Source organism: Urocampus carinirostris, chromosome 5 (assembly GCF_059441175.1).
Source record: "Urocampus carinirostris isolate Australia breed hairy pipefish chromosome 5, RoL_Ucar_1.0, whole genome shotgun sequence".
NCBI classification, from domain to species: Eukaryota; Metazoa; Chordata; class Actinopteri; order Syngnathiformes; family Syngnathidae; genus Urocampus; species Urocampus carinirostris.
Window position 1 is genome coordinate 7308049 of NC_142353.1, and position 144179 is coordinate 7452227.

At 38.6% G+C, this 144179-nt stretch overlaps 1 protein-coding gene and 1 pseudogene across 2 annotated transcripts; both read left to right on the forward strand.

Annotated features, from left to right (window-relative positions):
* The first annotated feature begins 6662 nt into the window (after nt 1-6662).
* On the forward strand, nt 6663-121136 carry LOC148365092 (leucine-rich repeat transmembrane neuronal protein 4-like). Of its 2 annotated transcripts, none has more exons than XM_088335509.1 (3): nt 6663-7102; nt 8807-10365; nt 118312-121136. In XM_088335509.1, the coding sequence occupies exons 1-3, from the start codon at nt 7072-7074 to the stop codon at nt 118498-118500; spliced, it is 1779 nt and encodes a 592-aa protein (XP_088191635.1). In that variant the 5' UTR covers nt 6663-7071; the 3' UTR covers nt 118501-121136. The 2 variants fall into 2 exon arrangements, with proteins under 2 accessions (XP_088191635.1, XP_088191636.1); XM_088335510.1 differs by having other exon boundaries at nt 8807-10414; nt 118312-118450.
* On the forward strand, nt 69072-69214 carry LOC148365093 (U2 spliceosomal RNA; annotated as a pseudogene).
* Nucleotides 121137-144179: the final 23043 nt, after the last annotated feature.

Consider the following 144179-nt stretch of genomic DNA (forward strand, 5'->3'; position numbering starts at 1 on the left):
TGATGCAATAAGCAAATGCATGTGGTTGATGTATGCATTCAAAATCCAAAACCGATCGGTGGAGACCCAGCATAAGAGGAAGGTTGAGGTGACTTTACTACAAGCTGCCCTCTAGCGGCCAATTATAACCAGCCCTCTGAAATTAAAGCAATGGGAGTTTTACATTAAATTAACGCATGTATGAATAAGTCTTATTGCTATCTGATATTGGTCAAACGCGTAGTATTGATTATCCCTGTTAATAGGCTGATGATCACTATTATAATAATGCTGTTAATGATTATCAATATGACCTCCCCATGGACTCTCTTCCTACTGGATGTGCGTTGGGGAGCACATCATTTAACTCATTTTTGATTTGTAGGTCAAATCACTGACGAGGCATTGCTTTGAGAAAGTCGCTCTTTTGAAAGGGTAAAGAAGCATTAACCCGCTTTACTAGACATATTTGATTCCTGCCTAATTATGAAAATTTTTTATTCATCAAAGTTGATTAAGTGAGGGCTTCAAACATACTTTTGGGGAACACCACTACTTATTTGGGACTTGCATACCTGTCATACTCCAGGGCTCCATGCCCTTACAAAATTTTATATTTTCCCTTACAAAATACAAAATAATCTTACACCATATTTTCTTTCAAACGTGTTTATTTATGTAGTTTAACATGATATATTGTACATGTGTTTCGTTATATCATATATATTGTTAATTAACATTTTGTTGTGAAATACTGAGTTGCCCGACATGAATGAGGTTTATTATAAAAAAGGTTCAAACATTAAGTAGCTTGTACGTTCTCCGTAGAAGGAAAAAATACATGCAATTATAATTAAGTAGAATAATACATTTTATTATTCAAACTATTAATTCATTTTCTGCATTAAATTATTGTTGGTAATATACTGATTAAAGGGATAATCACAAACCTGTCTTTTTTCATTTTCTTATTTCATACTTCCTTTTTTTCTTTATACTTCTTTATACAACATAATCATTCATAATATAATGTATCAAAGCAAGTGAGCCGGCTCTCTTTAATGAGTTCAGCCGAAAAAGACGGTTCTCTAAAAAGAGACGGACTTCCTTTCACTACATAACTACCAAATGAAATCCGAGGCGGCAGACGCATGCGCACAGTAGCATCAAACCGCTCGCCTCGTTTCCAAACGAAAAAAAACGATACAGAGAAAGAGGCACCCGCGGCAAACTCGTTTGACTTGATTGATTTGCCGTTTTGTGATAGTCGGTGTATACCGGATGGTACCCATATTTGACAACCTTGCGTTTTTCCGTACAGATTTTCTTGTACGTTGTACACGTCTTAAAATACATTATAAACGTACTTTGTACAGCAAAAATGTACAGGTTGACAGGTATGGACTTGGCAATGAAATAACTATTATAAGTATGATATTAATTGAATAAAAAAGTTCATATGGAGAACATAGGAAAATAACTGTACTAAAATATTTACATTTACACAACTGGGCAGCTTATTAATTTTTTATGCAAGCAGAGACACGCACTGAAGAATGCAAGCAACCCGAGGAATTTAAGATTATTTTCTCCTTTCTTTCTCCCTACAACATACTGCTGTCTGATTTCTCTTACCACATATGATATGCTCCATTGCTTTTGCTTTTTGGTTGTATTTATTTTTGCTGATAGATTCATTTCAAGCTGGTCTGGAGCCAGTGGTGTGACGTTTGCTGTTTGTTTGCTCAATTTTGGTCAATATAACAATGACGACTAGGCACAAGAGGAACATACACAAACACGAGACCTTGGGTTTTTAGATAAAAATTTTGTTTCCAAGGTTTGTGAGGCAGCTGGAGCGTCCCCATGGATAGTCCATTCACACACACGTACACGCTAGGGGCTACTCCACGGTTTAGGAATTTGAAATTATCCAATGTACTCAGAGAAAGGTCACATAAGACTCGAGAGTCTTAGAATTGAGGGCTGGCCAGGTGAAGCCACAACACATCTATTTAGGTTTGTCCCAATTCATATTTCATTCTTTATTCAATGGAAGTATTTGCTGTTGCTTTTATGAGTAAGGGCATACCAATAAAGAAATTGTTTTAAATAATTTTGGATATTGCGTCGTTTGAGATGTCTTTAAAAAGTAGAAAGTAGAATATTTTCTCCTTTTTTATGTTTTAACAATGCCCAAATGAGTTTAAAGGGCCTTCGTAAATATATATATATATATATATATATATATATATATATATATATATATATATATATATATATATATATATATATATATATATATATATATATATATATATATATATATATATATATATAGATATAGATATAGATATAGATAGAGACAGCTACAAATAACATAAAAATACATATTCATATTTGTATTAGTGGACCTGACATATGACTTGAATTCAAAGTTTACGGTAAGTTTGGTTATGAATTTAGAACTGGATGTTGTATAATTTGGTAAGCAATTTCTTAATCCACGCCAAGTAAAGTTTTTAGTTTTATTTAACTCAAGTGAGAGTAGAAATTGTTATTGTGTAAATTTTTAGGAATGGAAGCAATAAATTAAGTTATTTGTTTTAAAGCAAATACATATAAGTACAGTACTGATTTGGAGTAACCACACTTCACTAAATTCAGCATTTTTTAAAGAGACGGTGTGGATGATTTCACCACGAGATGTTGCTATATTGTTTAGTGATGTCAAGACCAGAACAGAGACAGGACCCACTTGCGCTACGTTTCTCTCAGTTTTATTGGGAATAAAGGAAAGGATTGCACACACGATCCGATGATCGCTGGGCGCCGGAAGCAGGTCGCTCTGAACTTCTGTGGCGAGCGATGGCTGAGTCGGGAACGGAAAAAATGGGTGAGTAGCCAGGACAGGAGAGCAAAAAAACGTGGTTGGGATCAGCAACAAGTCGAAAGCCAGGAGAGGAGAGTGGACGTGGTCAATATCAAAAAACGGGTCAAAGCCGGGAAACAGATGGGAGCAAAAACACGAGTGAGTCAGGGTCGAAAAGCTTACCTAGAGTAAACCGAGGTTCGCAGACGGACTGACAACAGGGGACGGATAGGAGTGGGTTTACATAGGGACAGAGAGCCAATCAGAGTCCGAGGCAGTTCCCGCCAAAGGAGGGGGCACAGGTGAAGCATATCGTTAATCATGACAAGTGATACTGAAGCGCAAAAAGCAAAGTGTAGGATTCAAACTACGGAGTCTCAAGATGACCAAACTCCACTTCTCATTTTTTTGCTAAGTGTTTTGCAAGGTTTTCGTTTTTCGGTTACCCATACCAGCAAGATGTCGAATAATTATGACAGCTTCATATCATGAAAGGTAAATGCATTTTTCTCGAAATGTCAGTATTTGTTTAATGTATAGTTATGTGATAGTTCATGTATTTTTGCCCATTATTTGTTTTTGTTTTTTTTCCAATAAAGGTTTTTTTTTAAACCACTAAGAGGCTCTAAATAATAAACACTGTCCTTTAAAATTAATTTATCTTATGAGGCACCTGAAACTGATGGAAAGCGATTCTCTCCAGAAAATAAAAGTCAGCTTTTTTGTTCTCCATATGGTCGGAAGCCATATTTACACCAGAAGGAGGAAGACAAAGTCAGAAGCACGTTTCCGCCAGCGGGGTAGTTTTTTTTTTTCTCAACTTGTCAAAATACATTTCAATAAATAAAAAAATAGTGTATGTTCTCAAAGTTAAAGGAAAAGTTTGTATTTTTTGAAAAATAGATAAAAAGACACCGGGGACGATAAAGTTTTGGAGGAAAATTCTTTATAGTTTTATTTTTCAAATATATTTTTACTAATGAGAATGGACTTCCTTACACACATATGAATGGACACATGTCTTGTGACTTGTACACCAGGGGTCTCCAACATGGTGCCCCTAAAGACCACCTGAATATTCCATGAACTGGTTCTGAAAATATATCATGGGTTCTTTGTGATTTTCTAGGAAATTTGATTTCTAGTTGGCATGATGTTTAGTTGTTGACTAACATTTTTGGTCACAGTGGCTAGGGATTTAACACAGGTTATTCATTTCGGTATATTTTTTCCGTAATTTCAATTTAATTTGACTATATTTTTAAGTATTACTATCAATAAATATATATTTTCCAGAAAATCATCAAAACTACTTGAAAAGGGCACAAATTATGAACATTTTCTAAAATACATACTAATTATTTAGTAGTGAAAATTATCGTTTTTTTACATCATTTGATAAGTTTTAGTATTGTTTGCAATGCAATCTTAAATAGCTTCCTCAAACAACATAGGTTAATAAATATCTCAAGAGCAGATCATTTGTGTGTATTAAAAAATTGTCTTCTGCCAAGTAGTGATATGGATGAATATTACAGTTACTCAGGTGATGATTGGACGACTAGCGTGCCCCAGCACACTGGTTGAAAAACACCACACTAGGCTACTCGAATCGTCGATGTTAAAGGGAAAGGCATTCAATTTGATCTCATCATTACACTATTTTTACTCCCGGTGACGTTTACAATATTGTAATTGAGCGTTATGGGTAGGAATTCTGCCAAAACAATGTTGTACAACATGGTACTGTGAATGAAAATGGTCTAATGACCAAATAAAATCTGATGCCTTTTCCTATGTATTTTATGACTGTATTTATGCAATCTAGCTTCCTAAGGGTTTTGTGATTACACATTGGATTTGGATCTGTTATTATTGTTATTATTCTTACAATTATATCAGTAGTTGTAAATGTTATTGTTGGGCCAGGCAGCAAGAAACTAGTAGGCGGTATCTAACAAGTCTGTTTGTCCTCGCGACGGGTATTGATTTGCCCGACTAGTGCAAGTTGTCCCACCATTAATGGCTTTTGTACTTAATATCTGAGTGCAAAAGCATTTCTGAAGCGACTATCAGTCTCATAGACCTTGAATTGGCCAACAAGGATATAGGACAGTTGCTCAAGTGGCTTTCGATTTCAAGTAATCAATAGGGATGGGTCGTTGGTGAGCGAAATGGCTCTATGAGCCGGATCTGTGATGTGAAAGATGAGAGCCAGCTCCCCATCAATACGGAGTCGACTCCCTTTTTCAAATGCTCTGCCCATGACCCCCAACCCTCTCTTTCTCTCTCTCTCTCTCTCTCTCTCACTCTTCCTCTCTCTTACTTTCACTCTTTCTCTCCCTCTTTCTCCTTTTCCTTCTCTTTTTCAATCTCTTTTTCTCACTTCCTCTCTCTTTTATTCTCTTTCTTTCTCTCACTCTCTTTCCTTCTTTCTCTTTATACTTCTCGTTTGCTCGTTCTCACTTTTCTCTCTCTCTTTCTTTCTCTCTTCTCTTTATCTCTCTCTTTCTATCACTTTCTTTCTTTTTATTTCTTTATATTTTTCAGTTCTCTCTTGTATTTTCTCTCTCTCTTTCTCTTGCTCTGTTTCGTTCTCTCTCCCCTCCCCCCCTTCTCTCTTTCTTTCTCTCTTAGATTCGCACTTCCTCTCCCCCTTCTTCCCTCTTTTTTGATCTGTTTTGCTATATCTCTCACTTTCGCTCTCTTTTTTCTCTTTATTTCTTTGTTTCTCTTTCTTTCTTTCTCTTTATTCTTCATTTCTCAATCGTTCTCACTTTCTTTCTCTCTTTCTCTTTCTTTCTCTTTATCTCTCTGTCAGTCTCTTTTTTTTCTTTCTCTATGTCTCTCTGTTCTCTCTCTTATTTTCTGTCTCTCCTTCTCTTGCTTTACTTCCTTCTCTCTTTCTCACACTCTCTCTCCCTCCCTCTCTCTCTCTCTCTCTCTCTTTCTTTCTCACTCTCTTTTCTTTTCTCTCTTTCTTACTTTCTCCATCTCTATCTTTCTCCATCACTTTCTCTTTATTACGATAAATTTTTCTTTCTTTCTTTTGGTCTCTCTTTTTGTTTTCCTTTTTGTCTCTCTTTGTTTATTCATCTCTCTCTATCAATCCCTTTCTCTCACTATTTTTCTCGAACACTTTCTCTCTCTCTCCATTCTTTCTTCTTTCTCTCTTTCCTTCTGTCCAAAATTTCTTTTTTGCTATATTTGTCTTTCTCTTTCTATTTATTGCGCTCTCATTCTCTCTATCCTTATCTCTCTTTCACTGCATCTCTCTCTCTCTCTCTGTCTCTCTCTCTCTATCTCTTTCTCTCTGTGTCTCTTTCACTCTCTATGCCACTCTGTGTTTATCTTTCTCTGTCTCACTCACTCATTCCTTCACTCACTGTCACTGAGGCGCTCATAAGTGGTGTCAACTATATACGGGTTGCTTAGGATAAACAACTTCAAGGCTTGAATTAGGCAAAGATTTTATTCAAACCATCGAGGCTAAAGTAATATAGTAGCACTTCTGAGTGCTATATTTAATTGTCATTCATTTGATGCATACTTTTCATTAATGTTGGTAATATAACATTAAAAAACTAGGAATCATTTGGGAAACGAAAGAGACTGCTCTTTGTGACGAGCCGAGTAGAAAGAGCTGGAATTCCTAACACTAGCAATCGATTAATCGCCCCCGTGCGGGGAATAAAGAGTGGCCAGCAGAGGGCACTTTGGTACCAAAGCAGATGCAAGAGTTTTTTGCTCCGCGGGGATCTCCGCCGACTCAATTCCTGTTGCTACTCAACTGATTCCTTCTTGATGACACGCTCATCGACTGAGATCCCAACCGGGCTCCTGTTCTCTTCAACTTGTCTGCCTCGGACCACATTAGATCCCATCTCGTTTCCTCCATCACTTGGCTCATTTCTGCGCTGAATCAACAATTGGCCGCCGGATGTTTAAGAAGATTCTCCCCCCCCCCCAGAGTCACCGCGAGGCTTTGGGCTTAATTATTTGCCGGAGGACTCTGCAAGGTGGTTGTCGCAAGAGGGCATCGTGGTCCAGATCGTTCTTTTGCAGTAAGGCAGCAAAGTAAAATCTGAGCTCATCCCGGAGCTGTCGCCGTTTTCCATGCCAGGTGCGCCAAAGTGCGCGTTTTTGTGCCCCATCATCGACTTTTTGGCCGGCTCGGTGGAACATGTGGAGCTGGGACGCATGCAGCAAAAAGCTGTAGCATGATGAGGAGCAGACACCGCTCAAGTATGGGTATGTGCAAGCTACTTGTTACATGCACATTTCATTTGACATTTTCCAATCATCCTTCTTGCAAATTTCACCTCAACCAGTCGAGGAGACTTCTTTCTTATGGTGGGGATTCCGGCTATTTATAGAGAACTGGTTATTTGGGATCAGCTCACTGACAAGAGCAGACTCTTTTGGCTCCCAAACAGCTCTTCTGATTGTTTTTGTGGTTTCAATCGTCGGGTCTCCAACGCGGTACCTAGGTGCTCCCAAAGGCCAGCTGAGGTGTTTTGAAAATAGCTTACCAGTGCTGGGTCATTGTGAGTTTCTGGTAAAATGAGCATAATTAACCCTACTATACTTTCAATAATTAACCTGGTAAAACAAAGTAACAACATACTAATATCACAAGTTGTTATTTTAGAAATGCATATCAAACTGGGTGCCCTAATTATTATGTGCTCTCAGCTTGAAAACGTTTGGAGACCTCTGCAGTTTAATCCATATGTTGAGCATTTTTCTTGTGACGTTTTGCCTTTTAAAAAAAGGCCCATAAACAAAGCAAAAAAAAGAGAAAAAAAACCTAGGAGAGAAAAAAAAAGGCTAGAAGAAAGAGGCAAAACAATGAATGAATATAGGCAAGGGAAAAACAATGAAAAGAAAACGAGCGACAAGTAAAAGTAGAAAAACAATACAGGTTTTCGATGTTCATCTTCATAGGTATATTATCAATAATAATGCAACATTGTTCACAAAAGCTATTTCTGTTCAGTTTTTTTGATTGTTTCTTGTAGTAGTTTGGTTGTTTCCTCATCATTTTCGTTGTTAGGTTGGTTTTTGTGTGTGTTTTTATCCTTTTATTGCATTATTTTGGGAATTTTTTATCATCCATCCATCCATTATCTGCACCGCTTATCCTCAGTAGGGTCGCGGGGGTGCTGGAGCCAGTCGCAGGGGACATTTCTTGTCATTTCTTGGCCTTTTTCTGGTCATTTTTTTTCCCCATTTTTATTAAATTTTTGGCAGCTCTGTATGTTTTTGTTTGGTCATTTTTATCATTTCTTTATGGCAATTTTTCATTAGTTTCTTGTTTCCTGGTCATTTTTTTAGCATATTTTGGGCAATTGTTATTTTTTTTAATCAGTTGTGTGTGTTTTTTGTTGTTGTATATTTGGTCGTTTTTCTTTCGTCTTTTTTTGGTCAAATTTGTTTTATAATTTTTTGGTCAATTTCATATTTTTTGGTTAGTTTTTAGTGGGATTTTAATGTGGTTCTTTCCAGGAAAGTTAGACAACAAATTTAAAGTCAACAAAATGCAATTATTGAAAAGAAATGCATACTTTCCAATCACAAGATGAAAGATGCGTCTCTAAGGGAACCAGCTCTTTATTGGTGGGGACTCGGCTCCGGTCATTCACTTCCAAAAAGGAGCACAGAGAGCCGTTTTGTTCGCGAACCAAATATCACTACTTCTTTCTTCTAAAAGATGGCTGTGGTGAAGTGGGCATTGTTGTGATCTGTCCCTCCATTTGTTGAATAACTAGATTGTTTTTTTTTTGATCATTTTTATTTGCAGATTGCACCATGTTCCAGGAATGCAAATATTTGAAAGGTCTTTAGTTTGATGAAATGAAAGTATAGCCGTTGCCAAACATTTGATGTACCCTTTCACCTTTTTGGATGGTTCTTAATCAGCCTCTGTGTTTGCTTGCCTGTGTGTGTGTGTAGGACTTCCTGTGCTTTGCAGATGGCTTGTATTCATCGCAGTGGTGCCAGCCTGGCTTTTGGCCGCTCCGAACCCGACGCGTGAGCGCCCCTGCCCGCAGAGCTGCAGATGTGATGGGAAAATCATCTACTGCGAGTCCAACGCCTTCCGCGACGTGCCGGGAAACGTTTCGGTGGGAACGCAGGGCCTGTCGCTACGCTACAACAGCCTTATGAGTCTGCGAGATCGGCAGTTTGCCGGCCTGGGTCAACTCGTTTGGCTGTACCTGGACCACAACTACATTGGGGAAGTGGACGGCAAGGCGTTCCATGGGATCCGCAGACTCAAAGAACTTATTCTGAGCTCCAATAAGATCACGGCTCTTAAGAACAACACTTTCGATGACGTTCCCAATTTGCGAAATCTCGACCTCTCCTACAATAAACTGCAGGTTCTCCAGCCAAATCAGTTTGTGGGGCTGCGGAAGTTGCTCAGTTTGCACCTGAGGTCCAATTCTTTAAAAACAGTCCCGATGCGCGTTTTTCTGGACTGTCGCAATCTGGAGTTCTTGGACCTGGGCTACAACCGGCTTCGGAGCCTGACACGCAACGCCTTTGCCGGACTCTTCAAGCTTGTGGAGCTGCATCTGGAACACAACCAGTTTTCCAAGATCAACTTTGCGCACTTCCCCCGCCTGACCAACCTCCGAGCACTCTACTTACAATGGAACCGCATCAAACTTCTGACCCAGGGCCTGTCGTGGATGTGGACCTCCCTGCAGAAGCTGGACCTGTCCGGAAATGAGCTGCAGATGTTAGATCCCACCACGTTCCAGAGCCTGCCCAACCTGCAGACCCTCAATCTGGATTCCAACAAACTAAATAACGTTTCTCAGCAGACGGTGGAGACATGGATCTCGCTTACCACCATTAGCCTGGCCGGAAATCTGTGGCACTGTAACCCCAACATTTGCCCCCTGGTAGACTGGCTCAAGGCCTTCAAGGGAAACAAGGAGTCCGCTATGATCTGCACAGGGCCCAAAGAGACGCAAGGAGAGAAAGTCACTGATGTAGTGGAGACTTATAACATTTGCACAATAACGCCGAGCCCCGTTACCACAACAAGGTCACCTCTGACTTCCCCTTTTCAAACTGAACAACTACCCCTTCCCACCCAGCCTGAAGCGGACCAGAAACTGATAGAAAACAAGACCACCGGCCATACTTTATCCCCTACAGCTCCCCTTCCTAAGGCCTCTCCTACTGTTCCTCTGCAAGACTCGGAGTTCGTGTCTTTCCATAAGATCATAGCTGGTACTGTTGCCCTCTTCCTGTCTGTGGCTATAATCCTCCTGGTCATCTATGTTTCTTGGAAACGCTACCCAAGCAGCATCAAGCAGCTCCAGCAGCGCTCCACCAGCGCAAAGCGTCAGAAAAAAACTCGGGAGACCGAGCGCTCCTTTAGTTCTCCCCTGCAAGAGTATTACGTGGACTACAAGCCTTCACACTCCGAGACAATGGATGTGCTGGTTAATGGGACAGGACCTTACACATACACCATCTCGGGCTCCAGGGAATGCGAGGTATGACTGTTGCCCTTCGAAAATCCATTTCCACTGCGAGGCATGAGAGGTAAATTTTCTAACAATCTGTGGAGACAAACAACATGCCGCCTCCCCTCCCTTGCCCTTGTCTGTTTTGGGATAAGGAAGTAAAGGTCAGTGCACTGTGATTTGCTTTGCAACGTTTTACATTCTTCAGAGCGACTCTTCTGAGTCGGGTTCTTTTGATTGGCGGCAGTTGGACTTCCCTAGCAAAGCAACTATTGAGTTGGAATGTAATGTAATATCAAATTAATTGACAACTATATTTTTTTACAATCAATTGATTGTCTGGATACCCTTGATAATTTGAATAATACAAAACAAATCTTTAAATTCAGCCAATATTAGCCTCTCCAATATAGGTATTTACTGATATATTGACTTTCATTATGACAGAACAACTTTTTTTTTTTAATGGTATTTTTTCTTATCAATTATTGAACAATTATTAATTTCTGAAATGGCGTTATTTTGGAGGATTATATGTATATATATATATATATATATATATATATATATATATATATATATATATATATATATATATATATATATATATATATATATATATATATATATATATATATATATATATATATATAAAACGATGATTAAAATACTCTTTGTTGCAGCTCTTGTAAATTATACCCAAAGTGGCTCCATCTATCATTCTTGGCATGAAAGAGGCTATTGATATGTCTGGATCTCGTCAGCCGCTCTGTTATTTATTCACCAAAGGCTGTCGTGCACCCAACGGAATAATAAAAAAATTCTGACATCAAATCACTGTGCAGGTGGTCCTCTGCTATCCTGTGTGTTTGCTACCTCGGTGGCAAACACAGCTATCATGGATAAAAAAAATCCCAATATGTGTTTTATGTGGTGCTGCATATGTAAACGAGGCAGAAGCAGCAACTGCTATAAACATAATCACATTTATTGACAGCGTAGATTCCATTCTCCAGTCACGACCGTAAGCAAATGCGCACTTATTACATTCCTTATTCAATAAGTTCAGGCTTGAGCAAATCCAGGTTGAATGATGGCGACGCATTTGCATTTTAAGGCTTTATAATTGTGTACCCTTGTGTACTATCGAAAAACCCGTTTCCTTGAAGAATTATGTGGTATCCTGTGCGAAATTTGTTAAAATGTATTCAAAAGATAAGATATTTTGCACGAGTGACTTCAAACTAGTGTCTGGCACCGAGAGCTTGAGAATGAAAGCCTTGGCGGGATGCACGGATCAATTTACGCATCCTTAATTATGCAGTTTTTTTTTTTGCACGTGTCGCCGTTTTGCACATGTACTGCGCATCTATCTTCTTTAGTCCTGTTGCTTATCATCATTGAGTTTGTTGTGATTTAGAGCCGCTGTGCCGGACATGATTGATGCCACTCGGATCTTGGCTGAGGGTCACTCGCACCAGTCTGCTCTTCAAGCCTCATTGCAAACACTTTAAAAGCATTCAGTAAACAGTGACAGTGTATTCTGGGGCCCAAGAAATGTGATGAACTGAGTTTGAGGGAACTCAAAATGTGTAATGCTTGGTTGTATGTCTAGCTTGGGACATGCTGTGACATACACATTTACAAATACATGAACATACATCTTCTGGATTGGCAGTGTATAAATAAAAGTAGTGTATAAACCGTCAATTTCATTGTCCTACCTTAAAGGTGGGGTCCCGAGTTTGAGGTGTCCTTAAAAAGTATTTCTCATCTATTTAGTATGTTTAACGATTCCCAACTGAATTTAAAGAGCCCTTGTGCTTTAGTTTTCATTGCGCCTGTTAGCTTTTATCTTACTTTTATCAGGCCTGTTAAGCAGAACAAACCACCCAAAAGATGAAAACGAATAGTTTATTCGAGCGCCTCTAAGAAATGCCATGTACTTGCATGCAAAACATGTGTTACTTTTGCTCGATCTTCTGGCTTAAAGGATTGATTGCAGCCCTAGGCTTTCAAATCACGCACCCCATCTTTAACTTGTAAATGAAGTCTATGTGCTGCTCCTTTTGAATGAAAGTAATCCTTAACTATGAAAAAAATACTGGATTGCTTGACCTGCTGTTAGTTTGCAAATAGTATCAAAAATTGACCCTTGGTCTCACTATCACCCTCTGCCTTGAGGCAAGAGAATTGCGTGCCTCACTCTGGATCAGCAGACACTAAACACAGTCGTGTGGCACATAATAATTGCATCCAAATTACAAATTATCATTTTAAAAAAGAAAATCCCAAAAATGTGAAGTTAAAGTACCATATAATATGCACCGGACTGTGGGAGGTGCCCCCTCAACATTACGTGCACTGCACTATAGGGCCCATTAATATATATATATATATATATATATATATATATATATATATATATATATATATATATATATATATATATGTATTTTTTTTACTACTCGGAGGCGCTTAATAATACACAATGTCTGTAATTACAGTTATATTATGAAAATTCATAAAAAGAAATTATAAACGCAAAGAGTAAGCCGGAGATTTTTTTTTGGCATGCCTTGGGAGCACATTAGGGGACAACATTTTCAATTAAGGATGCTTCTTAACTCATCCAATTTCGAATGTGATCGAGATGCTTCATCCAAGGTCGCACAAAACATTTGACTTGAAGTGAGACTTCCCTTCAGTTGAGCAAGCAAACATTTTTCGACCTTTACTGCAAGATTAAGCACTGCGGTGTATTCTGTGACAAAATGTGTATTTTAGTTTACACCTTGTATTCCATCAAAGTATTAATTACTCCTTATTCCTTGTCACACTTGTGTAACTGATAAAAACATTCACTTAATGACTGGTAATTATGCATTTTATGGTTAAATACCAACGACTGTCACAAACACTGAAGTGGGATAGAATGTGTTGTGCGAAGCAAAGCTGCACATAAGAAGCTTTGATAATCTAATACACTGGTTTGGATGTTTTAACTGTGCTCAAATATTATATTTGTATGTAAAAAAATAGATTTCCAAAACAACAAATCAATTGATGGTCAATCTTAATTCAAAATGAAATGATCTGCATTTATATAGCGCTTTTCAAGTCAATGACTTCCCAAAGCGCTTTACAATGTGCTCCACATTTCCCAATAGTGGCCTTGCAGCAATGTAAGGCGCTAACCTGCTAATTGGGGGTATTAGGCGTGTCTTACCCAAGGACACTTCGACATGTAACACGGACGAGCCGGGATTCAAACTGGGATCCCTTGATCCCGAGACGAGTGATCTACCTCCTGAATTACTAAAACCCACAACCCGTGGGCCAATTGCAGCCCTAATATGAAAGCTCAATTTAAGTGCAGCTCTCACAATTCGTTTTATATTTATTACTAATTTATTGATTCATTTTCATATTCCTACGTATTATTGATTTAAATAATAAAAAATAAATTAACTTTTGTATAAGTGTGCATTTTTTGAATACTAATACGTTTAGAAATGTGCGTTTATTTTATATGACAATCCTCACTAGAGAGAGCTAACATGATTGTCTGCCATCTTGCTGCGACAGGTACTCCAAAACTCAAAAAGGCTGTGCAAAAAAGAGAAAAAAAATTATGTAGCTTTGTAACTTCCGTAGTTTGTATTTTCCCTTTTGTTTTGTAGCATACGTTATCAGTTGCACTTCACCATACAGCTGCATCTAGAGGTCAAACAGTACACACTCGTTAATCAATATGAAAAGATAACAATGTTTTATGCTTGTGTGTTAAAATGAATAGCTCTCAAAACATGATTCAACAGCCATTTATTTCTAACATATTTGTCATATAATTTTTTTTAAATTGCAGATTCTTCAACTGCCCTTTCAAAACAGTTGTATCAAATCACTTTTCAAATAGGCCTGTTGTAAGAATATTGCCAGAAAATGTCTTAAATCTTTTTACTATCAACAAACATCATGTAAGATTAAAAATAGTTAGTTTAGTCGCCTCATTTTTCATAACATTAACTCATCCAGACGGAGCGGAAATGATTGTCCGCCATATTACTGCGATGGGTGTGATGCTTTTTGGTCACTTTGAGTCTCTGTAGTTTGTGTTATTCCTTGTGCTTTTTAGCACTTGTTTTCAGTTTTCACTGCATTACAACTGTCAAAATAATAGCCCAATGTGGCCTGTCACATTATCTAGTGTGAGTGTGAGACCATGCTGAGTGAAGCTCAACTAAAAATGAGCAGTTTTAATTCTGTCCACTGGATGTCTCTAAAGCCAGGCACCACTCAAAAATTACCCACTATAGCTGTATATGTTTACTATCATTAATTAACTAGAGAACATTGAAAAGAACCTGTTTTTCTGTTATTTGGCCTGAAGTAAAAGTCACGGGCGCAGTGTTTAAGCTTATACAAGAATACAAAATTCCAAGAAATAGCAACTGGGTAGAAGGGATAGATATGAAATCAGTAAAGTTCCCATATTCATGAAAACATTTTCATTATAATATAAAACTGAAAGCAGAAATAGCATTAATCATTACATCAAACATTTTAATTTGTATACGTATGCTATTTGTCCCTTTCCAGTCTGCATGAGTTTCCCTGACTTAAATTAATTCAATTGTTTTTCCCTTCCTTTTTTCTTTACAAGTACAGTTCTTCTTTAGCTCAGTCTTACATTCATTTATTATAATTCAATAGAAAGCCTTAGAAAATACCCCCAGCCTTCCATCTATGGCACATTTTTTATGCTGTTAATTTACAATATGGCCACCGTGAGAATATTTTTTTTCTACCATGTGGCCCCCAGAGCTAAAAGGAGTTTGTCTTCCCTACTCTACAATACAGTCAATTCAGGGACATCCAATGGTCAAATAATACACACTGCCCCTTTAAAATAAAAGAAACACACTGGTTTGCCTTTATATACTCACAGTTTACACAGTCATTTGAAAATGACTGTCTTGAATGACCTATCCTTTCGCTGTGTGTCTGATCCCGGTCTTCTTCCAGATATATGTAAGCACAAAGATATCAGACATTGGTCACAGAAAACATGGAGAGTCAATCCAATCAAATTCGGCCCTACCTTTGCGCCGACACGGCGGCTTCCACTAATATGACGGATGAGACGTAGGTACACAAGATGCTAAATCAGCTCTTTGTCGGATATCTGCGGCAAAACATTTCTCAAATACACATGATGCTCGGGGTAAAATGGCCAGCTTTTCAATCTTGCCACTTTCATCTGTGGCTGCGGCATGGGAGCATTAAATGGCAGACCTAATGGGGCTCCTGCTCACTAGAATAACTAATAGCCCATCAGAGGTAAGGAGCCGCGACTTCCCTCAGCTTTGTTATTCCTTGCCCTCTACAGCTCAAGGGAGCAACCCAAGCTGTTAAAAGATGTAATGGGATTTTTTTTCTTCTTTCCTTCCCGGTGTCACGTATGCCACTGACTTTTGCAAAGGCATCAACACACAACAGAATGAGAATCTCTGAACATTGTCCCGTTTGATGATAGAGTTCACCTTATAATTGAAGACTTTCAGCATCAGAAAGCAGCGTTATACATGACAGCATATCAGGTGCATGCAATGCCTGTCACAAAGGCATTTAACAAGGAAGGGTTTACAAAAAATGTCTCAAAATAAAAGCTACCAAAAACATCCTATTACAGTAAAAAAGGACTGTATAGTGAACCTGATTAAATTCTGTACCCATTGCTTTAAAAAAATGCAATTTTCATACATAAGTGATAAGTTTAAACTTTAGTAGACACTCAAAATAAGGAGAGAATACATCAATACATTTTGAACATGTATTGGGGTGAGAGCAAAAAGTCTTCAGATAAGAAAGTCCAAAAACAACAGCAACATAATTGGCAGATAGCGACAAAGATGTTATAGTCAAAACAATGAACATTAGTGTGCAATAACACTGAAGTCAAAATAATAAACGGGTTTTCCATGAAATCTTTGATCCAGATGTCCTATATCGGTGGTCTGGAATTTTTTGACCTGAAGAGCCATACAATTAAAAATCTTGCTGCACTTTGTTTTTTTTTACTATATTTTAAACCTGTTTTTCCGGTTTTACTACATTTTTCCTCTTGTTTTTCTGAAAAGATAACAACTATAATACTTAAAAAGAGCAAACATTAATTGCCAGTAGAACTAAATTTACTTTTTCACTACTTTTTTTGTAAAATGAGAAAATAATAATTAAATTTAGGGCAAGATTTTAACTGTATTGTTGTTTTTGAGATTAAGTGTTTGAGGAGTATGTTAGGAGTGACAAGATTGGATAGAAATGAAATTGTGCGAGAACTGGAGTAGTATTGGAACTGAGCAAGCGTGTGGATAAGTGAGTACTCATTTGGTTTGAACACATGGAGAGGATGGATGAGGAGAGAATGTTGAAGAGGCTCTACAGAGCAGAAGTCAATGGAAGGAGACCAAGAGGAAGGCCGGGATTGACGTAGATGGATGGTGTTAAGAGTGCACTGCAGGAAAGAGGTCTAAATATAATGGAAGCTCAAACTCTTGTTGGTAATAGGAAAGAGGGGAGAGGTGTTGTAAACGGATAGTGGGATGTTTAGACGTGTCCTAAGGGATGGGTAGGGCACCTGTATGATGCGGCAGGGGTAAACCAGTGAAAGCTGTCGGGCCCTGCTGTTGAACAGAGGAGTGTGTTGTGTTACAACCGAATTGGATTATGAAAAAGCCCAAGGAAGAATACTGACTACAAAAACTTAAAGTAACAAAACTACACCTTATTCTCATTTTTTTTCCTTGGCTTTTCACAAGTTTTTTTTTTTTCTGGTATCCGTTGCAGCAATATGTCAGAGAATTAAGTCAGCTCCCTCTAGTGAGGCTCATATTATATAAAAAAAAACAAGTGTGCAGTATTAAATTTGTGCTTGTCTTTGTAAACACATTTTTGAATGGTCACATGATTTGAAAATATGTGATGTAAACAACTCAAATCTAAACTGAAAAAAACGCTAAAAATGGCATCAGGTGTTTTGTTTTGCAGCCGAAGGGTCAACATCAAATTCTCCACGCGGCTGGTGCCAGGTGTGCGCCTGGCTGAAAATGTATGAAATGGTTGTAAATCAGTTCATTAATTGGTATAATGGCGGCGCCCTCTGTTGGCTGCGGCTGCATCGACTCGCTACAACGGGTCAGGTGTATCGACATTTCGTTCTGTGTACATTGTTACAAAGAATGACAATACAAAGGAAATTATTATTATTATTATTATTTAATGGACTTAGAGCAGTGTTTAACGAATCGCCTTTCACGTGAAAGGTCCCTGGTTCAAGACCGGTTGGAAACAGAAATCCTGGGATCCACCAGCCTGTAATTGCCCAACACACACCACAGGAAATTTTGCCCCAACGAAACTAGTGGTTACGCGATCCAACACATTAACCATTGGCTGTTTAAGCCTCTGGCTTTAAATCCAGTGCGGCTTGTTCGTGGTTCACGTATCCCTTAACATTTCGTTTTCGTTTCGTTATGTGCATAGAAGTTTCCTGTGCCATCTCATCTCCATGGCCTAGATTTTTGTTTCCAGTTTTGCTGTGAGAGTCCATGTCTCACAAGCGTAGAGGAAGATGGAAGTAACCTTGCATGAGTCTGATCCTTGATTTCTCAGCTATGTTCTTGTTCCTCCAAATGGGTTTAAGTTTGGATAGTGCGGCTGTGGTTAGAGCTATCTTGGCCATAATTTCTGGTTCTGACTCTTCTACTGAAATGACAGCTTTTGATAATCAGGCACAGGTGTGTGATTATTAGACATACCTGTGCCCAGGTTAAGTCCTGGTTGGGGCCCTCTGGTGGTAGGAGGTATGTCAGACCCTAACAGACGATTCTGTTCACTTAATGTTGCTCGAGTTATTTAGATTATTTCTAACACCCTATTTTATCTTGAAATTGGCCATGTAGTTTTACAAGCTGTCCAATCCAAAACCTGGAAAAAAAGTAGTGCCTTATGGTTCGTTTTTTTACAGTACTTCTAATTTCTTATCTGAAATTTGAAGTGGAAATATTCATATTCCAACCAAAGCCTGTTAGCTTTTTCCCATGGGCAGGCAAGTGCCCTGATTAAAGCGTTCCTACGGCGCGCTGAAAAGCGTTATGTGAACAATGTGAATGGGCTCTACTGTCTTTGTGAGGCGCATCTGCTCCCGCGCTCGCACAGCAGCCGGAGTCTTGTTGACGTCCACCCACAGATCAACCCCTGCCAAGGTAACACACATAATATTACACGGAAACAAGATTTTCTCTCAGCCAAAAGTGTTTGTCGACTAAGGATGAAAATGTGATGATGAGCTAAGTGAGCAAAGACTGTCCATTGATAATTACCGGAAGGGGGACAAAAAAGGATTGCCGCTGCCTCGCCGTTAAGATGAAATAAAAAAATTGAATTTGTTCATCTATTTGCAGCCGGAAACAGATTCCACTGCAATACCACCCTGAGACCTCCCATTTTCAGGAAACTAAGCAGGGTGGGGCCTGATTAATACTTGGATGGGAGACCTCCTGGGAATACGAGCTGCTGTAAGTAGATCTTTTGGCCCACGCTCTGCTGCGACAGCACTGACTGTATAAAACCTCCCCCACCATCCCCGCGGGTGCAGTCTGTTAAAATTAATTTCCCTAAATAAATCTAATAAATTATTTAGATATTTACTGTTTTGTTCAGTTTACATGCAACTTAAGTATTGATTTTCTAACTTTATTGTAATTTTTCTTATTTATCTTTTTAGTTATTTTTTAATTATTGATTGCACACACACACTTGAAAAATAATGTATTCAAATAAAAAAATATTTTTAAATGATTAATATCATCACTTTTGTAGTGTGTTAACTTTATTAACACATTTACCCACATTTTGTGTGCTACGTTTTCTTAGTATTTAAGATTGCTTGATGCGCATGCTCCCCGTTCCTGAGTGTGTTTTTTTCTGGCATTTTGCTTTCCTCCCACGTCTCAAAAACGTGCGTGGCAGGTCAGTTGGTGGTTCCAAATTGTCTCTAGGAACGAGTGTGTGACTGAACGGTTGTTTGTCATTGTGTGCCCTGCAATTGGATGGCAATCAGTCTAGGGGTGTCCTCTGCCCACTGCACAATACCAGTTGGGATAGACTACAGCATCTCTGCGACCTTAGTCAGGATAAGCAGTTGGACAATGAGTGAATGGGTACTTGCCTGCATGCACACTTACTTTTGTTTTTGTGATAATTTCAGAGGATGAGCAGTTTGAAAACCTGATGGATGCTTTGAGAGATGTGTGCCTCGGGCATGTCTCATGACCCTGTTTCCACAAACCAAAAAGAAGCACTAGTGACGTTTAATAATGCTCGTGTGTCAAACAAAGCCGGTCATGTGCCATCAGACATTAAATAAAATTTTGGAGATTTTTTAACCTGAATACTTCAAGCTGTGTATCGTAAATTTCAGATTACACAGCACACTTGATTAAAAGCCACATGCTCAATTTAGAAGTCGAGTCTGTCACTTCAAAATATGCTACTCGCTGACGCCATCTTCTGGCCGAAATCATATTTGCCGCATCTGTCAAGATGCCTGTCTCTCTTAGACACGCTCAATAAAGTCTTCCTTTTTCATCTTTTATGTTGTTTGGGTTGGCATTTGGACAGTCCTTTTCTTACTTTCACTATTTTCATCCTGAGATAAAAGAAAACCGCAACCTTGCGCTTGAAATAACTCTCCTCCCTCAATCCCCACCTCCTTTTCCCCAGCGTAATGCACTCCATGGCCTGAACACCAAGGGTTGAAGAAAGATAAAAGACGATAGGTAAGGAGGAAGAAACTGAACTCAGTTGGGCATTGTTAAGACATACTTAATAGGGAAATATTTAATTTTAAACCTTTTAAAGTCACCTTGAACTACGCACACCTCTTTTAAGAAAGAAAATAAATATGGTCTTTGTGCAAGTCGCACTAGATTTTAACCTGAAGGCTTAAACAGCCCCAAAAATGAACTAAATCACGTCAATTTCTTAGATTTTTGAGCCCGGCGCACACCTGGCACCAACCGCTTGGAAAATTTGACGTTGACACTTTTGACTGCAAAGAAACCAACCACATCGTGCCCCCACACACCTGACACAATTTTCACCGCCAATGTTTTCTGTTCAGCTCCAAGTTGTTTATGTTACGTGTTTATGGTTCATGTCTTCAATCAAGATGGCGATTAAAAAGAAAAGCAAGCATTTTCTCGTTTGGATTTTACACCACAGCCTTAAACATGAACTTAACATGAACAAAATCAACTTATGAACTTATTTTTTTTTATTCTAAGGCTAGTGTACACTTAGCGTCAACCGCACAGGAATTTGGTATCGACACCTTTGGCTGCAGAACACCAAACACGCCGTGCATCTGCACAGCTGATGCCGTTTTCAGCTGCGTTATTTTCAGCATTGTTCCGAGTTGTTTATGTCATGTGTTCAGTTAAGAAGGTGACAAAAATGAGGACATATTCACTACTCCGCCGAAAGAAAATACAAATGTAGGCTGCGTTGCGTAAAATGTGAGCTGTAAATTTCTAGATGACAGCGCGAGGGCAACCATTTTGTGGAGGGTAGTGCCAGATTGCAACACAGACATGTCATTTTATGTCGTTCTAATTGATGGTTGCTGCTGTAATGGACCAAATATAATTCAATTGTTATCACTCCTCGAGGATTACGTTGACACCAATGATACGGGAAGAGAAACATAGTGTTTTTCATAACTTCCATTGCTGTTCAATTCAGATGTAAAAATTGAGGAGTGATGTGGGTGTGAAGGTTGAAATATCGTGACTATATTGTAATAATTGAATAATGTACCGGGCTCCCTTTTCCCCCTGTTCTGTATGACAGTACATAAATATGTTGGCAAAAAATGTTTCCCCTAAAAGGCATCATAACATTTTCAGATGTCACTGTGGTGTTTTGTATGTAGATTGCATGCATTGTGAAAAAGAGCAGCTCGCCGTTTTTCTCATTGCCTACATGAAAAAAAGGAAGCGGCCCCATATTTTAAGCCGCGGTCTTTAAAATGTAGCATAACAAAGTAGCGGCTTGTAGCCTGTAATTTACGATATGGATGATTTGCAGGCACAAGTTAGCACACGGCCCTGGCCTGACATTTATTCCAGTGCATGTTTACTTTATGCCCTCTGATTAGCTGGCAATCAGTACAGGGTCTCCACTGCTCACTGCCCGATGTCATCTGGGATGGGTTCCAGGACCCCTTGTGACCCTAGTGAAGATAAGCAGTTCAGGAAATGAATGAATGCATGTTTACTTCACAGACCATGACGAGAAATAGCCACAACATATCATCTGTGTCTCCGTAAAATGTTGACATTTCAGCCTACATAACTCAGAATAGCATAACTCCTCCCTTGTGACACATCTCTGCCAATGAAATTGTTCATTTAGAGTAGTGAAAAAAATGAGTAAGTGCTTTCAGGTTTAGCAGAAAAGAACACTTCTGTCACAGTTTCAGATTTATTTTCATCATTCTATTAGGGGGATTAAAGGATCATATTTTTAACATGTTCAATGCAGTGTTTCTCAACCTGTTTTCAGCCAAAGCCACTATTTTTATCGAAAAAATCTTGAAGCACATCGCCTGTCAAAAATGTTAAGAATATTTAATCCTGGCACCAGGTTTATTTTTAGGTTTTCAATGCGTAAATTGTTATGTTACTGAAATTGACTGTATAAACTAGTTATTATCATTTGTGGTCATTGTGGCTTTGGAAGTAATACAGGTTATTCTTTTAGGTTAAAAATCTTGCTGCACTTTGTTTTTTTTACTATATTTTGAACCTGTTTTTCCGGTTTTACTACATTTTTCCTCTTGTTTTTCTGAAAAGATAACAACTATAATACTTAAAAAGAGCAAACATTAATTGCCAGTAGAACTTAATTTACTTTTTCACTACTTTTTTTGTAAAATGAGAAAATAATAATTAAATTTAGGGCAAGATTTTAACTTTATTGTTGTTTTTTATTGCAGTGCAATTTTAAACAGCTTTGTCAAAAAAAATAAGTTATCAGTTATATTTCCTGGTACTATCTCATGTAATTGGTTTTAAAAATATATATCCAAAAATGTAACCAGCTGCCACATACTTAAATGGATGAATGTCACAGTTATTCTGCTGATCGCTGAAAGAAAGCCAGGATACTGAACAATGGCATGCTTTATTTTGCAAAGATTAACAATGGGTAATTTCCAGTGGCACACTAGACAAGGGACACTGGTTGAAAAACAAGAGTCCACTGTTAGTGTTTCAAATTCATTTTAAAGTTCAATTTAAGTTATTTGACAGTTGGTGTTATATTGTACTATTTACAATAAAATGTATTTGATTTGTACAAAATATCAAGTAAAGTGCATCCATATAGACTAAAGTGATTGACGTTGAACCTGTCTGACTTTGTAGCAAAGATGTGCTCCAACACAAATTTACTTTTCCAAGATGACGGGCCTGCGTGCAGTGAAATGTCAAGGCTGTGACAAAATAAACAGTGATGTCAGAACAGGCCTCGACTTGCTTTCCATTGTTTACACTCTGGCGAGCTTTGAAAGTCTGAGGTCCTGTCCTAAAGTGAACTCACCGTCCAAATAATAGGAACCGTGACCAGCATCACCAACCGGGAAAATGTATGCACCGCGATGCTTTTCCACCTTCATTAAAGCCTTCCCAGTGATGGTCCTGGTTTCAGGACAACGGATAGCTCCATTTGTCAAATGTGGCCATTTACCAGTCATTCATTCAATCCGGGCGCTATGTCAGCCTATGCAAATTAAACTCTCCGTTTGACATTGCAATTTTGCAGACGTCTCAAGCGTGACTTTGTGTATGCGCGTGTGAGTTTGTGCGGTTTGTTTTATAGGACCTCATAATGAGTAGGGAGCTAGCTCTAATATAATTATAATGCTTTATTTTACTCTTGCCTCGAAACTTGGGTAATCCGCAGACCTTCCACAAAACTGTGGCGACCTGCAGACTTCCTCTGGGTATATAATACATTTCCGATCAAGCAGAGTTTGCCCGGACAACATGGTGCAGCTGCTTTCTCATTACATTGGCTAAGTTTGTGTTTGTTATTTGTTCTTTGTGTCACGGGGATTACCAGAACAGAGCAGGGGACCTCAGAGCGTTCGTTACAAGTCTTTTATTTGGGGAAAGAGTAAGGGTTAGCGGGAAACACGATGACCGTCGAACTCAGCAGCAACGTCGTGAAGACAACTTCGGACGACGTAGCCAATCGTAGCGTGGACGGAAGCAGGTTGAGTTTACCGGGACTGAAGAGAAGATCGTAGCTTGGGACGGAAGCAGGTCGGATCGGAGGCAGGCAGAATCAGGTAAACAAGGCACAGGTAATCGGGAGCGTCATACGGGGTACAGATGTGAATCCTCCGACAAGGAGTTCTCCGCGTAACGCGTTTAAAAGGGGAGCATTGACCAATCAGGAAGCACATTCCAGCGCGCCACATGATTACCCCAGGTGACTCCACTTGGGTAATCATGACAGAACCCCCCCTCAAGGAACGGCTCCAGAAGTTCCCCAGGAAAAAAAATAAAAATAATTTTAACCCAAGACACGTCACAGGGAAACACAGGCAGATCAGGACAGGCAGAATCAGACAGGACAGGCAGAATCAGAAGAGTCCAGACTCAGGGGGGTCGGATTCAGAAGAGTCCAGACTCAGGGGGGTCGGATTCAGAAGAGTCCAGACTCAGGGGGGACGGATTCAGAAGAGTCCAGACTCAGGGGGGACGGATTCAGAAGAGTCCAGACTCAGGGGGGTCAGATTCAGAAGAGTCCAGACTCAGGGGGGTCAGATTCAGAAGAGTCCAGACTCAGGGGGGTCAGATTCAGAAGAGTCCAGACTCCGGGGAGCGGAAAGGGAACAGACAAGACAGGAGAGGAAAGACGGGACAAAATCAGTACAGGCAGACTCAGGGCAGGCATGGGAGTCGAACAGGCAGGCATGGGAGTCGAACAGGCAGGCATGGGAGTCGAACAGGCAGGCATGGGAGTCGAACAGGCAGGCTTGGGAGTCGAACAGGCAGGCTTGGGAGTCGAACAGGCAGGCTTGGGAGTCGAACAGGCAGGCTTGGGAGTCGAACAGGCAGGCTTGGGAGTCGAACAGGCAGGCATGGGAGTCATTGCGCAGTCATACGGCCGGAGGTGCCTCAGCCAATTTCGCCATGTCGGAAAGGACTTGCCGAACTGCGCATTCTGAAGGGGAATTGCGCTGCTGATTCAGGCTTTGATAGTGGTCAGGGGGCAAATGTACGAACGCGGGGTCCATTCTGGTCGGAGGATTCTGTCACGGGGATTACCAGAACAGAGCAGGGGACCTCAGAGCGTTCGTTACAAGTCTTTTATTTGGGGAAAGAGTAAGGGTTAGCGGGAAACACGATGACCGTCGAACTCAGCAGCAACGTCGTGAAGACAACTTCGGACGACGTAGCCAATCGTAGCGTGGACGGAAGCAGGTTGAGTTTACCGGGACTGAAGAGAAGATCGTAGCTTGGGACGGAAGCAGGTCGGATCGGAGGCAGGCAGGCAGAATCAGGTAAACAAGGCACAGGTAATCGGGAGCGTCATACGGGGTACAGATGTGAATCCTCCGACAAGGAGTTCTCCGCGTAACGCGTTTAAAAGGGGAGCATTGACCAATCAGGAAGCACATTCCAGCGCGCCACATGATTACCCCAGGTGACTCCACTTGGGTAATCATGACACTTTGGGCACTAGATGCAAGCTGTAGCTGATTTAAATTGTCAGGAACATGAAAGATAGATAAGCCGTCACAATATTCTGCCATGACATTGCCATTGCAAAAACCCACAGAAGGCTGACATCTGCAGGACTCCGTAATTTGAAGTAGATTTTGTTAGTTTGACAAACCTCACGTGCCCTTGAACTGAGATTTGGAAATACGAGCTTGGAATAAAAAATGCACTTTGTTTTCTCATCTAATTTCATATTTTTTATGAAAAGGGAACGATATGTATGTTGTTTTCTGTCATGCTCGGCTTTGGTTGTTTTGAACTGATACCAAACAAGCAATTGAGATGAAGGAGTACATTTTAAAAGTAGACATTTCCTGATAATGAGTTAGATATTAATCTGATAGCATTCCTCCCAAAACAGTATGAGATTTTTTCCCAAATTACAGATATTGGTTCAGATATTGGTGCTCTTATACAACCAGTCCATTCCAGTTTGTGCTTCCTGTGTAATTTTAGTGAAGTGCAGTCAGGGGAACATTAACATTTTATTGTTATATTTATTCAGTCAAAGGTCTTTCTCGTTCAAGATCACAATGTTTGGATTTTGTTTTTCAAAATTGCAGAATTTTTACATGATGAATGTTATTATTCAATTTAATATGTAACTTACAACTGTGCTGAACATCTGGAAATGCAATGTGAGGCATGCAAACCTCTTACCTCATGGCAGAGGGTAATATAGTGAGACCACGGATTCTGATTTAGTACAAACACCAAACAACAAAATTAATGATAGTATTAGTAAACAGCAAGTCAAGCCTCGAATATTTTGATATCTTGTTACATGGAGATTTTTATTTTCATGATGGTGGATTACCTACCTATTAATGCTTTCATTTAAAAGGAAAAGCGCTTTGCTAAATCTGAATTTCAGGAAGAGCGGGACTAGAGTGAATGAATCTACATGAATCTGCGAAACCAAAATCTTTCACATCCAAATCTTGTCACAGACCAGAAATAGACACGGGACCCAGCAGCATTCGTTTACTCAGTTTTATCAATAAAGTGGGAGAGTAGGGCTTGCTTCCACGATCCGATGGTTGACGGACAAGGGTAGCAGGTGGCTGGAAACGCGGAAGTGGCACTTCCGTGTCGAGCGAGGATGACCGTGGATTTGCAGGAATAGTAGTCGTTAGAGCGGGAGAGCTAGGGCGGTATCGAGTTTGGAAACCAAATCGGCAATGGGTGTCAGGCAGGTAGTGGGTCAAAACAGGTCGAATGTCGGGATAGCAGAACAGGGCAGAATCGGGTCCGGAAACAGGTCGGTGACGGGTATCAGGTGTAGGAAAACAGGGCAGGAAAAGTGTCTGAAAGTTAGTGCTTGCCGAGCTGCGAGCATCGGTTCGCAATGATCTGATAGTGTTCTCTTGATAGCTGGTAGTTTAAAAAGAGTCTCTTAGCCAATCAGCTCACAGGGCTGTTGGCGCCAATTGGGCAGTCACAGGTGCCTTGAATTGGCAATCATGACAAATCTGTTATGCCCATTTTGGACTTAAAACACATTACAAGCAACAGTACAAATTCTGCTGACATCTGAGCGTTTAATATATGGTAATGTAATATAGATATTGAATTTGAAGTGAAAAAGTTGCATTTGTATACTCCTTAAAAAGTAACTGTCAATTCAAGCACTTACACATATTATTAATATTAATGTTCTAAGATCATAAAATATTTAACATGGTCTATATAAGAGCATGAACAGTGGTCCCCCTCCAGCTCTTTTTCTTCTTGTAGAAAATGTACAACAGGCAAGTCTTGCATTTTGCACATACATACATCAGCTTAAAGTTTTGCAACATATAACTATTGAAATTGCATATTTTTTAATTGCTACCTGATTGCCTCCCACTAATTCTTTCTTGTCATATGCTAAACCTTTGTCTGTGTCTTAGCAGGAACAGGCTTCGCTATTATTGTTCTTTTGTAAATCGTTTCTAGAAGTGTTGGAATGACTGCCGATGTGTGCAGGATTTTTTTTTAATTTAGCTGAAATAAAAATTTTAACCACATAGTTCAGAAAAATACATTTTGTGTCTTTGAAAAAACTAAATTTGATTAGTGCTCAAAATGATTCATCAACAAGTACCTCAAATGCCTTATTACTGCAGTCTGCTAACCATATTAGGAAGCAGGTAGAAGAGTGTTCAGCCTCATGCTGAGTCCTCTAATTGTTAGTCAGTGCTGAGACAATGGGCCCTATTTACGTACCCAGTGGAAGACTTCAGGGTGAAATTTACTTTCTTTTTGGCATTTTTGCAGACGCAGGCAGTCAGTTGTGGGAGTGAACAGTGCTGAATTGCTTCCCAGACCCCCTCTTTCTCTTGGATTTCAGTACAGGAGAATGCAGAATTTGGTGGAGTCTAGGCAGGAAACTGAAGTGTTTAATTTTTGTCTATGGGATTCCTTTGATAAGTTGAGGACTTAAAGCTGGCAATTACAAATTTGCACTCCAGAGAAAACATTTTATTTTTGGTCACTGTTAATGAAGCAAATAAAATTAACCAACTTAACAGGGTCACCTAATGTACTACCGCCCAAAACACATTAAACCATTAAAAATCCAATTCAATCATAACAATTAATGAAGACTCCTTAATCAACACTATAATTTTGTCCAAAGCACTTTACCGAGCTTAAATGCACTTTTTGAAAACAAATATTTTAAGACCATGCCCAACAGATTTTCCTTTTCAGTTTAAAGTAACATCTTTTACAGGATTCTTTACTATACAATGGCCAAAAACAGAGTTCACAATATTTCACGTCAAGCCAAGTCTTATTCATTCATATAGCCCTGAAACACAAACAATCTCAAAAAAGGCCACAATTACAACATCCCCTGATCTGAAAACTGTATTCCTGCAAGGAAAAATTAAAAAAACTAATCATACTAATCATGAAGAAAATAAGAAACCTTGAGAAGGGGCCACACTAGAGGTAATCCCCCTTCCAGGATTTTCAGGCTGCATTAGATGTTGCGTTAGGTAAAAATACACAAAACATAGTCAACATCAACAATAAACATTGGTAATAACAAAAACTGTTCAAAAAAACCAAGACAGCAAAGACGGAGCTTCCCATATCAGTCAGATAGTCAGTGCAGATGATGCCATATCTTAGATCTAAGTTTTGGTTCTGGTCCACTGACTCATCCAGGTTTTTCCTCCCTCTGTCCACCACCTACCAAATACCCGGAAAGGACAAAAAAATAAAAGTATGAGGTTGGCATCAACCATAATCTATAGAATAAAAGGGTGTCTTAAGTCTAGACTTAAATAATTTCACTAAGGTGGCACATATTATCTCAGAGGGCAGAGCATCCCACAGCAAAAGAGTACCCGATTAGAGAAAGCTTTCGAGCCTGCAGATTTCGTCATGGCTCTTGGAGTCACACATAGACCAAGATTTCTCTCCCTAACTCAAATGAATCAAGCAGAATCTTGTTATACCACACCTGCAATACCTTCTGTCACCAAATGTCCACGTGTTTTGAGAGAGGGAGAAAAAGAAACCATTTTGGGTCCACTAAAACATCTGAAGTGGTGCAGCGCAATCTGCCAAATTCCCAAATGTCATTAAAGAGAGTCTAAGTGTCTACGGACATCAAGGTTGATATGTTTTGTGGGGCTGTGCACCAGTGGCGACTCAAATAAAAATGTGAAAATCTGTTAAAACAAATGCCACACAAGGATGGGTCAATCCAAAACAACTATGTTGCCAGTGTCATTAATCTCTTCCCCTTCCCAGTAAAATCCTCTCCAATCACATTCACGCCTCCACCAGACCATCGGAAATCACAGCTAAAGATTACTAAAGCATGTCTGTGAGGTGTGCTACATTTAAATGAGCATTGAATTCAACCTTAAATATGTCTGTCAGTAAAGCCTTGCAGCAGCATTAAATTACCACCTTTGTTTACTGTGTTACGCTCTCACTGTAAGGGAGAAGAAATATACACACACCTAGGTTAGCTTAGGTTAATGTGAGCTTTCAGTTGGTATGAAGAAGAAATAATATCGGTTGAAAAGAACCACTTTGGAGCTTTGAAGTTCCAAGGTGAATTATATAGCGTCCTCAGGTAGTGCAAGATAAATAATAATGATTTTAAAAACAACATTTATTTAAAAGATTGGTCGATACACTTATACTATTGCATAAAAATGTTTTTTTTTTATCCCGTTGGTCTAGAAATTAACATTAGTCATATGAAAACACTTGGGCATCCGAAATCAATTTCCAGATTTTACTAGTTGGTCAAATCTATTTCAGTTAAATACATCAAATACCGCACAGTGATATTTGAGAAGTAAAATCAATTATGGGATTTACAGAGAATTTGTTAAAAGTACTTCAACAAAAGCAAGCAGATACATACATTTGGGTACCCCAACCGGACAAGTCATCAATATTTAGTGGACCTGCCTTTTGAAGAAATAAGAGCATCTTCCTTTTTTTAGCTTTTCAATGAGGGTTTGGATTCTTGTTGAAAATATTTATCACCATTCAGCTTCACAAAACTTCTCAACTTCAGTCGGATTGGATGGTTTCCGAGCATGTACAGCCTGCTTTAAATCACACCACAAATTTTCTATGACATTCAGTTGTGGGACTGAGCGCCATTCCAGAACTTTGTACTTGTTGCTCTGGATGAATGCCTTAGTAGAATCCGAGCAGTAGTTAGGGTGTTTGCCTTGTTTATGTATCCAACCTTAACTTTGTCGCAGATTCTTGAACATTGTTAATCCTAATCTGCTGATACTGACCGAAATCCATGTGGCCACCATCTTGAATGAAATGGCCAGTACCTACACTCACCACACAGCCCCACAGCCCTATAGCTAGATGGAATCACAACCAAATGTTATGGTTTTAGATGCCTGTGTTCTTCTTCTTATGTCCAAATAACTCAATATTAGTTTCATCGGTCCTCTTGAGGTACGTTGAAGCACATTCAGACAAGCCATCCTCATCTTGGAATGAGGTAATGTGGACTGATGAAACTAAAATTGTGTTATTTAGACAAAATATGGGGTTGTATGCATTTGGAAAGAAAAACACTGCATTCTAGAAGAAACAAAAGTAGAAAATAATCATTAACATGCCTTTTAGGTTTTGCTTTATTTTTCTTCCGCAATGCATACTGCCAATCGTTATGTCCAATAACTCAAGTTTAGTCAGCACTGGGTATCCTAAATCCTATTTGGACTGGCCGGCTTCATTTTGGAAGAAGGTTCTGTGGACTGATGGTGCTCAATACCCTAATACGGACATCTGCCATTTTGTCATGTTCTACTTTGATTTGCAGTGTTACTATCCTTTTTTCACTTGGTTCGTCTGTTAGCCACTCATTAGCTACTTGCCTCTAGCTTCTATTGTTAATGTTTAGCTGCTGCAGGTCAATAAAAATGGCCTTGTGTTTAGGCATTACCTGTGTTAAAAAGTTGTTCCTGCACGTAAAAGAGGTTAAGGCCTGTGATTTAGGGTTTAGCAGCTTCTCAAGCCAGCCTTCTCCAGCTGTGACCATATCCAGCTAGTAGCTCTTTTTAGCAGCTCCCGGCAAATCCAGCTGACTCGATCTGTCATTGTCCTCACAGGATTTAAATTGGCTTTCATGTCCTGACGCTAACAAAAATGCTTTTCTTTGCTCACACAAAAGATTTGCAGGTAGGATGGTTATTTTGCAAAGCCTTTGGGCTTCTGTAGTGCAACATTTTTGAGTGGACATATTTTGGCTCAATCGTACGATAAAGCAACCTCTATTTGTGTATTATTACACACTTAAGGCATTACGGTCAGCAGGCCAATGTTTAATGCGGTCCGCCAAATGAAAGTGTTAAAAACATGACAGTATACAAACAGTATAATAGTAAATAAAGTACTACTAATAGAAAATGGAGTTTATTTTGTGCCAGTTTTTTTCCTCATAGTAACTTTTGTGTCTACCATAAAAACCCTACAAAATTACAACCGAACTAAATGTCAAATTTAATGCATAAAACAAGGACCTCGTGTATTATTTTGCCTTCATTTTGAAAAGAAAAAAACACTTGACAGAGATATTACAAAAATACTAATACAGTAATACTATAGGACAGAAATACAACCACACACAGAATTTTACACAAATACAATGAAAATACTTAATATATACTACAAAAACACAACAGAAATATTTCCAAAATACTACAGAAACACTACAACATACCGCAGAAATACCACAAAAGTACTAAAAAAATCTACTATAGAAACATATCAAAATACTACAGAAAACCTACAAAAAGTCTGCAGAAATACTACAAATGTACTACAGAAATACTACAAAAAATACTGCTCAAAAACTATGAAAATGCTACTAATTAAAGAGTACAAAATTACATATATATTAATACTACAAAATACTGCAGAAACACTAAAAAAAATCATCCATCCATTATCTTCACAATTTATCTTCAGTAGGGTCGCAGGGGGTACTGGAGCCCATCCCAGCTATCTTCTGGCAGTGGGCTGGGGACACCCTGAACGGGTTGCCAGCCAGTTGCAGGGCACCGCTCAGATATTCCGACACTAAAAATGACTACAAAGGAAATAGTACAAAAATATTACAAATATAGTACAGAAATACCACAAAAATACTACAAACAACACGATTTACGGATCCCTTAACCGCATGGGTGGTCGGGGCACCATGCAACTCTGGACTGCCTTCTCCAGTTTTGACGGTCCCAGGCCTTTTCTTGGATCATGGCAAAGTTGGCAGTTCTTTTTCAGGTTCCTTTCCTCCTGCCCCCTTGGACTGTGTCCTGGAGAATTATTTTGGTCAGTCCTGATGATCTTGTGACGTGAGCATACCACTAAAGTTTTCGTCCGCGCACAGTTGACGACAGTTCTACGTAGGGTCCAATGATAGTGCGCACCGTTTTGTTTGTCACATGGGCTACAAACATACTGCCGGAATACTACCAAAAATACTACTAAATACTTTAAAACTACAACATAAGTTAGACTACAAAACACGCAACAAATTAAAAGAAAACAAAAATATTGCATTAATACTAAGAAATACTGCATAAATAGTACGAAAATTTTACACCAATACAACGAAAAACAAAGTGCTAAAATACTACAAAATGATTCTTCAGAAGTATTACAAAAATACAACTTTGTTAATACTACAAAATATCACAGAAAAATGACATGGGTACCGCAGAAATACTATGAAAATACCAGAAAAATAATATAAAACCACTCCAGAAATACTTTAAAAATACTACTACACAAATACTACAAAAAATATATTTAGTAATACTACAAAAGACTACAGAAATACCATGAAAATATTACAATATAAGTACTACAAAAACACGATTACAGTTATACTAAAAAACGTAAAAACGAATGCAGTGCTTAAAATAGGCACCTTATAAATTATTTCAATTTCAATTCTGTAAAAACAAATATAAAGGGGATTCAACATGTGACTGTTTGAATGTATATTTATCCATAAATGAGAAAAATTAGATAGGTCTCAAGGATCGGCTCCTTCGCTAATTTGTTTAACCCAATACGATCGGCGAAGATTTGCCAAAACCCCGACCACCCCCCAACCCCGCTTAAGGAAAGATTCCTATTTGAATTACAACAACTGATGCAGTTGTCTGGCAAACAATACAGGTTGTTCATACCGCCTTCCCTAATGTCTGCTGAAAAGCTCCAGCATACTTATGACCCCACTACACCAGGCGATATACCGGTACACCGGATAGGTCATTAGAATGTCACTGACAAATTGAACTTTGGGGCTTTGGCTGTACCTAAAATCTGTCTCATGCAATTATTTGGTGAAACACGACAGGTTTCTTGTATAAAAAAAGAAAAAAGCCTTGCGCCTTGAATACTGAAATCGAAACCTTTTGTGCACATCATGTGTCCGTTGTCATGTGGTGATCTAAAGGCACATTTAAAAAATGTCCAAGCCTAAAAGTACAGGATGTTTTTTTCTACGGCATTTTTTTAAAACTTCAGCACAAAGAAGCATGAAACTAGAAAAATATAGTCTTTCTTCAGTGCAGATTTGAATACATTTGCATAGAAAATTCTGTAGCTCGCAGCTCTTTGAGGCAGCAGTTGCAATGTTATGAAAGCCACATTTACCATTAACACTTACCTTTGCAAGAAAAATGCAAGAAAAACGTTAATTTTTATACTTGGGTACAATTGGTGAGGTGGATAAAATGGTTGCAGAGGGAGCTGTATTCAGACAAGCTCTCCCTACTCGAGATGTGGGTGATTCAGACTAATGTCAGACGTCTCTTTCAGAAGTGCGACTTCTTCGTTCCTGTTTTGCAAGATGAGTCTCAGAAGCCAACAGCAAAAGTATAGTGAGTTATTAAAATAAATGTTTGGTAACCGCATTTGCATGCACTGTATGGGTGGGTGGATATTATCAATACCAAGCAAGTACTTGGATCGGATCGATACTATTGTCCTTGGTTCAATAATTGGCTACTCCATCAATTTCTTAAGGGTTGGTACAAACGTGTAAATTCTGGAAAATGTTTGCATTTCAATATTGTGCTTTCAAGGATTGAAAAGTGCTTGAATTGTTACTGAAATCCTTGTAAATGTTTGAAATGGTTGAATTTGCCTTTGCAGTTCTTCTTACTGCATGATTAAAGGCAGCTGACATTAGTTTGTACGGCATTGTCCTATGAAGTGCCATTGCCCCCTACGGCTCATGCCCCATTGACAGGTGAATGCTTTACCTAAACAGGGCAATGAGAAATGTGTATCAGTGCAAGGATTACAAATCGATCATGGATATCTATTATGGGCCATACAAAAAATTAAGGCAGCAGTTCCCAGGGATAAAATGTATCGAGAAGAACTTTCCTGCAACTAAAAATGTAAGCTATGGAAAACACTATTCCCAACACATATACGGTGAGAGATTTGTCTCAAAAACAATTACAATTGCGTTTTATTCAAGATCTAAAAAGCATGTCTTGCTGAACGCACACACAAGATAAAAATCACATATGTTAATTACAGATACAGTTGTGGATCTGCAAAATACATAGTTTACATTCGATCTCTTCTTTTAACTGTACTGGAGGAATGGGATTTGGAAGTCCTTAAATAAGTGATTGGATTATTCAATGGAAGGTATTTCAGTTCTCTTGTTTACATTGTCATACAGTTTTCGTCTTTTTGTTACACAGCTGCTTTTTTGGTTTGACTCTTTTTACTATTGTTCAGAAGCATTTGGAATACAAATATTTCTATTTTTTTTATACTTTAACGTTGCAGGGAAGTTATTTTAAGCCGCAGTGTGTAATATTTGACCACTATGTGATAATGTATTATCTAACGCGAACAAACACCAGTGCCAACCGCACAGCGCAGCAGCAAGGTGCCAGGAGGCATCTTGCTTCTAGGTAGGGATTCCACTATGTATTTCTCGACCAATGATTTTTTTAAATAAAAACATTGGTATGATAGTTCATTTATTTTGCCTATTATTCAAATTAATGTTTTTTTAATAAATGAAAGGTTTTTTTGTTCCTCTGGGAAGCACTAAATATTACACACTGTCCCTTAAAAAAATAACCCATTTTTCGGGGAATTAAATTATTGGTAGAGCAGGACATTTCCACTCAAAAAGTATGGGATCGGTATTGATCAATACTACGATGTATCTACTCGGATCGGATCAGTACCAAAATTCCCAGTATCACCCAAAGCCTAGTGTCTGAAGCCGACAGCAAAATAACAATGAGTTATTAAAAAGATTGTTGGGAAACGGCGATTGCATGCACTCAGCTAGTATTCTTATAATGATGTTGGAACTAATAAGACGGTGATAAACGCTACATCTGTCACTAGTTGTAAAACACGCAATAAAGGCACTCGGTGTTTTAGCTCATAAAAGCGTTGTCTTTGGCCGCAGGTTAGATGCGCTTGTTTACAGCGTCCAAACAACATGACGCCTTCGGTGTCTCCGACCGATCATTACTCACCCGAGAAGCCAAATGATTGTCGCAGGTGCATCTGCGAAGGCGCGTTCGGCTGCAAAGGAAGAAAGGAATGAAAGTCATTGCTTTGTTAACCTGCAAAACCTCCATTTGAAATTGAGGTCAGCACTGATTGACAACATCATTAACTGCGCCGGGCAATTGATATTAGACGATTACCTAGTCCTTCACTTAAAGCCAAGATCAAATTAAGCTGTCCCTTCCAAACAAATCATGTGAGTCCGACGTCTGTGGCCGTGCAAACTTTTCAAGGCCGTGTCGGGAAGGCACCGGAGAGTCAGATGACACCAATTTTCTGATAATGAAAATCTGACACTCCAGGCGGTGAATAGAGAGGATTTCAATAATCAGCTGTGTGATGGGGAAGAATAGAGAGAAAAAAAAATCCTCTCAAATTAAACATCAAGAGGCATGTGTTGTAATTTGCCTGCGAAACAACAATGTTTGCTGATCTTTGTTTTATCTGCAGGAAACACAGACAATCATCTTCAAATGAAAAATCAAAGCAAATCAGTCTTACATAGCTAAGCGTATCATTCATATTAGATTTAAATAAAAAATAAATAAAAAAGAAAGCATGGTCCAGTGCAGCAGGAATACAGACTATTCCGTTCCCTGTTGAGTTCCTGCAGAGTAAAGTAATTTGTTTCATACTAAAAAGGAATTTCCGGTCTGTCATGTCTGGATTGATGAGACTCTCAAGCTTCTACGGATAAACATTTAACAATAATACTATTGCTTGTTTAAAAAAAAGACAAAAATATAATCTCAGATATAACTACAGAAGTCGCCTTCTTACAAACGATTTTCCAATACCCAGAAGAGCAAATAATAGAATATTTAGAGCAGTCAGCAACCTTTTCTGTACCATGGACTAGAGTTCTACGTCTGATATCATTCTCGCAGCCCTATCCCCGATAAGATTTGTGAAACTGATAATAACAATAATCTTAATAATAATAAGCATACATCCGCTGTGTTATCACTAGATCACTTCCTAGCTAAATGACATGGTAAAAGGCATTTGATTTCATCTCCTTACACACTTTTTTTACTAATGGGACCATATTGTATCACCTTTTCTTATCTTGAAGGTGTACAAATTTGTTGAATCATGTGCAATGTTGTTTTTGCTGAAGTCATTCCCATAATGCTTTATGACTGTGCCATGTTGCAGAACTTTATCGTTTTGAGCAAACGTGATCAGTGTTTGGTGTACACTGATTAACCATTGCCCAAATTCTATAGTTTTCCACCGAGAAACCTTACAAACTTTATTATTGGTAAAAATAATAAATCCGGCATAAGCAATGTGCAAGGGCCATTTTTTTCTTCTTTTTGTGCAGCAGGGTACCAAGAAACCAAATTGTTTTTTTAAAACTGAGTTTGAGCTGGCGCAAATAAAACATTATTACAATCATCTTTTTTACGTATTCGGTGTCTTAGAAAAATCCGGATTTGCATAATAGATGTTAGCTAATTGGTCAAGAAGGTTCTCAGGACATTATACCTTTATCACAAGTTTGTATTAAATTGAGTTGTTTTAATTCTATTTATAGTTAGCATACAATTTGGGAGTCTCACAAAGTATCTTATTTTAAAGTCATTAGATTAGAAGATGCAAACTTTTATTTCTAAATATAGGGCAATTTGATTTTCAACATGTCTTGTCAAGGAACACAAAAGTCAAGTCAAGTCAAGTCATTTTTATTTGTGTAGCCCTTAATCACAAAGAGTCTCAAAGGGCTTCACAGGTTATTACACAGACTATTTTTTCAGATTATTATAACACTATCCCCTGATCTGGAACCAACATGAGGGCAAGGAAAAACTCAAAAACCTCAACATGAGGAAAATAAAGAAACCTTGAGAGGGGACCGCACATGTGGCATCCCTCTTTCAGGATTACCAGACGGCAATCACAAATAATACAGAGATATTGTCCAAGAAAAGTATAGGTTATTCATATGCTATAGAGTAGAAGTGTGTTTTAAGCTTAGATTTAAACATTTCCACTGAGGTTGCAGATCGGATCTCAGGGGGAAGAGCATTCCACAGCATCGGTGCCCGAATGGAGAACGCTCTCGAACCAGCGGAACACTTCTTGGCTCTTGGGATCACCAGAAGACCGGCGCTCTCAGAACGAAGGCTTCGGACCGGAACATAGGGGGAAATCAGATCTGAAAGATATGAGGGAGCAAGTCCATGTATGATTTTGTATAAAAGTCACACCCCATTTTCAAAATGTAATGAATACAATGTAAATGTAAAACAATAAATAAACTCAACTAAAAGACGCTACTTAAAAGACTTAAAGAATGTCTATTTCATTTAGACTAATTAGTTAAAGGGACATTGTGTAATATCTAACCGCTAGATGTCGCTGTCGAGAAACACAAGGAATGATGCAAACTAGAGACTCAAAGGGACATAAACACACCATTGTATTTCTCAATTTTTGCTCAGCTTTTTTACGGGATTTGGCTACCCGCAGCCGCATTGATGTCAGCTCTGTTTAGGCAAGACCTATGTTATAAATATGATTATAAAATAATTGGACTATGAGTAGTTTATGGAATGTATGTTCGTAGGGCAGTGCATTAATTTATAATTATAATTTGAAGTAAAAAAAATATTTTAATAAATGATTTTTTTTATCACCACTAGGAGGCAAAAAAGCAATACAGACCTTCGCCCTTAAGGAGATGACCTGATGGGCTTCTAACATGACACTACACTACGAACAATATCTATTTTATAAAGACTTTTTTAGTTGAAGGGACATTGTGTAAAACATGACCATGAGATCTGTCTGTATTGTGTAGTGCAACCGAAGGCAAATAGTACAAAGCAAATAATTCAGTGCCAGATGTTTCTCTCAAATTGGAAGTGCAGGTGCCAGGCATTTTTTGCTATTTTGACTCATATGTGAAGGCCTACAAAAATGTTCTGCTCCTATATAGGCATGGGAAATATACAAAGGATCCTTGAACCCATCTCATTTTTCATTAGAAGAAAAGTATTGTTCTAGCTTTTACCACTGTTTTGTAAACAACAATGTAACATTGCGAAGTATCTTGGAAATACTCGTTTCCAAGAAAACTTCTGAGAAAAAAACCCCCACCTTTTTCTGAAAGGATGCATTTCACTTTGGTGCTTTTTTTTTGCATTTGTGATACTTCCAATATCCAAACAATGTTTTCCATAAAGGCAATGTTACTTACTTTGCTTGCAAAATAACATTTAATTGCAGGAAGACTGAAAATAATTATGAACAATGCAAGAACTTTGCAAGAACCTTCCAGTGCCTGATGTTTTCAGTGACTCAACCATTGGATAGCGAAAGCAAAACAACACGAAAAAGTGGGGGCTCCTTGATGTGTGGACAAACATCTGATCATGCCGATTCCTGCCTTCTATTTGTGTTTTATCATACAGAAATCATTCCCAGAGGCCGGATACTTACTGATCAGCAGCACCAAAGCCTTTAGAATAGTTTGTTAAAAATAAAACAAAAAAATACATATTTTTACATTTGGCACGCAGAGAAAATACTTCTGAAAACATTTATACGTTTTGGCACTGAATCAGTTAAGAATACAAACCGCGGAGACCTCAAGTGAACAAAACTTTAAATATTACTTCCTAATCTAGTGCCCAGCCTTTCACAAGGTCCTTGTTTTTGAGGTATCTGCTGTAGCAACATGATGGACAATCATGTCAACTCCCTCTAGAAGGTCCTCATTCAAATTTTTCGACCCAGGACTGATCGTGTATTTTATTGTTTGAATAAATATTGTTGTTTTTATAAATCTATTTTTTTACCACTAAGATATGCTAAATAATACGCAATGTCCCTTTAAGCACACATGATAAATGCTTTCTCAATATTTCAGTCAACTAATAGGTCAAATATTTGAAAAACTAAATTTCCCACCGCAGATACTTTGAACACTTCTCAAAAAAGAGAAAGCAGTCAAAAACAAAAGAGAAAAAACAAGGGAATTCGCTGACTTTCCCACAAGAAAGTATGTCTCGAACTTTGTGGCTTTGTAAGCACTTGAATTCGCCAGGCTTTGCTGTCTGAAACCTCAATGTCTCATCCACTGAAACATTTCCAAAGTGCAATAACTTTAGGGGGGCATCCAGTTTTGGTGAAAGATTGAATCACAGCTTTACAACGCAATCCAACGGTCCGTCTTAAAAAAAGAAACGCATTAGAGAGGAGGCAGTGAAAGCAATGTGTCCTCTGACAAGGGAGCGAGTCGGGTGTAATGCGATTGGCCGCCAAGTGAACGAGGGGGCGCGTGCGGCTCTCACACGCTCACTCGCTGCTGTTGCCTTCGGCTGACTTTTCCTTTTGGCAGCTGCTGAAATCCATTCGAGCAAACGGCAAAGACCGCTAACTGCGGCCCGAGCAGATGCATTGGGGTTGGGAAATCACACCTGGCATGCACGGACTAGCGAGTTAAATAGCGGGTATTTTCACAGGTTAAGGCCGAGGCGATATCTCAACGGAAAATATTCTCAGAAGAAATGTGAATGCACAGAAATCCCTCGTGTTTCGCGGGGTTTGTGTTCCAAAAAGGTCCCACGATGGTCTGATCCATATTCATGTATAAATACAATTATATGAATAGTGATGGTGATGATAATGACGATGACGATAAAGTGACTGTGGATCCACAGAACCAATGCAAATATGTATATTCATGAGATGTTTGTTAGATGTAAATAATAAAGAGATTTAGCTGTAAAACATATTTTTCTTAAGAAGTCTGGGGGAAGGATTAAATAAGCATATGCGTCTGTCTATTCCTTTTCGGACATATACGTTAATATTGTTTTTGTTTGATTTTTTTTCACTTGTTTTTTTGTTTTTATCATGTTCAAAATTCAGTTCCATTCATTAATTTATTCATATCGTATTTTCAGTACTACAAGGTGCACTTAAAAACCCCAAATGTATCAGAAATTTGAAAGTGCACCCGATATTCCGTTGCGCCTTATACACTGCAAAATACGGTAGATAAGAATGGAAATACACACAGTATTTTACATTTGCATTCCTAAACAGTTTTAAAAGATATTTTACTATTGGTGCAATAATTGGTCAATAGAAAAACATCACTTTGCGTAATCGCAAAGCATCGTATGCAACAGGAATCAAACCTGAGTCACAGCCGTGAGTGTATAACAAAAATTTGTCCTGAAAGATATAAATAAATGTAAAGGTCCGATTTATCAACGATACAAGTGACATATGAATTCTCATTTGATTTATTCTCATGATCACACTTTTTTTACTCATCGTGCCAAAAATGAATGTTAGAGAATGCAGAAAAACAGAAATTTGTCCTAAAATATACAAATCAACGTCCAATTCATTATGAGACTCACCTAAGTGTTGTTTCTCCTGTCGTACTTTTTTGCATTAGTTTATATCTTTCAGGATGTCTTTGTTTTCTCCATTCTCTAACATTTATTTCTGGCACCGTAAAAATATTCTAATAATGGGATAAAATGCAATGCCTTTTTGAATGTCATCCGTATCACTGGCGGCTTAGAGGATAGGTTCCTGCACTCCTGCCGCTGCGATCCAGGTTTGAATCCTGTTGCATGCAATGTTTTGCCATCATGGTCAAAAACATTTATCGATTTATTTATCCTTGCACTAATATATACCGTAAATGTATAAGAAAATGCAAAGGTTGTCCACAAATAAATACAGTGGCTCTTACTGTGGTCTGAATTTCATGCCCCATTGTCCTTACATATTAAAATGATATTACAAAATAATGTTTATTTTTGAGGGTTGCGCGTCTTATTAGCCAGTGTGCTTATATTGCAGGAAATATGGTCCATTGAAACCAAAGAACAAACCCCGTATACAGGCTTAGGCTTTTTTTATAACAAATAACTTCTGGACTAGAAAAAAATGTTGCTGCTATTTTGCATTATTGATTCAGGACACGACTTCAGATGATATTTAATCACATCATGTGGACAGATCATTATTGGAAAACAACGATATGGCGTAAAAAGGATTTTACCATCCTTAAGCGTGTCGAGAAGTCCAACTTTGTTGGCAATAAAAAGCATCTTTCTCTGCTTTTTGGCCTTGGCAGTTGGGGCTTTTATTGGTCCAGAACGTTTTGTTGATATGATGCCGTTTATGAAAACTTAAAATTGAACTAACTGCACGTACGTAATGTAAGTTCATCACACTGTTTTACATACGTGTAATACTTAAACCACAAAATGTATGAAGCACAGGTAGACACAGGCAAAAAATCATTTAGCCAATGAGAATTCAGAACAAGAACACAACACACGAGGAAAATCCGGCAACGCAGCAAAACTGCGAAAAGTAAACCACAATACAGCAAGAAATTACTGTATTCTAAAAATGGGAATCGCAGCAATCGACTATCAGTCACTAATCACATGACCTGGATTTCCCCTGATAATCTTCAGGTTAACTCTTAATACTGTGATTCTTCAGTTTTAATGGGATTTGACATCTTATCTGCCACATGACGAAAAGTTTGCCTTCACAGACTGAATTAACGATGCAGCCTAGAAATAATCTGCATTGCAAGTTGTTTTTGTTCACAGTTGATGTTAATTTTTCAACTCGGCTTGAAGCACTACCTGCTGTTTTTCCCTTTATTTTTTCATATCCGGATGATTGATTGAATTGCGATTAGTACGTTAAAAAGAGTTGCTGTTGTTGTTCTTCTTGAGGACCATTTACTTTCTGCAGAGATTTTAAGGAGGGAAATAAAGTGTTGAAGTATTACACCTCACTGCATCCCGAGAGCTTGAGAATTGCTAATGTGTCTACTGTCGTTTTAGTGCTAGAACAGTCCTGTTTTAATTCAGGCTTTTCCCTCTCTGAATTATATTATCTTATTTGAAAACAGAATACCAAAAGCTTTTATTGTGTTCAAAGCCAGTGTGTATTACATACTGCTTCTCTTGAGGTGAAAATATATTCCATTAATTGAAAAAAATAGTGAAAGGAACAAAAACATGTGTAAAAATGTGTGATTATATTATATGAAGCGATGTTTTCAAGAGGTTGCAACATTTTTGGTAGTGGTACGCGATACTGGGGATTTTGGTATCGATTTTGGTATCCGATGCAAGTAAATAAAAGATCCCGATACTTTTTATCTTGGAAGTGTCATGATCACGGATTAATTGAACCTTTCCCCCTTGAGTTAGTTTACAATTACAATGAACGCAGCATACTGAATTTTGGCATTAAAAATCTTTCATTTATATTAGCTCACTACAGAGCAAACTTTAACACTATACAACATTAGTATATACGTTTATATTAAGAATGCTTCAGAGCAAAAGACAACAAAAACTCAGCTATTTAATGAAAATACAACCACTGTATAACAATGCCAAACAGTGAAATAAAATACCTTCTAATGCACAATATTTTGAAAATAAATTCAATGAGGCAATTTAAGTGTCAAGTGATTTTCATTGGCTCTGTTACCATACAGGTTTTTGTTCGGATACAGCAACTTGTTAAACTTTTTGGTTTCTCTCTGCAGGGTGAGTTCTTTTGTGTTTGTGTAAATTTGTAGGGTTGCCACAGTAGCAGACAACTTTACCACGCAAATTACACCTAGCATTGTCCCTTTCTGTAGTTGAAAAAATGTCCACACTGCGCTGCGCTTCCTGTTTGCCTCCATCATTTTTAGCCTCTGGTAGGGGTGAGCATAAAGAGTTGGCCCTCTCCTCTGCCTGGCAAACAGGATTCAGCAGCAGGCCAGGTAAGGAGTGTTGTTAAAAGGGAGCCTGTCAGTGATACATCCAGGCATAAACTTGAGAGTTGCAGAGAGCACTGCGCTATTTACATATAGAAGTGGTGAATGGAAAAATTGGTGGAGGAGTGAGATATCAATACCAGAACAATATTATCGATCTGCTTCATGAACGTGATCTGTATTGATAATATGGATATTTTGATTGAACTACCCTGCCTTAGTTTTTATATCACTCCCTCGCAACTGAAGTGCCTGAGAAGTTAACTTGTCCCGTCAGTGTTTTTAGCGCTAGTCTTAGTAGTACTTATTTTTCATAGCTTGGTCCTTCATGTGATCGGTAAGGAGTCCCATGATTGAAGCATTCGCTGCTGGACATGCTCTAGTTTGTGCTAGTCTTTATTTTAACTTGTTTCCACCTCTAGCTACTTGTGTTAGCCACTTGACTTTGTCTCTCTGCTATCTGCTGTTGTTTTTTTATAGCTGCTCCATGTATATAAAGCTTGCTGAGTGTTTCACTGTCACTTCCTTTCAACATCTGGTCATGCAAGTAAATGTCGCTAAGGTCTGTGATTTAGGGTTCAGTAGTTTCTCCTGTTAGCAATTAAAGTTAGCCAATTGACAGTGGCCTATTCTAGCCTGTCGATAGCAACTCTGAGTTAATCAAGCTCGACCTGTCTGTGGTTGTTGCTCACTGGGATTTACTCTCATGTCCTGGCGTAGGCTTGCACATTTTGCAAAGTGGACACCTTTTGGGTTTCCCCTGGTGTAACATTTTTGAATGTGCATTTTTTTGCTCCATTCTGTGATAGAGCAATCTCTAGTGCTTGAACATTATACACTGTTTCTTTAAGAGGGTGAGCTATGGAGGCATATGATAGAATTATGCATAGGAGCTGAAAAATGACCTGAAATGTTTGTTGATTTGTGGATTTGTGCTCCCATCTTCTCGCTTGAAGTCAACAGGGAAACCTCCAGGTCACCCACGACCGTAAACAAAAACAAGCACTATTAAAAATATGATTGATGGAAGTCAACCAAGATCACTGAACCAATTAGGTGTTGCCTTAATAGGTTTATAAATGTGATTTAGTGGGGCAAAAACAAGATATAACAAGAATGGGTTCTATTAGTTTAAGAAAGTCAAACGTTTGAATAGGACCTCTAAAATTTACTTGCGGCCACATTTCTTCTGAAGAAATTACACTTGCTTCCCCACTACCAGGGTGTGTCAAAAATAAAAAGAAAGCTATTAAAAATTAAAAGAAAGATAATTTGTTCCAAGAGAGATAAAGCATCAATTTAAAATTACCCAACATATTACTAGGGGAAACCTGCAAACATAAACCCAAATTCAGGATGTTCACACTTTTTCAGCATGTAAGCTACTTACAAAAAGACCAAGTCTTAATTGTCAACCCGCAACAAAATTGCAAAACATTTTTTTTTCAACCATGTATACAACCACAGCAGCAACTAAAACTGTTTTTGTTTTTGCACTGGAAAGGCTGCTTCTATGTTTTTACATAATTAGTTTTATGTTTGGTAGCTTACTTCTGTTAGCATGGTTTAAGGAAAGGTATCTTGATATTGCAAGATGGCAGGAAGTTCATCACGGAGGCTCAACAATTAATTAATTTGTTTTCTGGCACCCCCCTGAAAAGGCAACATTGTTTATGCGTGTCACTCTGTTTGTTTTCAGTTTTAAAATGTAGGGCACTTTAGCTAATTGTTAGCAAATATTCAATTGTTTCATTACTTGTGTTGACTAGCTTAGCACTTAACATGAGCGGTGCTTTAAAGGTCAAAATTCTGTCTTATTTGAACTACTTGCTCTGTAAGTCAATCAAGTAATAGGATTGGTTGATAGGCTGACATCGTAATCCCTAATTCACAGCCTATCTACTAACTCCAATTCGGATGCCACAAGAAAAAGAAAGCATTATTGTGGGCACATCAATGCACACTGCCTCTGGAACGGATGTGGTCTGTTGCTATTTTACTGCGGTCCGCCGTGAGCTTCCCGAAAACTTTCTGTTTCATCTGGAATTTTAAGAAGCTAAAGAAATTACACAAGGCAGGCTGGAAGTCAGTTAGTCGAATTAAGAGATATAGTCGTTGAATAACATAGCAAATCATTCTCATGGGGTAAAATACATTTAAATGGGGAAAAACTATCAGTACAAAATACATTATAAAGCGCACAAATGTTTGACATAACTAGATACCATACACCATGTAAGGCGCACCAGACTATAGCATGCAATCTTCGAAAAATAGTATTTTCTTTCATATCTAAGATGCAGTGTGCATATAATTAAAACTTCTGTAACGGCTGGGGTTTGACAAAAATTCATAAGTGCCGTATTTACACATTCATTGTTCATTTGGAATATATTACTGATCACAATTGCATAATATTGGATGCAATGAGAATCGAACCTAAATCGCGGCCTTTAGGGCACCAGTTCCTATTCACTAGACCACTAGGGATACAGATGACACATGAAAAGGCATCAGGCCTCATCTCATCATCACACTACTTTTAGTCACGGTACCAAATTGTTGATGACATAATTGGGCCTGGTCGTGAGAATATTTTCATACATTTAACCGGTCCGTGGTCCAGCATACTAGCAGCATACTTACAAAGCGCCCACAATTCTGAACTGAAAGACGGGAAAGGAATTGTGGCAAATAATTTGGTCACCGTGAAAAAAATGAATACATTCAAAACATGTGTCACTTACAATGCCAAGTTTGAGCTGAGAAAAAGTAAAAGTAGATCATTTCTACTCCAACATATTTTGTATCGAGACTAAAAACACTTTAATTATAAGATAAGACCTAGTGCCTTTTCATGTGTTGTCTGTATACCTAGTGGTCAAATGGATATGATCTGCTATTTATGGTTGATTCCCAGTGAATTCAAAGTTATGCATTTTTCTACAATCATCCATGTCCCGAGTGACGTGGTGGTTAGGATTCGGTGCTCTTACCATTGCCATTCAGTTCGATCCCCGTTGGCATCATCTTTACGCAATTGTAGTCAGTGATAAAATGTATCGACTGATAGATGATTGCACAAATATGGTGAAACATTTCCAATTTTGACCACATATAAGGCAGACTGGATTATCACTCGCACGTTAAGATTTCTGTGCAATTTGGAGTTTTTGGGTGCGCCTTATAGTCCGTAAAAATGATACATTAAAAAAAAATAACTTGGAGTCATATTTTTGTGGACTTGACATAAAAAGCACCCATCACATGAACCCCAAACCTGAGAACCATGGCTTTTCTTTGCAATTCTGACCAGTTTCTAAACCGTTGCTATTTCTCTTAATAACCCATCTCTAAGTGTCAAGCTTTACGATTACTAGAGCATGCTGTATGCATAGCATAGCAACCAGAGCCACAGATGACACGATCTGCAGGCGTTGCCCTTCTGCATAACCATCCCTGACTTTACAACGCAATCAAACAATCATGGCAAGGCTTTGGAAAACAGGTGAGCCGTGACAAGTCCAATTGTTACCTTAGCTCTGGGTAGCTTTGATGTCATTTTCTTTAGTGGACAGAAGGTAGCATAATGGCCGCCACCTGAGCTCAAAAACTTCAAGCCAATTTGTGCAGGAGGCGACATAAGACGCATATCCGAAGACAACAGAACAAACGCTGCAACGTCCTTTCATGCATCTGTCGTGACAGATAAATCACATTAAACCTTTTCTACCCTTGTCTTTACAAATTAGGATACCTTAAATGATGACCAAAAGCACACGATTTTCGTCAGGGTTATTCAAATTCACAGCACAAAAGCTTTAAAAGGCACATTAGTGTACAGTATAAAGGAAAAAGTTATTCAGATAACGCTTTGCTCACCTAGCACTAGCACAATGGAAATGAGGCTGTGTGAATTTATTAAGAGAGTGTTCTACTGCTCCTCTATATGAAATGTGTCAGAAAAGTAACAACCGTTATGTTTCACCCAATAAAAATAGAACTGACTGAACTTAGAGGTTAGCCCAAAAGGGTTATAAATCCTTCGCACTTATGGTAGCGTGAGTGCGTGAAGCATTACCGCTGCTCTTGAGTGCTTTCTCCTCATTAAGATGGATTCACCAGTGTTAGTGGTTGCAAATAATGGGCAGCCTTATATTTAATGTGTGCACGAGAATGGAACCACTAAAATAAAACTCTGGCAAACTGGATTCTTAAGTTCTATTTCAATATCTAGTATGGACACAACAAAGACTTTACAGTACTGCAAAAAGGGCTATTATCCGTCAGTGCCTGCAAGTTCTTCTCTGCTGGCCTAAAAAAACTATCTGAATCATGTGAGCGTTTTTTATATTTTGTCACTTATTAAATGAATCCATCTTGTCTATCAGGTTTCTTTTACTGCTGCTTCTAGGTGTACAATATGCATTAAATTTAGACATTAAAAAAATCCCTCTTTACTATTACAAGTTGTGAAGCATAAGTGACGATATACTGTAGCTGGTGATTTACCCAATCAGATTCCGAGCTGACAAATCAGCGCTTGCTAGCGAACCTGGGGAATTGTCACTGGTTTCAAAAACTATGCTCGGCAGCGGAAGTATCACATTAAAAATACACAAACTGTATACCTGTATCCACTGCATCCGTCAAATGGATATGTTCAGCTCTAAATTAAAAGTTATGCCAGACATACAAATGGACAGGCTCAAGCATTAGCTACAATGCCGATAGAAAACTTAACTCAACTTTATTTTTAAAGCCCTTTAAAACAAAGTGCTGTACACAAATGACAAAAATGTTACTTATTTTTTTAAATAGAACCTAAAATAATAAAATCTCTATAAAAAGTACTTAAAAAAGTATACAAATGATAAAATAATAAGACAGGAAAAAAGTGTCATGCTGAGTCAAAAGCCAAATAATAAAAACAAGTTTTAAGGTAAGTTTTAAAAATGAGAAGTGTGTGAGCCTGCCTGTTGTGCAAGGGCAAATTGTTCCACAGTTCTGGAGGAACAACCGAAAAGGCTGTATCCTATCTGAGCTTCCTCTTAGACTTAGGTACCTCCAGCAGCAGCTGATCGGCTGACCTGAGGCACAGTGCAAGAAGAACAATAGAACTTATTGATGGAACTGAAACGCAAACTTAATATGTACGACAGAGTAATTGAAATTTTCTTGAGGAAAGAAAAGAGGATGGATTTTGTGCACAAATAAAAATGTATTTGGGTGATAAAATGAGGCTATATTCGTAAAAGCATTGAAGATATTTTATGTGAACAGCATAGCATGTGTAAGAGTAGGGAGTGAGACAAGTGAGTGGTTCCCAGTGTTGACTGGTGTGAGACAGGGGTGTGTGATGTCACCGTGGCTGTTTAATGTGTACATGAATGGCGCGGTGAGAGAGGTGAATGCAAGAGTATTTGGCAGAGGTGATCGATAACAGTGGAACGGTGTGGCAGGTAAGTCAGTTGTTGTTTGCAGATCACACAGCGCTTGTGGTTGATCCTGAGGAAACATTGGGAAGGTAAAGGAGTTTGGAAGAGTATGTGGTAGGCGTATGTTATGTGTAAATGTTGGGAAATGTTCACATGATGGAGTGGGCATGGCGTGAGAAAAAGGTTACATGGACAGTTGAAAGCTTTAGGTACTTCGGTTGTGTTGTGGCTGCAGTTGGTGGAATGGAGTGCAAGGTATTGCACAGACTGAATAAAGGAAGCAAGGTTTTGGGTGCTCTTAGGACAGGGATGAGCAACAAGAGTATGAGTATGGATGTTAAGGGGGGGACTGTATGAGAGTGTGATTGTGCCGACTGTGTTGCATGGTGCAGAGATTTGGAGCCTGAATGCAAATTTGAGAACTAAATTAAATGTTTTTGAGATGAATTGTTTGAGGAGTAGTTGTGGAACTGAGCAAGCGTGTGGATAAGAGAGTACTCGGTTGGTTTGGACACATGGAGAGGATGGATGAGGAGCGAATGTTAAAGGGGATCTACAGAGCAGAAGTAAATGGAAGGAGACCAAGAGGAAGGCCGCGATTGACGTGGATGGATGGTGTTATGAATGCACTGCAGGAAAGAGGTCTAAATCTAGTGGAAGCTAGAGCTATTGATGGTAATAGAAATGAGTGGAGAGGTGTTGTAAAAGCATAGTGGGATGTTTGGACGCGTTCTAAGGGATGGACAGGGCACCTGTATGCTGCGTCAGGGGTAAACCAGTGAAAGCTGTCTGGCCCTGCTGTTGAACAAAAGAGTGTGTTGTGTCACCCTGACCCGAGTGACACGGCCACTTTTTGTGTCCCGTTTCATCTGGAGGGACTAAAGCATGACAAACTTAGGTGCCGAGGTGCGTAACTTGTTTGGGTGTTTGGGCATTTGGGTTGGCCATGGTCCAAAATTGTTTGTGAACGTTTGTGTGTGTTTTTGCTTTTTTCCCCTTTTTTATTTTCTTTGTTATTGTATGTGTTTGTTTTGCTGTTGGTCACCCCTTTTTAGGGATATGACCAAGGTAGATAGATAGATAGATAGATAGATAGATAGATAGATAGATAGATAGATAGATAGATAGATAGATAGATAGATAGATAGATAGATAGATAGATAGATAGATAGATAGATAGATAGATAGATAGATAGATAGATAGATAGATAGATAGATAGATAGATAGATAGATAGATAGATAGATAGATAGATAGATAGATAGATAGATAGATAGATAGATAGATAGATAGATAGATAGATAGATAGATAGATAGATAGATAGATGGATAGATATTCCAAAATAATATTGCAATTTTATGCGGTTTTATATGCGTCATAGCTGTAGCTGCAGTCAAAGTTATAAAGGGTTGAATTGATTCAGACGCAGCACTACTGAAGGCTTGGATGCGAAATGCATGGCCTGCCACTGGATTTTTAGCAAACACATTTGATTCACAGTTGTCTTTTCACTGCGTGTTATTTTATGCGTGTGCAGAACACAGGACAATTTGTCACAGTTTTATTTGGACCAAACAAGGTATATTTATTTATAATACGGTTTAACTCAGTGTTCAAATGTAATTGATTTTTTTTTCCGGCCCACAGTTCAGGATTGGGAAAGTCCAAGTATGAGCGGCGGCTTTTTGTATGATACGGTGCAGTCCTGCACCACTGCGCTGTAGTATCCTTTCCGCAGCATCTCCTCGGCTCTGCAAGTCAATCACATTATTTGTTTGGCACAGCTTTTGTGCTAGGTGCCTTTCTTGGATGCAAAGCTCTGATTTTCCAAGCTTTTTTTTTTATACTTTTTACTTTTTATACTTTTAAAGGTTTGTAAAACATATTGTTTACACTATTTGCACCTTAACATCATTTTCAAAATATTATGATCTGGAAGGTATTATAGTCACAATGTTGACTGTGTTATATTTGTATTTTGTTTATTTCTGTTTTTTTTGTTTGATTCTCTTGACTTGTTCTGAAACAGTAAAAACACAAATACATATCTATATATAATTTATACTGTTAAAGTTGTCATTTTAGTGATTTGATTAAAAACGGCTTTTTTATCGTAATTATAAAGTAACTCATGAGATTTTGAGGCAAAAAGTATCAGTATCGGATTGATATTGATCAATACTATCCTATATTTACTTGAATCGGATCAACACCAAAAATACCAATACCGACCACCGCTGCTGATTGCCCTGTAATCCTCAAATATTTCATTACTCAGATTTTCTACTTTAGATGGCATTGATTAGATGGTCTTTCTGATTATCACGGAAACCTTGCAATTGTCAACTGTCGTAAATCCCTACTCATTAAATTATAGAAAGGATGCCAAGTCGAGAAGGCCAGAAGAGGGAAAAAAGATGATTCCAAGACTTACTGAAGAAGTGCAACATCAAGTCATAGTTCATTCAATAACTCTTCATTCAAATAAACATACAGTATGTTTTAGTGAACTGATTATGTCCTGAAGTGTTTTGACTTATCTTTGTATTTTTAAGCTCAGCCTCAGCATGTCATCTGTTTTGAAGAAACCACCAATTAGCTTCCAACATGAGATAGGAGCAGGATATTACTTAAAATGCGGCTGCGTTATTTTCAGTTACCAAAGATTCAGTGAGTGATCACGGTGTCATTTACACCTCATGAATCAATGCGTATACCCCCTAGCAAGCTAATAACTTGGGGGAATAAGTCTGTCATACAGTTCGTTTTAACTTTTTATGACTGATGTACAACAGATTATGCCACAGGAACACTCATCGTTGATGCCAGAAGATGATAATCCTCGTCATCCACTTTTGTTTTTTTTTGCCCTGGCCACTTTAGAATATAATGCACTTCTAGCTTTTGACCACAAAGCCTAAAATAGGGGAACCTAACATTTTTTAAGCTGAGAGTTACTTCTTTTACTATGCGCGGAAAGCACCCAGTTTCATACGCATTTTAAAAAAACAACTTATTATGTTATTACAATGTTGCTACTATATTACTACCAGGTTAATTATGGTCATTCGGGCTTCCATAGTACTAAGATGGTTACCAAACATGTCAACTTTTTGAGTTGTGTAATATGATTGCCCATTTCTTTGTGTTTATGAGTACATCTTGTGTTTTCTTTTCAATAATTTCTGGTGAATGTGGCTCAGGAGGTATTCGAGGTTATTCCTTTTGGATAATAATTCTGCAGTAAACTTGTGTTCTGCTATATTTCTGACCTGTTTTTCAAGTTTTTTTTCTACTGTGTTCTTGTTTTTACAGAAAAATAACAAGAAAAATACTTAAAATGGGTTCTCTACCAGTGGACATGATTTTTTTCCTACTACGTACTAACTTTTCTTCTTTCTTTTGTTCGTAAAAATAATAAGCAAAATAATGTACAAAGGTTTTACTTTTTTGATTGTATGCATTTTCTTTAGCAGGCCAGCCTTATTAAATGAAATAACTACAATATACTGTACTACCTCATGAGCGTATGATTTGTAAATAAAAAAGAAAAAAGTAATCTCCTGCCACGTACTGATATGGATGGATCTTAACTGCTTAGCTGATAGCTGGAAGAAAGCATAGAAAATGAGCAATGGCAATGCTTTTGTCACAAATATAACATTCGGCAATTTCCTGGGGCCCACTACAGAAGGTCAAGGGTTACACTACTTTATAATACAAAGTATTACCAGCAGCAGCATTGCATTGCTTGGAATGAAGCATTTTTCATTTCAATTTATTAGGTCCTGTAAAAGTATTGTTAAGCCATTATTGCCAGAATTTTCATGGGAGCAGAAAATTCCCGAAGGAGCTTTTACCTTTGACGGACCTCCCAGGAGAAGAATGGAAGAAAAGAGAGAAAAACCCCTTCATGCCAAACATCTAAAGGGACTTGCCTACAAGGATCATACTCATCATCAAAAACCTATTCCTCAGTCAAACCCAGAACACGACCACCACAGAGTAACTAGACAGCGTGAGCGCAGATGGAGGCCGAATTAATGGAATTAACCAATAAGTCTTTCTTCACTTGGGATGTCAGCGTAACCTTTTCAACCCAAAGGCCTTTGTTCATGGACAATTTTTCTCTCACCTTGTAATACACACAGATCATTCAAGTGTTTCAGTAATAAACGTGCCGAATATCACCTATTCCACTGAAAATGCATCACACAAATAAGAAGCCCCAGCTTTGTGCTAGCAAAACAATACAAATACATTGAACTATCACAGAGGAAAACAATAATGTTTACAGAATGTGAGGCTGCTCAACCAGGCAGAATTTGATGTGCAGCAACTGAGCAGAATCTAAACAGACCTCAGATTTCGGCTTTTGTTTCTTCAACTCTCCATTCCCCTTCATACACCCACACTATGTTTTCATGCAGAGTACTTCTTCCTCTTTCCAATTACAATCTTTTGTCCTAAATAGCCAAAACAAATCAGGTAACAAAGAGTAGGAGGGTAAGGGGTCAGCACAACTACTGATTGTTTTGTTTTGGCTGAAACAAAATGACTGTTAAGTTGCGGACCTTAAAACGAAATGACAAAAAAGTGCTTTGAAAATTATCACAGAAGAAAAAAGAACATAGAAACGCAAGCTCCTCAAAAATGTAGCGAGTCATTTTATGATTGTTTTTTTTGTGTTATCGTTATCTCGGCATAAAATTGTTATGGTCGTGTTATGGTTCCCTTGTGCTGTAGCTGATGTCGTCATTTAGTATGCAGTTGCTATGTAACAGGAATTGCTTCTCTTTTGTTGGGGTCCACAGTTGCAATTTTGATTCTGCCATGTTAGCCTTTATTCTGTCATATAACATTGTGTTAACTATTTTTGCCTACAACGGTTTTCTATCCGCATCTCGAGCTAACTTTCTTCGTCCTACGTTATTACAAAAGCTATCGCTCTTGGCGTCCAAGGTTGCCTTCTGTTGCGATGGATTCAAGGTCTCGCTGCATCAAGCCTACTAAAGATTCTTCATCAAACTTTTTACAATTACAACCATTCATCTGTATTTTTTTATGTATTACCTCCAGAAATACTTATCTTGAATTAATTCCGCTTTAATTTTATTTGGACATACTTTCTCGTGGCTTTTGCATTAAGGCCCCATGAGCTAAATATGGCATAGAAGCCAGAACCTACTTTGTAAGATTTCAGAAATTCCGAGACTGATTGACCCTGTAAATGCAACATTCCTCTTACAGTAGTATTGTTTCTAAACTTTTTATGAAAAAAACTCAGGACACAATGGTTAAACATTAATTGCCACATTTTTTAAAGCTTAAATTGACGGTGTGAAGGTACTATATTCTTATCGCTTGTTGTCACAGAGACTCAAGAGGTAATACAGGTTATTCATTTTGGTTAAAAATGTTGCTGTAAATTGGGATTTTATCACAAGTTTAATGTTTTTTTAGTTTCACAGTAATGTATCTTATTTTTCGAGAAAAATAGCAGGAATAATACTTAACATGTGCAAAAATTATCTTCATTGGCAGACTGTTATACTGCATTCCAACCTTTTTTTTGTGAAATCAAAACTAATTAAAATGTTGTGCAAAAATGTTATTTGATTCATTTGACTATTTTTGCAGTGCAATTTTGAAACGCAAGTTATTGAATATATGTCCCTGTTCTACATCATGAACAGATAGTGTCATGGTCGCCGTGGCGACCGGTCTGCCCCGCCCCCTGGGCACCAGCTGAAGCAGATCAGCTAATTGCGTGGCTGCTATTTAAGGTTGGGTGGTGGGTATTGCGGGTGTTGGCTCATTATACCTTTTCTGTTCTGTTATGCCTTGTCCTGTTTAGTTTAAGTCGGAGGAAACCTGCACCTGACCATTCTGAGTGTAAGAATGTTTTTGTTCTGTTTTGTCCCGGAGTTTTTGGACAACTTTTATTTTGGTAAATAAAAGCTTTGATCGTACGCAATTGAGTTCTCCCTTCCCGCCTCCTACCTCCGTTCTGGTCCGGTCATCCACCTTGTGACAGATAGTTTATGAAAATTAAAAAAAGTAATGTGTTGCCACTTAGTGCTGTGGATGAATGTTTAAATTACTCTGCTGGAAGAAAGCAAAGATACCATGTGTTTTTTGACCATGTTTGTTTGCCAAGATAAAATTTTCTTTTTTTTTTCATGTGCCATGCTAGAAAAAGTCTGGCAACACACAAGTGTCTTGAAAGACACTGCAGTAAAATAGCAGCGGTTTTCTCCCAATGCATTGATTTGACACATGGCTGGCAGTGCTGCCACCAGGTCCAAGATCCTGGAATATGCACCATTCAAGTTGGAAACATTTTAAACTCAGCAATATAACTCCAATACTTTCATGGTTTTAAAATCATTCCGTTAAAAATGCTTCTAACCCTATAATAATGGATAAGTGGTTTGAATTATTTCTTAAACAATTTTTTGGGGGGCTTTGGACTTGTTTAGTCTTGCATTTCTAACTCTTCTAGTCTAGTCAGGTTTTATTGTATAGCCCTTAATTTCACAATACTCTCAAAGAGCTGTACAGACTACAGAGTATTATGACACATCCCCTGGTCTAAAACGTACATAAAGGCAAGAAAAAAACTCAAAGTTTAGGATTGCGGAAAATAAAGAAATCTTGAGAAGGGGCCGCACAAAAGGTAATCCACCAGACTTAATTGGATGTTGTAAGAACAGTTACAGACGATACACAGACATCAAGGTAAAAACAGAATGTCCAGTTGACAGCTTCCTCCACCAAAATCAATGCGGCAGGTTCTAGATGATGCCTACATCAGGTCTAAGTGACGGTACAAGGGCTCAAAATGCATGCACTGTGCAACAGTTTTATCCTTCTCCCTAAAGGACAAGAAGACATAAGTATGAGGTCAACATCGCTCATAAGCTATGGAATACAAGCGTGTCTAAGGCATCAATCAAACACTTCCACTGTGGTTGCAGATCTAATCTCAGAGGGAAGAGCATTCCACAGCACCTGGGCCCGAATGGAGAATGCTCCCGTACCTGTGGATTTCTTCATGGCTCTTGAAATAACTAATTGACCAGTATTTTCCTAGCGTAGGCTCTGAGCAAGATCATAGAGGGAAATTAAAACGGAAAGATATAAGGGGGACAAGTCCTTTAAAGATTGTGTGTGTTACATCTTAACCTGACAGGGAGCCATTGCTGGTCAGCTAAAATCAGGGTAATGTGATCAAACTTTCTTGTCCTAGTTTAAAGCCTCGCTGCAGCATTTTTACCAGTTGTGAGCTTTTAATGCTAGACATTGGGTAACCAGAGAGTAGTACATTACAGGTAAAGATACAGGGGGTAACAAACGCATGAATTATATTCTGAGCATATAAAACTGGGACAGCATAGGACAAATCTTTGCAATGTTGCGCTAATAGAAAAAGCTATTCTAGTAATAATTTTCATGTTTAACTGAAAATAGAGGATTTCTAGACGATTTGGACCAACTGCTGTAGAGTAAAACTTATATATTTGGAAAAATATCCTATTTAATGTTGGTATCAGCAAGTAGATCAAATTAACCTGTTCTGTATTTGGTAAAATGACAGTAGGCTGACATTAATTAAAAAGAAACAATGCAATTTACAAAGCTGATAACAGAGACATGTCTGGGCAAACATGCACTGATTCCACAAATCATTCCTTGGAGAGATAGATCAGTGGGGGAGATTCCTTCAGAGCCAGGAGCACAGACATCTCATCAAATGGAGATCAGTACTCTGTATCGATCCCACGACCCTTGCGTGTTTGACAAGAGTGAGACCTCTGTGCTTTTTTCAGTTCACAGTCAATCGCAATTTCCATAGAACTCATAGGTGTAAGTTTACTGCTGTGAAGCTGTGGGAGGTCATGTGATTGCATTGCTTAATGTAAATTTCATCATGTTTCCCAGTTTTCCTGATTCGACCTTTATTTAAGTTCAGATCTGTCAGGAGCATTGCAGGCCTTTAAAACAAGACAATTGCAGTACATTAAATGAGGAGTCGATGTATCGAGCAGTTGATGTACTGAGTTGTATATTTAACCAGATTTATTCTTGCATAAAAAAAGTATATTTTTTGTTTTGTTTTTACCCTGCATTATATTATGTACCAAAACATATATTTTTTTAAATCACTTATTGTCTTACTTATTTTTTATAGTATTGGGTGATGGGTTTTTTTCAGTGTTGTAGCCCGATCACAGTCGCAATTTCCAAAGATTTTATAGGTGTGAGTTTACCGCTATGAAGCTGTGAGACATAGTGCGATTTAATTGCTCGATTTAATATTTAATTGGGGTGTGCAATACTGGGAATTTTAGAATTGATTTGTTCCAAGTAAATAAATGGTACATGGATCATTCAATACTATTATCATTACTACACAAGTATCATTGAATAATTTAACCCTCACCCTTTTGAGTTAGTTTATTATTACAATTAAGATTTTAGGCACTATTCTTTTAATTGTTATTAAATACATTAAGTAAACTGCAAACTTTAAAAAGATAAATAACAAAAATGTTTTAAATCAAAAGCCGAGAGTCAAACCAAAAAAGCAACAACGTGACAAAAATTCACAACATGTATAACAATGTCAACTGATGAATTTTCATTGCACAATATTTTAAAGATAAAGTCAGTGATGTAAATAAAGTGTTAAGCAACTCTCATTGGCTTTGTTGCCATAGTGACAACGGATTTACAGGTAATGGTTCTGAAACAGAAATATCTTTCCATTTTTGGTAGCAGCTCGTTTTTCAATGGAAGGTGTCTTTTTTGGGGTTTATGTAAATGTTTGTTGTTGCCACAGTAGTTGATACATTTTTGACACAAACAGCACCTGATATTGTTCTTTCCTGCAGTTCAAAATAAGTCCACAGTGTGCTGCACTACCGATGTGCATTTTTAGCTTCTGATAAGGGTGGTGCATAGAGTTGACCTCCTCTTATGCCTGGCAGGCTGGGTGCAGCAGCAGCCGAGGAGAGGTAGGAAAGGAGAGGTGGTTGTCAGTCACAGCTCGAGCATAAACTTAAAGAGTGATCGTGAGAGAAAAGGGCTGCGCTATCTTCATAGAGAAGCGACACTTTGAGGAAACTGGTGGAAGAATGAAAGATCTGGCCCACGACTATGGTATAAATAGATCCAATCCAAGTACTTGCTTCATATCGATAATATCGATGGGATCACCCAAAGTATTAATCCAGTGTCCCATTTTTCTTGATTAGACGTTCTGATCAATCAAGAGCAATAAAGCCTGTTTAAACAAGACAATTGTAGTTCGCTGTATGAGGAGTCAATGTTTCAAGCAAACAAACTGAGTTTTATATTCGACCAGACATATTCTGTTATGAAAAGATGATGTTTTTTCTGTTTTATTTTATTTTTACCCCCTGTTTCAAACTTATATTATTAATACATTTTCCATTCTTGGCTTATTCGATTTGTATAGGTTCGGGTGATAGTCTTTCATTTTCGTGCTGCAGATCGCAGTCAATTGCATTTTCCATTGATCCCATAGGTGTGAGATTACTACTATGAAGTTGTGAGACATCATGAAATGGGATTGCTTATTGTGCCATCCATTAGGAGTGGGCGATACTGGGGATTTTGGTATCAATCTGATCCAATTAAACACAAGGTAGTAGCAATTGATACCATTACTAATTATGTTTTCTTGGGAATCTCGTGATCATTGAATATCTGAGCAATAGGCCAAGTAGGGAGTGTGCCTGTCAGTCACAACTCAGGCATAAATAGTAACAGGACAATAGTATCCAATCCAAGTACTTGCCTCGGATTGATGATATTAATATTTGGACCGATACACCCTCTAGTATTCATCCTGTTTCTTAGTTCCCTTGATTAAGTCTTCTTTGAAGTTCTGAGCAAAGCAGTATTTTGATGTATGAGGAATGTATTGAGGAGTCAATTTACTGAGTTGTGTATTCGACCAGAATTATTCTGGTATGAAAAAAGGATGATTTTTGTTTATTTGTTTCTCCCCAGCAGTATATTTTATTGCAAACACACATTATTGATACGAATTCCCACCTTGCCTTTATTTGATTTTTATAGCATTGGTTGATATTTTTCATTTTTCAGTACTGCAGCTCGGTTGAAAAGTCACAGACATATCTGTCGATCATTATTTTTTAAACCTTTGCAAAATTAAATAATATTTCCACACAAGATTATTATTTTTTCTTATTTCACTCAAATGGCAAATTGTAAATGAGAGATTACCCAAAAATCTCCCTTTTCAGCTCACTGATTGTGTTTACAAGCTCATCATTTTGTTGGTCTTTTTTTAATTGTTGATCAGGATGAAGGGCAGCAGCGGTAATTGGTTTTATTAGTATGAGTCAGCAGACTGATCATGGCAGCCTGACTTTGTTTGAATTTCCCACCAGATTATTTAAAGTGAACGTTTAAGCTCCGAAAAGGAAATCTCATTTGGCGACTTGTGTCTGTAATGGTGCTGCTTTAGTCCCTTATAGCAGCAGATTACAGGGAGGCTCAAGTGCTGAATCTACAGCTTTGAGACAGCTCATTAAGTTAACGTTGCCTGAAATTTTAGCAGGCCCAAGATAAGTAAGTTATACAGGGTGCCAACTTCACACGGGTTACCTGCAAATTCTAAGATGCCTGGGTAGGTGCTGTCTTAAAAAATCTGATATTAGTCTTAAACTAGTTGGTAATTCGAGTTGTATTGAATTGTATAGCCCCTAATCACAAAGTATCCAATTTACGCTGCCAAATAATTGGGTCAAAAATATTTTGAATCGAGTCATAAATTGATCATTGTTTAAACAAATTCATTCAAATAGAGCCACCTTGTTTGAGGGTTTTTCTAGACAAATAGTACAATTTTAGGAGGCTGTTTCAAACTAAATGAAATGATTTTGTTGACTATGCTTTTGTTTCCATTAGAGCTGTCATATTTAAAGGGTAAGTGTGAATTATTAAGGGTTTCAGCATTGTCACTCAAAAAAAGCTGCCCATCATTGCCAATGTCTAGAATAGATCATCTCTGAAGAGCCAGGGTTATGACTGAAAGAACACAATCCCGGATACAAGTGGCCGAAATAAGTTTCCTCCGCAGGGTGTCTGGGTTTTCCCTTAGAGATAAGGTTAGAAGCTCAGTCATCCGGAAGGGACTCTGTGTAGAGCCACTGCTCCTCTGCATTGAGAGGAGCCAGTGAGGTGGCTTGGGCATCTGATAAGGGTGCCTCCTGGACGCCTCCCTCGGGAGGTGTTCCAGGCATGTCCCGCCGGCAGGAGGCCCCGAGGGCGACCCAGGACATGCTGGAGAGACTATGTCTCTCGGCTGGCTTGGGAACGCCTCGGGATCCCGTCGGATGAGCTGGAAGAGGTGGCTGGGGATAGGGACGTCTGGGCTTCCCTTTTAAGGCTGCCCCCGTGACCTGACCCCGGATAAGCGGAAAATAATGGATGGATAAATAAATAATTAAAAAAGGAATAAAATTGCTTTGTTTTCGTCTGTTTGAGTCTCCTTAGTTTTGATTCTTCCTTTTGCTTTTTTCATTTGCACTAGTATTACTTTAGCAGCTAGTGGTCAAATAGTACACACGTTTCCTTTAAAGCTTTAAAGTGGTGGGCTGTCAGGGCCCTCTGTCAATTTGACTTTCTAAAGTATGACTATCTAAAGTAGCTCGTAAAATCATAATAGAAGTAACAAAATACTTGAACCAATTCCAGTGAAAAGAGATTACTTTGTACAAAAGGACTTCAATTGTGTATTAAGTGTGATTTTGACTAAAAAAGGACTCGGTTTTGTAAATTTTAAATATGACAATTGGCTTTGGGGATTGTTTGTACGAAACAACCCTAAAAAAGTTGGGTAAAATGATTGCGAATCAGTCCCTTTGTGACCAAAACCAATGATTTTTTTACCCAACCTTTTCTAGGGTTGCACACAAATAATATACATCATTGCCATCACTTGTTTTTTATTCTCATGTAAAAACTGTGACACATCACAAACAGCCCACATTGTTTGGTTTCGAGAAGAGGTTGTTGCATCTCACAGCTGCCCACACACACATTCTCGCACACAAACACACAGACACTGAGCAAGTATGCATTTGAGTCATATTTACTCAACTTTGAGCTTGGTATATATTTTTTCTTGATCCGTTATCCTGTTACCCAGCAACTGATTTGATGAATGAAGAAAACCTCAGAGGCTCCTGCATCTTTATGCTTTGTGAGGATTTCAAGCACAAAACCATACATAGAATTACAGTGCAAAAAATAGAATGACATCTGCTTCAACATTCTATTGTTATCAAACAGACATGAGTTGAAGATCATGGCAATAAGGGTGGATGGATTGATCCAAACCTCGATATTATTGATACTAAGCAAGTAATCAGATCGGATCGACATTACTGTCCTGTTAGCGATACTTTATTCGTCCACCAAATTCTTCAAAGCGCCGCTGTTATTCAGTCCCTCTCTCTCAGCCGGTGCCCCTTGCGACTCTATGTTTATGCCCAGTAGGTGACTGACAGGCACACTTAAACACCTTTCCCTACATGGCCTTGCTCTGCATCCTGCTTGCCAGGCAGACAAGGTGGCCAAATATATGTGCCTACCCCCACCACAAGAGGCAAACAGGAAGAGACAGAGAGGTGTGGACTTTTTGTTTTTCAACAACAGAAAAGTGCCAGATATCATTTGTGTGGTCAAGTTGTCTGGTCATGTGGCAAATGGACATCTATATATCTAATTAAATCTAACTCATCTGAATCTAATCTGTCTAATCTAAAGCAAATCTACTTCATAAATCCCAATATGTGTGTTTGTATGTGACTTATAGGCTCCAAAACGACTGAACCAATCTTTTTGAAAATGTACACAGTTGTAATTTAGGCTTCTGTGAATGTCTTTAGCCCGTGTCAAGCACCCCACAATCAATACCAACAAAATCAAGAATTATCTGATTTTGTGTACGAGGATCTCTGGAGCTGTATCAAAATTCCCAGTATTGCCAATGCCTAGTACACAGATTTACTGTGTAAAATGGCAGTATATCTGTATGCTTCAACATTCTATTGTTATCAAACAAACATAAGCTGAAGATCATGGCAATTCACTATTGTTTTCCCATGTTTTTACAGCAGCACCTCAAGTGCGCCCCATTATGTAAAAAGCTTTCACAATGCATACATGATAAACGGCGGCTCTTCTCGTTTTGCTGAACATGTTCCCACCCACGCATACGTACCTGGCTGATATTAAAACACGGCTTGGTAAACAACAAGCATCACACCCACACAAATCACAAAGTAACATGTAGTGATAACACCAAATTGCCATTTTTTTGTGCGTGTCGCTGTGCATGTTGAACAGGTTTCCTCAGGGCGATTTGTTGCTTTCCACTGGGATTGGATCCAGTCATTGGACACAGAAGAGATTTAGAATGCAGGACAATGGCAACAGATGTTTATTGTCATTGTGGGAGAGCAAGACAAGTGTGTTTGTTTGTCTCTGTTGAAGCCCAAGAAAATTAGTTGTGTGACTGCAACTAATGTGAAGTGCAATATAAAACATCTTGAAGCACAGTTGCTGTTTAATTTAGATTAAAAAATTTGGATGTACAAAAAGTAAGAAAATGATATTCTACAAAGGATAAGCTTCTGTAGCCATTATAAGTGGGCGATACAAGTTGCCAGGGTTCCATTCCCAAAAAGTGGACATGTCAAATGTCAAAACCCGCAAAGTACAAACCGTTATTTAATCATTTAATCATTCATTTATTACTCAAGAACAAATCCAATTTACAGACTCAATTATATTTTTCAACAAATAAAAGTAAAGGGATGAGCTCAGACAATGGCCAAATATTCACCTGTCCGAATCCAGATACTTAATAACAATATGGTCAAAGTACAGAAAGGAAGAAACTGGGGTCTGATTTATGTAACAAATGGAGGGTTTAAGGAAATAAAATAATTAACATTGTTATTATTATTATCTCATCTCATCTCATTAGCCGTACCGCTTATCCTCATTAGGGTCGCGGGGGGGCTGGAGCCCATCCCAGCCATCTCCAGGCAGTGGGCAGGGGACACCCAGAACTGGTTGCCAGCCAATCGCAGGGCACACGGGGACAGACAACTCACTCGCTCATTCACACCTAGGGACAATTCGGACCGGCCAATTCACCTGAAATGCATGTTTTTGGAACGTGGGAGGATTTATTATTATTATTAGTTGTAGTAGTAGTAGTAAAAACTGTTATTAACTGACATTATCACTGTTTTTGTTATTATTGTCATTATTATTGGTGTCTGAATGATATTTGGTTAATAAAAGGGTAAAACTAATAACAATTCTGGTATTATAAATATCGTTTTGATGATGATTATTATAACTGTTAAATAACTATTATTGTTATTATTAGTTATTAGTGGGCAGAAGCCTTATACAGTCAGTAGATGGGTCGAGCTAATAATTAAAATGGCTACTAAAATTATTACTGTTATATTTATTGTTGTTGTTATTGTTGTTTTTATTATTATCATTATCAACTAAATGACCATTCTTATTGATATTGTTGAATGCTGTTGTTATATTGCTGTCACCAATTTTATCAAGATCTTTATTCATAAACAAAACGATGAAGTGAATAAATATATTGGGGATGATGGTGAAAACCAAACAAAAACTAAATAAAAAAAATAAATGGGGTTGCAAACATATAGTAATACATTTTAATAAGAACACAAAACAGACGTGTCTGCACAACTCATAGTTCGGGCAGACAAGTGGGAGCTTGATGCTGGAGTCATCTGGCTCAAGCTCCCATGTCTTGTCTTTTTAAATGCACAGTTTAGGACACTTTGCGAATAGTGGTCCTGCTGCCTGGGGGCAGACATTCTCTCGTAGCAGGTCCAAAGATACTTTGTATGATGGACAACACACACCACTAAACAGACAGTTGTCACCAGTAACACCAATGACAACTGTTGTTATAATAATGGATACTTTTGTTATATAGTATACTGAAAATGTATGGAGCCAGTAATGATGATAACGATGACGGTGAAAATCAGGATGGTGATAATAATGATGATGATGATGATGATGATTAAGTGACTTTGCTTCTACAGAACCTAGTTGAATATATCTATTCAATGAAGTGGTTGTTCGATGTAAATCCACAAAAGCTCTAGCTTTAAGACACATTATTATTGAGGAAGTCGAGGGTAGGTTTAAATAAGCATATGCTTCTTCCTATTCTTTTTTGAACATTTTGTGTTAAAATTGTTATGTTTTTTTTCTTTAATTGATGTTTTGTTTTTGTTTTTACAGTGTTCAAAATTACAGTGTTTCATTCATTCATTTATGCTTCATAAACGTTTTGGTTAGCACATTCGCCTAACACGCAAAAAGTCCCCAGTTTGAGAGCTGGTGGAAACATTTGTTGGCCTGAAAAGATGGGCACCACCAGGCTGTACTTGCCCAAGACACACCACAGGAAATGGTGCCCCTTGGTTAAGGGATCCATCAACTGACGAACCCATATAAACAAATATATCACTTTAAACTTGTCTCCCTTCCACTGTTACTTTAGATTATTGAGGCTCAATTTGACCTTTATATTTTCATAAATGATAGGTTTCACAACAAGGTGCAAGCAGAGTTCTTTTGTAAAAATGTCACAAAATACTACAAACGAGGAGACTGGCAAATTAACCTTAAGTGCTCCGCCCACTGCTACCGCTCACCATTACCGCTCACTCAATCAAACACTTTTGTGCCTAAAATCTCTGAGCTGCTTTAGCCGAACGAAAGTAGCAAAACTGATGACTAAACCGCAATACAGCAAGGGATTGCTGAAATATTGATCTGATCCAAGAACTAGATCAGTATTGATAATATCAATATTTGGATCAATCTGCCCACCCATAGTAGCAAAATCGCCTACCAGGGCAACAAGAACATTCAATCAACTTGAGATCTTCACCCTATTAGGCCCACTATCGGGACTCAGGCAGCCAGGTCATAAAAATTAACAGACTCCCCACCTCACACGATTAGACCCCATGTTATGTGTTTATTATTCACTCCCACAGCTTCCAGATCTCACACATGTATTGCGAAATGGCTTGTGGAAGCGATTCCTGCTCATTGGAGGATGCCAACTTGGCTCTTGTGCTTTGACAATCCTCCTTTTTTTATCGAAGGTCACATGTCTAATTCGGAAAATGAAGGGTAGAAAAATCTGGGTCGTGAGCAAATTAATTCCACTGTTGGAGGGATTTGAATATGTAGAAATTGTGAAACATGACTTCAGGCCACAGTCTCACTAGAGATGGGTTTTGGGTAAAGTAACCCAAAAAAAGGCTCATCTAAGACGGATACTGAAGTCAAATGTAAAAAAGAAGTTCACAAGTCTAAGAGAGAGTAAATATATAATGAGAAAACTATTTGAATCTTGAGTCATGTAGTGTTATTATTTCATGTCATAAGAATGATTAAAGACTCCACCTTTAATTTGAAGTGCCCATCCCTCTACAGGCTATATATGTATATATATATATATATATATATATATCTCATCTCATCTCATCAGCTGCACCGCTTTTCCTCAGTAGGGTCGCTGGGGTGCTGGAGCCCATCCCAGCAATCATCGGGCAGTGGGCAGGGGACAACCTGAACTGGTTGCTGGCCAATCACAGGGCACACGGGGACAGACATATATATATATATATATATATATATATATATATATATATATATATATATATATATATATATATATATATATATATATATATATATATATATATATATATATATATATATATATGTATGTATATATATATATTCATGTATTGGAGAAAATTTAAATAGTGCATGGTATTTCATGTTACTGTTGTTGTTAAGTGAGAGCTGAGGGCAAAATCGGTCGATCTAAATTCCCTCTCTCTCCTGTGGTCATGAGCTCCGACCCAAAGGACAAGACGGCCGATACAAGTGGCTGAAATTAGTTTTCTCTGCAGGGCGGCATCTCTCATCTCTACAGGTGTTTCACATGGAAAAGAGCCAGTTGAAACTGCACTGTTTGCTTTTTTGAATCCTCCACTAGTAAGGTCGTGTTTAGGAGGCAAAGGTTCTTAAGTGAGAGTCGGTTCAGTGAAAGCTCAAGTTGAGAAGTGGAGGGGGGGTCTCGAGTGAAGGTGACCCATCCTGCCTCGCAACTGGAATAGACCGAGTCATGCAAAAAGTCGCGTCTTGGAACTGTAGATCCAATTATTTAAGAGCAGATGTTGATTGTGCCCTGCAGATGTTGTTTGCAGGCGAGCTAGAAGGTGAGGAACGCCATTTTGCCAAGGCCTTCAAGGAACAACAGGCGAGTCAAAGCTCACATTTTGGACACGCTGTGACTCCTTGGTAATTGTAACTAGTTAGTCTTTCCAAGTGAGTCATTTGAAGAGTTTAACTTAAAACTGAAGTGGAGACTGTTGCATGGAATTGTGGCAATATTCCAAGCATGACTCTTTCAAAGCAAGACCCACAAGTGTAACTGAAAAATAGAATAGAATAGAATAGAATAGAATAGAATAGAATAGAATAGAATATACCTTTATTGTCAGTGTTACAAAATGGGTTAACATATTGTGTCAACGAAATTGGGCATGACACTCCAGTTTTACACATTCACAGTGAGGTATGAGCCAAGAAGATAAAGGAACAGAGGAGATAAGGTTATAAAACAAGGGGGATAAGGCTATAGTTATAATTCACATGGTATTTACACAAGAAATGTCGGCATGTGGGATGTTACATACAGTTGGTATCGTAAGGGTTGTGCAATATTGCATTTGGTGCAAAGTCATCATAGTGCAAAAAAATAGTCAGGATATGCATTGGTGCAAACATAGACATCATAGTGCAGAAAAAAGAAATGGTCAGACATTGTGCAAGGTGAGCAGTAAACGTAGTGCAGTCGACATGTGCAAGAACATAGACATGAGTACCATTATATTCGTATGAGGTAGTGTTGGCATGAGTTTTCAGATTTTTTGTGCGGTGTCTATTTTGAGCAGTGAACAAACATAGTGCAGTCAGCATGTACGTGGGTACCATTTTACATTTGTAAAAAGGTTGGTAAAAAGTGAAATACCATGCACTATTAACACCAGCATATATGAAAAAAGTAATTCGTTAAAGTTAGTATGTAATTCATTAAAAAGCATTTCAGTTACCCCCCACATTGCTAGCGTCCAAATGTAACGTGTTACTCTGAAAGTAAACATCTAGTCACAAGTTACCGTATATGCTCAAATTTAAGCTGACCCCTTAAAATTGCTTTAAAATAGCCACATAATAAAAAAATTAATAAAAAGGTAAAAGGTTGTTTTCTTGGCTTGGGCAAGCTTGAAAGCTTGCGAATGAACACTTAGCCGAGACACTCCATATCCATTTTGTCTCTGGGCTTTAAAGCACTCGAGGATTTCCTTTTTGAGTACTGTTCATTTTGTTTTTTTCTTCAGCTATGGTGTATTGCAAAAATATTTTGACAAATGAAAAGACCAGAATACAGCACACGTCTACATAGGGTGGCAATAACAAATCAACAATATTGTTTAAAAAATGATTAATAAAGGCATTGGCAAGGGATTTTATCATTGATTCGTCCTGTTGAACGATTAATGCGGCACTCAGAATGTTTTGTTCAACCCAGATAAGAGTGCATTAAATTTCCTCTTGATCCAGCGACAAACTTGTAATAGCACTTTGGTCTGGCAGAGGGCACTTCGAGTCTGTATTTTGAGGTCCTCTTGATCCAAATCAAAACGTATTTATACTTCTCGCACTTCTCAGACACCTACTGTAAATGCAACTCAAAGTGTTGAATAAAAATATTCACTGTACTATAAGATGACATCCAATGAAGTACTCGCATTCTCCTCAGATGTTGTCAATCTTTGTTTGCGCTTTATAAGAAAAAAGTATCTTACATTTTTGCAGGTATATACGATTATATATTATATATTTTTGTTTATTGTTAGGCTATTTGACAAACACTTGGATTTTTTGTTGTCTTATATCATAGAATATTTTTGTGCACTATTTTTTATTCGTCCAAAAATTCCATATTCAAATAGAAAGGGAAATTGTTTTTTGTTTTGTTTTTTTAAAATCTGATTCTTCGATTCATCCTCCAAAAATAATACACTGATTCACCGATTATTTAAATCGTTGTTAGTTGCGGCCCTACTTTTACAGGAAATTCTGTTCTCATGTTGCCCCATTGATTTTGCTGTTCCTGTATAAGAACACACCCTGTGTGAAACCGAGGATGAACATTTCATTGGATTTTGTGATTTGGAGTTTTGTAAACATGTTATTTGTGCTAGAGTTAAATTAATATTATTATGATACATCATTACTAACATTACCAGGCATGTTAACCAAGTAACTTTTGTATACTATGCAATTATTCAGACTGTTGTTTTCTATTTTATGTTCATTTAAAATCAGGGTTGGGTAGGGTTACTTTGACTGGAAAACTTTCAATTACTTTTGGATTACTCCAATACCAAATATGCTAATAAAAGACAAAAGAAAGTAAATATGAATCAAATGATGGCTCACAACACGTGGTAAGCTTTCTCTCCTGGCTTTGATCTCTTTGATCTCCGGCAAAACTAACATGAAATGCGACAGAAACAAATCCAAACAGCTTAAGGCCATACTACCCTGAACACACCCGATCTCGTCTGATCTCAGAAGCTAAGGGGCCGGTCACACAGACATTTGCGGCTGAATCACGGCCAGAAATTTCTGCCTTAGAGGCGGACGCCATTGGACGCACTAAGATCGCCATTCAGACGAGATACAGCGGTGCTTAACACGCAGTCGAAAATTCGCGCGCAGCGCGAAATAATTTGGCACTGCTCAAATTTTCAGAGCGCGGGCACACAGCCTTTCACGAGCGTACTGAGGCTGAACCACGGCCAGAAATTTCTGGCCGTGAAATTTCTGGCCGTGAAGCAGATGCCGATGAGCGCTGTTGGACGTTTAGAGACCGCTATATAGACGAGATAGAGCAGTGCTTTACTCGCGGTCGGAAATTTTCACGTGGTTGGCCGCGTTCAAAACTTTTGAGCTGCTCAAAAGTTTGAGCACGTGTTAAACCGCGTGCCGCACACGCGGTCAACACGAGGAAATGACGCGCAAACGACGTGCTCTGGCCGCGGCCAAGGCGTGCTTACACATGGGTAGGACGGGAAATTTCAGCGGGTAATCGTGGGTGGAGCATGATAATAGCATGTTTTGCGCCTGTATCGCGGTGTTATTACGTGAAATTAGCGTGTTACGCGTGTGACAGTCAAACGCCTTTCTCCGCGTATAAACAGCGCGAATGCCGAGCATCAGTTGTGCTCGTGACGTCAAGGGGGTGAACATGGATCCCCGTCAGCGTAGTTTCTCTTCATTTTGAATAAATCTTTCGGTGCATTCGCAATGGTCGCAACAAGGCCTTGAAGCCAGGACCTTAACTTGGCCTTTCAACTGTCAGGGTCGCCAGGGCACCACTTCCTGTGGTCAAGGCTTTAAAGCCAGGACCTTAATTTGGCCTTTTGGCCGAGATTTTTGCATTCCGGAGATGGAATAAGAGCTTTCTCTGTCCACTCCACGCATCGGCCCGGTATTGCAGTACCTCCGGGAACGGTGCATTCGCAATGATCGCAACAAGGCTTTAGGGCTAGGACCTTAGCTTAGCCTTTTGGCTGAGAGTAAGTGTCCCGGCTCCTAGGCTTTGTAGCGTATAATGAACTGACCGATAACGGATAATGGATAATGAATAACGAAGATAGATCAATAACCCTTAAAAACCCCAAAAACCCCTTTCAGCCGAGAGTAAGAATCCCGGCTCCTAAGCCTTGTAGCGTATTATGAACTGACCGATAACGGATAATGGATAATGAATAACGAAGATAGAACAATAACCCTTAAAAACCCCCACGCGTTTATTTAAACAATAAATTGCGATCGTATTCTACAAAATGCGTTTGTCAACGCGGATGAAAAAGTCACCAACGTCAATGCACGCTTCCAACAGAAGCGATCGCAGCAGAATGCGCGTTCACGCGAGGGGGTGGGGGGGTAGTTGTGTTGCGTAGGAGTCGAATTTGGGCACAACACCGGCTCCACACGAGAAAATGACGCAGAAACGACGCGATGAGGAAGCGGAACAGTCGCCGGCGTCTTTTTTCCGGCCATACCACAGATGAACGGCGGGTTGGCCAAATTTGCGCATTTTCCATCCCGGGCAACCACGGGCAAAAAAAGAACGCAAAATTTTAGCCGTGATTCAGCCGCAAATGTCTGTGTGACCTGCCCCTAAGCAGGGTTGGGCCTGGTTAGTACTTTGACTCGGAGACCGCCTTGGAATACCAGGTGCTGTAAGCTTGGGCCGGCAGTAGCTCAGGAGGTAGAGCGATCATTTTAGGATTAAGGGATCCCAGTTCGAATCCCGGCTTGTCCGTGTTACATGCCGAAGTGTCCTTGGGTAAGACACTAAGACCCCAATACCCCCCAATAAGCAGGTTAGCAGCCTTACATGGCTGCACAGATCACGGCCGCTATTGGGAAATGTGAAGCACAATGTAAAGCGCTTTGGGAAGTCATTGACTTAAAAAGCGCTATATAAATGCAGATCATTTCATTTCATTTCCAACATCAATTTTGCCGTTCCATGTATTCCGTTACTCCCCAAACCTGCACAAAATGACATGGTGAGACTCATGTTTTTATTTCTTTCTTAATTATGCATTATTTTTGGTTGGTGCGATTTATAAACCGAAGTGACTTTTAGTCCGGAAAATACAGTACTTCAAAGAGTCAAGCGGGATGTGAATTGAATTAGGTGATGTTTTACTCCTTGAAAAGACGTTCTCTGCAATTCCAACGAGAAAATCAATTTTTGGGGAAAAGCTATCTATCGCCGTGAGCAATAATTCAAGACAGAATTATGGTAATCCTTGAATGTTTATTGTTTATTCAATGTTTATTTCCACCCATGACCCGATTTACACGACTGTTGGCGAACATGATAAAATGCTGAATAGAAAAATCACAATGACTATTTCAATTCAGACCTTTTCGAACTGAATAATAGGTCGTTAACATGCAAATAATTTCCTTGCAAAACAATCAGCAGTATTCATTACAGTGGGACCAGAGGCGTGTTCAGGAGAGTGAGCGATTGCTATCGCTAGCTATCGCTAGCTTCTGAACGGCCAATGATTATTGAGCGCTCGCGTGCCCGAGTAATCACGGGAGAAAGACCGCTTACTTTGATTTCCAACATGGCGTCGACAGTGCTGAACATGGAGGATCTCACCCTGACGAGTGCTGTTGGCGATATAATTTATCGTCTTACATTGCCTGGTAATGTTTGTCAACAATGCAAGACAGGTATGACCCTTCCACTGCGTTTAGGATAACCTTAACTGTGTCAATATGCGAACTGTCGCTCATATCAGCCAACTCGCTCAAAGCAAGCTGTAGAACGAAATCCATTGTACTGTCGTCGGCCATTTTGGATCAGTAAGGCAATCACAGTGAGCGATTACAACCGTTCAGCAGTGCGCGGCAAGCGATTAACAAGCGACTACATGTCTGATTACTCTCCTGAACACGCCTCTGGCTACTTCGCGGTTCCACGTTCTTTTTTTTTTCTTTTTTTTTAAGCATTTTTGAAGGGGCGTTGCTAATTTGTGGTTCCACGTTCGCGGGTTCAGAGCTTCGCAGGTCTAAAAAATAATAATAAAATAAAATAATTTAAAAAATAATAATAAAAAATTCCCAAGCATTTTTGAAAGGCCGTCGCTACTTCGCGGATTTTTACTTTTCGCGGGTGGTTTTGGTCCCCATAAACCGTGATAACCGAGGAATTACTGTATCTTGTCACGGTTGCCCATTGCCCCCAATTGTCCCCGCCCGTTTTGCGCAAGCTGCGGATCGTTGACTGATTGGCTTCCGTCCTAATTAAGCTCAGTGCTCTCTCTCACCCTTTTTCAGTCCATCAACGAACCTCTGCACCCGCAAGACATGTGTTTTGACTCTGTGCGGCATTTTTCCCATCTATCTTGCCCTGTTTGATATCTGACTCCAGTCTCAAGTGTCTGGTATCAATCCTGTCTGTCTCGTCCTGTCTGATATCTTCCCCAGTCTCCTGTATCTGATTTCAATCCTGTCTGTCCTGTCCTGTCCGGTATCGGCCCCATTTGTCCGGTATCTGCTCGTGTAACTGGTATCGATCTCGCCGGCCTCTGGCTTCCTGTGGTTCTAGGGACAGTCTGTATTATTAAACCACAATATGTTGCTCTTTGATGTGATAGAACCCAAAACAAGTGTCAAAAATCAAAAGGTAAAATGCAAACTACGGAGACTCAAAGTGACCTTAACTTATCATTTTACTTCTCATTGTTTTGCCGGGCCTATTGGAGTTTCTTGAGTAAACGTTGCAGCAAGATGCCTGACAATCCAATTTGTTCAATGAGTATTTTAAAAAATGCTTGTTCATATAAAAGTTTGTGTAGTTTTTATTATTATTTAAATCAAAATTGTTTTTTATGATTTAGTTTTTTTTCTCACTATGAGGCGCTAAATAATACACACCTTCCCTGAATTGATTTAAGACATTTTATTGAAATAAAAACATTCAACATATTTTTTTCTTATTTTACTACATGCGCAACATTTAAAGATGGCCAAATCTATTTTAAGTATAATTCATCTTCCTGTATTTTCCTGAAATTTGTAACAAGACTTTCATGTCAAATACAAAATATACTTTAAACAAGCACACTTATCTACATGTAATACATCATATAACTGCTCAATAAGAACCTTCGTTAAATCATATTTGCTCGTGTCAAGTTTTTTTTTTTCGTGAAAAAGAAGTGAAATATTTTAGTAGTACTAAAATACATCTACTGATGCAACTGAACACATCATTAGTGTTTCCTGTAAAATAAAGGACATAATAAATAACTTTTCAATACAAATCTGTTTTTGCTCATTAAATCTATTGTATTGTGTTTTTGCAGACTGCTTGCAGGTATGCTTAGTAGGTATACAAGATTAACAATTTGGATTCAGACTAAAAAACAGGTCTTCGAATTGTAAATAATTGGGTATGCAGACGGTTAACAGCTCTGCCCTATTCGAGATCACAATTTGTTTAAATGATGAATAATTAGCATTGAACGTCACGAAAACAAATCAGTCCAAACAAATCAAGATTTTTTTTTCTCACTAATTTGTACATGACTTGTGAGATTCACTTCTGCACGGCCACCGGCCCATTTACGCGTGGCCTAACGAGGGTGTAATTTTCTCTCGTTTCAACAACGCTCTAATCTTTCCCTGTTTCTGTCATCACGGCCGTGTTTTCTATAGCCTCCAATTTCCTCTGTTCATCTGAAGTCCAGTAGCTCTTTACTGCGCTTCTGAGTATGCCATTTAATATCTCTGAGGTCCCTGTGGCATGCATCCATAATCATCTCATTGCCCCATGAAATGAGGTGGCCTTATTTGAACCAAAGTTCTCGGTCTTCCTGCATGAAGACGTGACAGTTACCAGGCAAGCAACACAGAGGTTCACTTCATGTAATCCCTGGAGCGTAATGGGTTAATGGAGGCGTGCGTGTGGTATGTTCCTTTCAGCGTGTATGTTTTTTTTTTGTACTAATGACTGGGAAAATATCTCTTAGTCTTTTACTGACCACAATCATTGTTTATCTTTGACCTAAAATGAGTAGTTGCTGTTGGGAAGCTCTGGTAATATACGTTGCCTTACAAAAGTATTAGCCTCCCCAGGAACTTTTGGACTTGTTACCATAATTCAGGCTTCAAATGTAAAGATAAAAAACTTGAGTCAACATTTTATGTTTTGCTAATAAAAATAAAAATCTAAAAGGAAGTGTTGCAAAAATATTGGCCCTTTTTGAGTTAATACTTTGTACATTAAGGCTTGATCTTGATGGTTTGTGCACAACTTTTTTCAGGTCTTTCAAAAAAAAAAAAACTCCAGGATTGAAGTCTGAACTTTGGCTGGGCCATTCCAGAACCTTTATATTGTTAGTTTTAGAACATCCCATTTAAGATTTTTGTTGATGTTTAGGGTCGTCCTGTTAGAGAGTGAAACTGCGCACCATTCTCAGGTTTCTTGAAGACTCCCAACATATTTTCTAAGGGAATCGCCCTGTAATGGCCCCATTCTCATTCGATCAACTCTAACCATCTTCCCAGTCCCTGTTGAAGAAACGCATCACCATGCTTGAAATTGGGCATGTGATGAGCCGTGTTACTTTTAAGCCAAACGGAATGCTTTGCGTTCAGCCTTAAAATATGTTGGTGTCATTTGTCCAGGCACATGTCATTTGTGTTTTCCATGTGGCTTGTTGTAAACGCAAAACAGGCGTTTTTAGGGAATTCTTTCATAAAGCGCATTCTGCTTTCCACGCTACTATGAGGGGCAGACTTATGAGTACAACCCTTATACACAGACTGCGCCACCTCAGCTGTGTATGCCTGCAGGTCATCTGATGTGATCTTGCACCTTTTGGTTGCTTCTCTGATTAGTTTTCTCCTTGTTTTGGCTGACAAGTTCGTGGTCCTCAACGTCAAAATGGAAAACAATGACTGATCGACCATCTAGACTGGTATTATCAGATCAAGATTGACTAAACACACACAAAAGGAAAAAAAAATAAGAAAACAAGTTTAAACAGGGAAAACAAATGATCAAAAATTAGGGTGAGATGTCAAGGAGAACATGAAATCGACACATTATGTTAAATATGATTATGCTTACTGTATTTATATTGTACTTGTTTGAGTATTGCTCCTGTGTGATGATGAGATGTGATATATGATACTCAAAATGTCTTGTTATAAAATCTGATTATTTGACATAAATAATATGAAAAGTGTTCCGGTTGTTAAGCAAGATAAGCTCTAGCTTTTTCCTTTTCTTTTCCTTCTGCCCTGCCAATTGTAAATCAAAGCTGTTGATTTTCAACTTTTAAAACCTTGCATATGAATCACTAGTGGAAAATAAAAAGGTCAATCAATCAATCAATCAATCAAAGTTAAGAAGGGTGGCCAAGTATTGGTAGGTTTGCAGTGGTTTTATGTTCTCTCGATTTTTATATCATTACCCAGTGCTCCGGGAGATGTGTAAAGGTTGCAAAATCTTTTTACAGCCCATTCCTGCTTCAAAGTCTTCTACAACTTTATTCCGGACTTGCCTGGTGTGCTATTTGGTCTTCATAAGTCTGTTCTCCAGTGTCTGCTTTCACAGACCTCTGAGCCCATTACAGAACAGGTGCATTTAAACTGAGTAACTCAGTATTTTTCATTGTAAATCTAATATGAATATAAATGAAATAATTTGGCTCTGTTTCTTGATCGGATCTTTGGTTTGGGCTCTCCTCTGATTGGCTTGCACGATCAAAAACTATTAATGTCTTTTCTCCTTATGTTGAGTGTCTACTAAGTGATAAACATATTTACCATACATTGAAATTTAATGGTCAAATAATACACACTGCCCTTTTAAAATAGGTCTAAGAAAAATATACTTATTCGATAACAATATTCTTCCCAATTGGGTACAAATTTAGGTTATGTTGTTGAACTTGAGCAGTTGTTGTTTTGTGTGAAGCTAAGCAATAGAATTAACAATTGTATTAACAAGCTAATAGCAAGTCAGGTCATCCAGTATTTTTTTCTCGTTGCATTGATTGTTTTACATCAAGAGGCATTACTCATCTATTGATGCTTTTAATTAAATTTAGCAGTATGTAACGTATTACTGTGCTGAGTGTCTATCTGCAGATGCAGAGTAAGGCACACAATTATTTTGCCCCAAGGCGGAAGGCAATCCTCAGACCAAAGACTCCTATTTGCCGCACATCTTAGCCCTAAACAATAAAATTAGCAGTAGGATTAGCAAGCTAGACTTTTTTGTCACAATAGGGGATTACCTACAGTATCTATGGATGCTTTTAATCACAAGGAGCAGCACATAAACTTATGTTTTAGGTCAAGGTAAGATAAAAAAAAAACTTTCTATGCTACAGTTATCCTCAGTAGAGTCTCGAGGGAGATGGAGCCCATCTCAGCTATCTTCGAGCAGTGGGCAGGGGACACCCTGAACTGGTTGCAAGGCAGACAGAGACATACAATTCGCTCGCTCATTCACACCTTGGGAAAATTTGGACCAATTAACCTGACATGCAAGACTTTGGAATGTGGGAGGAAGCCGAAATGCCTGGAGGAAACCCACTCGAGCATGGAGAGAACATGAAAACTCCGCACAGGAAAACTGGTAGCTGGATTTGATCCCATGACCTCAGAACTGACCCGCCAACTACTCAGCCATTGTGCTGGGGGAGTGAAATGTGACTTATCCAAATCAAGCACTTGTTACTTTTAAGAGGATAAAGAGACAATTATATGATTACTGTATATAAAATGCCAGAAAAAGCTTTTCCAATTGACGTTTTTGTGTTTTGATTAAGGCCATAAACACTATCTAGGCAAGGCTGAATGAACACCGATTAAAATTAGCAAGTTAGCAGCCAACATTGAGGATGACAAACAGAAGTGGTGCTACAGATATATATGGTCTCTTCCCTTTCTACTGCATCGAATGAAACTATTTGCATTTGTATCCCAATTTTCACTTCATCTGACATTTTGTACCTTTAGCACGTACACAAACCGCAAACAAAATTTAATGTGCATCTATAACTCAATCTTGCTGTGTAATCCTGCTTACAGAGTCAGTCCTTTTATTGTTTTATGATAACGTGCTAACTTACTTCGAAATGAGCACTATGAAAAAGGTCAATAATGTAATGAAGACAGAGTGTTATGGGTTGCAGGCACAGTTTGGGATAACAAGAAAAGCAGGCAAAGCCAGGCAGAAGTACACGGTGAACCGAAGAAAATATTACCAAAACATCATCAAGCAATAGTTCATCAAAACAACGGTGACTAGATGATAAAGGTACTGTATCTGAGTCAGAATCAGGAGGTTTCTCCTGCTGCTGGTAACCGTGGAGATCAGTATTATCTGTTATGTGGTGGAGCAAACCCCATACCTGGAAGGGGGTGGGCGTCGCCAGGCTGCACTTGCGCAAAACACACCACAGGAAGTGGTCCCCTACAACCCTGGCGGCCGTGATCCCTTTTTAAGCCAAATCGATTGTCATCGAAAACCTCTTGTAATCAGAACGCACATTTTACCAGTATGTATAAAATCCATTGGTTTACTGGTATATAATTATCATTCCAAACAATCTCTTTTAAGTACCCTTTTCATTGGTATCATGATTATTCAAAGACAACAGAGTACTAATATTGCAATCGAGGACGGATGTCCTATGGCCCTTCAAGAGTCGGCTTTAAAACATCATGATTAAGGATTGAGGTCCATGTTACAAAGTTGGGAAACGTAATAACTAACTTCAGAAATTAATTATCAATTACCACTTCAACAAGGACACAGAACGTAAATGGCAAAGCATAATTTCTTGCAAAACATTATTTCTTGCTCATCAACCGTTAGAATTCACTTTTTTAATAATCAGTTTATTTGTTGAAGTGTATGACAAACCCAGAAAAGGTCCCTGTATTTATGTTATAAAAAGAAAATTTAGAAAAATACTTCACCAGAGGCTGAAGTGTATTATCAGAATTAGCCATACTTTTTCATGGTCGCCACAAAAACTGAGGTCAAAACTGCGAATGTCAAAGTGTGATAATTCCAATTTTCCAGATTTTCTGAATGCAGGAACGACACAAACAAACTGATGCGGCACTGACAAACACCAGGACAAGGTATTGATTGGACAAGTATCTAGTCCGGCAAAAACAGGAGATCTCAAACACTTAATGAAACAACATGGTAAAAATAGACACTATGAAAACATATCAAATCTGATTCAAATCAAAAAGAAGTGCAGTAAAAACTATATAGTTCTGTATTGCATAGGATTTTGACTAATAAGATCGCAATTTGATTTTCTAAAATAATAATGGCAAATGTGACTGGCTGTGATGAAAGTAATCAAAGTGGAGTGACTTCTAGTGAGGCACAGTCAGATTTAACAAAAAAAAGAGCCTACATCTTATTCATCATTTGATTGGCAGAGCAAGAAAGCAATAAATAAAATTTTAGCTTAAAAATAACTTGTTTTAGTCTTCCCTTAAATTACTGGATGGCTGGAATTGCTCTTAGTTTGCTAATACAATCACTATTACTGCTGGTAGGGCTAAGCTGCGTGCCAAATAAGAATCATTGGTTTCACTATCACCCTCTGCCATAAGGCAAGATAGTTCCATGCCTAACTTTGCATCTGCAGACACTCAGCACAATAAAACATTACATGATGCTCTTTTTGAATAAAAGCATCAATATATAGGTAATCCTCCATTATGAAAAGAAAACATGTCCATGCATAAAATACTGGATGGTCTGACATGTTGTTAGCCTGCATATATTATTACCAATTCTGTTGATTGGGGCTGAGTTGTGTGCCAAATCAGAGCCTTGGTCCCACTATCGCCCTCTGCCATGAGGCAAGAAAATTGGGTGCCGATTCTGCATCTGCAGACTTCTGCAGAGTGATATGTTACATACTATTTATACAGTAATATTATTCATAATGTAATGTGACAATTGAGCAAAAGTGAAAAAGAGAATGCAAAAATTGTACAAGTTAAATGAAAAAAATCTTTAAAACTAAAAAAATATAACCATTGAAGATATTTTTACTTTTATGTTTCCACGGTGACCGGCTGTTCTCCCCTAGCTGCCCATCACTGCCAAAGTTGACTAAAACCATACAAAGCAAACAATGTAATTCTATCAACACAGGGACTTTAATCAGCTTTTCCCGCCTAAGACACAAGTTGCTCCTTTTACACTCTCCCCACTGCCGGGACTAAAAATAAAGTAGCGGCTTTCAGGATTTAATGTGATTGGTGAGTGAACTAGATTAATAATCATCCTTTAATCTGCTTGTTATCTGTGCTCCGTTGTGAGCATCCTCGAATGATCGAACGGATCATTTTAGTAGCTCACAATTCTCATTTGTCAGAGGAACCAAAATATTTGTACTGGGACAGAGATCTTGTTCCCCCAAAGTGACCTCCAGGGACACGCTGTCAAGTTTCTCAAGGTGCTCGCTCGGGCTACAGTAGTCATGATGACGGGACCGGACAAGAGTCATTTATCTTAATAAAGTGCACTATTAAAACTGATGGTGGCTGCAGAGCAACACGTTAAGTGGAGGAAGAAGAAAGAGGTGCGTAGCATGTGAGGACAAGTGGGATTTGAGATGAAAACAATATGCTCATCTGTTTCCGTGATTGGGACACAGGGGTTGTGACGGTCCTCTAATTACCTCATTTTCTGCACTAGGAAGCGCACCAGATTATAATACGCCCCCCCCAAAACATAAGGCAAACGGGACTATAAAGTCTATAAAATTGAGACTACATTGAGAGTTACTGTGTGTATTTATGTACAGCCCGTTCAGCCCTTTTTACCCTTACTGTACATTTTAATGTTTTATCAGTGGATAGGCCCACTGTCTATAATGGCAAAACATTGTATCTAACACGAATCACACCCTAGTTCTGGCTGATGTTGTGAGTGCCAATCCTTTACCATTCGACCAAATGTGGAGCAAATGACATGTAAAAAGGCATTAGAGCTTATCTTACTATCACATTATTTTTAATCGCAGTGCCAGAAACACTGCTTTACATGGTGCATTTTGTTTAGCATTCTGTCTTAAACCTATGGCTTGTTTTCATGAGTACATATGGCTCGGATGAAAAAAATTGACCACAGTACAGATTCCTGTGGCGTTCCAAAGTCGGGGGATTGGATCCCGATTTTGATACATGCAAAGCGGAGGCAACACTGAATAAGTACAGTGGTACATCTACTTATTAATTTAATTAGTTCTGGGAGTTGCTTTGGAACCTGAAACATTTGTAAATGGTGACGCTTTTTAAGTGTAAATGCGCTAATCCTTTCCAAGTAGTGCAAAAATATGATTTTTTTTTTTATAAATCATAAAAGAGCACCAGAACATGAAAATAATACATATTAAAATTAGATTCAACATATTCATTTACATTTTAACTGGCCTCTTTGTATACTGATCCACACTAGTGATTAATGCTTCGCATTTCTTGAAAAACCGTTTCAATGACGTCTGCTTTTGCCAGTTTTGACAATCTGTTGGAAATGCGACAGGCAGACTTTATCATTATGAGCGATAGCCCGACATGTCAACTCTCTCACCGCCACGACTCAGGTTCAAATCCTGTTGCATCTAATGTTTCGCGAATAAAGGCAGCAATGTTTATAGATTGAGCAATCATTGCACTATTATTGCCTGAATGCAGCGCAAAACTTAAACCTTTGTATGGTAACACATACTTTTTGCTTGCATTTCCAAACTCCACCATATTCAGTGGTATAAGCCCCACCGTGTTATAAGGCGCACTTACAAATTTCTGGCGAAATTGGGTTTTTTAGGTGTGCCTTACAGTCCGGAAAACAGATTTACATAACTATTACTCTAACAGCGACTATATTTTCCTACAAGATTGACTGCTATGCAGCACTTTAGGAAACGCTTATCATTATCTTATCATCTGCGACAGCAATGATGTATTTCAGCGATTAGTTTGTAAAAAAAAGGGGGGGGCAAAGCATGTCGTTGGTACAGGCCTGAAAAAAACAAGGACAATACTGTAGTTTCCCCCGCTGTCGAACAATTCTTTAGGATGAGGAAATCCGAACGAAAGGGCGGGATGGGGGAAGGGGGGCTAATCTCTTGCAAGTGCCATGCAAAAGCGCTACAGCGGTGACAATGTCTGGCTCCGAGCCATAATGATTAGAATACAGAGGGAGGGATGAGTGATGCGAGAAAAAAAAGGGGACGAGGTGTTACCTGTGGCTCTTCATGCAACCATCTGCTTTGTCTCTAATATTTAAGACAGGCTTGACAATGCAGTAGCAAATATTCCCTAAGTGGTTGCAAAGTGCCTTTCTTGTTAGCGCTTCCATCGCAGCTGCTTCACAACAAATCATATTGAATTGTTTTTTGTTATGTTTTTCAAGATGGAAAACCTGAAGGAGGAGGAAAGTGTGAAGGAGGCTCAACATGGCGGAAGTAAAATCCAGCTGAATCTTTTTTTACATTCCCGTGGTCAAGGAGCACTGCTTACCAGAATTGTTGACAAATACAGTTAAATGCGGGCTGAGCTATTTAAGGTGTCCTTGAAAAGTTAAGGTAGAATATTATCACTCTTAAGGATGTGTTGAACCCTATTAAATACAGGCAAAAGTAAAGAAATGCATTCATGGATAAACACATGTGCAGATTTTCAAAAGTACATGTTATATTTTTATTTATCCGTCTACATATATACCATTTTATCGAATTGGTTTTGAACCTGCTCAGCATTAAAGAAAACTATTAACTATGTCCCCTTTCAAAGCACTAAATATGATCATATGCAATGAAATTCAATACGGTTAGCTCAGACGCGGTTGTTTTGCAATGGATTTGATAAATTTATTGATAAATCAAATAAAAAGATGACAAACAAAGCAAGTAAAGAAAAATGTAGCTAGCTAAATAAAGGGACAAAAATGGTACCAAATCAACACATTTCATCATTAGACCTATTATTGTTATATTTTTAACTTTTTGATCTGGCCATCCAGAAAAAAAAACCTGCATGTCGCCCCCAGGCTAGAGTATGCCAAACCCCAAGAGTGAAACCATGTGAAACCATTTTAGTTACCTATGTAAGTTCTGATGTTATAAAGAAGGTTCTACGTCAAAAATAATCCCCTCGCTGTGCCTCCTTTGTTGATAGGATGCTTTCGTACAAATGGAAGAGCATCAGTAATGACAATTCTTTTCAAGTTCAGAGCCCTTTCTGTGCAGTAGCACTCAGCGTAAAAATGGCTAACCTCTCGGCTTTTTCAAGGTATGCACACGTGTCCGAAAAAGATCAAAATAAATCCGATTCCACTCAGCGCTCCCTACCACAAATCCTCTGCGTAGTTCATTGTCATTGCAGTACTGTGTGAGCAATTGTAAGCAGGCTGCTTCTTCAACTAATCCGATGTTTGAGAGGAGATCAGATTTAGAGCAGGACAATGATGCGTGTACTCCGCAGTGGTTGCGTGTTACCTGGTCAATAGTAAAGATTTGATGTCAGAGAGGACAGTCGATGCAGTGTTCACATAATGAGAGTGCGCAACAAATAAGATCACTCGGAACCTCAACTCAAAGTCTTCCACGGCATGGATAGTTTCCCACAGTTCATTATAAATTTGACAAAAATAGCGACAATAATTTACTGTATGTGCAAGAAAATGTATATTCAAAGGCAGGTATTTAAAGTCTCTTTTGAAAACCATAAAACTACCTTCTACTCCAACCCACTAACCCTACATTGAATCATAAATCTGCCAATGAAACCCCAAACTTCTTCGAAGTTGTAGTTTGTAACTCTAACCATAGAATTAGGAATTAGGGGAGATTTAGGTAAAGAGGTTTGGGTTTAGAGTTAGATTAGGGGTTGAAAAAGGGTTATGATTAAAAGTTAAAGGTAGTGTGCATAGTTTGAGGTTTCTTTAAAAAGTTGAAAGTAGAATTGTTTCTTTATCAAGTATCATGCAACTGGCTGGCAACCAGTTTAGGGTGTCCCCTGCCCACTGCCTGAAGATAGCTGGAATGGGCTACAGCAACCTAGTGAAGATAAATGGTGCAAAAAATGGATGAATGGATTAAGTATGGCTTAGGCCAGTATAATATTAGGGTAAGAGGTTAGTTTAGGGTTAATGATTAGGAAATAGGGTTAGAGGCAATCTGTGAGATAATAAATTGTTTGTACTTAAATAAAATTTTGTTGTTTTGATTTGAATATATATTTCATGGTTAGGTAATACAATGGGCAGGAATGATCAAAATGCAGACACATCTGTCAAATGGGCAGTCTTTAATGGGGACAAGGAAAGTAACAAAACGTGCCCTGTAGAAGGAAATTGAATAATGAGTGACAAAAAACATTCTATAAAAATGCAAGGCTGAATGAATACAAACAGCTAGTCCAAGCTGCCCCTAAATATTAGAATTGTAATGGGCACTAGGTGGGCATAATCAGGTAATCGTTCCTGATGGGCGTTGCTGCAGACCTCGCATGTGGGTTATTAAAACATACCAGCAGTTTTTAATCAAAACGTGTTTGGTGAAATTGTTTTTCGTGATATTTAACACTGTTTTAGAAAATATTTTTTTCTATTAGTATATGGTTTTTCAGTTCTATCACAATTCAGTTGTGATCATCAGTGTTTGTGAACGAATCATTTGAATACCCCTTTGTAATAACTGATTGTGATGACTTCAAGATAGACTCGGATTTTGGGTTAGGAGAATGTTGGTTAAAATCAGAGGCTGCAGATGAACTGCTTCTGGGGAGGTTTTTTTTTGGGCTGTATTTATTCTGGACGCATTGCGATTAAGACAGTTGGACAATCATAGCATTTGAATGTGTGTGCGATATTTTTCAAAGCTTGTTATTCATGTTTTCAGCCATATTAACAGAATTTAGTATTTTCAACGTCCTGTTTTATCTGTCACGCCCCTGTCATCACCATCGTTTCGTGGCCTCTCAACATTAGCTTGAACTGAGTTTAAAGTTTGATCTTCTATCTTTCTATCTGAAATATTCAGATTCAGATTCAGATTCAGATTCAGATCTACTTTATTGTCATTCTAGTACACGTGTATACAGAACGAAATGTCGATGCATCTGACCCCCACAGTTTCCTTGAATGTACAGATATAAATAAAGTTGTATTGTATTTTGGCTACGTATAGTATTTTACCATAGTGCCGATAGTGCAAGAAGAGTAGCTAACCAGATGTGCAAAATGGGCAGTCAGGTTAACAAGTCAGGTACACAGTAACATTAACACTGTAACAATAACGCTGTAATTACAATAGTGCAGAGAGCAATGTGCAAGGAGTGGCAAGCTATAAAAAACTGCCAGTAGTGCAATAAGTCAGATTAGCAGCCGTTTAGATTTAAGTTAACTATATGTTAGATTGACCATTTAACAGTCTAATGGCCAGGGGGACTAGACTATTGCGGAGCCTGGTGGTCCTGCACCGCACACTGCAGTACCTCTTCCCAGAGGCTAGCAGAGTGAACAGTCCATGATGGGGGTGAGAGGGGTCCCCGGTAATGTTCTTAGCATGGGATAGGCAGCGCTTCTGGCCAATGTCCTGAATGGAGGGAAGTGTAGTCCCGATTATTTTCTCTGCTGTCCTCGTTACCCTCCTCACACTACCCCAGCGCTGCAGCCTCCACACCACACAGAGATACAGCTGGTCAGGATACTCTCTATGGTGCCCCTGTAGAATGTGATGAGGGAGGGTGGGGGCAGGTGGGCTCTCCTCATCCTCCGCAGGAAGTACAGGCGCTGCTGTGCCCTCTTAACCAGTGATGCAGTGTTCACGGACCAGGTGAGTTTGTTTGTAATGTGCACCCCTAGGAACCTGATACTGCTGACAACCTCCACAGCCTTGTTGTTGATGCAAAGTGGGGCATGGTTGGGCTGGTTTTTCCTAAAGTCGACAATGATCTCTTTAGTTTTGGCAACATTCAGGACCAGACTGTTGTCCCTGCACCAGCCCACCAACTGCTCCACCTCCTCTCTGTAGGCCCGGTCGTTGTCATCCCTGATGAGGCCCACCACTGTTGTGTCGTCAGCATACTTCACGATGTGGTTTGTGGCGGACCTAGGGACGCAGTCGTGTGTCATCAAGGTGAACAGCAAGGGGCTTAGGACGCAGCCTTGGGGGGAGCCGGTGCTGAGGTAGATGACATCTGAACTGTTCTGACCTATCCGCACTGATTGGGGTCTGTCACAGAGGAAGTCCAGCAGCCAGTTCCGCAGGGGGGTGTTGAAACCCAGGAGTCTCATTTTGTCTACCAGATGTTGTGGGATGATGGTGTTGAATGCTGAACTGAAGTCCAGGAACAGCATCCGCACATGGGTGTTCTTCTCCTCTAGATGTGTCAGGCTCAGGTGAAGCGCAGAGGAGATGGCATCCCTGGTGGAGCGGTTTGTCCTGTAGGCAAACTGAAAGGGGTCGAATGAGGAGGGGAGACTGGAGGTGATGTGCTCTTTAACCAGTCTCTCAAAGCACTTCATTATGATAGGAGTCAGTGCAACGGGCCGGTAATCGTTGAATGATAAGATCTGGGGTTTCTTTGGCACTGGGATGATGTTGGCAAATTTGAAGCATGATGGTACTATGGCTTGGTCTAGCGAGGTGTTGAAAATGTCTGTTAGTACACAAGCCAGCTGATCGGCGCACTCCCTAAGTACCCGCCCCGGAATGTTGTCCGGGCCTGGAGCCTTCCTTGTGTTGACCCTTCTCAGGGTCTTCCTCACGTCAGATGAGTCCAGGTGGAGTGCTCTTTCGTCCTGATTTGGAACCGCTTTCGCTGCAGTGGTGCCGTTTTGTGCCTCGAACCTTCCAAAGAATTTGTTGAGGTCATTCAGAAAGTCCGTGCTAGTGTCCTGCACTGGGGCAGTGGTTGGCTTGTATTTGGTAATGGCCTGAATGCCTTTCCACATATCCCTGGTGTTGGTTTTATTGAGGAAACGTTCCTGGATTTTTTGACTGTACGTTCGCTTTGCTAGTCTGATAGCACGGTTCAGGTTAGCCCTCGCTGATCTCAGTGCCTCCTTGTCACCAGATTTAAAGACAAGGTTCCGTACTTTTAGTTGTTTGCGTATCTCAGCAGTCATCCAGGGCTTCTGATTGGCACGGGTGCATATAGTTTTGGTATTGCTGACGTCTTCTGCGCATTTACTGATATAGGCTGACACAGAAATGGCGTACTCATCTATATTTATTTTGTTGTTGTAAGTGGCAGCCGATTTAAACATGTCCCAATCGGTGCAATCAAAGCAGTCCTGTAGTGCCTCCATTGCCCCCTCAGACCACACCCTCACCTGCTTCACTGTAGGTTTTTCTCTGGTCAGCAGGGGCTTGTATGCTGGAATTAGCATAACAGAAAGGTGATCTGATGAGCCAAGGTGGGGGCGGGGGGCTGCTTTATATGCACCATTGATGCTATCAATGTATGGTAAAAGCTAATATTCTTTATGTACAGAACAGTCTACAGGTAACATATTCCAACTTGAATATATCTGCTGTGTCTTAAAAAAAATCTGCTCTGATTTCTGAGTCTTGAAATAGGTATATAATTACACTAATCCCCTCGGTTATTGCTGTTAATGGGGACCAGAACCAGAGGTGGGTAGAGTAGCCAAAATTGTTACTCCAAAGTACCGTTACTTCAGAATAATGTTTTTCAAGTAGAAATAAAAGTAGCCATCCAAATACTTACTTGAGTTAAAGTAAAAAAGTACTTGGTGAAAATATTACTCAAGACCCGAGTAACTGTAGCAACATCGTATTTATTGATTTTTTTAAAACAACCCATCAGATCATCAAATTATCAAAGTCCATCCAATCAGACAAAAAAACCATTTAATTTAAAAGTAGACTGAAATAATCAACGTAAATTCAAGTGCTTTAATAAACAATAAAATGAATATATATAATACAAATCAAATGCATAAATTAAGCACATGTTGCACCGAGTGGCACATTTAAAGCCCTAATACTTATCTTAACAGGCTCTGCAAGCAGAACAACAAGCTAGCCCATGAACTAGAACATAGGAGACATTGCATATTGTAGCTTGTGTTTCGCACTCTTTTAACGGGACACATGCTTTTGATGTTTTATCCATTAACAACTTTACCCCCGCTGAAGTTGAATATGGTCAGGTGATGAGGCTGCTATGTTTGATTGATTAACATGGTAGAGCCTGCCGGAGGTCTCCACCATAATAAAAACACCTTAGCGGAGTCAGACAGACGCGCTCCTACGTGGAGGGGAGTTATTGAGTAATAAAGTAACGACTTTAATGTTGCCTAATGTAGCGGAGTAAAAGTGACATTTTTTTCACAAATTGACTTAAGTAAAAGTAAAAGTATAGGGATTTAAAAATACTCCTAGAAATAAAAAATGTCCCCAATCTTACACAAGTAAATGTAACGGAGTAAATTTACTCTGTTATTACCCACCTCTGACCAGAACCATTCGCGTAAAATGAAAATCCGCAAAGTAGTGTCTCACCTTTATAAAAGCCACAAAGGGTTCAAAGATACCTCAAGATGAGCTCATTACCGACTGAGAGTCTTCGACTGTAGCAAAATAACAACTATAGATCTACAAATGAAAACACTGAACACATTACCGCAATTGAAAGAATGTTCTTTATTGTTATTATACAAAAGTACAACAAAATTGGAGGGCTTCTCCTTTCAGTGCATGAAAGTGATTTACAGAGTGGCTTGCGAGCTGCACGCTAGCATTGTGTAGAAAGGTCTCTGCGATGATTGAAATGCAACCATCCCAAATGTAGCAGTTTCCCAGGAGTTGGAGCTCTAGATTATCTGTGTCAAGGGTAATGGATCTAGTGTTGGTGAGATGCAGGCCTCGGCAGGGATGGCTTAATAGAGTTGTTAACCTAGCAGTAGCAATAGACAAGTCTTACCTTGTCTTACCTTGTCGCTTCCCAGACCCACAGAGCACCTGCTGGTGATCACCATTTCTTTGCACTCTTCTGAGTGTCCTCACTGTCTGATTTAATTGATGAATTTCTTTTCAATATAACTAGATGCTAAAAGTTAGCAGTCGCTATGCTTCCCAGTTTGATTTGGGTGGATACATTGACTTGCGCGCCAGCCCTGCTGTTTGACTGACAGCATACACCAGCATATTGCATTAGCGCACGCTGTCATGCCCACCCAACACACAAAACCCTCACTAGCATGCTCCCGTGATAGCATTTGCTGTCTGTTGTCTGCTAAGTAAACAATGCGAAATACGTTGATATCAATGAAAATAAAGACAATTCAGTTAAAAATCCCAAAGCAGTGAATAAGCTGTAACTGCAGCGAGAACTCACTAGTCTCTGTATAGATTAAGAAAATGATCAATCTCAATAATAAACTTGATTTGGGGTCATCAAGGCCCGTGTATGCAGTATTTTTCTTTAACCACAGAGAAAATAGGTTGGATTGAATTGTTTTTTGCAACTTTGCGTGAACCTCTTTAATTTTTGGGCTAAAGTGATACTATAAACTCTGTTGCCAAACGGCTTTTTCTGCCTACTGCTAGCTGCAAACTGTGTTCAAAATTTTACTTTTTTGCTCCGTTTTTCGAAACAACTTTCGCATTTGGCCAGACAACAGGACGCGATCACCTCAACTAGGACGTCCTGTTTATTGCAAACTGTAGTGACACCGTCGGTTTTGGAGTGGAAATGCAGCAAATTTGCCATTCCATATATGATTCCCCTGCGGGACTATGATTGGCAATCACATTTTTGTCGCTCTGCCCGCAGGTTGACACCGACGCCTGCTTCGCAAGTACAAATGGGCCTTCAGACATACAGCCCATTCTTTTCGGTTATTGCCATGGCAACTGGACCGGAATGAAAAGCACGCACTTTGGTGCCGAGAGCACCGGCTCCGCAACATTTGCAGTCCTAAACAAGGGGACATTTATGCGCTATCGTATATTTATGTAAGTTTGATTAATGCATTTAAAATAATAGTTGTATACAGTCAAAAGTAGTTAGTGTAAATATTAGGATTGGAATGCTGAGGTTGTATAAGTAAGTATAAGTATTTGTGGTAACTTGTCAAAAAATACATGTATACATACATACAGTGGATACATACATACATACATACATACATACATACATACATACATACATACATACATACATACATACATACATACATACATACATACATACATACATACATACATACATACATACATACATACATACATACATACATACATACATACATACATACATACATACAATTTATCTTACTTCTTATTTCTTACCTTCAGTAGTTGTCTTGAAGCATGTAATCTGCTTTCACATGTAGGAACTGGAAGTAGTTTATCATTGTAGATTTTATTTAGCAGGTCCCTCACATGGTATATATCTATATGCTAATATGAAAAAAATGTATGTATGGACCAAGCCCTTAACACACTAAAATAATTTTGAATATTCATAGGATTATTGAAGACTAAATTTAGATTACCAGTCATTAAGATTCAAGACGCGCTTTGTTTAAGCCCGAACACTAAATACATTTGCTTTCTATATCAGCCACCATTTTTTAGGCAGCAATGACTAGTTCCCATTTTAATGGGACTATTTTAAAAATAAATATGAATTGGAGTTTATTGAACCCTGTGCATTCGTGACAAAAGGTCATTTTTGATGTAAATGTCACTGTTATTCTTTATACTGCTAATTAGAGTTTTAAGGGCCTCTCTGCTGAGTTATTGAGCTTCAAAGTTTTTTTCAATTACCATGTAAACTAAAAAAGCGTTTAAATAAATGTGTGGGTATTTATTTATTTATTTATTTATTTTTAATATGATAAATCCTAAATCGAACCATTACTAGAAAATACATATTTTGAAATGGGCAAAAATCCCATCGTTTTAATTAAAATATCAAATACATTATAAATAAAAAAATAATAATTAGAAAATGATACAACTATCTATCTATCTATCTATCTATCTATCTATCTATCTATCTATCTATCTATCTATCTATCTATCTATCTATCTATCTATCTATCTATCTATCTATCTATCTATCTATCTATCTATCTATCTATCTATCTATTGTTAGGTTTTAACATTTCCTAAACTGAAATCTGACTTCTAATTCCTAACAGTTGAAGCATATTCAGAAGTCGGAGAAGTTATTGAGACGAATATAGTACATACACTAATTTATTGTCACGGAACTGGACCAGATCGGAGGCAGGAGGCGTTAACGATCAGTTACTTTCATTAAGGAAATAAAAGTCGTCCAACACTCAGGGACAAAAACAAAAACAGGCTTACAGGCAAACAGGAACTCAGACTAGGAATACTCACAAAACAGGCTTTTACTCAGAACGGGCAAGTACAGGTTTCCTCAAGTCAAACAGAACAGAATAATGCAAAGTAATGCAATGAACCCGCAACCGGCAATCCCCAAAACCCGCCCTTAAGAAGCACACACGCAAATTAGAAAATCTGCTACAGCCGGTGCCAAGGGGGCGGGGCCAGCCGGTCGCCACGGCGACCATGCTGGACATGACATTTATTAGCCGAATCCAAGTTTAACACATCTTTCTTCCACACTATTACAATTGTGTGTGTAGAAAGAGAGCGAGCGGTGGGGGCTTCCTGGTTGCCCCCTTTTATGACACATGACGATCAAATGTCCAGCCCCATGACCAAGCCTCTGGCTGATTGGTCCGCGCTGTCTTTCGAAGCATTGGGAGAAGGGTGAGAGGTCATCGCCCTCCGGACAGAATGGAGCACGACACACACATTCTAACCCCCCAGGGAGGTGATAAGTAAACCAAAGAAAACATTCCAAAGCACAGGTGTTTAAAAGGTTCCACTCAAGGCTGAGGTGACACAAAGTATTTTTTGAGTATAAGTGGAATAAAACAGCATATAAAATAGTATGTAACTTCACTCTCTAAAACGGGCAAAAACAATTCTAAATAAAATAAATAAAATAAAAACATCAAAATAGCAATGCTTATAAGAACTTAAAAGACTACCTATAAATGAAAAAAATCTACTTAACTAGGAAATGTAAATACAATATTATAATAAAAAACAAACTAAAACTTAAAATATTCCACATCAACAAACAGAGGATGATTTTGGGGGAGGCACTTGGTAAATGTGAGTACTGGAGAGTAAGGCCTTGAAAACCAAACATCTTAAATTGCTACAAGTAGAAAGTGATAATCGTGTTGTCTTCAGTAGGGAAAGCAGATGTTGCCTCATGACTAAATCACGTTACTCCCACAAAAAAAAAAAGCAAGCCACGGATCATCCCCTATATTAATTTGTCGGGCAGGCAGACAGTTCTCCCAGGATTTGATGTGACTACAACGAGAATGTGAACGAGTATTACCGTCTTTGTTTTGGCGTCTCCACTCCCAATGAATGCCGCCAGTATTTACGGCGCCGTGTATTTATTTTACGGGCCAGTTATGGCTGTTTTGCTCTCCGAGCGCTGTCCATTGCTCCCGCCTGGAACAAAGTGATTTAATTTGACTCGTGTTGGGAATCTTAGTTCAAGGTTAAGTAGAGCAAATTTGTTGCAGGGGCTTCCAAACAAAGGCCTGGGCCCAGTTGGGTGCCGTATATCATTTGATCGAGGGTTGCAGAAGAAATTTATGCCATTCCCTTACTTTTTCATGTCCTGGTGAATTTTATGTGGGGCTGTTCTTTTATTGGTTGGTTGGTTGGATCCCTTAACCAGTAGGGTCGTTGGGGCACCGTTTCATGTAGTGTGTCTTGGGCAATTACAGCCTGGTGGCACCCATCCCTCTCCAGGCCTACATACGTTACCACCCACTATTTTATTACTTTTCTTACTATTTCTGCACTTTATTCAATGCTGTCTTTTGTGGTTGTCCAACAATAATGTCTCAATTTCATTGGCGTACACTTCAGTGATTTACAGTGTGGTTTGTGTCTTGTGTGCCACGGTCAGGTTAACAGATAAATGAATGAAATGTATGAATGAAGGAATAAATGAATAAATGAATGAATGAATGAATGAATGAATGGAAGAATAAATTGCCTTATTTATCATTATACAACAGTATAACGGGCGGCACGGTGGATGGGTGGTTGGCGTGCAGCCCCACAGTGCAGAGGTTCAGGGTTCAAGTCCAGCTAGCGCAGCCTCCCTGTGTGTAGCTTGCATGTTCTCCCTGTGCCTGCATGGGTTTCTGTAAGGGAAATAAGTCTTCAAGTTGTTCTCAGCAGCAAGCACCTTCAAGGTCAGGACAGAAAGGTTCCCAAGCCAAAAGAATTTGTTTCTAATTAAAAGGTACAATTCAGACGCTCACGAGTAGACTCCTATCTGTTATCGAACAGGTGCGCGGAACTCCTTTGCTCACCATCTACAACTTGAAGGCCACTGGGTACGTTCTGTTCTGGGAGAGCCACTCCCAAATTCCAAGCCGAACTTGTTTTTTTGTATTGCTCATTTATTATACTTGCATGCTATCTAGCGATCAATATTATACACTGCATTGAAATATGTGATTCCTGTCTGAACCAATCGGAAACTTTATTGTGTCCTTCAATCCGAATCCACAAGACCGTATAAAAAAGAGGAGCACAATTTAGTCGGCAGAAGTATTTCATTTCAATTCAAAGAACCAACTTCATTTTTAACCTGACATTTTCCTCCAGGCACTTCGGTTTCCTCTCATATTCCCCAAAAACATGCATGCCAGGTTAATTGACCAGTCCGAATTGTCCCTAGGTGTGAATGAGCAAGTGAGTTGTCTGTCTCTGTCTGCTCTACGACTGGCTGGCAACCAGTCCGTGGTGTCCCCTGCCCACTGCTCGAAGATAACTGGGGTGGGCTCCAGCACCCCCGTGACTCTACTGATGATAACTGTAGCATAGAAACATTTTTGTATCTTACCTTATAAAATAAGTTTATGCATTGATCCTTATGATTAAAGGCATCAATAGATACTGTAGGTGATCACCTATTGTGAGAAAATGTCAGAACAAGAACAGGATCAGGACCCAAACGTTAGACGTTCTCACACAAGCCTTTTATTTTACGGGAAATGGGGTTAGGCAGCAGTCTGGCGTGAAATGATAGGAAGCTAGAGGCCAATGAGATTGATACCAATTGCCCGAGTTGATATCGGACGAATGGGGTCGATACCGGACAGGACGGGACAGACAGGATGGATAATGAATCAGGATATCGAAAAAAAAACAGGAGAAACTACAACGGAACGAAAACTGGAGAAAATAATAAACAGGACAAAAATAGACAGAAACAAAACTGGAAGCCGAAATTAAACAGGACAAAATAAACGGTAACAATACTGGACAGGAAATACCAACAGGGACAGGACCATGTTGAAACCCATGTCTTGCGGGGCAGAAGTTCGTTGATGGGCTGACCAGAGAAGTGTGACAGCGCTCAGCTTTAAATAGACAAAAAAACAATCTGTTAACAAGCCACAGCTGGCGCCACACGGGCTGAGCCAATTGGGCACCATGACAACCATGACAAGGAAAAAGTCTATTTAACCACAAAAAAATGTGGATGGCTTGACTTGGCGTTGTTTATGGCTAAGATGTGCGTCTTTGTTCTGAGTAATGCCTTCCGCCTTGGGGCAAAATAATTGTGTTCTTTAGTCTGTGTCTGCAGACAGACACTCAGGACAGTAATACGTTACATAGTGCTACGTTTAATTAAAAGCATCAATAGATGAGTAATTTCATTATGAAAAAAAAAAAATCCATGCAACGAGAAAAAAATACTGGATGTCCTGACTTGCTATTAGCTTGTTAACACAATTGCTAATTCTATTGTTTAGGGCTGAGGTGAGAAGCAAATCAGAATCCTTGTTCTCACCATTGCCCTCTGTAATGAGGCAAGATTATTGCATGCCTCACTCTGCATCTACATATGCTCAGTGCAGTGATACATTAAAAACTAATTGTGTTAATAATATTCAGCAATTTTGAAAAAGAATATCCCTAAAATGCAAAGATAAACAAGAAATAACTTTAACACTGAATGAATATGAAAAATGTATATGTTTTAATGTTATATTTTCATGATGATAGGTGAGACATGGCCTCACTTTCATTTCACTGATATACTATTAAAACTAATTGAGTCTGCATATTTTTTCTTGTCCCTTCTTTTATTTTTTTTTAATGATTTCTTGACGCACTGTGGCATGAAGCCATTAGTCAGGCCCTAAATACCACAAACATTAGTATAATAAAATTGTGTTATATTCTTTATATTTTTTGTAAAATGATGTTTTACCAGTAATGTGATTTACTCAGCATCATTTGAAAATTGAAATGTCTAGCCTTATTTGAATCCTTATATGAAGCTTTAAAATAGAGAAATAACATATCAAGTATTGGGGTGATAATTTGTCTATTTCTTCTGGTATGTAATCCCTGTTAACAGAGTGTCAGATGATGACAGCAGCAGCATTTTTTGTAAAGATGTAAATAAGGATTATCCCTTTACTTCATTTGAATATAAATTCTGAACTGACCAAAGTAAGATGAAAGGTGCATGCATCAAGTCAAAACCCGGGATCAAATGTGCACTTTTAGAATGTGGAAAAAAGCGTTTTAGGTTGGCTGCCGAAAGAGCTTTGCTACGGAAAACATGCGATGGAATTAGAATGTTGTGGCAAAAGTGTCCAAATGAAATGTGTAAGGGGGGCAGGGGTGGGGGTATGTTCCAGATGTGTGAGCATTCAATCTGAATGAAGGTGATTACACTTTACTGTGTTATCGTTAATCGTAAGTCGGTCTGTGTGTATGTCCCCTAAGCTTTGGCGCTCGCTGCTCTATCTTTCATTTGCTCCATTATCAGTGTTGGGAATTACTGAGCTGGATAAATGAAACGGTTTTTGGTCTTGTGACATTTCATAATTTCTTTTTGTCACTTTCTGTGACAAGTTATTTGTAAATGTGTATTCCTTTATCTGGGGTAGGAAGGTTTAATATTAGTGGACCCTGATGCGTGCTGTTATTGTTTTAAAACGGTCGGTTGCAGCTGTGGCAAGGGCCTTGACGGTATTTTTTTTACGATTACCGCAACGTGCCGTTTTATATGTTTTGTCATGTTTTTGTTTTAGTTCGTTTTAACTGATATTGGGTAAGTTTGTTATGTTTTTATTATTATTAGGCCCCTGCAAATGTTGCATAGGATGCCAGTTTTTTTTAATGTTCATTACATTGCACTTTTTACATCTCCGTCTCTATCCGCCAATAAAGTTTCTGTTCTTTGATTTCTACACGCTTTTGGTCGGATCTGTTTTTTGTAACATCTGATATTTAAAAGAAACAATAAAGGGCTTACGGGAGGGTTTTTCTTACAGTTTTGGAATTTAGCATTGAGAGGGTTTCTTGTACAGTCCTCTCCTATTGCTATTGTAAGATTAAATTGTATTAATTTGTTGGTTTCGATTTTGTTTTTTTGGCCAAAATTTTAATTTTAACATTTGGGTTTCTAATAGTTATTCTGTCAGTAAGGATTGCACGGCACTATTTTTTATAGACCAGTATCATCTCTAAATTAAGTTTTTTTTTTTGTTGTTGTTTTGTTTTTTTGTTTTGTTTTGCACATTCAATTAAGGCTAAAAAAAAAGAAAAAAAGACATATTGTTAGAATAGCAGCAACTACAATCATATATGGATAAACAAATATGAAGACATTTTTAAGTACATTATTAACGTTATGTTTCTTTTTTGTCTATAAACACTCCGAACCAAAGCAAAGTACCGGTAACAAATGATGTCCTGTTTTAAAACACTATATATTTGCTTGTTATGTATTAAAAAAACACAATATATAGAATTATAGCTAGCTCATACATTTTTTCTTCATTATACTCGATAAATATCTTGGTAATGAGTCTATATACATGATAAAAATAACAAGTAAGATAAAATGTAGCCATGTATTTAACTATTGGGGACACTGGGGGCAAGAGTGGCACCAAATTAACACGTTTTCACTAAAACAATTTTTTGTACTATTTTTAAACCATTTTATACATGTCATCATAATATTTGTAGCATTTTCGTTTTGATGAAAATAACCTATGTGGCCCAGGGCCGTAATTTGCCTACCTCTGTTGTGTTGGATCCCATTCTAATGCGATTTCCTACCATTTAATTGTAAATTTCAACTAAAGTGACTTTAAAGAAAATCAACTCACATGTTCCTTGCTTTATTTTAGATCAAACATCGGAAAGATATTTCTTTTTTCAAATATAAATGGATTTCTGTTCCAATAAAAAGCATTGACTCATTCCATGTAAGAGGGTCTTGTACGTTTGTGCATGTAATAACAGCATCTGGCATTCGGTCAAATTGGATTACTGTAGATTCCCATCCAAAGGAAAGAAGCCTGCCTATGCAGCAAAATTATTTTTTCTTGTCATAAAGATTAGTGGAAAGGCATGGAAGGCAATTGTATTTAGTGCCCACAATGCATGTTTGGGGATAGTGGCGATATCAAGCTGTGGAATGAGATGGACAAAAAAAAAGAAAGAAAAACAATAATTGTCAGGGTCAATGATCAAATATACTTCCAAGGAGACAGCTGTAATTTTAAATGATCGTAGTTTATAATGTTCACATACTAGGGGTGAACAAGTCGATCCAACTATATTATCTATACTAGGTTAGTACTTCAATCTGAAGTAGATAGCGCCGTCCTTCTCTCTCATCCCGCGCCCTCACCCACTCTCTTAGTTTATGTCAACTCGAGTGACAGACAAGCACACTTTGACACCTCTCTCTACCTGGCCTGCTGCTGCATCGTGACTGTCCGACAGAAAAGAAAGCCAAATCTATGCACGGAACCATATTAGAATCTGAATATGCCAGGTGTAATTTGTGTGGCAAAATGGTCTACTAATGTAGCAAAATTAAACACAGGCAAAAAGTTAAGCCTACAGAGAGCAACGAGTTACGCCTAAAATTGGGAATATGTTACTGTTCCTAAACAAAAACCTGTAAATCCGTTGTCAATATGCGACAAAGCCAAAAGAGCTTGTTCGTTACGTGGCATGTTTTTTGGTTTGCCTTTCTTGACTTTTGCTCTGAAATAGTTGTTGTAGTAGAGTTATTCTGTTAAAAGATTTAAGGTTGTATGGTTCACATTGTTTGCTATTTCTGACTTTATTTACAAAATATTGTGCAAAGAAGAGTATTATAGTTGTCACATTGACTACGTTATATTTGTATCTTTATTACAGTGCTGCTTTATTTTGGTTTGACTATCTTGACTTTTGTTGCAAAACCGTTATAGTAGATAAATGTTTATTTATTTTGCGTTCTGTTAAAGTTTGAATTGTATTGCTTTAATGAAAACAAAACAATTTTAGTGCCTGAAATCTCTGTGCAGTGTTTACTTGGATCGGATTGGTACCTAAGGTTCCTTCATTTTCTCATGTTGAGGTTTTGATTTTTTCCTTGCCCTCATGTAGGTTTTAGATCAGAGGATGGTGTAATAATAGTCTGTAGATTACAATCATCTGTGCAGCTCTTTGAGACTCCTCGTGATAAATGGCTATACAAATAAACATGACTTCACTACTAAAATTCCCAGTATCGCCTACCCCTAACACAGAGATCCAATGCTGTTGACAAAAAAAGACGCGAAATGAGTATTTACTGCCCCTGCCAGATTGTAACAGAAAGAGAGACAAAAATGCAGTAAATCACACGCATGACTGACATATTGTGTAATCTATGTATCTTTGTATGCAGCGTTTCGGACTTATTTCTATCTTCATTCATTAAAAAAAAACACAGGACTTGTTCTTACATCCAGTAAATAAAATCAAATGTCAGTGTTCTTTGCTAACATTGATGAGCGGAAAACAGGATGAGCAGCATTAGGGGATCATAAATCCGCACATCTGTGGGATTAGTTATTTGACAAACGCTTAAATTTAGAAAGATGTAATTGCGTAGGGAATATTAAAGTCAGTAAAAAATATATACTAAACATGATGGCAAAACATTGGAAAACTTGTTTGTTTCTTTTATGTACTTGTCAATTATTTGAAACTACAAAATGAGATAAACAATAAATACTTAAAAATATACCAAAGCAGTTTTTTCTTTCAGAGGAACTGCGACAGCTATAATTTGTTAACTTTTTATAAATTTGACATTGCATTCATAACGGTTTGAAAGGTTTGAATTATGTCGAGATGAAAACAAAAATAACAAAAAAATAATGGGTGCTTTGGATCAATCTGATGGTCCCTGGGGGGGTGGTTTGCTAGATCAAATTTGTATTTCGACATTTACTTATAGACTCATGCATAGTAATGCTAACCTTGGCCTCACTTGGACAGAGGGTGACCTGCCCTAAATCTGTTGAAGGGATTGTCACTTTATACGACAGTAACCTGCAGTCAGGGAGGGCTGTGCCTTAACCGTCAAGAAAAAATACATTCAAAAATATATATTTTAATGGTTATGTTTATTTAGTGTTAACGTTTTTTTGGTCGTTTAAATTCACCATATTGGGATTGTCTTTTTCAAAATTGCTGAATTTTTACATTATATTATGAATATTATTAATACAATTATTCTGTCACGTATTATTGCGCTGAGCGTCTGCAGGAATTGTATTTATTTATAATCTAAGGTAAGACAATAAAACTTTTTTTTCTGTGCTATAATTGATACATACACTGACTAATCAGGAAGAACGGGAGATTTCCCAAATGTCAAGTTTGGGCTGGCTGGATGAGAATTATTCTGCAGTCAGCTATTTAGCCACATACATTGCAACCCTAAACTGGTAGCAGATGAAATTAGTTCTCCCCTCCAAATTTTAAGTTGGTTTGCCTACTACCATTCTTCCTTACTGTAGCAATAAACACAGAACTGCGCAATTGATGTGAGTCAGGTACGATGGAGGGCAGGAAGGTGCTAGATGGAGCCGAAAAAGGCAGGAAAAAAGTAATGCATTAAAAGAAGGACTGTTATCAATCATTTCAGTCATCATGCACTTTTTGCCCATCATCTATGTTCCCGTCCTGTGTTTGCAGAATTTAGCTGTTAACTGCCTTTACCAGGGTGATCCTCTCGCTCAAATAAGCTAATAGTAACGGGAATTCGGTCTCTTTTTCGAGAGCATTCTCTTTCGGCTCCCAAAAGCCTCTTTGGGTTGATTTTGTTGCTTTAATACTTATATTTAAAAGGTTATGTGATATTATACACAAAATTACTTTTTAGGGACAAATGGGAGAAAAATGGGAAGAAAAAATAAGAAGCAATAAAAGAAGGAAGAAAAAATGAGTAAAAGGCTAGAAGAGTCAAAAGAAAAGGAAAATGAGAGGAGGGTAGGAAAAATGCTGGAAAAAATAAGAAATAGATATAAAGTGAGACAAAAAAAGCTTCGGAAAAAAGCAGGACCTATCACAATATAACCTCCTCACAGATGCCTACATTGTCATTGGGCTGACATTTCAGTTACTGATGATCCTTTCCAGTATTCGGGTTGCATGTGTATATATATATATATATATATATATATATATATATATATATATATATATATATATATATATATATATATATATATATATATATATAGTAACTGTTTTTAGTTTACTTAGTTTGCAAAAACAGCCACAGATTTACATTTGGTTTGGTAATGGGGCATAATACTGGTATGGTTCTGTGGTGACAAAAAAAGTCTTACGGCACACTGGTTGGGCAGATATATCAAAATAATATATTAAAAAAAAATATATATATATACATATATATGCACGTTATACCGTAAAAATCATCAACTTATTATTTTGATTTTTTTTTTACATATAGTTCTGATTAGATAGATAGATAGATAGATAGATAGATAGATAGATAGATAGATAGATAGATAGATAGATAGATAGATAGATAGATAGATAGATAGATAGATAGATAGATAGATAGATAGATAGATAGATAGATAGATAGATAGATAGATAGATAGATAGATAGATAGATAGATAGATAGATCACAGCGGAGTGGATGACGTCACACGCTAGTCTAAAGTTTGACGTCCCTCCAGCAGATGGAAATCTTTGTGCCAAGGGATACACCACCTCGTGTTAGCGAGTCCACCTCCTCTCCGCTTCCCGCAGGCTTTCGTGTGTCTGTCTAACAGCGCTGAAGCCGGATAGCTCCGGATAGCTCCGGTCCGGATAGCTCCGGGTGGCTCCACGTTAGCGTCTAGGATGCTAGACGTAAGCCACGTTTCCGTAAAACACAGCAAACTGCACTCCCTGTTTGCTTTGATGTTTTTCACCAGCACAGCCAGTTCGTCGGTCTTATTTGGTAGAGAGTTCACATTTACCATGATTACGGACGGTACCGAAGACTTATAATGCCGCTAGCCGCTCTGGCTCTCCATCCACGATAGGGCCCCCTCATCACGCTGGCACGAGAATTCTTCAGGGCAAGGACATTGATTCTTCGAATAAACGCATTTTTGTTCGTTAAAACCCATGTCCATAGGATAGAAAGTAATCCAAAGTGTAGTTGTCAAATGGGACGAAAAACACCAAGGATAGAAGCAGACAATAAAAACAATAAATCACAAAAAGTGCGAGATAACACGAAGCTGCCGGAAAGGCTGCCGGAAAGGCTGCCGGAAAGGCTGCCGGAAAGGCTCCCGGAAAGGCTGCCGCTCGCGGCGGCGCCTCTTTGATTTTTAATGGATCTCATGACTGTCCGTATATTTAAATGAAGTATTTACTTCTCGGTGTGTTCCAAGTGATAATTGTTTTGATGAGGAGGATTGTCGGAGTCCTGCAATACCACTTTCAAATTACACAAAAGGTTTAAAAAGTTGGTGGGGACCTTCCAGTCATCTCAGATTTTACTATTTTCAAATTACGGTCATTCATAACACCGGCATGCCGTTCTGGCAATGCTTTTGTGACAGGATATACAGCTTTGTGTGTGTTCACAAACCCATTGGTATATTCTGTTTTTCTGTTTCTGTTTTTGTTTTGTTTCTTTACTGTGATAAAAACCTCAACTGCTCCAGCGCTTTTCACTCATCTCGTCTTGCTACCCGGATGTTGAATACAACACGTGGAAGACAAACGCTATCTTTTAATTTGTCACCATAGAACCATACGAGTATTATGCACTCCCAAATGCAAATCTGTGGCTGTTTTTGCAAACTAATTTAACTAAAAACAGTTACTAAATATAAACATAAGGCCCCTTAGCCAATTACCAAGCTAAGCAGCATGCCTGCACATTTGGACTACAAGACAGTTGTGATAATGGAGGCTTGTCTTTGCTTCCCACAGCAGCGTAGCCTACCGGTTTAATGATCCACTTGAAAGCTCGTGGAAGATGTTATTGATATGCCAGCGTGGGCTGACACCCTCATCTTGGTTGCATACAGTAGTTGAGAATGTTTTATTTCAAAGCACCTATTAAGTGTGAATAAAATTGAACTATTTTAGCAAGCTTGTCCTTGTTGTGCAAAATCAATCATTTACCTTGTAATTGACCTGCCCAGCAAGGCAGAGTTTTTTTTCTGTTTAAGTGCCAGGCAGATTTTTTTTCATTAAAATATCTCAAGGCACACTCTAACATTGAAATATTTAAAAATGAATACCCGGAACAAGCATAATTATTTCTACTTTATTCTTTCTTAAAGATTCACCAAGTAGGTTATTGATCATATCTTAATGTACTACCGCATGGGCAGATAATTATCGTAAATTACAGACTACAAAACACAATTTTTGCTACATTTTTAACACTGTGGCTTTAAATACGATGCGTTTTTTTTTTTTTGTATTTTCTGTTTGTGGAAGTACAAAGAAAATGGCGAGCTGCTCTTTGCCACAATTTATGTGCTCCAAATACAAATAAGAAACACTGCGGTAGAGTCTGCAAACATTTATGACGCCCTTCGAGAGATATTTGTCCATGTTATTGGCAACTTTGTTCATTTATTACATAACAATAGCAGGAGCTTTGACAGTACTTTGTTCATTATTTACAACGTACTCACAATATCTCAAATCAAGTCCTCGCTTTGTACATTCAAATTGTAAAACATTGGAAGTTATCTATCAAAAACTTTGTCTTTCCGCATCATCGGTGTCAATGTCAGGTTGCGAAAGGGTCCTTTAATCCTTAAGGAACAATAACAAGCAAGTGATATTTGGTCCACTACTACAGCTTAAAATCCGATGAGGCTTAAAAAAAATGGCGTGTCATTCTTAAATTTGAGCATACAGTTTTATATTCAGGTCTGTTCTGTAGTCCAAAATGTATCGCAGTATGTACAAAAGGATTTTGCTGCCCCCGGATATGGATGAATATTATAGTTATTAGAAGAAAGTGAAAATTCTGAAAAATTGCATGCTTTCATGATTTGCCCGTTGCTCTCACCTGCGCTCACTCGCTTAGTCCCAGTTGCCACTCGTTTCCTAATTAGTTCTCCTATTTAAACACGGCATTCTCATACACTCCTTGTCAGTCCATCTGCGAACCTCAGCGCATGCAAGGCAAGCACTTTTGACTCTGGCTGCCGTTTTAATCCCGACCTGTTTCCTGTATCAATCCCTGATCCAAGCCCCGTTCTCCTGTCCAGGCTACCCATACCCTGACTCTGTTTCCTGTATCGATCCCGATCCAAGCTCCGTTCTCCTGTCCCGGCTACCCGTATCCTGATTCTGTTTCCTGTATCGATCCCCGATCCAAGTGCCGTTCTCCTGTCCTGGCTACCTGTATCCTGATTCTGTTTCATGTATAGATCCCCAATTCAAGCTCCGTTCTCCTGTCCCGGCTACCTGTGTCTTGATACTGTTTCCTGCATCAATCCCTGGCTTCCCGCTACCCGACTTGATACAATCTCTGACCACGCTCAAACTCCCGTCCCGGCTGACCGACTTGTTCCGATCTCCGACCACGCTTCGTTCGCGAGGGCTTCCCGCTTCTCCTGCCCAGCGAGCACCAGATTGCTGTCTTTTACCTCTCGCCCTGACTTCCACAATCCCTTAATGAAGAATTGTGTGAAACATTATGCATTTGGGTTCCCTGCTTGTACCGGTCGTGACACATGCTGGTCTGCAAAGATCAAATTGGGGACTTTTCTCCTAGTGTGCCCCGGCCCACTGGCTAAAAAAATGTTCTAAAATATGAGTACCCCTCAAATGCTCCTATCCCAGATGTCTTGGTACTTTCTGTCCTCAACCCATTTGATTCAAATGATCAGCTCATCAAAAAACACAGAAAAAAACACAAGCCAGATCGTGATGCTGACTTTTTATCAACGTTTTTTATGAGCTTCCTTCATGTCTGTTTGCATCAGAACCGGAAGTGTGTCTGTGGATAAATAAATAATCCTTCTTCCGTTGGTGGCATTGATGACTTGGAAACCTCTTGTGACACTCCATGTCGAAGTGGAGTGCCTGCGGGGGTGAGCTGGGATAGCAAATGATGAAGGAAAGTGTTCAGACTTGCTGTGTGAAAATCTTCACTCCCACCATCAATGTGTACACAGATCCGATCAAAAACAAGATGTACCAAAATTTGGTGTTAAAAAAAAAACGGTTTGCTGACATTTAAGAAGTTGTCATTTTCTAGGGAAGTCCATGAATACACAATGCGTTATTTTAGCTGAAAAGCCCTTGCAGAACCTAATTCACATCATGCATCATAAATTTGAAGCAGATAAAAATGCATATTAGTTGTATTGATGTACCATAATATAAGGCGCATGAGATTATAAGGAACAGGCCACAAAAATAGTCTTTTGTGATGTGTTTTACGCGTATTAGGCGCGCTTGACTATAACGCGAATGGAATTAAAACTACAGTAAGATCTAGGTCTTCATAAAAGAAAAAACAAATACATTCGGTATTAAATAATTGATTTCATTGAACATAGATTAATAATATGTGATCTCATTTCACCACTAAAATTATTAGTTTATTAATGGTTACTCTGCTGTACTCACTCCAAAGTACATAATGTTTTAAAAGGTGTAAGGGGAAGCAGGAACTGAGTCAGGGGTGCTCAAAATAGGGATGTAATTTAATAATAAAACCAGGAACTAAGTAAGAAAAGGAAAAAGTGGAACAAAACAAATGACATGTCAAACAAAATCAAACCTGACCGAGTCCAAATCAAAAACAAAGACCGAAACCTGTAAACTGGAAAATGCCAGGAACAAAGTGATATACTAACACAAGGGAACTAAAGTACTAACAAAATACCCAGCAAAGAACCCAGAAATAAATGGCCGTGGAATTGTAAGGAATAAAGTCACAAAAAAATTGTAAAAAAAAAACCAAAAAACTATTTGGCGCAGAATAACTACCAAAAGTCCTAACAGGAAATAAAAATCAAATCTGCGACTGGAAATGAAAATGGAAATGAAATGAAAATGATGCGCCTAAATGCGCTGTCCAAAATGTCATTATAAAGGGTGAGGATAATAAGGGACAGGTGTGTGGTGATGGGACACACCTGTGCCCATGTCTAAACCCAGTTGCCCTCCTCTGGGGGAAAGATGTGTAACAGATCCTATCAATATTCCCTTTTACGCCAGCCAGACAGCGAGTGACAACGTCCCTAAGATGCAGACCCATTTTCTTTAGTTGCTGTTCATTCTGACCATAGCCTTAACAATTACCCTTATAAAGTCACCGTAAAAATGAAAAACAAAATTAAAGACAAAGGACAAACAGTCCCATTATCTTGCTAACTATAAAGATACATTTGTTACCATAACCAAAGATCTTAATTCAAGTTATCACAATACGTTTTATGTTTTATGTTTTATGTTTTTTATGTATGTTTTATGTATCATTTAATTGTTACTGCATTTCCAATTTTATCCACTGTATTTTCAGGATATATATAGTTCACCGGTTTATAAGGCGCACTTTCAAATTTCTGGCCAATTTGGGGTATTGAGGTGCACCTTATAGTCCGGAAAACACTACAAATTACAGCACCATATAAAACAATATTTTAGCTGTTCTCTCAAATAGAAAATATGCTTTTGATGCCAGATGTGAATTTTATTACCTTGGCTGGTGGCTAGTCACTCACGATAGAATGACAATCTGTGGCTAATGCAATTAAGGTGTTTGATTTCTGTCCATGAGTGTGTACAATCCATATGTGCACATATGCAGGAAACCCTCAAGAGTTCATTTTGCGGATATGATAATAACGCTTGAGGCTTATTTCTTCTTATGCATCTTTAAGCCCTCTGCAACTGTTGGCAATTGTCCAATGTGGAAGCGAATGACTCACCTCTCTGAAAGGTCCTCCTATAACAGCCAGCATTCCCCTATATTGCTAATTAAACACTAAAAGCACACTGTGTCTGCTTGGCCAAAAAGGCTTTTATATTGCTTGCTCCAAGGTGCACAAGAAGTTTGCAGTTTCCTACACATGTTGTCATCAGAAAAATGCAAAATTAAGTAATTCTGGAATTCATAAGGTGTACAATAAGCTTCTTTTTTGATTTTAATAAACCAGGGCACTAACTAGTAAACCAACAGGCTTCCAATTTTGTGTCTGAATATTATTCACTACTTTTTTGGGCTGTGATTACAAATTCTTTGTGTGTTTAAAAACTTCAGCAATAAATCTGATTCCAATTTTTTCAACCCTACAGATGATTAATCTTAACTTTTCGGCAATCATTTTTGTAAATCTTTTTTTCTAGTTTTTGAATACTTTAACTTAAAAAACACTTATACATAAAATGAGCAAAACTGAGAGCGGCACAGTGGTTAGCGCGTGTGCAGCACAGTTCTGAGGTCATGAGATCAAACCTTCCTGTGAGGAGTTTGCATGTTCTCCCTATGCTTGCGTGGGTTTCCTCCGGGCACCCCGGTTTCCTCACATAATTCCAAAAACATGCATGTCAGGTTAATTGGCCGGTACAAATTGTCCCTAGGTGTGAATGAGCGAGCGAGTTGTCTGTCCCTGTGTGCCCTGCGACTGGCTGGCAACCAGTTCAGGGTGTCCCCTGCCCACTGCCCCAAGACAATTGGGATGGGCTCCAGCACCCCTGCGACCCTACTGAGGATAAGCGGTGCGCGGATAATGAATAATGAATGAATGAGCAAAACTGTCTTTGTCAGATCTAGCAATTTAAATCCCTAAATAAAACACACAATAAGAGACAGGATACATTAATTCCAGCTCCAGAGAAGATATAAACAATTCAGGGCCGGATTTTCATCCGACCAAAATTTCAACAACTCCCCTATTTTTGTTACAGTTCAGTCACAGAATTGTTGGGGCAAAGAAGAAAGGGACACACTATTGTATACAGGGTAACATCATACAGAAGAATGCAGCTTTACTCCACAGGCAAATGGTTGATTGAATCGTGTAGCTCACAAGAAGATAAGACTCTCTGAAGAAAGGAAATATTTTACACAACTGTAAGGACTCTGTAATGCTCGATATTTGTAGTAAATGCATTATACATTTGCAGTCATCCGATCAGTCTTATCCAGCAGATGTGTTTCTGATGTTTTTATTTAACACCTTACAATGTTTAGCATAAGCATAGCAAGAACTGATTTGAGCTAGAATCTAGATTCCCTCAGTAAACCCTTAGAGGAGCGTGCCAAAAAACAACAACAACCGTGGCAGTAAGGTTATAACGAACTGATAAAATCCAGGTAAAACACAAAGACACACACACACACACAAAACATCATTTAAACAAATACAAAAAATATAAATACATCCAGAGTAAACATTTACTCAGATTTATTTGAAGAAAAAACATGTGCCCATTCCCTACCTATGGTTAATATCTGTATAAATCGAATAATTATAATTCTGACCACAAAACAACTCCTTTTTGGGTTGTTTTCTTAATGATGCATATGTTTCAAAGATAGATTCTTCAGTTATATATAGTTTTTAGTACTTTTTTGTAAAGATCTTAGTCAAAAATGTTTTTGAGCGAGACTCCATTTATTATTTGACCATTAGATGTCGCTGTATTGTGCGTAAAACCAATGATTGTGCTAATAAGCACAAGGAAGATTACAAACTATGGAGGACCAAACACAATATTTTTCACAAAAGTTTTCGTAAAATGTTTTGCCCAAATGTTTTGCCCAAATGTTTTGCCCAAATGTTTTGCCCAAATGTTTTGCCCAAATGTTTTGCCCAAATGTTTGCAATTTTGGGTTTTTGGGATACTTGCAAGATGGCGTACAATTATGACAGCTCCCTCTAGTGAGGCTCATGTTATGTCAAATGACTGGAAATTTTTGAATCACAAGTATTTGAATAAAATGCATGGTTTTTGACAGGATGTGTATTTTTGTTATTCAAATAAATCCTTTTTTTTTATTACGTTTTTAACCCCTTGGAGGCACGAAAGAATACAGAACTTGCATGTAAATTAATGTCTTTACCTTGACCTGTGGTGTGCTTTTTATTTTTTGTTATTGTGTTGTTTGAAAGAAAATCTATACTTATAGCATAGTTCAAGTATTTTTTCATAATATTTAAATGAATATTCTTTATTATTAATAGATGACATTTTTTTACCATTAGTAGGCACTAAATAATATAAACTGTCCTAATTATTAAATCTTTCTTTTTAAGAAATTATATAAAATACATTAAAACATACATACATATATACAGTATTTTCAATGAGCACGTTTTTATACATAGGGTTAAAAATATATTTGTGTTTTGTATTATAACGTCAGTAACAATTAATAATTCTTACCGTCCCTTTAAAAGAAACAAAGGATCACCTTATTTTTTTATTTTTCAATTAGAAAAAATATATTAAAACAACAAATTTACAGTACTGGTACTTTGAATAAGCACATTTTTACGCATGTATGTCTTGGTATCCTAACGCCACAATTTGATTTGCTGAAAAAAAAATTGTATATATATATATATATATATATATATATATATATATATATATATATATATATATATATATATATATATATATATATATATATATATATATATATATATATATATATATATATATATATATATATATATATATACATATGTAAAGAAATAAATACATTGACATTTATTTTTACCTTCTAATGAATATGCCCTTGAAGGCCTTGACTGAGACCAAAGCAACAGCAACAGCATGAAAACTGTTCATTGCTTGCGCAAAAAAAGAAGCTACCTCTTAAAGATAAACATATTCCATAAAATGTTTAAAATATGTCCTATTTTTCAACCTATTTTCAACTACTACATAAGTCAATTGAATGTTTAACATTACGAAGGCGTTTTGAAAGGCAATAAGCGATTTATATGCGGTGCGTTTACTCGTTTTTACTTGGCAAACATCCACAGCCAACGTGATTTACAAGTCGGGTGAATCACTTGGTCTCAAACGGAAGACTTGGTCGCAATCGTGAGAACAAAGTGCAAAAGGGATAAGGTGAAGATGTGAAAAGTAAGTGCGAATTGGTCTTGTTCCGCAGTTTAGACGGGCTCTGAGAAATCAAGTGTCAAGAGATCATTGAATATAGAGAACGCTTGCACTCTGATAGCATTTGGAGGCTTTACTGCAGCTGCTGCTTTGACTCGTGGCATTTTTGCGAACCCTCCACTTTTTCCTGTGAGGATGCTCATAACCAACGTTAGGCTGTTACTGTTGACAATATTGAATAATTTAACGCGTACACTTGGTCACAGTTACAATGTGGCGCAATTGTTACCTGTTTACAGTGTTGGGAATAAAGCAATGAAAAATATCGCATTTTTTTTCACAGTTACGGGGTGATCTTAAAAAAATTCTGCCATCACAAAGCCCTTATGTTTACATATGTTTATGTGTGTTTTTACGTACGTTTTGTGTGTTTACGTAAAATTGTATGTGTGTTTAGGTACGTTCTTGTGCGAGCGAGATTACGCACGTTCTTTTGTATGTTTACGTTTTTGTGTGTTTGTACATACGTTTTGTGCGTGCATTTGTGTGATATTCTCGCGTGTTTACGTGCATTTTGTTTGTTTATGTATGTTTTTGTTTACATATGTTTTGTTCTTGTGTGTGTGTATATATATATATATATATATATATATATATATATATATATATATATATATATATATAGATAGATATATATATAGATATATTTATAGATATAGATATACAGTATATATATATAGATAGATATATATATATATATAGAGAGAGATAGATATACAGTATATATATATATATATATATATATATATATATATATATATATATATATATATATATATATATATATATATATATATATATATATTATTTATTTATATGTTTATATGTTTATTTATATATATATATATATATATATATATATATATATATATATATATATATATATATATATATATATACAGTGCATCCGGAAAGTATTCACAGCCTTTGCTTAATACTTTGTTGATGATCCACCTTTGGCAGCAAATACAGCCTCAAGTCTTTTTGAATATGATCCCACAAGTTTAGCACACCTATCTTTAGGCAGTTTTGCCCATTCTTCTTCGCAATAAGTCTCAATCAGGTTGGATGGGAGACGTTTGTGCACAGCCATTTTCAGATCTCTCCAGAGATGTTCGATCGGTTTCAAGTCTGGACTCTGGCTGGGCCACTCCAGGACATTCACGGAGTGGTTCTGAAGCCAATCTTTTGAGATCTTGGCTGTGTGCTTTGGGTCGTTGTACTGCTGAAAAATTAACCTTCGCCCCAGCCTGAGGTCAAGAGCGCTCTGGAGCAGGTTTTCATCCAGGATATCTCTATAAATTGCTGCATTCATTTTTCCTTCTATCCTGATTAGTCTGCCAGTTCCTGCTGCTGAAAAACATCCCCACAGCATGATGCTGCCACCACCATGCTTCACTGTAGGGATGGTATTGGCTTGGTGATGAGCGGTGCCTGGTTTCCTCCAAACATGGCGCCTGGCATTCACACCAAAGAGTTCAATCTTTGTCTCATCAGACCAGAGAATTTTGTTTCTCATGGTCCGAGAGTCATTCAGGTGCTTTTTGGTAAATTCCAGACGGGCTTCCATGTTCCTTTTACTAAGGACTGGCTTTCGTCTGGCCACTCTACCATACAGGCCTGATTGGTGGATTGCTGCAGAGATGGTTGTCCTTCTGGAAGGCTCTCCTCTCAACACAGAGGAACGCTGCAGCTCTGACAGAATGACCATCGGGTTCTTGGTCACCTACCTGACTAAGGCCTTTCGTCCCCGATCGCTCAGTTTAGAAGGCCGGCCAGCTCTAGGAAGAGTCCTGGTGGTTCCAAATGTCTTCCATTTACGAATAATGGAGGCCACTGTGCTCATTGGGACCTTCAAAGCAGCAGAATTTTTTCTCTATCCTTCCCCAGATTTGTGCCTCAAGACAATCCTGTCTCGCAGGTCTACAGACAGTTCTTTTGACTTCATGCTTGGTGTTTATGCTCTGACATGCACATTCAACTGTGGGACCTTATATAGACAGGTGTTTGCCTTTCCAAATCATGTCCAATCAACTGAATTTACTGCAGGTGGACTCCAATTAAGCTGTAGGAAGATCTCAAGGATGATCAGTGGAAAAAAGATGCACCTGAGCTCAATTTTGAGCTTCTTGGCAAAGGCTGTGAATACTTATGTAAATGTGATTTCTTAGTTTTCTATTTTTAATAAATTCAAAAAAAGTTTAAAAAAAAATAAACTTTTTCACATTGTCATAATGGAGTATTTTGTGTAGAATTTTGAGATAAGAGATTAAATTAATACAATTTGGAATGAGGCTGCAACATAACAAAATGTGGAAAAAGTGAAGCGCTGTGAATACTTTTCGGATGCACTGTATATACATCCATCCATTATCTGCACCGCTTATCCTCAGTAGGGTCGCGGGGGTGCAGGAGCCCATCCCAGCTATTTTCGGGCAGTGGGCAGGGGACACCCTGAACTGGTTGCCAGCCAGTCGCAGGGCACACAGGGACAGACAATTTGCTCACTCATTCACACCTAGGTACAATTTGGACCGGCCAATTAATATGACATGCATGTATTTTAGAATGTGGGAGGAAACCAGACTGCCAGGAGGAAACCCACGCAAGCACGGGGGGAACATGCAAACTCCACACAGGAGGTTTGATCTCATGACCTCATTACTGTGCCGCACACGCGCTAACCACTGCGCCGCCGTGCTACCCTATATATATATATATATATATATATATATATATATATATATATATATATATATATATATTAAGGGTTAGGATAAAATTATTTTGTTAATGGGGTAAAAATCACACATATTCTTTATCTTCTTTAAATAGTAACTCATGTTATTTTCATTTATGTTTTTTTTCAATCTGAGTTAAAATAGAGTAAAACAAGAAACTTGACATCAACTTACATATAGCTGAGTTTCCAGCAATGCAAAATTATTTTACACTTTTGAAGGAATTGACTAATGTACTATTGCAAAGCTTGTACAAACGTCATTTGTTTAAACAACAATTCTTACATAAGATTTCTATTTATTTTTTTTCCTGGTATCTTTTGTCGCATAATACTAACATTTTGGGGGGCTTATTCAGTCGGTTGCACGATACAGAACTGTATTTAATCACATTTTTTAGTGGAAGTACAATGTTGGCAACAAGATTGACTTGATATAATTGGAAATTATTTGAATGCAACACAAACTTTTTGTTTTTTTCTACTTTTTTTAAAATCCTTTAAAAAAAATCTCATCGTGTTTATTTTTTCCTAGCTGTTACTTTTTTTTTTTTGTTCTCTGTACACTTGTTTCCTTTGTTTCTTTCTTTTCTTTTTATCTGTCTTTTTTCAAAAAAAAATCTTCTTTTTTTTCCTTTTCTTTTTGTTCTTTTTTCTCAGCTTTTCACTACTTTTTCATTTTGGTATTTTTTTCTTTTTAGTTCTATTCCCTCCTTTCTTTAAGTCAGTTCTTTAAGAAAAGCTCTGGGCAGTGCGCAATTGCGCATACACGCAGCTTAGTTGGAACATTGTTTAGGCTCAACCAAAATTTCCTTCAAATTACCCACTCAATTGAAATATATTTTGGATTTTTAATAGGATTGTAATACATTGAAATAAAGTGAAAACATACATTAACTAGAACATTTTCTTCAATGAGAATTATTGTACAGTAAAACAATACATGATTCCTGGTGAATTATTTAACAATGTATCAAGATCATCCCAGAAACTATAGAAAGCATTGACTTTGATATTCTGTATGTGTGCAAGCTACAAAACAATGTAACAGAAATAATTAGCTTAAACAGAAAAGTACATAACTTTCGGGAGAAATTTGAATATATATGTAATTGAGATCATGCGTTTCAGTGTCCAGCATTTTTTGTTTTACACAATTCTATGATTTTAACAAGCTATTGGTCACATTCGAAGCAAATGTTAATTACCAATTTGTGCCAAATGATACCGCCTTGTATCTCTGATACCAAAAGACATTTGAAGTTACAGTTCTGTTGTCATCCAATACAAGTGACCAACTGCCCTTGTGTGGCTGTTTTCTATTTAAGAAGTGGACATTAGAAATAATAATAGAAAATAACCATAAATTTGTTATATGGAATAAAATATGCTGAATAGTATTTGGCTATTTAGGTATTGATGAAAATAAATGTGTGCAGTGTTTTGTAATGGTGAAGATTCAATTTTCTAAATGAAAGTTTTTGGGTTTTGTTTGTCGAGGATTGATGGTCGTCAGGTTCAGATGTATAGTGGTTTATTGTCATTTTGGTACATTTGTGTACAGAAGGAAATGTTGATACTTTCGACCTGGACAAGTTTCGCACAATATAAATATTTACAAAAAAAGATGGATGTACAGTAGTAGGTTGATAATTTTAACTAGATGAATCCTCAATTTTGTTGCATGAAAGTGTTTTCATCCAGGCTCGGCAAACGTGCAAGACTAGATCAAGCAGCACTTATTTAGTTAGCCTGGATTTCTTTATTCAACTTTTGTGCAATAGCCCCCTGATCTTACCTTAATTATTTAAAATGCATACTGATATTGAAAAGCTACATGGAAACTGTCAACTGTACATTCTGTTATTATCTATATTTCATGTTGATGACGTCTGTGATTTGTCTATTGATGCCCTTGTAAAATCCATTGCAGCCTGGTCATCCTGGAAGGGATCAAGGTTTCTTTATTTCCTCATGATAAGGTTTGTGTGTTTTACCTTGCCCTTATGTAAGTTTTAGATCAGTAGTTGGTGTAAAAGTAGTCCCAAGTCTGTACAACCCTTTTAGACTTGTTGTGATTAAAGGCTTTACAAACAAACATGACTTAACTAGTCTTGGCTATCAGTCGGCACCCGTTGTTTATCAAAATTTGCTTGTATTGTGAACAACAGTCTTATTGTGAGCCACAAAGTTGTATACTGATGTCGGTAATGAACTAAAATGGTGATATGGTAAAAATGACAATTCTGATTATGAATATCATTCTTATTAATGATGGGAAATTATCGTCTTGTACAACTACAAGTATTGAATGCATCTTGGGGGAAGCGTCTGCAACCTCTTTGTGGCCATTACATGATATGCAATTTGACAATTAAGTTCATGCATGAAATCCTGTATTGTGGTATTTTCTTTTTCTTTGAAATTTGTCATTAGGTAATCTGATCATTCTAGTGGTAAACACGCATGCTACTTGTATGTCATCAAGAGTTGAGTATTTTACTGGTATCGTTCTGGAAACCCTCGGTATCAAACGTCACAAAAAAGTGATATTTATAAAACAGGCCCAACGACAAAAAAAAAAATTACAGTGCTTTTGAACTAACATAAAATAATTGCATTTTAAAAAAAAGCTTCTCCAAATTTAAAAGGTATCCATATAGAAGGGGGTTGAATATTTGTTTCAAATTGCACACAATTAGTCAAGAGTAGTCAGAGTATTTTGTGATTTGGCCTGCATGAGAAGAGAACTTAACCTTGCAACACAGTGCATTAATTCCAGTATTTACAAATGTGCGGAGGTCCTTTGAGTTTAACAATGATAGGACCAAAAATGTTTACTTTCTGAGTAAGAGCAGCTATTGTTATTTTATGTGTCCTTTGGATTCCAGCTTGCGATGTAGAAGCTAATCAGACAATTGCAAGATATGTTGCGAAAATAAAAGTTGCAAATGCGTTGCCAACTACAGTTGTGAAACAAGGAGGAAAGGGTGATCACTTCAAATAAACACATATATATCGACTCCACCACTTACAATCTGAGGTTGTACGTTTCCATTAATTGGTGAAAACGAGCCCAGAATGTCCTTTTTCCTCAACAATTTGTACACAGGAAGCCCAGATAAGAGACTTACCTTATTTTACATTGGTGTATTTACTTTTCATTACTTGTTCGAAAGGCCTGGCCAAAGTTCAGACGTAGACAAAAAGGTGCTTCCAACTAATCTTCCAATTTAAAGTGGCGAACAAACAAAGCCAGATTGGACTGCTGATGGTGTTGTGAATCTTGACCAGCACTAGATACAGATAGAGCAGGGAATCAAATGACTTTGAGGTAATTCCCTTTATGCTTTGATCAAATAAGCCCAGACAGAATATTTTTATAACAAAAGCTCCTCTGCGTATTTGTGATAGTGAGCAGTCATTTTTCAATGAGGGGCCTTTGAAAAGCCTCTCGAGACATGCGCTAGTATAATACTGGGACAAAGAACAAACAACATGGACGTAGTCATTCATCATTCGGCACGAAAAGATAATGCCGCAATTTAATAAGTGACTGGAAAAATACAATGTATTATTGCGCGTGTCTGTCACTGTTCTCATTGATTATCCCTTTGTTTCCCTTTTGCCATCATTCTGTCGTATTTTCTGCGTTGAGTAATGTGTGACGTGCGTTCTGTACCATGCTCTTTTGTTTAAATGTACTTTCTTTATGCAATACTATGAAAAAAGCTTTGAGCAGGTTGTTTACGTGTGTTGTGTTACATGGAAATTGCCCTCTGGCTACATCAGGAGGATGACATCAATGGTGATGAATATGATCAGGACGTATATGTATATGTATGTGTGCCAAATAATAAGATTAAAGTTTAGTAGACATTCAAATGAGAAGAAAAGACATCAATGGATTTTGCAAGGAGGACAGTGTAGAGAAGCCTTCATATTAAGCAAGTCCAACATGTTCTGCAATACCTTCCCTGAGTCCTTTCTTTTAAGTAAATCCCCAAGGTTACGGAAGCTGATCCGCCCCAAAGGGTGTGGAAATCACCAATAGTGACGAGGAAGTACTAGTCAAAACAACAAACAGTGTACAACAATATTCAAAATAATGAACTGGCATACAATGAAACCTCCTATGCAGATTACCAATATTAAAAACTGAATAAACGTAATACCCGGAAATGAAAGACGAAAGGGTCAGGTCCATCAGCCTATTATCTGCATCGCTTATCTTCAGTTGGGTCGGGGGGTGGTTGAGCCCACCCCAGCTATCTTCGGGCAGTGGGCACGAGACACCCTGAACTGGTTGCCAGCTAGTCACAGGCCACTCAGAGAGAGATAACTCGCCCATTCACATGTAGGGACAATTTGGACGATATGTTGTATTTGTATTTGTAAATCCAGGGATATAAACAATCAAATCGAGAGTATTACATGTTGCACATTTGATAGGGTTGTCCCATTGTATATGAATATGTCACAGCTAATAAAATAAAGACTTTTTATTTTATCATTGTTTTATCTAAAAGTAAATATTAAACAAGAATATATTTGTATGCTGAAATTTTTAATTTAACCGAATGACATCCCTACTGCTTTAAATGTCTTGAAATGTAAACAGTTCTAAACAGTAAGATCCATTTTCAAAAACTCAAAAAAACCTACCTGAACAAACATTTTGAGGGATTTTTCATACATACCTGTATTTTTATCATGGTTTTTTACACATTTTTTTGGCATGTCACATGACAACAAAGCACAAAATGAGATTTTTTTGCCTTAAACTAGTGTGCTTGCTAATACTAACCTTATTTAATTCAGGACTTAACAATAATGAAGACATCATAAGATCACTGAACCCGACTCATAAATACGCAAGACCTGAGGCTGAATTCGCATAATAATTTTGGCTCTTTCAAACAGGCATAGGCAATATGGTCGTAAAACAGATTCTCGATTTTATCAGTCAGTCTGGACAATCACGATTTTTAACAATAACCCAACTCAACTTATCAAACTCACCTTTGTTTAAAGGACATTTAAAATCTTGATTTAAAAAGATATTAGCAAAAGTACACGAACTATCATATAAAAAGTGTATTTTTTAGAATTGTACGGTTGTCCCAAAATCTCAAATCTTGTGAAAGGCTAGTCAAAGAAATTGGGAAAAATAATTGTGCTTTTTAGTCGCTTTGAGCATCTGTAGTTTGTATTGTTCTTTGTGATTTTTAACACTTTTTTAATTACTCAGTACAATACAATACAATACAGCGACATCTAATGATCAAATGATATACATTGTAATTTTTCTGATTTAAAAAAAAAAAATTGTGTGAGATTTTTAGACAGGAATACATAATTTGAAATGGTTTTTAATGTAAATTTGACACACAGCTAGGGGAAAGAAACTCCTGGATTCATAACAGCGTAGGAGAATAAAATGTTTAATAATAACCTCATACTTCAAGTTACTGTAGATAGATAGATAGATAGATAGATAGATAGATAGATAGATAGATAGATAGATAGATAGATAGATAGATAGATAGATAGATAGATAGATAGATAGATAGATAGATAGATAGATAGATAGATAGATAGATAGATAGATAGATAGATAGATAGATAGATAGATAGATAGATAGATAGATAGATAGATAGATAGATAGATACTTTGTTCATCCCCGAAGGGAAATTCACATTTCCAGCAGCATCCCTGAGCTGAGAACAAAATAACACGGGAGCTGCTGGAGTGGCTGCCATTCGTGACGGCGCCGGAAGAAAAGATTCAATTTGAATCATGTACAAACAAACAAACAATTGAATCATGTACAAACAAACAAACAAACAAAATATTCATGTTTCAATAAGTGGAGTGTTAGTCAAATTCAGCTCATTAAATCGAATCATTCCTTCAATTAATTCCCTCGTTTTTAATTATATAGAGCTAAAAATGTACTTATCTTCTGAAGAATAAGGAACCAGAATGTGGTATTTACTTTTGGATTTTCTCAAGATCCTCAATGTATATAGCAGGAAGCTTGAACGTTTTCGAACAAGATATCTACTTTTTTGATACTGATTAGCGTGAAAGCCAACCCTTTTAAAATGCATTAATAAAATATCAAACTGTGTTACAGTATTACTATTTTGTAAAACGTAGGGTTAAGATTAGCACACGTAACCACTAAATGATTGTGTTTAAAAACACTGATCATGATAATGATTTTCTAGAAAATCACCATGACCCATCACTGGTGAGCTATTTTCAAAACCAGTATGCGGGCTTCTCAGGTTCTCTTAAGGGGCTACCTGGTGCCCGCGAGCACCATGTTGGAACCCCTCATATATAGGAAGGATAGTTGCAATGGGACAATTTGCCTGTGTGACATCAAAACCAGACTGGCTTTCTTGGAATTACAGGGCCATGCATTACAAAGGATATTGTTAAATGTGTAACAAACTAAGACTAAAATCAAAGCAAAAAAATATTTTTCTAAATTTAAACTTTGGCAAAACAATTGAACAAAAATATTCTCTGTCATATTAATTTGAATTTAGTGACAATTCCAAATGACTGTTGCGAAAAAAGTCGTGAGCTGGTGGCAGCCTAAGACTCGGGGGTGTCAAAAATGTGGTCCGCTGGGCCACATCAAGCCCACAAACAGATTGAACCCAGCTTGCGAGATGCACTTAGAGAAGCACAAGAGAAAACTGAGCCGCAGTTTTAAATATGTCCACTGGATGTCATCAAAACCGGCCAAGCCACTAACAAAGCAAGCTGAAGCTGTATTTCTTTTTCTTTCTTTCATTCTTAATCTATCTTCCCTTCTCTTTATCTCTCTTTCTTTTTTTCTTCCTCTTGTTTTCTTTCTTATTTATTATCTCTTTATTTCTCTCGCTCTTCTCTCTTTTTTCTCTTTCCAGCTTGCTCAATTTTCTGTCTTTCTCCTTTTTCTTTCTTTCTCTCTCTTTTATTCCTCTTTCTGTTTCTTTCTGTCCCTCTCACTATATTTTTCACTCTGTCTTTGTCATCTTTTTCTCTCTTTCTTTCTCTTTGTCTCTCATTCTTTCTCTCACTATCTGTTTACTTTCTTTATCTTTGTATCTCATTCACCCACTCTCGTTCTGTCTTTTTCTTCCCCGCCTTCTTTCTTTTTTTTTAAATGTATTAATCCGGCACCCGCAAGAATGATTTTTCTACCATGTGGCCCCCAAGCTAAAATGAGTTTGACACCCCAGCTATATGACATAATGTGGAAATGAGTGTGTAGTTCATTTGTTATTATGCATTACAACTGAGTATAAATGAGACTTCTTTGCCTTTCAATCGATAGTCAGACCTACCTTGCATGTAAACTTAAATGCCTCGCATGCCGGAATCAGCTAAGTGGTAATATAATAAGCACTTTTTTCCAAATGGAGCCTTGATTTCATTTGAAAAAGGGCAGAATATATGCGCGCACCCTGCTCAAGGCTTTTCATCTTGCATATAAATCATTCTCGTTGAAAGTTGGTGTTTGAGTAGCACATATTTCAGGTCTCCGGGCGTGTGCCGTATCGCCAGCCAAGACTGCATTAATGACAGCACGTCGCCATGAGCAAATGAAGCCAATTTCAAACATTCTTGGAGCGGATCAAATGTTGGAACCGATGCTTTCCGGTTGATTTGTCGAACTCACATGCTTGCCTCTCTTTTGTTGGCTTTTTCTGCTCTCTCAGATTCCGCTGCACTTGAGGTCCTTGACGTACGGCCGTGAGCCGTCAGTGCTGGACTACTGCCACGCTCACCTGCACGTCAACTTGGGGCCCCGCAATGAGGAGAAGGAAGGGACAAGCGAGCACCGGCATGGCCCGGTGACCGTCCTTCCCCCGTACCGATTTCCTCCGCCTCTGAGCAGCATACAATAATAAATCGTCATGGGACTTTGTAAAGAAAACTGTGACAAAGGGAAGTACAGGACCCGGGGTAACAAGAATGAAATATTTCTACATGGAGTAAGAGTGCAGTGGTATTGATTGATGAGCTTGTGAACTCTGGACCCCTCCATACCCTCAATTAGCCAAGGAGGCTGAACAGCAGTTTGACTTTTAATGTTCCGCTCGGCTTGTTGAGTAGTATTGGAGGTAATACTTCAACGATATGAATCCTATTAACCGTTCTATATTTCTGTCATTTCTCCTCGTCCGGGCATCTACCTGTACACTGTTAGGTCAAATAACAAATGGGAAAATCTCAAAACAGAGCAGTAAGATCTGCTCGTTTTTTTAGCATTTTTTTAAGATATAATTATCAAGACTATTGCCAGGCCCTTGTACAATTTTAAACTTGCACTAAACTAACAACTCAACTGAGAATAGAGGTAATAAGTGTGAAATGTACAGCCAGAAAATACCCGAAGTATACAGTCTTTTGTTTTCTATCATGATTTGTGTAATACAGGCATGTCAAACATATGGCCCGGGGGACAGACTCACCATAAATTTCTAAGTATGTGAGAAAAAGAATAATTTTTAAAATAAACACAAACTCTGGCCACTACAGGGCAGTAAAAGATACAGTCTCAGCTTTAGTGGGCCCATTTTAGTAGTTTGATCTGATGTAGTCTAGTCTTTTTGTCCATGCAGTGCTTGATCTTTTATTTTCTACTTTTTTTGTTTATTTCAACAACTGTTATGTTATGTTTTAACATGGAGGCAGTGGGTTTAAAAATGGTGGTATTTCATCGCAAAAGGAGGCACAATGTGACAAACAAAAAAGGGTCCACAAATTAAGGAAATTTCCAAACAAAACTAAACCTGACAAATTCCAAACCAGAAACAACAACCAAAACCGGAAATGAAAAATCTATCAATCTATATACCCAAGCCATATTCCCCTAATGGGAGGTGGCCAGAGTCAAGAACACACTTGGATTCACCAAACATTCATTCCCCTTCGCACTTCCCGACCTGACCCCGAACATCAAGCCCATCTCACAGCAAAGGGAGAGTTTCTGTGCCATGCAATTATTCATCAGCAGAGAAGTCCGACAGCATACACTGATTTACCCCCTCTGCATCATATATGTTAATATCAGGCATTCTTAACTATCCCTCGCTATTCGCATCTATCCCAAGCACACACTCTTGTATCCATTATGATAACTGACCTCACATCCAGAGCACGTTTCATCCCATCTATCCAAACATATTCGGGCCTTCCCTTTATTCTATTTCCCACAACTTCTGCACTATAAACCTCTTTAGTCAAACGGCCTTCTTCCATTCTTTCCATATGTCCAAACCATCTCAGACCATTTTCATCAACCCTCTCAGCAAGCTCTTTCACCTCACCAGTTCTTCTCCTTACTTACTCATCCAGTCGTGTCACTCCATGCAAACATCAAAGACATTTAACCTATTATACCTATTTACTCTCAAAACCCACACTTCTGAGCCACACATAGCTGTTGGTACCACCACATTCATTCGCAGATCTCGACATTTGAACAACCAAACAAAAAAATCAGCAAACCTATTGCCTTGCACCCTTCACCCACCCTCTTCTTCACATCCTCTCCCGGACCACCACCTGCGGCCACATAGAAACCCGAATAATTAAAACCATCTACCTCCTGCAACTTTACACCATACAACAGAATCTTTAATCCACCTACCTCATCACCTCTCGAATACCTCATTACCTTACTCTTGTCTGCATTCACCTTAAGCTTCCTTCTCTTACGCACTCGATCAAACTCCACTACCAAAGCACTCCATTCTGCTGTTGAGTTGCAGTCAGAAATGAAAAATGCAATGAAGTAAAATTAACAAAACGCCCTCATAAGAAACCAGAAACAATGGAAAATATGTGTGTGGCTATTGGACATAATACCTGTGCCCAGCTCCAAACCTTCTTTGAGCCTCTGGTGGAACGAGGCACACCAGACTCTAACAAGTATGACATTTAAGGCAAAAATCATATTTTTTTTCATAGCTCCAAATTAAGTTTGTACAGCATGGTGAGTGGCTTCTGGTGTTTAACTGTATTCAATCAAGTGTTAAAATAAACCAGTAAACACATTTAATGCCAAACATAAAGATGCTATTTTTGCCATAGTATGTGAAAAAGAAGGGCGATGCTTGGAAAAGATCCCTTGTCATCTATCATTATAATATGTTAGGTAGGATACTAAAGTATTCTAAATGATAAAGCATTATTCTGAAAAACTATGGTGAGCTTAAAATTTTAAGTTAACATTCTTTCACTAATTGGACACGTCTAAAAAAGAAAGTCTGGATCCGGCCCCAGAGCCAAACTGAATTTGACATCCCTGGTTTAATACATTGCACTCTAATAAACTGCACAGACGTAAGCATCCCAAAAATACGACATGGTCTCACTTGAACACTTATGTATTGAGCCACATTTTCATTCACCATTCAAACGGATTCTTGTATGAAATGTTTATTTTTCTTGCCCAGGTGTGTTCTTATCGTGTGCTCACATATCTACATGCGTGAACTTTTTACAGGATGTTGCATATTATGTGGAAAATAAACTGTGGCAAATCACCTTATTGAGGGTTGTTCATTATGATCCGTGACATTAACTCAAACAAGCCGCTGATTGGGCTGTCGCCGAGACGAGTGAGAAGAAAGAGCAGCGCTGAAGTTTTAAAGGTCATCCAATTCACTTCTGAAGTTGAGGTAAGATAAGGACAATCTCATCCGACACATCGTTAGGTACAATCACAAGATGAATGAATGGATGAATGAATGAAACTTTATTTTGAATCAAAAATAAAACAAAACAACAAGTCAAAAAACAAAAACAATGTAACATATCCGAAAAGGAATAGGAAGAAGAATATGTTTATTTGATCCTACCTCGCTTCCTTAATAATTGTGTCTTATAGCTAAATATACATATAACAAACACCTCAATAATATACATATTTCTATAAGTTTAGTGGCAGCAAAGTCACTCCGTCATCCCTATTATCAACATCATCATCACCATCACCACTTTCACCGTCATCATCATTATCATTGCTGTCTCCATCCATTCTCAGCATACTACATAATACAAGTATTTATTACAATAACAATATTTCTCATTGGTGCTCATGGTGGGCAACTGACTGCTATGTGGTGTGTGTTTTCCGTCATATTAGTACCTTTGGACCTGCTGCCTTAGGGGGTCCGCCCCCAGGCAGAAGGACCACCATTCTTGAGTGTCCTGATCTTTGCATTAAAAAAACATGGTAAGGGAGCTTGAGGCAGATAACTCCAGAATCAAAACTCCCACTTGTCTGCCCTAACTAAGAAATATGCAGGAATGTCTGTTTTTTGTTCTTATTAAAAGTCATCTCTATGTGATTGTATCTCCATTTATTTAGTTTTTTTTTTATTCACCTTATTGGTTTGTTAATAAATATACATTTTGATTCTTATACATGTGCATAATTTAATGGTGACAGCAATATAATAACAATGACAAGAAGAATAGTCGTATAGTTGATGACAATAATGATAACAGTTACAAAAAGAACAAAATTTATAGTCTCGAACATAGTTATAATAATAACAAGTTTAATTTTTAGCTTGACCCATCTATTGACTGTAAAAGGCTGCTCACTGACATTACTTGGACTATAATTTTAACATTAATAGTCACATAAGTTATAATATTAACAATCATCATCATAATAGTTATAATGATATCAGATTAATTATTAGTTTTAACTCTCTAGTACTTCTTTATTTCAGCTTATCACCAAATATCATTCAGACACTATTGTTGATGACAATAATAACAATAATGATAATAATAGTTAAAAACAATTATGATCATAATAATTATAATATTATTGATAATAATGATAACACAGTTGATTTGTGGCCTAAACCACCCATTTGCTCTATAAGAGTTCTCATCCTTAACTATCATTCAGACCCAGTTTTCTTCCTCTCTCTACTTTGACGATATTGATTCTTTGTATCTGGATTTGAACAGGTGAATATTTGGACATTGTTTGATCTCGTCCTTTAAATTGTTTAAATGTTTGACTGCACCTACAGACACACACATACGGTCTGACGAAGAAGAAAAACAATGCAGTGGTACCTCAATACTCAACCATAATACATGCAGCATTGGTGTTTGAACACCAAATAGTTAGAGTACCGAAATATTTTTTCCCCTATGATTGTCACGACCGGAACAGGCAGTGGACCCAAATGTGTAGCGTTTCACACAATGCTTTATTGAGGAATCGAGGAAGTCAGGCAAGGGGAAAAGAACCACAGCAATGAGGAGCAGGAAGCAGCATGGTCGGAGATCGGAAGCAAGTCGAGCACCTGGAACAGGAGAACGGAGCGTGGTCAGAGATCGAAAGCAAGTCGAGCACCCGGGACGGGAGAACATAGCGCGGTCAGAAATTTGAAGCAAGTTGGGCACCTGGGACGGGAGAACAGAACGTGGTCGAAGATCGAGACAAGTCAGGTAACCGGAGACGAATCGAGTCGGGAATCCAGGGACAGACGAGCAGAAAACAGGAACAGGTTGGGAATAGAACGGGAACCAGTGTTAAAAAATGCTTGCCTTGCATGTGCGGAAGAGGTTTGCTGACGGACTGGCAAGGAGTGAACGAGAATAAAGTGTTTAAATAGGAGGAGGACTAATTAGGGAAGCAGTGGCAGCTGAGGATGACGAGTGAGCGCAGGTGAGGGCAATTGGCAAATCATGACAATGATGTGATGGTATTTGTTTCGACATTTTATGCATTCAAAAATCCCCAAATATTGATAAAACATGTACCTAAAAGGCCATAAATAAATTTCCTCTTTATAGCTGTAGTCACTTGTCTTAGTTTTCCTCCTATCACAACTCATCCAATTACCTTTATTAGTACTCTGTACTCTTGGTTCTTTGCTAGTTCATTTAAAGAACCCTTGCCTGACCTCATAGGCTAAAAATCTGGCCTGATGAAATTTTGGACCTGTCAACTTCGTTTCTTGGACTTGCTGCGTCTCTGAACATTTCATCTTTCTGTTTAGTAATGCTTAATTGCATCTTAGGCAAATGGCGGCGCCCTGTACGGCTGCGGCTGCATCTGCTCCCAACAGTTTCTTACATTTTGGTCAAAAACCCCAGTCTTTGACTCAGTTTTTGAGGGCGAACAAAGACAACTCTAACTGCAGATTAATATTAATATACGATCGCAGTTTTTTGCTGGATATGCGAACATCCAGGAATCCAGCGCTCGTTGCTACGATCACTCTGGAGTGTTTACTTAGCCTCGGAGTGCTACGTCAACAAGACCCAGCGGCCGACAAAGCAGCGAAGAAAAGTGGCAAGAGGAGGCGCTTGTGACCGGGGGAGTAAGCGAGGTTGTCGGGCCGGGCTAACGGCTAGGCTAAAGGCTAAACCCTTCAAAAAGCCTCTCCAATCCATTTTCCTCTCCAACGTTCGCTCCCTGGACAACAAACTGGACCATTTACAAGTGGAACTTACATCGAACCGCGAGATGACGAACTGTTGCACTTTAATTCTGACGGAGACATGGCTAAACTCATCTATCCCGGATGACGCTGTTAGCATTGTGGGGCTAACTGCTTTCCGTGCTGATAGAAGCGGCGAGCTCACCGGTAAGAGCAGGGGTGGCGGACTATGCATTTATACCAACAACAACTGGTGTAGAAATGCTAAGATAATCTCGAATTACTGCTCACGAGACATTGAAATTTTGACAGTGATCTGCAGACCCTACTACCTACCGAGGGAGTTTAGTGCTACCATCATTACTGCCGTGTACGTGCCCCCCAGCGCTAATACTAAGGAGGCAATGGACGTTCTCTACCGAACTGTGAGTGAACTGCAGCATGCTTACACCGAATGCATTTTTATTGCGGCGGGGGACTTTAACCAGGCCAACATGAAAACAGTTCTCCCGCATTTCCACCAGCATGTCGACTTTGCTACAAGAGGTAGGAACAAATTAGAATTGGCCTACACAAATATCAGAGGAGCATACAGAGCAGCCCCCGCCCCCACCTTGGCTCATCAGATGACCTTTCTGTTATGCTAATTCCTGCATACAAGCCCCTGCTGACCAGAGAAAAACCTACAGTGAAGCAGGTGAGGGTGTGGACTGAGGGGGCAATGGAGGCACTACAGGACTGCTTTGAATGCACAGATTGGGACATGTTTAAATCGGCTGCCACTTACAACAACAAAATAAATATAGATGAGTACGCCATGTCTGTGTCAGCCTACATCAGTAAATGCGCAGAAGACGTCAGCAATACCAAAACTATCTGAACCCGTGCCAATCAGAAGCCCTGGATGACTGCTGAGATACGCAAATTGCTAAAGGTACGGAACCTTGCCTTTACATCTGGTGACGAGGAGGCGCTGAGATCAGCGAGGGCTAACCTGAACCGTGCTATCAGACTAGCAAAGCGATCGCACAGTCAAAAAATCCAGGACCGTTACCTCAGCACAACCAACACCAGGGATATGTGAAAAGGCATTCAGGCCTTCACCAGATACAAGCCAACCACCGCCCCAGTGCAGGACACTAGCATGGACTTTCTGAATGACCTCAACAACTTCTTTGGGAGGTTCGAGGCACAAAATGGCACCCCTGCAGAGAAAGCGGTTCCACATCAGGACGAAAGAACACTCCTCCTGGACTCAACTGACGTGAGGAAGACCCTGAGAAGGGTCAACACACGGAGGGCTCCAGGCCCGGACAGCATTCTAGGGCGGGTCCTTAGGGAGTGCGCCGATCAGCTGGCTTGTGTACTAACAGACATTTTCAACACCTCGCTAGACCAAGCCACGGTACCATCATGCTTCAAGATTGCCACCATCATCCCAGTGCCAAAGAACCCCCAGATCTTATCATTGAACGATTACCGGCCCGTTGCACTGACTCCCATCATAATGAAGTGCTTTGAGAGACTGGTTAAAGAGCACATCACCTCCAGTCTCCCCTCCTCACTCGACCCCTTTCAGTTTGCCTACCTGACAAACCGCTCCACCGGGGATGCCATCTCCTCTACGCTTCACCTGAGCCTGACACACTTAGAGGAGAAGAACACCCATGTGCGGATGCTGTTCCTGGACTTCAGTTCAGCATTCAACACCATCATCCCACAACACCTGGTAGACAAAATGAGACTCCTGGGTTTCAACACCCCCCTGCGGAACTGGCTGCTGGGCTTCCTCACTGACAAACCCCAGTCAGTGCGGATTGGTCAGAACATCTCCGATGTCATCACCCTCAGCACGGGCTCCCCCCAAGGCTGTGTCCTGAGCCCCTTGCTGTTCACCCTGATGACACACGACTGCGTCCCTAGGTCAGCCACAAACCACATCGTGAAGTTTGCGGACGACACAACAGTGGTGGGCCTCATCAGGGACGACAACGACCTGGCCTACAGACAGGAGGTGGAGCAGTTGGTGGGCTGTTATGTTTGATTGTAATTTTATTTACTTAACAAAAACAGTAGGGAGCAGTAACCGAATAATTGAGAATGTTAAGCAACAGGCGAGAGATTGATATTCTGCATTAAGGGAAATTAGCTGGGGCATGTCATTTTATTTAGCCTTTCGACAAACACGAGATCGAGGAATTGGATTGCATGAGTGATTTATTGCCGTAATAGAGTAGGCGATGCGCTAGTTTGCATGGTGCACCTAATTGAATAAGCAATGCTTGACTTCAAATTTACTTCTCTTCTTTAATTATATTAGATTCATTTCTTTTATTTTGTTTAAGATTCCAAATGTTTATAATAGAACGTGTTTTCAAGGGTATAATCATCACATTTTAATTTATTATGCATTCAACAGTAACCATCTGAAAACAACATATTTCCCTCTTCTTATGTTATTCTTTAAATACAAATCTCCATGAGCGCATTCATCACATTCAAACGCAAACTAGGTTCTCGATGGTTGGTATAAAACCATAAATAGGCCGCCGCCCACCGGACAATATCTGCTAATGGCCAGAGTGTTCTGATACATGATGGAGGATTTAGTGCTGGAGGGCCAGAGCCACATCCGTACACGGCACTTTCAACAGTTTAACGACAATGATAGATTGCATGCTGCACTCACTTGGAGTGTTCAGGATGGTGTTGGCTGCAAAATTGAGGACAGGGAGAAGCAGCAGATGCTGCATTGAGAGTGAGACGTATGTGTTTAAATGCATTTATGCAGAAGGGCTGGTGACTCATGATACTTCAGTCAATACATGCTTCTGTAGACACTCTAACTTTTAACCAACAAAATGGGATCTAATCGTCTCCCACAGTTTGTTCTTAATCAATTCCGTGACTCATAGTCAAGCTATTCTATGTTTGAAGTTTGCCTTAAAAAAGGTGATTCTGAGAAGTGACTTTATTTTTAGGTCAAATCATGTTTATTTGTGAAGGCTTTAACCACAAAAGTCTCAAAAGACTGCACATACCATCGTTACACCACCCCCTGATTTCAAACCTGAAAAGGGAAATAAAAACTAGATACATCAAGATGAGGAAAATAAAGAAATCTTGAGAAGCGGACGCACATCAGGTAATTCCCTTTCCAGGATAACCAGGCTGCCAGGCAATACACAGATATCATTGACATTAAATATAGTTAATAACAGAAAGTCCAGTTGAAAGCCTCCTGCACCAAAATCTTGAGCAATGCAGCAGGTTATGTGTACATCAATTCCATGTGCCGGTACGATGGCTCAAAATGCATGCACTGTGCACCAATCACCTTTCTCCCTCGAGGACAAGAAGCCATTAGTATGTGGTCAACGTCACTCATAAGCTACATAATATAAGTGTATAGAATATGATCTAACATTTAAATACTTCCACTGAGGTTGCAGATCGTATCTCAGAGGGCAGAGCATTCCACTGCATCGGGGTCTGAACGGAGAACGCACTCAATCCTCCAGATTTCTTCTTGGCTCAATGATAGCTATTAGGCCAACATTTTCCGAGCGAAGGTTCCGAGCAGCGGCATAGAGGGGAAACAAGAGATCCAGCTGCATGGAGCTGTCAATCTTCAGAATCAACTGCTATGCACTCAAAACATGCTCACTGATTTTTGTGTGAATGTCTACATCACTAACAGGGTTGACCTAAAAACTTAAGTTTTATCGGATGAAATGTTTTATTTTTGTCCAGCTTGTTTATTCACTAGACTTTTTTTTTTTTATCTTTTTTACTCTTCAAGTTGGCACTTTTTCTAGAAGCAGACACAAACCATTTTCTTTCCTCTGCGGAGCTGTCAAAGTGAGCCAGACACTGTAAACACTCTGAAATAACTGGAAAAACTTTTTCTCATTGTGCTCCATCGATTTCATCTAATGAACTAATTTTGGTGGGATTTAGGATGTCATCAGGAGAGTACTGTGCAAATCCAACACTCATAAAAGGACATTTTTTTGTACTCACTAAAGTGCATAATTGCACCCATGGCAGACAAACTGTAGGTGGCTGTAGATTTCCATATCTTGCGTAGGACTGACAGTTGCATATTCCGTCAGCACTGACAAATAGTTTGTCAGCCTGTCACACATATCTGTGACTTTTTTTTTATGACAGAACAAGCAACAGGCAATGACTGAATTGGGTTTGCGACCAAAATTTACTGTAATTGGCCACCTTTAGTTTTACGCACACTCAATAAAAAGAGATGTTGAAATTTCCATTAGAACCTAAAACCTTTGTCTGACCTTGACCGGTAGTTTAACTATTTTTAACTGCAAACTTAAAAATGCACCTCTGACAGTTGCTATTTTTTATTTTGTACACTATGCTGTTTTTATTTACTAGGTGCTGAATAGATTTTTTTACAACAGGTGTTCAGTCAATTTCTTAGGACGTGTACTTCTACGCCTTTCATCGACTCAACCAGTTTTTATCCTGAAACCTGCTGACACTAAGTTTCTCTGGTCACTTTCTGTTCATGCAACAATCAATTCAGCAACAGGCAGGACATTAAAGCTGCTATGAGACCTATCGACAATGAAAGACTGAGCGAGATGGATCTATCAAGAGCCGCTAAACAGAACGACTAGCTGAAAGTGGTCAGAGCTGCTGTAGGACACAATCAAGTGGCTAACTTCAGTGGGTAATGGCTACCAAAAAGGGCAGCAATAGCTTCTGAGCTAAGAAGAGACATTGTGAAGCAGCAGAGCCCTATATCACAAAACCCACTGACACCTAAAAACAAAGCAAGCTTTTTTACATGGAGCAGCTAACAATGTTGATAACGGTTAGCATCGAGCCATGTGCCGCAGCCAAGTGCATAATGTAAATGGTTGGAGAAGGACACAAGTGGAAAAAAAGGCTAGTACAATTAGAATTACGATTGTCTTTCTTGCCTTATGAATACAACATAGTGAACTTTGTTTACGAGACTAGACCTGGCAGACCGGGATAAACACGAAATTAAGACTTAAATTAGAAAAATAAGCTACAGTACATAGAATGTCAGAATAGATAAACAAAAAATTAATCCAAAAGTGCTTGAAAATTGGCTAAAGTTGTAAGTACATCAGAAAATAGTGCAATGAAAAAGAAGTGCAATGAGTAGAGTGGAGGCAATACAGTGCGTTGAAAAAATATTTGCCCACGTCCTGATTTCTGTGCTTTTTGCAGATTTATCACTCACAAAAGGTTTCAGGTAATCACACCAATTTTGAGATCACACAGAGACAGAACAAGGAAATACAAAATGCAGTTATCAAATGTTGATTCAATTTATTAAGCTACGGATAATATTAAAACCTATCTGGCCCTATGTGAAAGAGAAATTTCCTCCTGAACCTACTAGCGAGTTGGGCCACCTTTGGTAGCGATAACAGAAATCAAACATTTACGATCATCGGTAATGAGCCTTTCAGAACGCTGTGGAAGAATTTTGGCCCACTTTTATTTGCAAAATTGTTTCAAATCTGCCATAGGTTTTCTAGAATGAACTGCCAGTTTATGGTCACACTATGTTCCAAAGAGATTCCAGGAGAAAAAAAAAAAAAAAAAAAGTGATTGAAATCTATCAGTCCGGAAAAGATCATGAGGCCATTTTCAAGGCTGTAGTACTGTAATGGAGAAAACTGGGAACAGTGGCTAACCTTCCAAGGAGTGGTCGACCAACTAAAATTACCGTATTTTCCGCAATATAAGGCGCACCGGGTTATAGGGCGCACCCCGAAAAAATTGTTTTTGGTCCTATATTTTCCATACATAAGGCGCTACAATGGGAACGTCGACAAAACAGTCAGATAGTTCAGTCAAACTTATTACCCCCTTAACATTTCGAAAGCTTGCAAAGAAGCAAATAGGTGTCTCAGACATGTACGGAAACAGTGTCTGTATGATTTCACTCAAAGTTCAAAATATCATTCGGAAGGTTAAAGTCTTGGGATTCAAGAAATGCCAACCATTCCTTAGTTTCTATGTTTTTTTCCGCTCGCAACTTTACTGTGCATATGACAATAAACACTTGGAATTGAGTTTAATTTAAAAATAGATATCACAGAAACATCGAGATCAGTCTGAAACAAGATACTGGGAAAATATATAGCCGGAGTAGCTCACCGAAGTGGTTGTGTTTAATAATAATGTGCAACCATGGTCCTCTTATATCCGTTTTTCGGCCAATTGCAGGCTTTGTTTTGCCCCTTTAGCCTATGCAAGCCTGTAAATGATAAAAAAGATCTGCCCCCTATACCTCCGAATAACTTTAGCCAATAGTGATCGATTCAACTGATGATTGACACATCTTTTTCGGCCAAATGCAGGCTTTGTTTTGCCCCTTTAGCCTTTGGAGCCTGTAAATGATAAAAAGGATCCGCCCCCTTTACCTCCGAATAACTTTAGCCAATAGTGATCGATTCAAATGATGATTGACACATTGGTTAGCCAATGAAACACCAGTATATAAATCCCAGCATACACCGCGGACTACTTCGCGTTCGGGGGAAAATCTAGTCGGCGGCTGCTTGCATTAGTTGCAAGACTTAATGTTGATCCATATATAAGGCGCACTGTATTATAAGGTGCATGGTCAGCTTTTGAAAAAAATAAAGGCTTTTAGGTGCGCCTTATAGTGCGGAAAATACGGTACTCCAAATGTGCAATGGTGGCTCATGCAGGATGTTAAAAAAACAACCTCAAAAAACATCCTAGAAACTGCAAGCCTCGCTGGCCTCAGTTAAGGTCAGGGTTCATGACTCCTTTCTAATAAAAACACTGGACAAAAATGGGAGAGTTCCCGGATGAAAACTCTTGCTGTAACAAAATACCAATAAGAGTCATCTTACATTTGCCAAAAAGGATTTTGATTTTTCTCAAGACTTTTGGAGAAACATTCTGTGGACTGGCGAGTCAAAAAATGAACTATTTGGAGGGTGCAGCCTATTACATGGGACAGGATTTGACAAAAAAAAAATCATGTCAATAGTAAAGCATGGTGATGGCAGTGTGATGGTCTGGGGATGCTCAGAACCAGGACAACTTGACGCAATAATGAATTGGAGCGTTTACCAGAAGATCCTGAGGGGAACATCCAGCCATCAGTTTCAGCACTTAAACTCAAGCGCTCTTGGATCATGCAGCAGGACAAAGATCATAAACACACCAGCCAGACCACCTCTGAATGGCACAAAATAAACAAAATGAAAGTTATGGAGTGGCCAAGTCAAAGTCCGGATTTAAATTCATCTAAGATGCTTAAATGGGCAGTTAATGATTGAAAACCCACTAATAGTCATTTTTTATTTGTATAGCCAAGTCATTTTTATAGCCCTTAATCACAAAGAGTCTCAAAGGGCCGGTAGGGCAAATTTGAAACAATTTTGCAAATAAAATTCCTAAATTCCTCTGCAGGGTTGTGAAAGACTCATCACCAATTGTCGTAAAGTTTTTATTTCTGTTTCTGCCAGAGCTCTTCCTCTACTGGTAACCAGCACCAATCATCTCCCTACTCTGTCACTGCACCCCGATCAGTTCCACCTGTCTGTTCTTGTTTACCACCAGCTGTTCTGAATTCCCTGCCAATCAAGCTCTGTATTTTTTCGTTGCAAAAGAAGCGATCGGTTTGATGCTGCTGTGCACATGCGTCTGCCGCCTCGGATTTCATGTGGTAGTTGTGTAGTGAAAGGAAGTCCGTCTCTTTTTAGAGAACCGTCTTTTTCGGCTCAACTCATTAAAGAGAGCTGGCTCTCAAACAGCTCACTTGCTTTGATGCATTATATTACGAATTATTATGTTGTATAAAGAATTAAAGAAAAAGGAAGTATGAAAGGATAAAATGAAAAAAAGACAGGTTTGTGGTTATCCCTTTAATCAGTATATTACCAACAATGATTTAATGCAGAAAATGAATTAATAATTTGAATAAGAAAATGTATTATTCCTTCTACAGTGAACGTCCAAGCTACTTAATTTTTGAACTTTTTTTATAATAAACCTCATTCATGTCGAGCAACGCAGTGTCTCTCAACAAAATGTTAATTAACAATATACATGATATAACGAAACACATGTACAATATAACATGTTAAACTACATAAATAAACATGTTTGAAGAAAAAATATGGTGTAAGATTTTTTTGTATTTTGTAAGGGAAAATACGACAGTTTGTAAGGGCATGGAGCCGTGGAGTTTGACAGGTATGACAGTGTGATGGAGTAAAGTAGAAGATGACAAGCAGCGGACGTCTGAATCCTGGGACTCAGGGACAATCACATGCAGGACCCTGCTATGGAACGTGTATGGTTATTAAATGGATGCTAAAAGCAGGATGACTGTTAAACATGAGGTTTTTGAAAGGAATAATAGTTATGAAATACAATTAGAAATGTCTAACCTATGAGTATTCCCCCAAAAAAGTGCTTTTAACACTCAAGTTTTTTGTGCATGTGTATCCATACTACTTCTTCCTTTCAAGGTTGCAAGAAATTGATACCAAGTCCAGCAGAAGTGTCATCAGGGCAGATGACATGTATGACTAGCTGCCGCTCAGTCACAACCCACATAAGAGAGACAAACACCCTTCCGACACAGAATCTTTGTAAAACAAATTTTTCATTTTGAACTCAAAATCAAGTTCTCCACTTACTTTGGAATTGCACTGCTACTGCTGCACCATATGCAAGGAAGCCGTAAAAGTTTTTTTTTTTATTTCCCTCGAGAGTCACCTTTAGCATCTCCCTGGCCCAACTATACGATATTTCCAAACTGTCTTTCAAATCACTCTCAAGGCAGCTGACCTATTTCTTGATGCCTTTCAGGATCAAAGCTATTGTCACGGTTTTAATTGTGCCAATGAATCACAGCTCTGTTTGTCTCATTAGATGCGGCTATAGAGATAGACTGTCCTCAGAAGGTCGATAAATGTACACCAGCAGAATGCCCAATTAGCATGCATGTGACAACCGCTTGCATTTAGGCTAGCACAAAAATATGGAAGAGCAGATTGCCGATCACCCTCAGTTTCCTCTCATTATGGTGGCCACGCTACCAAGACAACAATTCTAATTAAACCACAATGTGGTCACAGCCTACCTGTGCAGTTAAGAACGCCGTCAGAAGTGTTCATTTTTTTCAACATGGTGCAATTAGATGTTTTGTTTTTTAATCAAAAATAAAAATATACTCCTATCACATAAAATAAATATTTCTCAAAAACAATTGTCAGATATATGTAAGTAATTGAGATCCTGCAATAAATTACAGATTGCAGATCCAAGGTCTAGGAAGCAGGAAAGAGACACGAAGGGTCTTTAATCAAAAAATAAAATCTAAAAAGGCAGACAAAATGCAAATATGAAGTAAACAAAAAGGGGGATTACAGACTAACAAATAAAACTTTATGAAACCGAATCCAAAGAAAAAAGTAAAAAAGTAGCAAAACAAGAAACAAACCTAGTGCAAAAAAACAAAAACCTATTACAAGTCACAATTGTAATAAGTGAATATATTCAACCCTGTAGCGTAATAAGGAGGTCAATAAAGTATTTTGATGAATGATCGATTGACCAATTAATTTGAAAAGGCAAACTGAAGGTTTTTCATGAGTTTGTCTTGCTTGTATTTAATTTTTTTTGTTATCAGGAAAAACAACTGACAAACCTTTTGATCAATCTCATAATGTAAATAGTGGCTACATGCACAATTAAATCCTGACTTTATTGTAATAGTTAGAAGTCTGTTTGTATTTTAATCAAGACACACATTCAAATATTCATGGAAATTCGTTTACTACAAATCTAGTGAAAAATATTGACACTAAAAAATAATACAGTTTACAATTAAGGGAAAGAGGTAATGGTAAGCGTGCTGTCAGAACCTGAACAGACGGTGACGAAGATAAGACCAATTTGTTGAATCGTCTCATACGTGTTCAAAGAAATGCAGGAATCAAAATGACGTAAGAGGGAGTTCTTTTTTATTGATACACAATTTCAACAAGAGACTCAGCGAATCACAGGTATGCGTGGATCTTTATAGTTTTCAACATAGCACGTGTACCCGGTTTGGCCCCGTCCCTTTTCACGCCTGAAGGCGTACATGCCCAGGGTTACGTCCTTATTTGGAAGTGTTTTTATGTTTATGCCAGTTTGTGTCACCTTGCCCTTTGCCGTTATCTCTTGTCCTCCCTTGAGGAGGATTGTTTATACTAATTCGTCCGCCGAGAGCTTCCCGAGATGTAAGCAACATTTCTCCCAACTGTAAGCAAGTCTTTCTACATTTCTTTCTCAATGTATGCAAATCTATTCTACAAATGCAAGTTTATTTTCTACAACAAAGGTGGACTCAGACCCGTAACGTTTTTACACAAGCTTTATTTTACAGGAACGGGGCAGTCATGTTCGGGAACAGAAACGCCAGCGATCCGGCGATTGCTGAGCAGAAGAGATCGAAACCAGACAGCACAGACTGGATCGATACCAGATACAGAATACAAGATCAGATACCAGACAGGACGGGACACACAAGATTGATACCAGATACTGGATACAACAGCATGATACCGGACAGGACAAGACAGACAGGATCGATACCGGATACACGAGCAAGATACCGGACAGGACGGGACAGACAGGATCGATAACGGATACTGGAGCAAGATATCAGACATGAAGGGACAGATGGGATCTATACCGGATACTGGTTACACGAGCAAGATACCGGACAGGGCGGGATCGATACCCGACACTGGAGCAAGTTACGGGACAGGACAGGACAGATGGGATCAATGATGGATACTGGAGACTGGAGCAAGATACCAGACAGGACGAGACAGACGGGATCGATACCAGATAATGGAGACTGGAGCAAGATACCGGACAGGACGAGACAGGCAGGATTGATACCGGATACTGGAAACTGGAGCAAAATACAGAACAGGACCAGACAGGCGGGATTGATACCAGATACTGGATACACAAGCGGGATACCGGACAGAGTCAAAATACAAGTCTTGGAGAGGTTTGTTGATGGACTGACAAGAAGTGAATGAGAGCACTGAGTTGAAAAGGGAGGGAAGTCAATCAGGCAACGAGCAGCAGCTGGCACCAAATGGTCAGGCCCAAGTGAGGGCAATGGGCCATGCGTTGGATACGAGGAAACAAAAGAGGGAAAACAACACCATTTGGCCTAAACTTGCTTAGGGAAATTTAGGGGAAGATTTAGGCAATTGGTCGTTTTTCTAATCATATCAATATTACCCAGAACACTTAAATTCAGATCGTTTCTTAGTTGGGCAGTATAACAAAAAATTGTCATTGTAATGTGAAATGTACAACAAAATCAACATTAACATGGTACCTTGACTAAAGGTAGTGTTAGAATAAAATAATCCCAATCCATGTGTATATATCATCCTTATCACTGTTAGTCAGTCCAGCAGTAAAAGTTTGTTGCCCTTACCGTCAATGTAAATACCATTACAACCAAAAATGTGGATCCAGATTTTGTGTTACTTTTTAGGGAAGTAAAAGAAAAAAATCAAGTTACAGGATATAAAAAAAAATCTAAATGATTTTCAGTATTGTTCGGACCAAATGGCCTTTAGTTCTGGAGCTACTGCTTCAAAAGAATGAGAGTGGACAGCGTTGAGCCTCACCCGCCGCTTATTTGTTATTCACAGATGCGTTGAAAGCTTGCGGTGTCCTCCCAGGACTGTGACGTCTCTCAAGATTTCCACTCCAAATTTGAATAAAACACTCAATCAGTGACTAATATATAGCGTGGGATGAAAGTCGGGATTAAATGTCACCTGCTCGCTGTTGACAATGACAGCTCGGAGAGAGCTTTACTCAGCCTTTCTCATTCTGCTTCTCAGCTCAGCGTGATATGGCTTTGATTGTCAACTTGCAATTCGGAAGACAACTGCAGACTCTCCTTCTTCCCAGTGTCTGATGCCGACCGTTTCTTAGATCTCTGTGGATTGCCTAGCAACCTTTTTCCTCGGTCGAAATACCTGAGTGGCAATGAGAAGGAAGGTTTTGGTTAATTGAATTTGTTTTCGTTGCTTGGATTTGAATGTAGTCAGTACGGCAAGAAAGCTCACCAGTGTTGCATTTTCAGATTTGGCAAGATGATGTCACTACTTCATGAGTGAGACAAGGTTTCTTGGTTGGATTTCTTTGCAAAGAACATGTTTCTGTGTTGACTTCCCAGTTAAAGAGCATGCAAATCCCAGGGTGGTTTGATTAAAAAAACACACGTAAAGAAATGAACCAGTTTGTTTGTTTTTTGACTGGTGTGCCGCGAAATAGTCAGGTGTGCCATGGGAAATAGTCCGATTTGTGTGCCTGTGTGGTCTAGTGCCGGGCAGAGTTATGAAGTAGTCTTCCATACAATAAGTGGCAGTAGCAGCAGCAGGTACCTATTGTCATGTATTTAGAGAAAAACAAATTAGTGAAAGAAAGAGTGACTGCTGTGGAAAAAAGGTTTTGTGTGTGTCTGTCATCTATTCATGCCAGGATATCAACTGTGTTCTTTCAATAGGTCCAGGTTTTACACTGAGTGAGTGTAAATCTCTGTGGTTGATGCCATGACATGAAGGGACAGATGTTTGTGGAGATCCCTTTGGGATTGTTGGTCATTCATTTTTTTTTTCTGGGCTGATTTCAATCCCGAACTGGGTTGTTGCTTTCAATATCTTGGGGCTGTCATATCAGAAGAGGGGTCAGAACCAGAAATCATGGCCGGGATAGCTCAAACCACAACCGCACTTGCCGCACAAACACATCTGGAGGGACAAGAACATAGTAGTGAAATCAAAGATCAGACTCATGCAAGCGCTGGTTACTTCCATCTTCCTCTACACTTGCGAGACATGGGCCCTCACAGTAAAACTGGAACAGAAAATCCAAGCCTTGGATATGCAATGCTACAAGAAACTTTCAGGCATCAGCTACTTAGCCCATGTGAGAAAGAAAACAGCGCGCAACACCGTTAGAATGTGCGCAGACGGAAACTTCAGTGGTATGGTCACGTCACAAGATCATCAGAACTGACCAAGATAATTCTCCAGGGCACAGTCCAAGGGGGTAGGAGGGGAGGACGACCGAAAACGAAGAACTGGGCCTACAACATTAAGGAACTGGTGCCAAATTTTCCATGACCCAAGAACAGGCCAGGTAACGTCAACAGTGGAAAAAGCTGTCCAGAGTTTTATCAAAATCGTGAACCGTGAGTATAAATATGACAGATTATGAAGTACTTTATCTTTTGCCTTTGATTCCTATTTTAGACGTTATGACATAGTGCCATTCTTCAATGCTAAAAAAAAACACATTATAAATATAAGCTTTCTTTCACATTTTTAGCCTGTGGTGTACCGCAAGGTTTTATTCAATGAAAGAAATGGGCCTTTGCTAGAAAAAAACTGCTCTATACCAGAGGGGTTGTTGCCTAAGAGTATTTCAAAATGCATGTTCATATGATAGTTCACCTACTTTTTCTTACTATTCAAATCAATATTGCTTTTTTTGATGAATGAAGTTTTTTTACCACCAAGAGCTACAAAATAATACACACTATCCCTTTTTAGGACATGGCTTGATTGGCTACTGACACATCCCTCCTTCTTCACCATCAATGAATCGTCCCTATTGAATGACGGATGTCGACATAACGGCACAGAAGTCTTGACTTGAGGCTCTTGCGGATGTGGCGCAGTAAGTGAATTCCGGCTAAAGTCTAAATAGGCAGGTGTGTCGGCGTGCCCTGAGGAGCATGTGCCACGAGAAGGGAAGGAAAGGGTAAGACGTGCTGTCATGTCCCTGCGGCGGCGGCCTCGCCACATCTCTGCCAAGGCGCAGTTTACTCTGACAGCAACGTCTTTGCATCCCAATGAGGCGCATGCAAGACATGGCTAATGTTACAGCCTCTTGTCTTGTATCCTGGGAGATGAGCTCAATTAAGTCAACATAAGCACCATTAACGAGAATCAACAGAGAAACAGAGCCTTCAGTCAGCTTTGGCAATGGATTGCAGTATAAGGGTTTACATTCACGTGTTGACGTGTTATATTCTTTGAGATAAGTTGATAGTTTATAGACATTCTAAATCAGGAACAAAGACGTCAATTAATTGTGAACTCGTTTTCAGAGCCAGAACAGGAAACAGGACCCACTCGCGTAACGTTACTCACAGTTTTATTGGGGGAAAAAGAAAGGAGCGCACTCTCGATCCGGAGATCATTGGTCGCTGGGAGTAGGTTGCTCGGCCGCGGAAGTGGGACTTCCGTGGCAAGCGATGACGTGTCGGAAACGGAAAAAAGTCGAACTCAAACAGATCGTGGCGGGAGAAAAACAAGAGCAAAAACATAGGACAAACTGAGATTCGCAGACGGACCGACAAAAGGCGACTGTCAGGACAGCGTTTAAATACTGACAGGTAGCCAATTCGTCAACGAGCTCCAGCTGGCGCCCACGGGCGGGGCCAATTGGCCGCCATGGCAACCGTGACAGAAGCTGGCGCCACACGGCGGGAGCCAATTGGGCGCCATGGCAACCGTGGCACTCACAAGGAAAACAGGAGAAGACTCTACAAAAGTCTTAAAAATTAAAAAAATTAAATGTGTTCTCAGGGTTGTTTCCTGAGCCTATTCTTTTTTTTTTTTTAATCTTTTTGTTACAAAATTAGGTTGGCCTTAAAAGGTGTGGAAATCTTGGAACGTTTAACTATTTAGCTGTTCGTTCTTTAATAATCGCTTTTTGTGTTTAACATATTGTACAAGGCTGATGTTGATTGAAGTCATTTACATAAATGATTTGTTTTCTTAGGGTTTTAGTTAAAAAAAGTAAAATAATGTTGCTTCTAGGTTTACCTCTTCAATTGCATTTCAGGGTCTCTCATAGTAAACAGAAGACTCACGCTATTACTGACTTAACCCTCAGGTATCTTTCCTCACATGGTTTGTCTCTGCTTTGCTATGAGTGTATTTATTTTTAATACTATGGTTTTAGCAAAATGCTTTACTATTGATTTTGTTTCTATTTTATCTTTTGCGTGTTTTTGTGTGAAAGAGGGGATTTTCTATTTTTTATTGTACACTGAAAGTTTTTAAACAACACTTTGAGTAGTGTCTCATTGGCTGAAAAGTGCTTAAAATCTGATTGATGGATTGATTGATTGACAGTTTAATGTCCAATTCAACTCCATCCACATTGAAGGATTAACAAGGCAATGCTGTACGTTTTTAAAAGTGTTTATTGTATGTCTGAACATCTATCTATTAGTTTAGAGATGTAAAGTTTTTGCTCTTTATCTCCGTGAACGTATTGGCGCATGTTCTCAAAGCAGTTTTCACCATCAATAGAAGGAAATTAAATCCTCAATGACACCTTGGTCACAGTTCTTCTTTGTTGATTTAACTTGGTGTCGCATTGATGACGCTACAGTGACAATGACGTAAAAGTGCATACTAGTCAAAATAACAAATTGGCATTCTATACAATCTCCTCTAAAGTTGTCCAAAATTAAAAACCGAAATAAGCAGGATAAAAATAATCACTTAGTTCCTCATCTTTAATATATATTTGTTATGCTGCATTCATTACCTAAGAGGGGGTATCGAACAAAACTTCCTCATAAACTAAATACTTTCACATGAATTGGAAAATCCATCATGTGCACAGATCCGTAATCAAGAGCTTCAAGGCTAAATACAAGTCCCCCCCTGATCAATCTGGACCAGGCTTTTAATCAAGAACGGATTCAAAACGAGCAGGATTAAAAAAGGGATGGCACGATTAAAACCGTGGATGATGATGAGTTATTTTTTGTATGTGAGTGTTTTCATTCCATGTCTATTCTTTGTAATACGGTAGGCCTGTGCCAAGGGTAATCCATTAGCGACATAAAGGCTAGAAAACGTCCCCATGGTTTCTATTATTTGAAACACTTTTGAATGTATTTTTTTTCTGGACAGAAATGTGTAATTCTGAAATAGGGTGGTGAGATTTATTTTTTAAATAACTCATTCATTGGTAGATCAGATTAAATGGATCTTTGATGTGTTGGGGCCAGAATTGCCTAGCAAGCAATTACCTAAAGCAGAGGTCATCTCAAAGAATTCTATCTATTCTAATAACTATTAGACTATCCTCTCTTGTGTTCAATACAAGCCCAAAAGCCCACAAAATATGTAATTAAGAAAGGGAGGGAAACAGTTCAGTCAGGATGGTGCTGAAACACAATGCAGAAGCCAGATTAATATACAGTTTTCCTTTATAAAGTCAGGGTTAGCCTCACAAAAAGGAAAGCAACATGGAAACATTATCCAAAACACCAACAGGCAATCAAGCATTTTCAGAATGACAGACGAAAGGTTTGAGATTCATTGAGTCCTAGCAGTAAAGTTGACAGTCCAATAGTTCATCAAGCGGTATTTGTGTTTGGTAGGTTAGACAGGGGTTAGGGAGCACTGACTAGACAAGATGTCACAGGGGTGCTTGAAGGTGACGGGAAACATAAAAAACTAGCAATAGCCACATGTTTTTATGCAAATACTAGGGCAGCCATTTTGAGAGATAGTATCAAGATGATAACCTTGATATTTCTCAAGGTTCAGGTAATGTAAATGGTAGTTGTACTACTACTGACAGAATACTTAAAGGTAAAAGCAGGAAACATAGTTTTAGTTCCAGTCAACACCCCCAGTTCGAGTAAAATCTTTTTACAAAAATCCATTCTATTACTCTAAGTAGATGTAAATGAGGAGTAAACGGGAAAGGTTTTAATTGATACTTTTCCCGTATAAATCCAACTGGTCGGCAGTTGATTGACTCTTGGCGAAAACAAATTGACAAAAAAAAGAGATGCGTGTAAATATACTGATTTTTAAAACCTTGTAAGACGTCATTTTTCCCCCTGCCTGTAAAAGTGTTGATTACTTATTCAGCACCATTTGCTGTGCGTGATGTTTCGCCTCATTATACTTCTATTACACTTTAATTGTTTGCTCACTTAATTAATCTATTGCCAAACTGTTGCTGTTGTGTTGACATGAGCGACGCAATTAATTAATTTTAAAATATATTTTAATTGCGTTTTTCTCTGGCGCCCGCTCAACTCCAAAAGCAGTGTGCAGATATTAGTTCTCCTTCAAGACTGTTAAATGTTTGTTTTCTCATCTGTCTTTGCTAGAGTGTGCTGCTTGTTTGTAAGGCCCAGAGGCAGTGTGTGTATGCGCGTGTAGGTGTGTGTGTTCAGCCGAAAAAGCCGATTTAATAAATACTTTTCTTCTCAACAGCCACGAATATTCAATGCAATGCTGTACAGTATGAGTCTCATTATAAATTCCATCCAGCAAGGGAGAACTTGCATGCAGATATCAAATACGTTAATACTGAGATGAATATTAACCCTTTATTGGCCAAGTATTGGTTTGAGTTTGAGTCTTACCTTTTAGACATTTGTTCTAAAACAGTTGCTGTCATTGAAGTATTTAATTGTTTTTACTGTTAAAGGTTTATATATCATATTGTTTACACTATTTACACTTTGACTTCATTTTGCAAGTATTGCGACATGAAAGGTATCACAGTATAGTCGTCATGTTAAGTCAAGTCATGTTTATTTGTATACAGTGCATCCGGAAAGTACTCACAGCGCTTCACGTTTTCCACATTTTGTTATGTTACAGCCTCATTCCAAATTGTATTAATTTAATCTCTTGTCTCAAAATTCTACACAAAATACTCCATTATGACAATGTGAAAAAGTTTTTTTTTTACTTTTTTTGAATTTATTAAAAATACAAAACTAAAAAAATCAGATTTACATAAGTATTATTCGCTAGTACAGTTTCCACTGCTACGCAGACGACACTCAACTATATCTTCCGTTGGAGGAATCTGCCACACTAAACAGTGTAAATTTGGAGGCCTGCCTCATTGAGATAAAAGAGTGGATGTCACTCAATTTCTTGCGTCTTAACTCTGAAAAGACCGAAATGTTAGTCATTGGTCCATCTAAATGCCTTGACTTATTCTCAAAAACTGCTGTGAACATTGACAAATGTCACATCACACAGAGTGACTCAGTTAAAAATGTAGGTGTCATATTTGACCCTGATCTATCCTTTGAAACGCATGGAAAGAAAATTACTAGAACCGCTTTCTTCCATCTTCGTAACATTGCTAAAATTTGTTCTATACTGTCTCAGTCGGATGCGGAAATTATAATTCATGCGTTTGTTACCTACCGTCTCGATTACTGTAATCCACTACTCTCTGGTCTCCCGAAGTCTAGAATCAAGTCTCTTCAGCTGGTACAAAATGCCGCAGCGAGACTTTTAACTAGGACAAAAAAGTACGATCACATCACACCGATTTTGGCTAACCTGCATCGGCTCCCAGTTAGCCTTAGATGTGATTTCAAGGTTCTTTTAGTATTATACAAAATCATACATGGACTTGCTCCCTCTTATCTTTCAGATCTGATTTCTCCCTGTGTCCCGGTCCGAAGCCTACGATCTGAGAGTGCCGGTCTTCTGGTGATCCCAAGGGCAAAGAAGTGTTCTGCTGTTTCGAGAGCATTCTCCATCCGGGCACCGGTGCTGTGGAATGCTCTTCCCCCTGAGATCCGATCTGCAACCTCAGTGGAAATGTTTAAATCTAAGCTTAAAACTCACTTCTACTCTATAGCATATGAAAAACCTACTCTTTTCGTCGGCTCCAGAGCAGGGGAATGTATGATAATATTCTGAAAAATAGTCTGTGTAATATAGTGTAATGATCTGTGAAGCTCTTTGAGACTCTTTGTGATTTAGGGTTATACGAATAAAAATGACTTGACTTGACTTGACATGAGGAAAATGAAGAAACTTTGAGAAAGGACCGCACAATAGTTAATTCACCTTCCAGCATGACCAGGCTGCAATGGATGTTGCAATAACAAATGATACACAGATATTGTCAACATGGAACATAGGTCATTCGTAAGCTATATAATATAAATGTGTTTTAAGCTTGGGTTTAAATGGTTCCACTAAGGTTGCAGATCAAATCTCAGGGGGCAGAGCATTCCACAACATTGGGCCCCGAATAGAGAACGCTTTCGAACCTGCGGTTCTCTTCTTGACTCTTGAGATCACTAGTAGACCAGCGTTTTCAGAGCGAAGGATCCAGACCGAAACATAGGGGGGAAATGAAATCTCAAAGATATAAGGGAGCAAGTCCATGAATGATTTTCTATAATACCAACAGAACCTTAAAATCATATCTTAAGCTAACAGGGAGCCAATGCAGTTTAGCTAAATGTGATCAAAATTTCAGGTCTTAGTTAAAAGCCTCGCTGCAGCATTTTTTACCAGCTAAAAGCTCCTTATTTTGGACTTTGGGAGACCGGAGAGTAGTACATTACAGTAATCGAGACGTGAGGTGACAAATGCATGAATTATAATCTCCGCATCGGACTGGGAAAGCATAGGGCAAATTTTAGCAATGTTGCGAAGATAGAAAAAAGCTGTTCTAGTAATATTCTTAACGTGTGTTTGGAAGGACCGATTGGGGTCAAATGTGACATCTAAATTTGTGACCGGGTCACCATGGGTGATATTACATTTGTCAATATTCAGAGCAGTTTTTGAGAACAAGTCACGGCATTTAGATGGACCAATAAGTAATATTTCCGTCATTTCAGGGTTGAGGAGCAAGAAGTTGAGTAGCATCCATTGTTTTAACTCAGTGAGGCAGGCCTCCAAATTTCCACAGTTTAGTGGGGCAAATTTATCCATCGGAAGATATGGTTGAGTGTCATCTGCGTAGCAATGGAAACTGATATTATACTTGCGAATAATATCACCTAATGGAAGCATGTAAATGTTGAAAAGAAGGGGGCCAAGTACTGAACCCTGCAAAACACCGCAGGTAACACTAAAGGGCTCAGATGTCATTTCACCATTTTTAACACAGTACATCCTACCTGAAAGGTAGGATCTGTACCATATGAGGGCGGTTCCTGAGAGACCATTCCATTTTTCTTTGTTGACCATGTTATATTTGCAATTTTGTAAAATTGTTTCTTTTTTATGGTTTGACTTGTTTGACTTTTCTTTCTGAAA

Coding starts and splice junctions, on each gene's coding strand:
- LOC148365092 (XM_088335509.1), top strand. CDS start 7,072: ATGATGAGGAGCAGACACCGCTCAAGTATGG. Junction 7,103..8,806: donor CAGACACCGCTCAAGTATGG/GTATGTGCAAGC, acceptor GTGTGTGTGTAG/GACTTCCTGTGCTTTGCAGA. Junction 10,366..118,311: donor CGGGCTCCAGGGAATGCGAG/GTATGACTGTTG, acceptor CTGCTCTCTCAG/ATTCCGCTGCACTTGAGGTC.